Raw genomic sequence first — 144,179 nt, forward strand, 5'->3', positions numbered from 1 at the left:
GCTGCCATATGTTGGTCTTTTGGCCATCTGGGCCATCTGCTGCTCCTTGTAATCATTAGCTTAGATGCAATGGCTACTAGGCTTCTTTCCTTCCAGGAAGTGCTAAAGAATTTTTTATTCTAGATAATGTAAGGCCACAACAGCAGCACCCATCAGGCAACCAGTAAAATATTTTAAAGGCTGTCATGTGGAAGAAGGATTATATTACTTCTATGTGACTCTGGAGGGAGAACTAGATTCATTGGTTAGAAGGTATAGAAAGTCCATATATGCCTATTTTTATCTCTTTGAAAATGGTCTTTGAACTTATCAAGGGCATCCTTAATAAAAATAAAAAAAAGAAGAGATTAGAGATTTTGACAAGTGATTTTCCAAAAGATCACACATTCACACAACGGGCTTAGTGGTATATGGAATATAACATACAGTTGTATTTATTTTTTGTTGATTACAAAAAAGTATTTCCCTCAGTAGAATTAAATTTTACCTTACAAATTTTCCTTTTACAAAGTTTTTATTATTCCTATGTTAAAATAATACAAGTTTGTTAATTTATTAATAGATAAAACCCCAGAGATGACTTTGTTCAACAATAAAGCAAAGTTTAATGGAGAGAGACTTTACTCAATGTGGGTATTCATCAGGATTATGGGAAATGTCTTACCCAAGATCCAAATGGAAGGGGGATTTCCTATAGAGGATGAGGTTCTTCAGATGTGAATGGAGTTTGCAGATGTTTTTGTTTTGAATATATTTCTGACACATTGCAGGGTGTCCTCCTTGATATCTGTGGCCACTCAAAAGAGATTGTCCTAGATATTTGTACAAGGAGAAAATAGGTGGATAAAGAAAGCGTATTACCCAGACATATATTGAGATGGTTTAAACAATTCCAGACTTCTTTCTACCACGAGAGTCTCCCTTTTTAAATAGTAATATTCTTTTAACAGTGCCATGTGGTGGCAAACTTTAGAATACCATGACCTCAGAAGAATTATGGTTGCATTTACTCATAGGACAATGGAAAGATGGGCATCAGTAAGCTTCAGCATCACAAAAATCATAGATTTAGAAGTTAAAGGGACCTTGGAGGTCAAGTCCAAGTCCTTAATTTTTTTTTGAGGGGAGGAAGAGAAGGCAATCAGGGTTAAGTGACTCGCCCAAGGTCACACAGCTAGTTAAGTGTCAAATGTCTGAGGTCAGATTTGAACTCAGGTCCTCCTGACTCCAGGGCTGGTGCTCTCTTCACTGTGTCACCTCACTGCCCCCAAGTCTGTCATTTTACAGACAAGAAAAATAAAGTCAAGAGAGGTTAAATTGTTTGCCCCAGGATCACATGGCTAGTAAATGTCTGAGGCAGAATTTGAGTTCAGGTCTCCCTGACTCCAAATTCAGGGCTCTAGCCACTACACCATGCTACCCCCACACTAACTCATTCTCTGGCCCTGTTCCTAACTTTCTGGACTTCAGAAGCATACCTTTTCTATAGCTGGATCATTTTGGAATGTTCCTCAGTATCTGGACCTCCTTGTCCTGGAAAGGCCTGCTTCCCCTATAGTTCACTATTAAGAGTATTCCTCTGAAAAGCCTGGACCATTTTTCCCTTTCATGAGTTCCTCCAAGAACTTCTATTTTGTGGAAGGACTTGGGCCAGCCATACTTCATTTTCCTCCCTGTTCTGTTTCTGACTTTCTGGACATCCCCCATCCCCAGCTTCTCAAATCCTTTTTGTGTACAGTTATCCTTTCCACACTGTGGGGTTTAGGGGTGCTATGCCCCTGCAATCTGGAAAATCTGTATAAAAATTTTTGGTCCTCCCTTTGTACCAGAGAAGTCTGAATTTTTTTCTTTTATGTTTTTTTTTTTACAGTATATTATTGTAAAATTTGGATTAAGTATTTGGTCATAGGTTCTTGTCATCTGCTGGTCTTTGCAAGTTGTCTGCGGCTTTCACAAAACTCCCCTGAAATCCCTATTTAATTTCTGATGCCCACCCACAATATATTGAAACCACAATGGGAAAAGTCCCCATGTGGAAGGTTAACGGTCTTGTCTTCCTCTGCTAGAATGCAAGCTCCTTGAGGGCAGGGACTATCTTTCTTTGTGCTTGGATTTATATGCTCAGCATTTAGAGTGCTTCATAAAGTATAAAATAGAATGAGTGCTTGTTAAATGCTTAGCATGGAGGCAGGAGTTCTAGAAATCAGTTTCCTATCCCAGGGACCTCATGTAGTTTTGTTTTTTAACATTTAGTGCTGGCTCTGAGTCACATATTCATATTCCTTTATAAGAAAGGCTGGACTTGAATTTCCAGTTTCCCTGAAATGAAAAGAAGCAGCTGAGTCTCCCAGATGAGTCAAACCAGTATCTGGGAGGTGGCTATCATTGCCCCAAAACAACTCATGAGGAAACTTATATTAAAGGCTTTTGTAGGACATTGAACTCCAGGACTGGAAAGAACTTTAGAGGTCCTTATGTCTAGTCCTGTAGCCCCACCAACCCCAACATGTTTTCCTATTTGCTTTGAAGAGGTTTGGCTAAGTCAGCAGCTAAAGAAGAGGCTGCTCAGACTGTGGATTTGCTTAAATGTGCCCTGGAACTTGAGATAGGGCTCCTTCTGCTGTTTGCATAGATCATGCCTAACTTCTGTATTGGCATGGAAATTTAAAGACTCAAATGATTTAAAAAAACATTTTGTCCAGTTCTTGACTTTTCAACCCTTTTAACCTGGCATCCTTACTATGCATTAAAAATGTCAGAAAGTTAAATACAGTGTGTTGCATAGGTAGCCACCATTGCTGTTCATATAGATTAAAAAATAACCCTCATGGAGTTGCAAAATTTTATTTTTAGCCAGTGTATAAATGTCTGATCATTTATAAAAGATTTCATTGCAAATATGCAAAACATTAAATGTTTTGCAAATCTTAAAGTGCTACATAATAATAATAAAATGCTCTAAAATAATAAAAGAACAACAATAACAAATGTCATCCATAAAATGACCAATTTTCAAGTAATTCTAACTTTCCACATAAATATGTGGATAAGCAAAAATCTGTTGTTCATGTTGGTGTGAACTTGTGATTTCATTTTTCATTTGTACTATCAACAAACATTTTCTCTGTCATTTCTTTAAGTTTAGACAATAAAGAAATAAAATATGCCAATACCTGACTTCTAGGATTCAATTTCCAAGGTGTAAACTTAGCAATAGTTCTTCCAAGTCAACTTCAGAATACTAACAAAATGAAATCACAAATTCAGACCAACAAATTTTGAAAATTGGTCATGATGACACAAAAGTTGTGAACCTGAGTAATAACATAAATGATGGTGTCTTTGACAAATAGGAATTTTCCTATTGAGGAAAAAAGAATGAATTCTGTTTTACACATGTTAAGTTTGTCATTGTTGTGGAATATCCATTTGGAAATGTTCAATAGACAGTTGGTGATGCAAAACTGGAGCCCAAGAGAGAGACTAGAACTATATATAGTTTTGGCATTAATCTGTATGGAGTTGATAATTAGTTATTTTTCCCCTGCTCAATAATACTTTACTATATTCACATACCACAGAGGTGTTTTTTTTTTCAGAGCTGATATGTACCTGCTTTATTTCTAGGTCTTTGAAACTATGAAAGATGTTTCTACGAATATTCTGCCACACTTTGACCCTTTGATTGTCCTTGACTTCCTTGGAATATATATACATACCTACTCAGGATTGCTGGATCAAAGAGACACAGTAGCTATTTTTCATAATTCTGAATTGAACCCATTTCATTGCTTCACCAGTGGTTTTCCATTGGTTTCCTCATAATCAACACTGATTTCATTTTTGGTCTTTTTTTTTTTTTGCCAATTTGCCTAATGTGGGTAAAATCTTAGACTTGTTTTAATTTGCATTTTCTAAATATTAGTGATATTTTCCTGGGATCATTTAGTTTTTAATTCTTTTTTTTTTTTACTTCATATCATTTGGCCATATCTGTATTAGGAAACGGCTCCTGTGTTGTTTAATTTTCTTACATATTTTGGATATAAAACTTTTATTAATGATATTTGCCACAGATTTTAAGCTTCTATTTATTTGTTATTTATTATTATTAATTTTTCAGTCATAGTTATTTGGAAAGAGAGAAAAACATTAGAAGGGAGACAACAGTTGAATCAAGGTAAGACAGGACTAAGTGAAAAGAAACAGAAATAGGATGAATATTTAGAGGAAGGAAGCCGCTATATGTATATGCTCTCAGTTGATGTCAGGCATGGTTGTGGTTAGAATGGGGCAGCATATGACTTCTAAAGAGGAAATTCTGCTCTTGCTAATTTTGGAGTATCTCTCCAATACAGCTTTTGGCATATGATGACTGTAAAGGCCTATAAGCCTGATGGACTATTTAATATTAAAAGGAAAAATATCTTTTCCAGAAAACTTTGGGAATGTCCCAATATGCATACCATTTGTCTATCCTACACTCAAACATGAATTAAACAGGGAGATAAATTAGTCTAGTAACTACAATTGTATTCAGAGCATAACACTATTCAGAACAAAGCATGCAGGTGGGCTCTCGTTATTATTAGAATAGGAAGAGATATGCAAAGATTGAGGTTCAAATAGGAAGGCATTTCTCTTCTCCTCCCCTTGTCAGCTCCCCTGCTAATTTTCTTGCTCAAATCCTCTCCTATGTACACACCCTTTTAGTGACAGATTACCTCATATCCATATCTACTCAGCAATTTATACATTTTAATGTCATTAGTCTCTTACCAGAATCTGTCTACTAAAGTTTTCCTCTGATGCTACATCAGGGTGTGATGTTGATCTTGGATTCTCAAAGGCTCTTGACGTTAAAAAAAAAAAAAAGTACAAGCTTAAGCAAGCTATTCAAGGTGAAAGGACTTTGAATTCAGATCTGGCAATGGAAAATGTACCTGACCTCCAAAGGTCAACCTTTCTAAGTAAGGATGTGCTCATCACCAGAAGATTGGCCAATTGGTGTGAATTTTTTTTTCTCTCTTATGGTAAGTAATGAAGATCATCAAATAAGTCAAAGAGAACCAAATCAATGAAATCATGGGTCTGGCTAACTGTAGACAACCTCCCCTTGGCCTGATAACCTCAAGATACCACTGGCTCTGCTTTGCTCAGATTAGCGTTATAGAATCCTTTTGGATCAGGAGTTCTTTACCTAGATTTCAGGGGGGCCCATGAACTTGGATGAGAAAATAAATAAATATAACTAGAAGCTTTTTTAAAGAAAAAAATTAAAATAGTAATAACAGATAAGGGGCAACTAGGTGTACAGTGGATAGAGTGTTGGGACTGGAGTCAGGAAGACTCATCTTCCCAAATTCAAATCTGACTTCAGACACTTACTAGCTGTCTGACCCTGGGAAAGTCACTTAACCTTGTTTGCCTTAGTTTTCTCATCTGAAAATGAGCTGGAGAAGGAAATGGCAAATCACTCTAGTTATATTTATTTATTTTCTCATCCAAGTTCATGGGCCCAGACACTCAGCACCACACCCAGAAACAACAACTGGCCATGCAACCCTGAGCAAGTCACCCAACCCTGAGTGCTTAAAAAAAAAAAGTTCAACTTTGATAGGTTCCTTATGATTTCTTTTCCCTGTTTACCTTCTCATGCTTCTCTTGCTTCTTGTATCTAAATGTCAAATTTTCTATTCAACTCTGGTTTTTTCAGCAAGAATGCTTGAAAGTCCTCTATTCCACTGAATGACCATATTTTCCCCTGAAACATGATACTCAGTTTGGCTGGGTAGGTGACTCTTGGTTTTAATCCCAGCTCCTGTGCCCTCCGGAATATCACATTCCAGGCCCTTCGATCCCTCAGTGTAGAAGCTGCCAGATCCTGGGTTATCCTGATTGTGTTTCCACAATATTCAAATTGTTTCTTCCTGGCTGCTTGTAATATTCTCTCCTTAATCTGGGAATTCTGGAACCTGACTATAATATTCCTAGGAGTTTTGTTTTTGTGATCTTTTTCAGGAGGTGATCGGTGGATTCTTTCAACCTCCATTTTGCCCTCTTGTTCTAAAACATCAGGGCAGTTTTCTTTGAGAACTTCCTGGAGGATGCTTTCTAGGTTCTTACTTTGGTCATGGCTTTCAGGTAGTCCAATAATTTTTAAATTATCTCTCCTGGATCTATTTTCCAGGTCAGTGGTTTTTCCCATGAGATATTTCACATTGCCTTCTATTCTTTCATTTGTTTGGATCTGCTTAACAGCATCTCGATTTCTCATAGAGTCATTAGCTTCCATTTGCTCCAATCTAATTCTGAAGCAGTGATTGTCCTCAGTGAGCTTTTGAGATTCTTTTTCCATCTGGCAAATTCAACTTTTTAAGGCATTCTTCTCCTCATTGCCTTTTTGAGCCTCCTTTGCCATTTGAGTCAGTCTGTTTTTTAAGGTATTATTTTCTTCAGTCAGGCTGTTGACTCTCATTTCATAATTTTCTTGCATTGTTCTCATTTCTCTTCCCAATTTTTCCTCCACTTCTCTTATCTGCTTCTTAAGGTCCTCTATGGCCTGCAACCAGCTTGTATTTTCCTTTGAAGCTTTTGGTGCAGGAGTACTGACTTCACTGTTTTCCTCCTGTTCCATGCTTTGCTCCTTCTTATCCCCAAAATAGGAGTGTAATGTTGGAATCTTCTGTCTGCTTTGTTTCCTCTGCCTGCTCATTTTGCCACTCAATTATTTGACTTTTGGGCTTTTTGCCACAGTAGGACTCTGCCACCAGACAGGAGAGTTTTCGTCCCAAACACTGGGGTTTTCTCAGCTGCCGGAGGTATTAGATGGGTGCCCTCTCTGAGGTCTCCACACGCTCTGGCAAGCTGGACACACACCTCAGGACCTCCACCCTAGACTGCAATCCATATCCAAGCAGGTTAAAGCAAGAGCGATTACCCCTCAGACTGGTGCTTGGTCCCCCTACACTCTGCAGGCCAGGAGTTGAAGCCTCCACGTGGCGCTGGCAGGCTGTGCTGGTGTCTCAGTGGTTTCTTGCCCCGGGGGGTAAAAGCCACGCACTCCCACTTACTGGTCCCAAAGTCCAGACTGCACTGGCCTCTCACCTTGTCCTTCGCATCTATGTATTGATAAATCTGGAAACGGCCACAGCTGCTGCTGATCTGGAGTTCCTCTGGCAGGCGGCTGGTCAGGCCCACCCTGGGGCTAAAGCCTCGGTGTGGTGCTGGGCTCGGCTCCCAGAGTGCTGCGCTGGCCGGTTCCTGCTGGCCTGCCAGGCTGTCCTCAGCAGGAGGTTAGCTTCTCTGTGTCATTATATGGGTTCTGCAGCTCCAAAGTTTGCTTAGAGTCCCCTTTTTACATGGATTTGGGAGGGTGGAAGCCGGAGTCGCGGGAAGGTCTTGCTTCTACTCCGCCATCTTGGCTCCACCCCCGATACTATGATTAATAAATGAATTCCATAAACAAGACAAAGAACAATTAACTCTAATATAAGCTGTTAATAAAAAGTATAAAAGAGAGGATATTATCAAATTACTCCTATGATACATATATAGTATTGACACCTAAACCAGAAAGAGATAAAATAGAGAAAATCACACAAAAATGTTACTAATGACACAAAAATATTAAACATTAGCAAAGAGGCTTTAGGCAACTAGATGTCACAATGGATAGAGTGCTGGGGCTGGAGTCAGGAAGATTCCTCTTCCTGACTTCAAATCTGGCCTCAGATACTTGGTAGCTGTGTGACCCTGGGCAAGTCATTTAACTGTTTGCCTAAATTTCCTCATCTGTAAAATTAGCTGGAGAGGGAAATGGCAAACCACTTAAGTATCTTTGCCAAGAAAACCCCCAATGGGGCCATGAAGAGTCAGAACTGAAAACAACTGAACAAAAATAAAGAACAACAAAGAGACTTTAGCAACATCTTAAAAAGATGATGTTCTTTGGCCAGGTTGAATTTTTTTTTCAAATGCTTTATTAACTTCTAGTTTACATCGTTCATTTCCACAAGATTTTGAGTTACAAATTTTCTCCCCGTTTTTCCCCTGCCCAACACCCCAAAATAGCGATCCCACTGCATATCGCCTCCTCCAATCTGCTCTCTCCCATATCTTCTCCCATACCCCCTCCAACTTTCCAGTAGGGCAAAGTGGATCTCTATGCCCCAGTGCCTGTATATCTTATTTCCCATTTACATGTAAAATAATATTGATAATAGTATATATTTTAAACATTTGATTTTAAAACTTTGAATTGAAGATTCATTCCCTTCCTCCCTTGTCACCCACCCTTACTGGGAAGATAAGCAATTCAATATAGGTTGCACATGTGTAACTGTGCAAAACATTTCCATAGTAGATATATTGTAAAAGACTGACTATATTTCCCTCCTTCCTTTCCCACCTCCCAACTTGTTCTATTCTCTACTTTGATCCTGTCCCTTTTCAAAAGTGGGTGCTTCCAACTTCCCTCTCCCCTAGTCTGCCCTCCCTTCCATCATCCCCGCTATTATCCCCTTCCCCCCTACTCTCTTGTAGGGTGAGATACTGTATTTACTGTGTATGTCATTCCCTCCCTAAGCCAAATTCAATGAGAATAAGGTTGACCCATTCCCTTTTGACTTCCTGTTCTTCCCTTGCCTCTTCTATATGAGATAATTTACCCCAATCTGTCTCTCCCCATCTCCTCTCATTATATTCCTCTCTCACCTCTTAATTTCACCTTTTAAGTATCATCCCTTCCCATTAAACTGGTCCTGTGCCCTCTATGTATACCTGTACACATATATACACACATTCACATATGTATCCGTATACCCATATGCCCTCCTATATAGACGTATATATGTATGTGTGTGTGTGTATTTATACACACACACACACACATTTCTATTCCCTTCAATTATTCTCATACTGAGAAAAGTTTCATAAGTTACAATGATCATTTTTCCAGGTAGGAATGTAAATAGTTCAACTTTGATAAGTTCCTTATGATTTCTTTTCCCTGTTTACCTTTTCATGCTTCTCTTGCTTCCTGTATCTGAATGTCAAATTTTCTATTCAATTCTGTTTTTTTCATCAAGAATGCTTTTTTCTCCTGAAACATGATACTCAGTTTTGCTGGGTAGGTGATTCTTGGTTTTAATCCCAGCTCCTTTGACCTCTGGAAAGCGAATTCCAAGTACTTTGATCCCTCAATGTAGAAGCTGCCAGATCCTGTGTTACCTGATTGTGTTTCCACAATATTCAAATTGTTTCTTCCTGGCTGCTTGTAATATTTTCTCCGTGAAGGGGTGGCTAGGTGGTGCAGTGAGTAAAGCACTGGCCCTAGAGTCAGGAGGACCCGAGTTCAGTTCTGGCCTCAGACACTTAACACCCACACACACACAAAAACACTAGCCGTGTAACCTTGGGCAAGTTACTTAACCCCAATTGCCCTCCAAAAGGCACAAAAAATATTTTCTCCTTGATCTTGGAATTCTGGAACCTGGCTATAATATTCCTAGGAGTTTTCTTTTTGGGATCTTTTTCAGGAGGTGATCAGTGGATTCTTTCAATTTCTATTTTTCCATCTGATTCTAAAATATGAGGGAAGTTTTCCTTGAGAATTTCTTGAAGGATGATTTCTTTTCTTTTTTTCATCATGGCTTTCAGGTCATCCAATAATTTTTAAATTATCTCTCCTGGATCTATTTTCCAGGTCAGTGGTTTTTCCCATGAGATATTTCACAATGCCTTCTATTTTTTCATTTGTTTGGATCTGTTTAATAGTATCTTGATTTCTCATATAGTCACTAGCTTCCATTTGCTCCAATCTAATTCTGAAGGAATGATTCTATTCAGTGAGCTTTTGAGATTCTTTTTTTCCATCTGGCAAATTCGACTTTTTAAGGCATTCTTCTCCTCATTGGCTTTTTGAGCCTCTTTTGCCATTTGAGTTAGTCTATTTTTTAAGGTGTTATTTTCTTCAGTCAGGCTGTTGACTCTCATTTCATAATTTTCTTGCATTGTTCTCATTTCTCTTCCAAATTTTTCCTCTACTTCTCTTATTTGGTTTTCAAAATCCTTTTCAAGCTCCTCTAAGGCCTGTAACCAGCTTGTATTTTTCTTGGAAGCTTTTGGTGCAGCAGTTCTGACTTCACTGTCTTCCTTTTGTTCCATGCTTTGATCCTTTTTGTCCCCAAAATAGGAGTGTAATATTGGGTTCCTCTGTTTGCTTTGCTTCCCTCGTTTACTCATGTTGCCACTCAATTACTTGATTTTTGGGATTTGTGCCATAGTAGGACTCTTCTACCAGACAGGGGAACTTTGTACCAAATGCTGGGGCTTTCTTAGCTGCTGAAGGTATTAGTTGGGTGCCCTCTCTGAAGCCTCCACACACTCTGCCAAGCTGGTCACATACCCCAGGATCTCCACCCTAGACTGCAATCCATCTCCAAGCAGGTTAAAGCAAGAGTGGTTACCTCTCAGACTGGTCCCTTGATCCCCCTACAGTCTGCAGCCCAGGAGCTGAAGTTGCCATGTGGTGGTGGCTGCCAAGGTGCCTCAGCGGCTTCCCCCTCTAGGGGATAAAGGCCCACCGTACTCCCAACTACTGGATCCCAAAATCCATACTGCACTGATCTCTCACTTTGTCCTTGGCATCTATGGATTGATAATTCTCAAAACTGCCACAGCTGCTGGTGATCTGAAGCCCCTCCAGCCAGTGGCTTATCATGCCCTCCCTGGGACTAAAAACTGTGGCTCATGTGGGCCTGGGGTCGGCTCGCAGAGCCTTCCGCTGGCTGCTCCCTGCTGGCCTGCTGGGCTGTTCTCAGTGGGAGGTGTAATGGGAATGCAAATTTGGAAGATCTTCCCTGCCCCTAGGCTAAAGTGCACCAGAAGCCTGGGGAGGGAGGCTTGTTTTTCAGTAGATACTTTTTGATTGGCCAGTGGGTCAATAAGGTTGTTACATTCTCTGAGCCAGGAGAAGGCTATATAAGCCCTGATGTGTAGCTTTGTTTTGGGACTCACTTTGAGAAGTGTTCTGTGATTTGATCTGAATTCTGGGAAGCCGTTGTTGAGAGTCCCCCGGCTTTGAAAAACCCAGATGTGGAAACCCAGATGTTGACTGGGTATGGATGTAATGGTTGGACAGTTTGGGAATCTGTCTACTTGATCTGTTTCTGTCTTGATAATTCTGCCTTTATGCTTTGAAGTTCGGGGTGCTGACCTTTTTCCCCTGAACAAGGTAAATGATATATGTCTGACTGATTAAAGTAAGCTTGTTAACCCATTTTGAGTTGCTTTCCTTTAACAAAGCAGATCCAAGAACCTGTGGTATCTGCAAACCCTGAGGACCCTTGGGGTGCTTGCTGCTACAGGAGGTTAGCTTCTCTGTGTCATTATGTGCATTCTGTAGTGCCAAAGTTTATTCAGAGTCACCTTTTACATGAATTGGCGGTGGTGGGAGCCAGAGCCCAGTGGAAGTCCTGTTTCTACTCCGCCTTCTTGACTCTGCCCCCAACCAGGTTGAATTTATACCAAGGATTCATTCAGGGTTGGTTCAACATTAGGAAATGTACAAATATAACAAGAACAATGAAAATCAAATTATTATATTAATGGACATAGAAAACACTTTTGACAAAACACAATACCCACTTCTGTTAAAAAATTAAACACATAGGAATACAAGAACCTTTTCCTAATATTGTAAATAATATAATAGCTAGCATTTACATGATGCTTTAAGGTTTGCAAAGAATTTTAAATATTTACTTATTACATACATTTTATATGCATTACCCTTTTCCTTTTACCTTGGATAACTTGCCAGTGTTTATACCCTCCTGACACCAAGAAACTTTGAGAAGTCAGTATCAACTCCACATTATGATAAAGCATCAGAGGAAGACTTTAGTAGACAGATTTTGGTATTGGGCTAATTACATTAAAATGTATAATTTTCATTTTAATTATACTTGATTCTCGCAAGAAACCTGGCATGTATAGGTGCTGTTATTTTATATTTCTGCATTTTACTGATGAAAAAACTGGGGTTGAGTAATTTGTATAGCAAAAAAGTATCTGAGCTCAGATTTTAATGTGTTGGGGAATCTGGGACCTTGAGGTCACTGTGGCTTTCTAGATCCTTTGGTGCAGTCTTTTGACGGAGCCCAAGTTTTATAGAAGAAATCCTTTTATTAAGGGGATTTGTTCTGGGAGGTCTGGATTCAGTCAAATGGCCACACTCGAGGAACTATAGGGCCACATGTGACTGTGAGGCCACCAGTTTCCCACCCCTGAGGACTAATACTCTATCCAAGAGTCAGCATTATATGTAAAGGAGAAATGCTAGCAGTCTTTCTAAAAAGATCAAGAATGAAGCCAGGATGTCCATTATCACCACTTTTCTGTGATATAGTTCTAGCCCTTTGTGCCTCTGATATATAGCTATGATTCTGAAGTAAAGAAGTGGGTTAAAAGGCAATAGTTTTTCAGTTAAAATCTTAATTCTCACTTGACTTTGAAGATTTTTTCTTCCTTTTTTCTTTCTTTTTCTTCTCCCATTTCCTCTTTTTATGTTTGTGTTTTTTTTCCTTATGGTTCTCCCTTACGTTCAGACCTTCTGGAATTGCTTCCATCTTCTTTTGAGGCAGAGTCCTCTAGTAGTTTCCTTAACTGGCATATTCTCACATCTTTTCTATTCTCCTTATTCTTCTTTGTAATGTTATCCATGATCCTCTGAACTATATTAATTTCTAATTGACTTTGATCAAAAGTGGACACTTTTTGTCACCTGTTCTGTGTCAGTGTTACAGGGCCAATATTAAATAACATTTACTCCTTTCCTCAGGGGCACTCAGAGTCCTTAGTTGGAACATAAATCAGAAATTTTCTGGTGAATCATTGACTAGTTCCTTTGATACAGATTTCTGACTCAGTCTCATCTTCCTTGTTAGACTCAACCAAAAGTTTTCATAAAAGGCCTCCAGGTACTTGAGCTACATATTCTAACGTCATATCTCTCTTTCTATATTTCTAGAGATGACATAACTAGGTGATGCAGTAGATGAAGTGATGGGCTTAGAGTCAGGAAGACCTGAGTTCAAATGCAGCCTCAAACATTTATTAGCTGTTTGTGCTTGGGCAAGTCACTTAACCTCTTCCTGCCTCAGTTTCCTCAACTGTAAAATGGGGTAACAATAGCACCTACTTCATAGGTGAGTTACAAGGATCAAATGAGATGATATTTGTAAAGCACCTAGCATAGTATATGACACATAGTAGGTACTTAATAAATGCTCCTGTTGACATTGGTGCTGGAGCTTTGCTGGCCCCAGTCATTGTGTGCAGCCTTTTCCCTCACTGACAACTTTGCAGGACCCCCCTCCCCCCCACACTAGTTATCATAGACTGTGGCCCAAAACTTGAGCATGTATGGCTAGAGTTAGCAGCAGCCATATGATAATTTTTTTTTTTTTGCCTTTTGGAGGGCAATTGGGATTAAGTAACTTGCCCAAGGTTATATGGCTAGTGTTTTTGTGTGTGTGTGTGTGCTAAGTGTCTGAGGCCAGAACCCAACTTGGGTCCTCCTGACTCCAGGGCTGGCGCTTTACTCACTGCGTCACCTAGCCACCCCAAAAGTTTGACTTTTTTTTTTCATATGATAGATTCTTAATAAATGCTTGTTGATTGATTGATTGGTTGATAATCAGTGGCAGAGTTAGGATTTGGACCTTGCTCTTCTCATACCAGATTCGTGATCCTTTACATGACTTCTTGCTATTGTCTAGAATGAGAATGATGATAGTACCACTTTAATCTATCCTGAATAGACCCCATATGTACTGTATTCAATTTTGAGCATCAATTTTTGAAAAAAACAAACTTTGAAAAATTAGTGTACCCAGAAGTGGGTGACTATGATGTTGAGGAGACTTAAAATCATATAATTATGAAGAGCTGGAGAAGGAACTGAAGATGTTTAATCTTGAGAAGAACAGACAAGAAGACTTGAAGGGATGTGATAACGGTCTACTAAGATTTCATAGAGGCAGCTAGGTGGCACGTTGGACAGAGCACTAGGTTAGGAGTCAGGAAGACCTGAATTCAAGTTTTATCTCAGACAATTACAAGTTGTGTAACCCTGGCCAAGTCAACCTCTGTCTGCTTTAGTTTCTTCATCCGTAAAATTAGAATAACAAAACACCTACCTCCCAGGGTTAGTTTGAGGATAAAATGAGGACAAAATATTTGTGAAGCTCTTTGCAAATCTTGAAGTGCTATAGAAATGCTAACAATTATTCTATGTGGGCTCAGTCATACATTCAATTAGTGAAAGATGTACTAAATCAATTATTAAGCTATATCTACTTTCTTATCTCTGTGAGAATGGATTCTTAAACTTTTGGAGGGTGTCCTTAATAAAGATAAAGAAAGGAAGAGGCACACTTTGACAAGAGATTTTTCACAGAAAATCACATCTTTGCATTCACATAATTGACTTAGTAATGGGACAGAATATAATTATGTTTATGTTTTGTTGATCACAAAAAAGTTTTTGCAGATGTTATTGTTTGGAATGTATCCCTGGAACACTACATGGTGTCCTGCTTGAGATCTGTGGCTTCTCAAAAGTGACTGACCTAGCAGTCTTCACAAGGAGAAAACAAGTGGATAAAGAAAGTATATTATCCACATTTTGACATGTATTGGGATGCTTAAAAAAAAATCCCAGGCTTTTCTCTGTCACAAGAGACTGTGTTTTTTTTTTTTTTTTTTTTTAATTAAAAAGCTTTATTATAAGTTTCAAATTCTCTCCCTCCCTTCACCCCCTCCCACTCATTCAGAACTTAAGAAATATGATACTAAATTTGCATTCAAAGTCATGCAAAACATATTTTCATGTTAGCCATGCTTTTAAAAAAGCAAGAAAGTAAAAAATATGCTCAGAGTACATAATTTCTCTATCTGGAGGTGGAGAGCATTTTTTATTATATATCTTTTGGAATTGTCATGGATCATTATATTGATAAGAATTACTAAGTCTTTCACAGTTGATTGTTTTTCTCATATTGCTCTTACTGTGTACATAGTTCTTTTAATCCTGCTCACTTCACTTTACATCCATTCATATGTCTTCCCAGGGTTTCCTGAAACTATCCCCTTCATAATTTTTTTATAGCACAATAATATTCCATCGCAATCATATACCACAACTTGTTCAGTCATTCCCCAATTGATGGATGCCCTTTCAGTTTCCAATTCTTTGTTGTCACAAAAAGAGCTGCTACAAATATTTTTGTACACATGGGTCATTTTCATTTTTCTTTCATGTTCTTGGGGTATAGCCCTGGCAGTAGCAAAACTGGGTCATACTTTACAATTTTATAGCCCTTTGGACACAGTTCAAATTTGTCCTCCAGAATGCTTGGAGTTCCACCAACAATGCATTAGAGTACCTATTTTCCCACATCCTTTCTAGCATTTGTCATTTTCCTTTTCTGTCATCTTAGTAAATCTGATTGGTGCAAGTTGGTACCTCAGAGTTTTAAATTTGCATTTCTCTAATTATTAGTGATTTAGAGTACTTTTTCATATGACTATTGATAGCTTTGGTTTTTTTTTCTTCTGAAAACTGCCTGTTCATATTCTTTGATTGCTTATCAGTTGGGAAATGAAGAGCTCATCTTTTTAAATAGCAATATTCTTTGGAAAATGCCACATGGCAGCAAACGTTAGAACATTATGGTCTCAGAAGAATTAAGGCTATGAGTTACACAAAGGGCAATGGAAAGATAGGCAAAAGTAAGCTTCAGCATCATAAGATCATAGATTTAGGGCTTAAAAGTCAAGTCTAAGCCCTTTATTTTACAGATGAGGAAACTGAGATCTAGAGAGGTTAAGCAATTTGCTGGAAACCACACAGCTAATACACATTTATGAGGCAGATTTTAAACCCAAATCTTCCTTCTCACTAGCTCATTTTCCTCCTGGTCCTGTTCATGAATTTTTGGACTTCAAAACGATGCCTCCTTTACTGCTGGCTCATCCTGGAACTTCCCCTACTACCTGGGCTTCCTCACCTTAAAATGACCTTTCATTCCTACTTAATATTGAATATTTCTGCACAAGATCTTCCCCCCTTCATGAGTTCCTCCTAAAACTTCCATTTTGTGGAAAGATCTAGGGCTGTTCATTCTTCAGTTTTATTCTAATCCTGTTTTTGGATTCTTCCCTCCCTCTCCACATACTCCCCAGTTTTTCTGCTCCCGTTTGTGTGTTGTCTTCTCCTGTTAAAATGTAAGCTCCTTGAGGGCAGGGACTATCTTTTTGCTTATATTTAAATCCCCAGCACTTAGCAAAGTACCTGGCACGTAGTAGGTGTTTAATGAATGCTGTTTCTTTCCTTCCTGAAAATATTCTTCAAGCAATGCAATATAGCAGTAAATCATGAAACACCATGACTTAGGAAGACTCAAAATAATGGCTTACCCAAAGGGTTACATTTTCTTTAAGATAAAGATAACAATAGCATCTACCTTCCAGGGTTATTAAACAAGATAATATTTGTAATGTGCTTGACAAATATTAAAATATTATATATTTTATATAGGTGGCTCAGTGAATAGAGAACAGGCCCTGGAGTCAGGAGGACCTGAATTCAAATTCAGCCTCAGACACTTGACACACTTACTAGCCATGTGACCTTGGGCAAGTCACTTAACCCCAATTGCCCTCCAAAAAAGGCAAAAAAAAAACCCCACTATATAAATATTAGCTATGATGATGATGATGGTAGTGGTCGAAAGATGCAAAATGGCCTGCTGTATGTTTCCAACAATAACTCCATTGTAAAAAGTGGTGCAAAATATATCACTGAGACATAAATGCCTGGACAAGAGATGGGCTGCTCTTATAGATGGGGGGACAATATACAAATATACTGATTATTGCATGCAAAATATTAAAAAACTCAAAGGAGATCTGGTAGTACATCAGGTTCATGCTCTAATGGACCCAATGTGAAAGAACATGAACAAGAATTGCACAGAATGAAAGAAAAAAAGGAATTGCACAGAATGAGACTATACAGAGCATTTTTCAGGTAGAGAACTGGACTGGATGACTCCCGACTTCCCTTCTATGATTGTGTGATTTTAAGTAAAAGAGTTGTTGATTTATGGTGAGGGAGTACTGATTTGGAAATGGTGTGGAGGAACAGTGAGAAAGTCAGCTTCTAGTCCCTTGGCTAAGCATTGCTAGGTTGGCTGAGGCCAGCCTTTTCATTCTCATTCTGTTGTCAGAATCTTTCAATTTGTAATATTTTTCTAAGGGATAGAGAGAATATAAAATTTTATAAAGGTGATACAAAGGACATATATAGCTAGAATAAGGAGAGAAGCTGTCAACAAAGGAGGGAAATATTCAAATTCAATGGCTCTAATAAAACTCTTCTTTCCAAGATATGTCAAGACATAAAATAAATAAATAAAAATATATAAGAAAAAGAGCCATTACCAAATATACAATAAGTGGTTGAAAATATGAACCAGAAGGTTTTTTGAAAAAAAATTAAAACTATCAACAAGTATATAAAAGACTGTTCCAAATCACTAATAATAAGAGAAAAGTAAAATAAAACAATTCTTATCACTTCAGTTTTAACCCAATAGATTACCAAAGATTACAAAAGTTACATTTGGTAAATACTAGAGAGTCTATAGGAAGATAGGCACACTAAAGTGTTGTGGTTGTGATGAGGGATAGCTCCCTCCAGATTCAGCAGGAACTCCGATCTTATCTAAGACCAGAAAGCCTACAATAGCATCTGGAAAGAATTCAAGGTCCCAGGCTTAATTGGAGTGAGAGCTGTAGAAGTTTATTGTTACGCTTCTATAAGAAGCGGGCAAGAGTCCTTTAGGGGACCTGCAAGTAAGAGGGGTACAGGCTTTTAATTTTAAAGGGTAGGGCTGCCATTGTCAGGGCTGACCCGGATGGAGGGAAGGGACCTCAGTGCATAGATAAAGGTTAGAGCTGACTGAGAGGAACTTGTGACTTCAGTGCATAGACAGTTTAGATGAGATTTGGGCCAGACCAGAGGAGACCTGAGGCAAGAACAAAGGAGTAGATTTGGGCCCGACCAGAGGAGACATGAAGAGATTAAATAAGAACAAAGGAGTCACAAGTTGTTGCCTAGGCAGAGTGCAGAGTAGGGGGAAGGGGCAGAGTTTGAGGCTGGGAAAGGGATTTTACAGATTACAATTTTACAATACAAATCGCAGTTACAATTGTACAAAATGGTTTTAAAAATTGGTTATACAAATTGATTTAGACCCCAGGTACCCCATCAGTTGGAGCTGCAATTGTTCTGACTATTCTGGAAAACAATTTGGAGTTGTACTAGAAAAGTCACTAAAACTATACACACTCTTTGACCCTGAAATACCTACCATAGGGAAGCCGAAGTTATTACATAAAAATATTTATAATGGTACTTTTCATAGTAGCATCCCTATGGGCATAAAATGGGTACCCACAAATTAAATTGAGGTATATGAAAGTAATGGAATGTTATTGTAAGAAATGATGAATATAGGGGCGGCCAGGTAGCACAGCGAGTAAGAGCACCGGCTCCAGTGTCAGGACGACCTGGAGATGGAATCCTGGGCTCAGACACTTAGCACCCACCCAGAAACACCTGGCCGTGTAACCTTGAGCAAGTTACTTAACCCCAATTGCTTAGGGGCGGCCAGGTGGCTCAGTGAGTTAGAGCACTGGCTCCAGTGTTGGGATGACCTGGAGATCAAATCCCGTGCTCAGACACTCAGCACCACACCCAGAAATAACTGGCCGTGTAACCTTGAGCAAGTTACTTAACCCTGACTGCTTAAAGAAAAAAAAAAAGAAATGATGAATATAAAGAATTCAGAGAACTTTGGAAGGACATAAATTAATTAAAATTAAAGCAAAGCAAAACTAATTTGCATAATCATCACAATAATGTAAAAGAAAGTATCACTGAAAGACATCAGAACTCTGATAAATTCTGTGACCAGTCAACTATGCATGAAACATATCTCCTTCCTTTCACCAGAAAGGCAATGGACTTGTTTTGATTTTGTTTTTTTGTAATTTATCAATCACGTCCAACTCTTCATGACCCCTGTTGGGGTTTTCTTACCAAAGATACTGGAGTAGTTTGCCATTTCCTTCTCCAGTTCATTTTATAGAGGAGAAAACTGAAGTAGTGTCTTGCCCACAACTAGTAAGTGTCTTTGACCAGATTTGAACACAGGCAAGGAGTCTTTCTGACTCCTGGCTCCTCACTTAACCACTGCACCACCTAATCACCACCAGACAGGGGAGCCAATGTGTTGTTTTGCTAGGTTACAAAAGAATGTAGCTACCTCAAGGATATATAGACTGTTTTGTATCTATCTTTGCATGCATAGCACCTGGCCCAGTGACTGGTATATTGTAGGTGCTTACTTGAATAGTATTAGTTGTTATAAAGGAAGGTTCTATGGGAGTGGTGTAATTGGAAAGTGAGGGTATTTTTCAAAAGAATCCCTAAAACTTAAAAAAAAGAGAGAAAGAGATGCTATTGAAGATGTGGCTTTCTCTGATCTTGTGACACAGATTTCAACCCTGGCCAAATCTCTTGGTATCTTGGTTCCTAAGATGTCAAGTAGCTTGGAAACATGATTTTAACACATAAGACAGGGAATAGACCTGCAACACAAGTTATTTTAATTTCCTGGGACTTTTGTTTCATCATTTGTAAAATAAAGAGTTTTGACTAAATGATCTCTAAGATCCTTTCCAACTTTCAGGTTTAGCATTTCTATGTTATTCTCAGAGTCTTTTATTTGAGATTTTTAAAAAAAATTCTTGGAATAGAATTATAAATTGCTGTATTTAAGGAACAGAAACAATGATTTTCATCCCTAAACAACTTTTAAAAAATTTTTCTTCCGTCCATTGCTGTCACATTTCAGTTAGACTTTGATCATGTGATGAAGCCTTGTTCTGTAGAAAGCTCTGTAGGATGACAAGTTGGATGACTGCTATAGTTTATTTACAATATTCTGTTATTAATTTATTTCCCTTCAGGAGAGTTTCACAGAAATATGTTTGTATGGTCCTAAAATTCATCTTTTGGTGGCTTTCTCTGAATTTGTCCACATGCATGTATTTTCCTCCCCTCTCTTTATGCACACAAACAGGATGTTGAGCAATTTCTGAGAAATCTGGAAGTCACCTGCTCCAGCTAATGCGTCACCGAAATGGGAAATTCTTTTTCTCCTCTTTGTGCCAATGTGTAATGGACAAAAACCAGTGATTCTGGATTTGCTGAATCCCTTAGGACAATAAATACTCCTTAGTGCTATTGTAAATTGTGATGATATTCCTTGATATCGGTTTTTCCACGGTGAATTCCTAATAGTAATTATTCATTAGCTATAGTTAATTTTCCTTCAAATCTCAAACTATACTCAGTAAAGACATCTCAACATACCAATATTGAGGTTTGAAATATTTTAATGATATAAACATTAAAAACTCAGAGGCATAGGTAACTGATACAAGCAGGGAAAGGGTTAATATTAAATAAAATACAAAAAAGAAATAGATACAAAGAATCAAGGCTGTAGCTTAATCTTATACCATCAAAATGTTATAGACTGGTAAACCTTCAGCAGATTCTATTTGTTTTTTTCATCTGTTTTCTCCTGTTTGACATCCAGGTCTGACAGACAACAGTGGCACAAAATCTGAACATATTTTGTGGTTGAAACTGCAACATACATGGACAAAAGTGATAAGTCACATTGGTAAGATTAAACCTTGTAAAATATTGCCCACATGAATTATGAAACTAGACTGAATATTTTACCCAGTCATATGTCTAGAAATGTATAAGGTTTTTGAATTGACCCCTTTGCCTTTAAGCAAGCTTGTATCTCAATCATTCCATCATGACATAAGAATATATCTCATTTTTAAGAAATATTGGAAAGGCAATTCTGTTAGTATCATCACTGTTATTAGCTCATGAATTCATCTTCTATATACCTACCAAAGTTGTTTTCCTAAAGCATAGATCTAAAAATATGACTTCCCTACTCAATACATTCTAGTGATTTCCTATTGCCTCTGGGATCAGATATAAAATTTAGCCTTCATAATCTGACCCCATCCTACTTTCCAACCTTGCTATATATTATGACCCTTCCAGTCATACTGGCCTTGTGTGTTCCTCATACATGATATTTATTGACCTGTCTCTTTGTTTTTGTACTAGTTGTCTCACATTCCTGCAATACAATTCCTCCCACTCTTCCATCTTTTGAAAGCATGTTTTCTTAAAGACTCAGCAATGTCTTTGCTATGTATTAATTGTGTCTTCTGATTGACTTTTGTGTTTGTCCTTTGTTTTCCAAGAGGACTATGGCATCAGGGAAATGATGACATGACTTGCAGTTGACTTTGATTTGAGGGAGGGAGGGCTGTGCAAGGTCATCAGCTTCACTTTCTCCTCCAGAGACATCTGGATCCAGTGACCAGATATTCCTCAGTATGACTGGAGATGACCCAGGATGCAATGGGAGATCCTGGCCCTTTTAGGCTAAAGCCTTTTCATGTCCTCACTTAGAGTGAAGTAACTTCCATTCAGTGAATAGCTCTCTTAAAGGAGTGAAGGGGTGGTCCCTTAAAATGACTATTAAAAAAGGAAATGCATTGGGAGAGATTTGTGAGCCACGGTTTTAGGAGGTATTTGTGGTTCCTCATTAGTTGTGGAAGAGGATCAATGGTATCAACAGGGTGATGTCTTGACTTGCAAGTGAATTGGATTTAAGAGAGGCAGAGCTGTGCAGAGCCATCAGCCTCACTCTCTGCTCCAGAGTCATCAAAGTCCAGTGGTAAGACATAGGTGAGGATGACTGGTGGCTCCAGGTGAAGTGGAAGACCTTGGTCTATTTAAGCTTGTCTTTCCCAGGTTTCAGTTTGTCTGAGGCAACAGCCATTCAATAGCTAAAGGCTAGTTAAGAATTGAGGCAAAAGATGATCTCGTTTACCTTCACAAAAGAATCAGTCTGGGAAGGGAAGATGCTCAGAGTTTCTGAATAGAAAAAAACTGCTATTTACACTCACTCTGAGACATCAAAAACCCAAACAGGAGCAAGTGAGGTTTGGGCTGGGACCTATTATTGGCCAATTAGTGAAAGCCAGAGTGATTGGTGCTTAAAGGCATAGTCAAGGAGCTCCATTTGAATCATAATCAGGAGTATGGATGCTCTGAGTACCCTAAATTGGGGAGGGGGCATAATTGCCCTCTTAGGCACCCAACCTGCAAGTATTAGCTGGGAGATAGCCTCAGAAGAGGTGCTACATCTCTTTATTCTCATTTAGGTGTATATTGGCCACAATAGAATGTAAGGTCTTTGTGTGAAGGTGCTGTTTGCTTTATTTATTCATTCACTTAATCATTCATTCATTTGTTTATTTATTAGCCCCAGTGCCTAGTAGAGTGCCTGGTCTATAGTAGTCACTCACTTAACAACAGGCTTATCGATTGATTTTCCTTAGCATCTAAGGCATTGGACAATAATAATAACATTTGTGAAATGTTTACTTTGTGTAAAGCCCCATGCTAGATTTTGGAAGTGACTCAAAGATAAATAATAAAAGAATAAAAGTCTCTGACTTCAAGGAGTTAAAAACCTAGAACAAGATATATACAAATAGACACAACACACATTAGAATATAAGAACATAAGAGAAATAAAGTATTCTTAAGTTCAAAGGGTTTTGAGTGGTATGATAAAGCCCAAGTATTGAGCAGATTGTTCTAACAGCAATGTGTAGGATAGATTGGAGGGGAAGGAGAATAAACGTAGGGTATTGCAGTAATCTAGGCAAAAGGTAACAAGGACCTGAATTATTGAAGCGGTAGTGGGAATGGAAAGAAAGGGATTGATCTAAAATACTGCAGGGATACAACTGGAAAAACTCAAAGACTGATTGATGTGTGGAACAGAGAACAAAAAGTTTATGTGACTGGATGACTGGGAGAATCAGCATGTCAGAAGAGCAATGGGGTTTTAGAGAAAAGAAGAGTTATTTTTTTAAAAGATATTTTGTGTTTTGAGTTTAGGATGCTAATGGGAAATCCAGATGAAGATGTCTGATAAACAATTGGAAATGGGAATCTGAAGCTTTGGAGGGAGGTCAGTGATAAAAATATAAATTTGAGCCATGTGCAAAAGTATTTCATTTTCAGCTGCTACCATAGTAGTAGATAAAATTATCAAAGGAAAGTATATGGATTGAGAAGAGGGTTGAAGCTAAAGCCTTGCTGAATGTCCAGATTTAGAGGACAGGAGGAGCAGCCAATGAAGGAATCAGAAAAGTGATTAGAAAGTAAGTAAAGAATCAGGAGCATATAGTAAGTTAGACACTAAAGGATTTGACAATATTAAAGCACTGTTGGTTAAAGATATCATTGTAGCATTGTAGGGTCAATGAGGACAAGGCTTGAGAAACAGCCACTAGATTTGGCAATTAGGAGGTCATTGTTGACCTTCCAAAGAAGGACTTTAATAGAGTTTCATGAAAAGAAATTTAAAGAGATTAGGAAAATTAGTGACTAAATTCATTCCTTCCTGCTTCTCATTCGTCCTGCCCTTTCATTGGTTCTGTTTTGCTCTGCTGTTTCTATGGAACTAACTGCCTTCATAACATTTTTTAAAAAATACGTACTAATATGAATTTCTGGAACCAATTAGATGTAATACACTGGGTATGCCTGTATACAAATGGACAGTTTTTAAGGAAAATAGTAGAATACACTTAACATTAAAGCTATATGGAACATAACATAATCTGCCTTTGATAATGAAGACTTAGTTACTAATTTCCTATTTCCCAATAGAGAAACTAGTGACTAAACTGAATGTGTAATTTAAGCATTTTATGTCAGAGGAGCAACGAGGTCACTTAACCCCAATTGCTCTCCGAAAAAAAAAAAAGAGCAAAGGAGTTTTAGAGAAAAGATGAGTTCTTTTTTAAAAAATATTTTGTGTTTTGAGTTTAGGGTGCTAATGGAAAATCCAGACGATTGCACTGTTCATGGATATTTACAAAGTTAAAATGGGTTATTACCCCCTTAAAGCTTAGGAGAGAGTTAGTTCTGCTCTCTCTTAGGAGTGTTTGGACCTATTTTTAATTAATCCCTGAATCCCTTCCATATTCTTCCTTACTATCTGTATTTCACATTCTAAGGTAATGGTAATAGTCAAGGTAATGGGCCCAGTCAAATACCATTTAAGTGAAAATAGCTACTCTTCTATAATCTCTTACTCCCTAAACTGACTTCCCCCTTTCTCTACAATGATATAAGAAGACAAATGATTGGCCATCCATTCTCCTCTCTCTTATGTATATATGTATATATGTGTATATACACACACAGATGTATATTGTTAAATCCCTTTTTCTGTCTTGTCAGGGTAACTTCCAGGACTCTGTTTTGGGTTAACACACAGACTTAGAAACCATACACAAGGACCCAGCAAAGGTAATTATGAGAGTGAGCGGTGAGCAGTCAGTCTGTAAACAAATTCTTATTGAGTGCCAGGTACTATGCTAAGCTATGCTGATACAAAGAAAGACAAAAAAAAAAAATTCCCCAGGGAGCTAACATTCTAATAGGGGAGAAAACATGCAGACAACCATTTACAAAGAAGATATATACAGGACAAATAGTAGCCAACAAAGAGAAGGCACTAGTATTAAGGAGGATGGGAAAGACTTCTTACAGAAGATGAGACTTTAGATGGGACCAGAAGAAAGCCAGGGAGGCCAAGAAACAGAGATGAGGAAACAAAGCATTTTATGTATGGGGGACAAGAAGTAAAAATTCCCAGAGTCAGAAGATGGCATGTCTTGTGCCAGAGACTGTAAGAAAGTCAGTGTCAGTGGATTACAGAGTGTGTGGGAAGGGAGATTGGTAATGTATAACAGGACTGGAAATGTAGGAGAGGGCCAAGTTATGGATGGCTTTGAATTAAAAAAAGATTTGATATTTTATCTAGTTGAGCCACTGGAGTTTATCGAATAGGGGCAGGAATGTGACAGTCTTGAAGTTTGGGAAGATCAATTTGACAGATGAGTAGAGGTTGTACTCAAGTGGGAAGACAGCTGAGGCCAACAGACCAAATAGAAAGTTATTGCAATAATCCAGGCATGAGTTTTCCATTTACCAACAGCTATTTCAGAATGTAATTTTAAAAACCAAATCACAGGATCTCATGGGAATTTGAGCTCATGTTTCTTACCGTAGAACCTTTGGAGATATGGAGGTCGCTTTTCAACTGATAAATATACTCCCAAGAAATATGCAGGAATTCCAGACAAACTGATTCCAATTCCAATGAAAGAATTAACAGTGTCACTGTAGAGAGGTATAATCACCAGGAAGAGAGTACAGAGGCAATAAACCACTGGAAAGAAAAGGCTGAGCTGGTATTAAAAGGAAACAAAAAACAGAACAAACTAAGTGTGGAGGGGAAGGGAAGGACCTTAAATTGCTATTTTTCTCACTAGGGCTTATAGACTTAGGGAGATTTCCAACTGCCCCCCCCCCCCAATGGATACTATGTAGGTTATAACATTCTATAAATAAGGGAAAACCTCAATGGATCCATAAATGTTATGACCTAAAACTGGGGCATCTCTCATGTCCAATTTAGATTATTAGTGTTAAATTAATCAATGGTGCTGCAGAAGGTAGACTAAAAAGAACTGACTGAAAGTGAATCAGTCAAAGGCCATGTAGAGATCTGAATTAGCCTTGTCAACACTGTCACATTTCTAACTTGATTTTTAATCTCCACTTAAATGCAGGGATAACTGGGTGATGAGAAAAATATGAATGAAAATATGTGCATTATAGTTAAGAAATATAAATAATTTGATTGTCTATATATTGCCACAATTATTATGTTCCCTCTGGCCCTGAAATATGAAAAAAAAATAGACTGGGATTGTCTAGTGTTATTGTTTAAACGATTAACAAAAGCTGGGTACAAATTTGCATAGCTGTTACTGACGGGGCTCAGTATACTTAAAGAAGCTTAGATTTAAAAATATATTTCTCCTGATAAACTTTGGAAATGACACTATAAAAATAACCATCTGAATTCCTATCTTACCACAAAAGCGATGTCATTAATGGGGAAACAAACGAAGTCTATTGCTCTAAATGAAGAAATAACTGAGATATGCTGTTGGAGGGGTACCTGAGGCAAGTGACTAGTATGTAGTCACATGGCTAGGTTTCCTCAGAGGCAGGATTCTTGACTCTAAATCCAGCACTGCTTCCCTTATGAAACACTGTCCATTTTTCAGTCTCATTACTGATGCATGTAAGCATTTGAATGAGCTAAAGATCTGAGCAAGAAACTAGCAAGCCAACCTATCTCAAAGGCAAAATCATTTTTCTTCTCCTAGAAATTTATTTTTATTTTGATGGTCCTTATTTAGAAGTGTTTAAGGAAATGTAGAAACTACAGTATGTATGGTGTATGGGGATTTGTGCCCATATTATCTGGTATTTAAGGCATCTTGAAGGAGATATAGGCTTCTTTTCTTCTTTGATTTCATGATCTTCTTCCTCTATTCTTCTTCTCATATTTTCCCTGCAATCCCCTTTAGTATTCTACCCTATTCCTTCATGTTCTTTTATTAATTCTTTCTTCCACACCCCTTATCTCTTATGTAGTCTCCCTTTACTGGTTCATCTCCCTTCAGAAAACTACTGGTACTTTATTTCCCCAAATCAATTATTATAAAATTGAGCTTTTTTTTTTTTTGGAGGGAACCACTATGGGAAACAAAGAATGAAATGCACTACAAGAAAATAAAATGAATGTCATGTGTTTGGTTAGAGCTAGGTAGCACACTGAATAGAGTGCTATACGTGAAGACAGGAAGACCAGAGTTAAAATCCTGCATCACCCAGTTAAGTAGCTGTATGACTCTGGGCAAGCCACTCTGTCTGCCTTACTTTCTTCAGCTGTGAAATGAAGATAAAAATAGTACCTACTTTATAGAAGGGTTGTGAGGATCAAATGGGATAGTACTTGTAAAGTCCTTACATAGTAGGCACTATATAAATGCTATTATTGTCATTGTTAATTTCTGATTGTAAAAGAAATGTCAGATTTGCCCACAAAATTTATTTCATTTTATTTTATTTTTTGAGACTGTATCTATCTCCTTATCTCGACCAGGCTGGAAGTTCAGGGGCTACTCTGATTGGTACAGAAACTTTGACCTGCTCCCCTCTGAGGGATGAACTTAGTGTAGACACCCTCTCATCATGGGTCACTATAGCTTGGAATTCCTAAGTTTGAAATCTACTAACCTGACTTCCCCCCACCCCCCTCCACCCAGTAGCTGGAATTATAGGTGAGAGCAATTTTCCCAAACTCACAGTTTTAAAAAGAGTAATTTGTGTACCAGACACCAGGTTCTAAAGAATTGTTTGATAAATTTTACTCACTTTGATTGGCCTTGGTCTGTTGGGCTCTAAATATCTCAAGTACATTAATCCTGCAATAGACAGACCAACAAAAAGCCAATAGCTGAATGAATAGTAGTTTATGAGCTGAAAGACATCTTCCACCAGGAGATAAAGCAACGTTGTCAATCCCTATAAAAGTTTAAAAAATCCATTAATAGGGTCAGGTTGAACATAAATACTTTAGCACAAATAATAATAACTGAAATGGATATAGAACTTTGAATACACTATATTACACTTGATTTTGACAAAAGCTCTGTGAAGTAGGTCCTATAGGAAGATTCCAACCTGCAATAGTTGGAATTCCTTGGTGTAGAAACTCTTCCCATTGATACAGAATAACAAGAAAGCCATGAAACATTTCAGTAAACTGCTTTCTCCATCAAGGATGTTGGAACAACCGCACATCTCAGTTGTGCCTACAGAGGGGATAGAAACAGCACTAAAGAAATAAAAGATGGGAAAAGCAGATTTGACTAAGTGAATGTAAAGGAAATTTGTGCTTAGGATGATACATCTATGAGAGAGTTGAGGACCTGATATACAAGATATCTGAAGGAGAAAAAGATGCCAAAGAAACATTAACAAATAATAACCAGACCTTCAATACTGAAAGAAAAGGTGACTAAGGCCATCAATAATTACTCATCTATCTGCCTCTTCTCCCATCTATACTAATTCTTTATGAGAATCATAAATGCACAAATCAAGTACATCCTTAATGAGGGTAACAATGAAGGAACTACAGGGTTTTCACAAGCAATGTTCAACAACAGACCACATCTTTCATTTCAGTTAACTGTAAGATGCAGAGAGGAGCAAATCTCATTGTGTTGATTGAGTGTTGTTTGTGAAAAAGCATTTGATCTGGTAGAACAAAATACTTCTTTATAAGCTCTTTTGCTATAAGATGTCAGGAGATGGAATGTCTTATGAGAGGCATAGCAAGAAGGCCCATGTCATTGAATTGCAAAGTACATGGGAGAAGTAAGGTGAAGAAAGACTAGAAAAGTAGGAAGGGAAGGGCTTTGAATGCCAAACAGGATTTTATTTCAATACTAGAGGTGATAAGGTGTTTCCGGAGTTTTTTGAATGGTGGGGGTATGGTCAAATCTGCACTTTAGGAAGATAATTTGACAGCTGAGTGAAGGATGGACTAGAGGAAGTAGAGATGTGAGGCAGGGAGACCAACCAGTAGGCTATTGGCAATATTCCAGGCTTAAGGTGATGAGGATCTGCACCAGGAATGGCAATGTCACCTATAAATTATATCCAAACATACATACATCTGACACAGACTGCATAAATGGACCATAAGCTGGAGCTCAAAACTGAATAGGAGGAGAGCAGACTGCATTGCTCTCAGGAAATTTCAAAGCTCTTTCACTGACCCCCATGAAAGTGAAAGCCAATCTTCTTAACGCTAACATATTCCAGTGCTGTCATGTGGCAGCAAGACAAGGAGCACTACTGTTTCCGAAGAACTGAAAATGAGTGTCATATAGAATGCAATAATGATGATGATGATAGCATTTACATAGAACTTAAAGGTTTGCAAAATGCTTTATAAATATTAACTTATTTGATTGGCACAAAAGCCCTGTGAAATAAATGCTATTATTATCTCCATTTTACAGATGAGGAAACTGAGGCAGGCAGAGGTTAAATGGCTTGCCCAGGGTCACATAGTTAGTAAGTATCTGGACTTGAACTCAGGTCTTCCTGATTCCAACTCCAGGGTTCTAGTCACTGCAATGGAGATGTGCATGATGGGAGTAAGCAGGTTGAGACATAACAAAGAAGGAATTCCAAACGACAGGAGTAAAGGACATCACCAAGGACTTGGATGTAGGAAGCAAAGCTGGGCTGTTCATGTGGCAAGACCTAAGGGTAACTGGTGGGCAGCCAGAGTCCTCCACTGACCCCTTTGAGATAATGGGAGAAAGAGCAAGACACCTCCAGCCCCAAGTGAACCCCTTTGGAACCAAACTTTTTGTGGATGTGGACAAGAGTTTCACAAGGACATACAGTCCTGGACAGTTTGTGATTTGTGTCTTTGAAGAGAACTTCTGAATTGATGAGATCATTGATCCATTTGGCTGTCACTTATCTGATTTCTAGTTCCTGCCTGGTCTCTTGGTAGAGAATGCCATGGAGATTCCTGCAACATGATCTGGGGGGACAAGGAACCGCACGTGACTAGTGCTACACAAGCCTATGCATGTATCTCTCCCTCCCATCTAAAATGCTCCTTTCCAACCTTCTTGCCAAATTATTGTCAATCGGACCAGAATCAGTCTCTAAACTGTGGGTGGCTGGAGCTGAACAGAGCAGGCTAGTGACAGAAGAGTCAGGAATCAAACAGAAGTTTAATTTCAAAGTGAGGAAAACAGCTTGTAAGCAAAGACACATGCGCCTGAGCCCTGGCCCTAGAGGGAGAGACCAGAAGCAGTAGGGGGAGATCTCAATACTTAAACCAATGGCCACACAGCGAGCTGACAATGAAGCAGAATGCGACAATGTGATAAATTTGATTCTTAGCAGGGCTTCATAACTGAAACACGAGCACTGCAGGTGCTTGTCCAAGCTGCTGGTATGAACCAATTCTGGGATTTTGCTGTGACTGAGATCATCCAGAGGGTGACCACAAAGAATTGTTATGCCAAGCTCAGTCACAACCTGCTTGCTGGGCCTTAGCTCTGCAAAATGTAATGTTTCCTAGTATCTCGACACTATCAACTCCTTTAATACCCAGATCAAAATCTACCTCTTAGAAACCATTCTGGATTACGTCAATCTTGCTCTGCCTTCCCTGTTGGGTTTATTATTTATTTTTCAGGAGCTGTCTTATTCAGCATTACGCCTAACTGTCATGTCGTGTAATGCACATATGTTTTGTCTTCCTGAACTAGATACTTCCCCCACCCCTTGATGGGGTGCTTGGGATCTGTCTGTAAAATCAATTTGTAAACTCAATTTGTAATATCAATTTGTAACATCAGTTTGTAAAACCAGTCTGTAAAATTACATTTCCTGGCCTGCCCGCCCCACCCCGCCCAGCCTCAGAGCATTAACTTTGCCCCTTCCCCCTGCCAGCACTATGCCCAGCAACAACTCATGAATTGTTTATCTCTGCTTGGAACAATAAGAAGCTACACCTATGAATCCTTCACTAAACCATCTATAAACATTTTGGCTTAGGCAAATGTTATCTCCCCTTAGTAAAGTGGGCAGCTGCACCCATGAATCCTTTAATGCCTTATCTATATGTTAACTCCTTAGACAATTATACACTTACTGAGTCTCCGTTAGCCTTGGTTCCCAACGTCCATCTTGTCAAACATGACACTGATGGGTGGCAGACTAGGCACTTCTCAGTCAGCCCTTGACTGCTAGCTGACTTAGTGACATTTCAGGCCTAAAGCCACACCTGCAGGTAGCTGGGGTACCCCGCCTTGGGCTATTTCCCAGTGAATTATGGGCAATATGCCTGTGCAGTTGACATTAAAAGTGCATGTTCCTTTAAGCACTGACCACTCCTTAACTCCTCCCTAATCCCACCCTTACTCACCTAGTTAGCATAATTGACATCTGATTTATTGCCTATGTCTTCTTTAAGTTTGCAGGTTCTCTAAGAACTTTCGCCCACTGTACAGTGTAACAATAAACTTGCAGGTCCCTTAAGGACCCTTGCCCATTGTAAAGTATAACGATAAACTTTTACAATCCTGACTTCAAGTCTGCTTGGGCCTACCGAATTCTTTCCAGACTGAATTGCAGGCATTGTGGTGGTTGATGAGGATCAGAGTTCCTGTATATCCTATTGCCATCCCCCCGACCCTGACCCACCTTCTAAAAAAGCAGCATGGTATAGTAGATAGAGAGCTGACTTCAACTTTAGGGAGTTTAGGTTTCAAGGTTTCAAGTCCTACTTCTGTCTATGTGACCCTGGGTAAATCAGTTAACCCATTAGATTATGAATTCTTTAGGTCAGGGACTGGCTTCTGACTTTCTTTGTATCCCCAGCATTCACCACAGCCTTAATAAATGCTTTTTGACTAAGTGATTAAATTAACCTACCTGTGACCCAGGCAATTCCCTAAGAACAGTTGTTGATTTGCATTGGTAGAGGAATTTTCCTTACTGGAAGGTTCCCCCCCCAATGTAAAAAGGGGTCTACCTAGAACTAGATTAATCTGTCAGGGCAGATCATGTTGTCCAATTCTTTTATCCGTCTTCTCTCAACACTGTAGCACTAGTACCATGCTCTGCACAGAGAGGAACTCAACAAACGTTAAGTAATTACTTCTATATTAATAGGAAATAATTTCACAGAAATGAAAAATTCCCCATCAGTAGTTTTAAGAGGGACACATAGTAGGGACTTTAACCTTTTCTAAAATAAATACTAGACTACTGAAAAATATAAATTACAGTTCTCTATTACGTAATACAGGGTAGAGGCAAACATTGAAATGTCAGATTGTATGTGGATGACATATGAGTCACAGACCTGAATTTCCTCATGTCAAAAGGGAATAGGAAAGGCAGCCATTTTGGCTTGGCAAACTCCACTTAATCAGAATAACTCATTTTAAACACTCCTGCTGAGAGGAATTCATTTATCTTTATCTATGTTAAAAATAATTGGGGTGGCTAGGTGGCACAGTGAATAGAGCACCAACCCTGGAGTCAGGAGAACCTGAGTTCAAATCCAGCCTCAGACACTTACTGCTTACTGTGCAACCTTGGGCAAGTCACTTAACCCCAATTGCCTTGCCTTCCCCCCTCTAAAAAAAAAGCAAAAAAATAAAAGAATTGTGATGTTCTTTAAAGGACATCAAAATTAATGTCACATACCAAGGACAGCTTGGGAGCTACCTTTTTTCCCCTTTTTGAGACAATTGAGGTTAAGTGACTTGCCCAGGGTCACACAACTAGCAAGTGTCTGAAGGAGAGCTACCTTTTCAAAATTAAAATACATGGTTTTTATTTCTTTTTTCAACTGGCAAATAAGGGAAGGGTATGGTTGCATATGCCAGTATTTACAACATCTTTTTATGCCATTTTGCTTAATTATGCATGAGACTGGGGTTTTATTGTTTGTTTACTCTAGGATTAGTTTGTTGGGAGAAATAATTAGATTTATTCCCTTAAAATGATATTCCATAATTTCACATCTAAGATATAGAAATAAGTTTTCCCAATTATGAAAGATGAGACAGTCCTTGGGCATGAGTCTCCAAACCTGGGGGAAATATGCTGGGTTGAAAATAAAATCACAAATGATAGAATCTTAGATTTGGAGAAGAATCTCAGAGATCATGTAGTTAAACCTATAACTGTAATTATGCAAAGATCTTCACTACAGTATCTCAAACATAGATATTTATCTAGGCAGCTAAAAATGGTGTTGTAGATGGAGCCCTGGGCCTGGGGTCAGGAAGACCTGACTTCACATCTGAACACAGACACCTATTAGCTGTGTGAGCCTGGGTAAGTCACTTAAACCTGTTTACCTCAGTTTCCTTATCTGGAAAAGGAGCTGGAGAAGGAACTGGAAAACTACTTCAGTATCTTTGCCAAGAAAATTGCAAATGGGGTCACAAATAGTCAGATATGACTGAAACAACTAAACAACATATGAAAAATTTCCCTAATCTATAGCCTATATCTGCCTCTCTGCATCATCCAACTATTACCCCTAATTTTGTCGTTTGGGGTCAAGCAGAGCAAGTCATATCTCTCTTCTATATGACATTCTTTCAAATGTTTGAAGACAGCTATTTTATTTTCTTAAGTCTTCTCTTGTCCAGACTAACCATTGCCTATTCTTTCCACTGATCTTTATCAGACATGGAATCCAGTCCTCACTCCATTTCATTACCCTCCACTCAACACAATGCCATTTTTAAGTATCCTTCCTAATGTGCCATATAAAACTGGATACCATGTCTCAGCTTTTGACAATGGTGCACTGTGTTTCTATTTGAAGTGGAATTTGCAAATAGTTGCATAGCTCAATAGTATTTTTAATTCCGTCTGCTTAACAGAAGAATAAGAAAATGTTGACAGAAGAAAACAGATTTTTTTTTTAATGAGGATTGGAAATCGCAATATTATCTTGTTTCTGCTAAAGATAACAAGCTAAAGATTGCTTTGTGATCCTGCAATATCAACGTTAAAGAATTCAATGCTCATCAGCATTATAACACTCATAAAGACCACAAATATTTTAAATTGGAAGGAGAGGTGCGAAAGGTTGTATTGCAGAAATTAAAAGATGAAAAGCAAAAGCAGTTTTTTCAAGCAGCAATAACATCTTGAAATAATGCCACTGAAGCAACTTATAATGTAGCTTGAATACTTGGGAAGAAAGAAAAGCCATCCAATGATGTAGAAATGGTGAAAGAATGCATTGTTGAATGCTTAGACCCCAATAACATTTCAAAGTACAAAAAATTGCTTCTTTCAAGGAGAACCTAACTGATTGGCAGCATGAATTAGCCTTTAACTTAATGGAAAAACTTCATGTAATACTTCAAAAGGAAAATATATATTTTTCAGTTGCTTTGGATGAATCAACTGAAACTACTGACTAGGCACAGGTTTTATACTTCAATGGTATAATAACAGAAGATTTTCTTTGCTACAAAGAATTACTCGCTTTGGGTACTCTTGAAAACAAAACATGAGGAATAGATATCTTCAACTACTTTCAAGATAAATATCCTGAAATTGGACTGAATTGGGCGAATTTAGTGAGTGTATGTACAGATGGGAATTTCTACAACAGGAAAACATTAATTTATTACACAGATAAAAAAAAGCATTAACAGATCCAGATGCTATTATTTCTTTTCATTTTATCTTGCATTAGCAAAATTTCTGTGCCAAAGCTACTATTTTAAGTGACACTTTGACAAGTTGTAAGTATTGTTATTCATGCAAATGCAACACAGAATCATTAGTTTTGTAACATGCTAAAGTTGAACAATGAGGCATTCAGTGTGGATTTGCTGTACCACTTTTAAGTGCATTTGCTATTGCAGAGACAGGTGTTGGCCAAAATTTTATCTCTGTGAGTATAGTTAAATTTTATGAAGAACAGAATGTGAATGCTGCATTTCTATGTGACATGTTAAATCAAAACAACTTGAATATTTCTTTATTTAAGGTAAAACTAAGTCTATATGCATGTGGCAAAAAAAAAAAATCCAAGCATTTCAAAAAAAGCTTTTATTTTTCAAACACATCTTCAAAAGGAAATTTCAGATGGATGTTTTCCCCAGTTAGCTAAGGTCATTGGTGATTAGGATGATATATGTGAATCATTTGAAAGATACGTAGCTGTTACAGACCTATTAATTGGAGAATACAATGAAAGGTTTTCTGACTTTGAGAATTGTGACATCACACTCAAATGAGCACTTCAGCCTCACCTACTAGATATAGCACTAAGGCACCTAAAGAAATACAGGTGGAAGTGATTGAGCTCTCAGTAGATGACATTTTTTTGGAGGGGAAAGGCAAGGAATTTGGGGTTAAGTGACTTGCCCGAGGTCACACAGCTAGTAAGTATCAAGTGTCAGAGATCACATTTGAACTCAGGTCCTCCTAACTCCAGGGCCAGTACTCTATTCACTGCCCGAGATGACATTTTAAAGTCATTGTTTAACGCTAAGAAAAATCCAGTTGAAATATGGAAAAAATGAAGTAGAATACCCATGCCTTTGGCAACATGTCCCAAAAATGCTTTCTTGCTTTTCAACCACTTATTGCTGTGAATCTACATTCTCCTACCTAACCCAAATCAAGATGCCCTTAAGGTCACAAATGACTGATACCCTCTGAGAGGATCAACTGAAACTGTGGACCTCCATGCTGCAACAAAACATTCAAATGCTTTCCAACAAAAAGCGGATACAACAAAGTCATTAAAAGGTTAGTTAACTTTATAATTAACAAATAGTTTTAATTTTTTTTAAATTATTAAGTGCACAGTAGTTAGATTTTTACAAAATAATGCACATTTTTAAGTATATCTAATTGAAGTGTCTTGAATTCGGCCTTATTTGATTCCAGCTAAATATTAATGCAGCCTTCCAACATGAAAAAGTTTCTCACCCCTGTTCTGGACTCTGTGCTTCTATTAATTAAAGCCAACAATCACATTAGCTTTCAATTGCTGCCACATCTCACTGTTGACTCATGCATAAAGGAAGCTTGTTTCCTGAGCAGGAAGATCCATTGCAGTGGAGATAAGGCCTATAAAAAGGCCTTGTGTTTGTTATATGTCTTCTTGGATCCAGAATATTAAAAAAAAAAATCAGATGTTAATAGCATCATTAAAAAGTGTCTAAAGTTACAGAGAAAATTCTCCAGACAGCTTTCATCCAAGGCACTACTCTATGTGAGGTAGGAAAAAAGGTCATGGGATTTGGAGTCAGAATATGAGTTCAAATATCAGGCTACCATATGTAACTTTGGTAAGTCAGCCTCACTGAATTTTAGTTTCCTCATCAATAAAACAAAAGAAAATTGATTCAATGATTTCTAAAGTCCCTTCCAGCTCTATGGTATTATGATCCTATAAATGACAGGAAGATGTTCAAGTCAAGGGCCATATGTCAACATGACCATTGCCTTCTACATCTGTTTTATACAGACTGAATTATGAATTCTGACTTTTCCCTGGTTCCATTTCAGGAAAGGATGGCCCAAGGTGACTTAGGACATACACCTTCTGGGAATGGTATGCAGAGAAGTTACACAAGGAGGAATATGTGCTCCACTGCAGGATGTTCACTCATTTCAGTCATATATGATTCTTTGTGACCCCATTTGGTGTTTTCTTAGCAAACATACTACAGTGGTTTGCCATTTCCTTCTCCAGCTCATTTTACAGATGAGGAAACTGAGGCAATCAGGGGTAAGTGACTTGCCCAGGGTCATAGGCAGTAAGTGTCTGAGGCTGGATTTGAACTCAGGTCATCCTGACTTCAGGTCTGGTTCCTTATCCACTGTGCCACCTGGTCCTCCACTGTAGGGCTAGAGTTTCCCATTCATACCTATCTATCACCCTAAGCACATTAAATAAATGAGTTCAACTGAAGGTCTTCCCTGGAAAGAAACTCAGGAGAACCAGACCCAAATGTGCCTCATACTTTCTTGAGAAATAAAATTTGTTTCTTAATTTGAGATTATTTCTCAATATATTTATAAGCTAAATGAAAGAAAATGGAGGGGATGAGAGTTTGTTAAAAATCTGTTTTATGTAATGTAAGAAGCATTCTTACTTACATTGAAGAGCAGAGCAGGAACTGGGGTGAAACAATTGATGTGTATCATACTTAAGCTGCAGGGGAGGTGCCCTTCTCTTGAACCAACATAAAACAGCCTGGAAAACAGGTGGGAGAATTGGAAGACTTGGATTGGCATTCACCAGATACTTTTTAAAAACTTTCTTTTTTATCTTGAGCTTAACAAACATCAACATTTCAACTCACAAAGGACAGAGGAAACCGATTGCAGATGAAACTGTGAACTATTATATGGAGTTTGTTTTTTTTAAGTGTAAGCAAATTTAAAATGTAAATTACATTTCTAGAGGTAGTGATGAGGGATGGCTCACAATAGGTTCAGCAGGAACTCTGAACTTATCTAAGACCAGAAAACCTGCGATTCAGTCTGGAAAGAATTCAGTAGGCCCAAGCAAACTTGGAGTCAGAGTTGTAAAAGTTTATTGTATGCTTTACAGCAGGGCAAGGTTCCTTAGGGGACCTGCAAATTTATTGTTAGGCTATACAGCAGGCAAGAGTCCTTTAGGGGGACCTGCAACCTTAAATGGGTAAAATTAAGGTTTTTTTATAGGGTAATCTATAGTAGAACCTGTGCCAATTATGCTAACTAGGTGATTAAGGGTGGGATTAGGGAGGAGTTAAGGTGGAGTCAGTGTTTAAAGGAACATGAATTTTTAATATAACTGCGCAGGCATATTGCCCATGATTCACTGGGAAAAAGCCCAAAGGGGGCTACCTGGAGGTGTGGTTTTAGGCTTGAAACATCATTAAGTAGGCTAGTGGTCAAGGGCTGACTGAGAAGTGCCTAGTCTGCCACCCATCAATTTCATGTTTGACAAGATTGATGTCTGGGAACCAAGGCTAACAGAGACTCAGTGGATAATAGGCTAAGGAGTTAACCCAGAGATAGGGTCCTGAAGGATTCATTGAGGCAGCCAAGGAGTCAACCTAGAGATAGGGTACAGAAGGATTCATAGGGGCAGCAGGACACTGTACAAGGGGGAGATAATAGTTGCCTAAGCTGGAATGTTCATAGATACTTTTGTGAAGGATTCATAGCTTGTTATTGTTCCAAGCTGAGATAAACAATTCATGAGTTGTTGCTGGGCAGAGTTAATGCTCTGAAGCTGGGGATGGGGGTGGGGGGGGGATGTGATTTTACAAACTGGTTTTACAGACTGATATTACAAATTGGTATCACAAATTGAGTTTACAAATTGATTTTATAAACATAGATCCCAAGCACCCCATCAGTAGTGTGTGGTAGTGGATAGAAAGGTGGACCAGAAGACCAGATAGACTTGGGTTCAAGACTTCCTAATATCCCCATTGTATGGCCCTGGGTCATACTTAAAATCTCAGCTACAGAGAAGGTACCAACATGCATTGATAGTCTTTTCTCACTCTGTAGTTTCCCCCTGCCATTCCCTGTCCCTATATTAAATATAACATGATAGTAATAAAATTGCTTGTCTTTGTCCACTTCTGAACTATCTTTTGTGTATTCTAAAAATTGTTTCCTTGACTCTCTTTACTTTCTCCTTCCCCCTTTTTTGCATCACTACCTCTGCTCATGAGCTCTCTCCCCCCAAAAATATTTTTGTATTATTAACATTTTCTCCATAACTTCCTTAAGTCTAGACAATCAACAAGAGAAAATAAGAGGGGAAGAGAGGGAAAAGAGAAATGGAGAGATATAGGGGAGGGGGAGAGGAGAGGGAGAGATAAAGAGGAGGGAAGAGGTGGAGGAAAAAAGGGAAAGAGGGAAAGGGAGGGGGCGAGGTTAGGAAGGAGGAAGGAGAGAGAGATAGAGACAGAGAGACAGAGAGAGAGAGTTAGTTTCATTTCGTTACTGGAAATATTATGTCATCAAACTGCGGGGCTCCCCCAGGAACTAATTCCCTTCCCCAATGCAGATCAGCATCCAGAGCACTGAGAGGTGACCCTAGGATCACAGGGCCAGTGAATGACAGAGGCGGGATCTTGCCTCTGAGGTTAACTCAATTCATCATGCCACCCTGCTTCTGCTTTTCCTCTGCTGCCTTTGTAATATTTATCAGTTAGATATTGTTCAGTTCATGCTAAATTCTCCCGATCAGCACTTTTGCTCGGCAGTGCCTTTTGGGGCGAGAGGCAATTTTCTTATCAGCAACAATCTATTTTGTGCAACACTTCCTTCTTTAGCTGCCCGAATACAAAGGATGCTTTCCTTCCAGTCCAATCTGAAAGGAAAATCAGATTTTAAATTCTGTTTTCACAAGGGCCACAGTCACATAGAACTAAAGAGGGGCATGAACACTTCCTGGCATTCTATCGATTGTGTTCTTCCTATTGAAATCCCCCCAAATAAATTAGCAACATAAAACATGACCAAACATTATTGTGCTTTGCCACTTTTTGTTCACTTAAAGTGAATTGTCGATTTCTGTTAGATTAGCTTTAAAAACAACACAAAAAACCTTGTTTTTGTTCAAGGTATGTTCAAGATACTGCTACCAGTTAGAGAAATAGAAAGATAAATAGGAAGTGATTTCTCTCCTAGTAGATTTGAAGTTTTAATGAGGTGGAGTCCCTATGTGCATGGGAACTCATAAACTACTGCAACAAATTAGAATAATGAAAATAAGTGTAAACAATGGGTTAAAGGCTCAGGTAAGGGCAAGATCCTTAAAGGCTAGGGGGAGGCAGGTAAGGGGGCCATTTTGTGGACACTTTGAGCTTTTCCTACCTGGAAGCTGCAATGATTGATGAATTCAATCCACTAAAACAAGACATAGCTACTGTGAGAGGAATTAGCCACTGAGCATAGTTGAAGACCTTGTTACCAAATGTCTGTTAAAAAATAACAAAGGAGAAAAACAGTATAACAATAAGAGGCAAATAAACATATTTCTTAAAAGTAAAACTCATTGAGAAATAATTTGTCAGAATAAATCCCATGATGAAGCTGTTTTAGAGTAGTCATGTTAGGACACTTTGAAACAAATGGAATGGTTTGAGGCAATTATGAAATCGCCAAATATGCCAAAAAATGTTTACCTACTATACCATATGTTAAAGTGAAGTCTACAAAGGCTGCTGTTTCCATTTTATTCTACATTAAGATCATAGATGGATATATAGAAGGGAACTTAGTGACCATCTAGTTCAACACTTTCATTTTATACTTGAGGAAATTAAGGCCCAGAGATGTTAAGTGACTTTTCCAAAGTCATACAGGTACCCCAAATCTTCTTCCTTTAAGGGTGTGTTGGAAAATATGGGGGGATGTACACACAATACACTTTAAAGTTTAATCTTTTATTAACATTTTCTCCATAATTTCTTTAAATCTAGACTGCAGGGATGAGGAACCTGTAGCCTTGAGGCCAAATGTGACCTTCTAGGTCCTTGTGATGGGGTTGGAGAGATAGAAGAACCCCAAAGACTAGAGTTCTGGGACAGGGTTGTCTGCAATGAATTCACAGACTCAAGCATTCTTTAAGTCAAGGTGGCAAAGATTTACTGTTATGCTTTCCAGTGGGCAAGAGTTCTTAGGGAACCTGTAACTTTAGAGAGGTAGAGTTAAAGTTTATATAGGATAAACTATAGTAAAACATGTGTCAAATATGCTAATTAGTCAATTCAGGGTGGGATTAGAGAGTGGTTAAGGAGTGGTCAGTTCTTAAAGGAACATGCATATTTAGTATCTACTGCACAGGTATTTTACCCAGAGTTCCCTGGGAAAATACCCAAGGTGGGGTGATATGTGGAGGTGTAGTTTTAGGCCTGCCACATCACTAAGTCCACTAATGGTCAGGGCTGACTGAGAAACACCCAGGATGCCCACCCATTGATGTCTTGTTTTGACAAGATAAACATAAAGAGTTTGCATATGTCTAAGTCTAAGATGCTCATAACAAGGAGTCCAGAATACATATGATAGTCCAGTGAATAGTAAATATCTTTTATGAGCCAGTACACAGCTGGTTCAAACTAATAAATTCTATAGGCGCAACTGGCTACTGTATCAGGAAGAGAGATAAATGTTTTGCTAGGGCATGCTGTCCTGTTTTACTAGGGCATACTGTCCTTGGGCTGGGGAGAAACTGCCAAGGACAGTGTTTTGAGGCTAGGGAAAAATGTGATTCCAGAATTGGGGTTCAAGCACAGGCACCCAATCACCCCATCACTTGGGTGCAGCCTTTTGACTGAATCCAAGTATTATAGCACAAATCCTTTTGTTAAGGAATTTGTTCTGTGAAGTTTGGATTCAAAGGGCCACACTTGAGGACCTAGAGGGTCATATGGGACCTTGAGATTGCAGGTTCCCCAACCTGGTTCTAGACAATCAACAAAAGAATAAATCAAGCCCTGATTGGTAGCGTTTGCTGATTCTGAGGTATAAATGCTCACAATGAAAAATTTAAATTAGCTCTCTTAAGCTGTATGAACTGGATACAGAAAACCCTTTTATGAAGAACAGCTAAGTAAAGATTAGAATTTGACTACCAATAGCCAACAAAAAGTCTTTGGTGTAAGAAAATGACTTGAGTGCCTGACTGATAATCAGCAAGAAGGCTTTTATTTATAAAACAAAAGTTCTGAATCAAGAGAAACCAATATCCCATAATAAGACACTATTGCCACAGTCATATGTACCACTTCTCTGCTAAGCTGTTTGTTCTTATATAAACATACTCTTAGTTACTTGGTCAACCAGTTGGACTCATAAGTAATGACATACATTTCTATAGCACTTAATAACTTACAAAGCACTCTGGCTAATAGAGGACCACTGAGACCAAGAATATATCATCACAGTACGATTAGGCATTATTGAAAGATCAGTATGGCCCATGGTGGCCCATTTTCTTTGGTCTGTGAATCAGAGAACCATATACTTAGGGTCAGAAGTGACTTCAGAGGACATGTAAACTGACTTCTACCTACATCATGAATCCAGTCATTAATGGTTGTAACACAGTCATCCAACTTCTGCTGTAAGACTTGTAAGATAGGAAACTAATTAATTCATGAGACAGCCCATGTCACAGGAGCACCTCGGGCCTGGGAATGCCAGTCATGCCACTTGTAGGACTATCTTAATGAGACACAGAAATAGTGACCTGATTTATCATTTCTGATTCTATCCTGTTTGTGTTACCATGACATTAATGGAAAAAAATTGCAACATGGGATCATAGGATTGAGAGTTGGAAGAGACCTTAGAGATCCCCTGGTCTCATTTTATAGTTGAGGAAACTGAGGTCCAAAGAGAGTAGGTGGTTTTCAAAAGGTCATACAGGCATCACGTAGTAATCAGCAGGTGTGGAATTTGAACCTAGGTTTTCTGACTCAAGAAAGAGTTTGCCACACTACCCTGAAATCACACAGCCTTCTGCTGACCCAAAATCATGACAAAAACAAGTCTGGGAAGTTGGTGCCTGCAATTTAACTCAACAAACACTGATTAAGCATTTATTATGTGGGTACTTTGAAGGAAGGGATTGTTTCGTTTGTGATTTTTATGGCATGTAGAACAGAGCTTTATGCAAATAGGCTCTGAGTCAATGTTTATTGAACAAATTTATTCGTTTCAAGTGGGTGGGTGGGAAGAAGAAATCACCCGCTTCTTTAAGGAGATTATATTCCCCTTCGGAGAAGGATGGGGGGTTGAAGGGGAGAATATAACACATACACAGATAAGGAAATATAAAATAATCTTAGGAGTATGCATTAAAAACTAGGGTCACTAAGTGGACAGGGAGAGGATCAGGAAAGGCTGATGATAAGAAGCAGTTGGCACTTAAGCTGAGACCTGAGAGATTTGAGGAATACTAAGGGTGGAGGGAAGAAATAATACATTTTAGGCATGAAACTTGGATATGGGAGATCAAAGGTCAAATTCATAAAATAGCTATTCTAGGAGTTCTTCACTTTTTTTTTTTGTTCTTGACTCCTTAGGCAGTCTGGTTAAACCTTCTAAGAATAGTATTTTTTAAGTACATAAAATAAAATACATAGGAGTACAAAAGAAATCAAGTATATCAGAATATAGTTATCAGAATATTGAAAAAATAAAAAATTCATCCCCTCCTTCCCATTGCCCCCACACTCTATATTAAGATCTGAAACAAAGAGTGTGTGAAGGACAGTAGTATGAAAAAAGCCTGGAAAGGTAGGTTAGAGTCAGATTGGTTGAGTCTTAAAACCTGCGATAAGGAATTTGTATTTTGTCCTCTAAGCAATAAGGAGCCTTGGACAGCTAGGTGGTGCAGTAGATAGAAGGCAGGGCCTGGAGTCGAGTAGACTCCTCTTCTTAAGTTCAAGTCTGACCTCAGACACTTACTAGCTGTGTGACCCTAGGCAAGTCACTTATCCCTGCTTGCCTCAGTTTCCTCATCTGTAAAATGAATTAGAGAAGGAAATGGCAAACTACTCCAGTATCTTTTCCAAGAAAACCCCCAAATGGGGTCACACAGAATTGGGCATGAATGAAACAACTGAACAACAAATATGGAATCACTGAAGATTTTTAACATGATTTTAACTTGGTCCTGCCTGTGATTTAAGGATTTTATTTGGCAGTTGTGTTTTGTGAGATATTAGAAGCAGAAAAATAAATAAGGAGACTCTTTCATCATGAAAGATAATAAGGTGGTGAGGACCTCAACTAGGGTAATGACTGGGTCAGTGGAGAGAAGGGGACAGATGTGAGAGATGCTGAAGAGAGAGTCGACATGACTTGGTGACTGATTGACAGTAGGGGCTAACAATGGAGAGGAAAGGGCCAAGAATGATTCTAAGGTTGCAAACCCAGGTGATTGGAAGAAGGGGGCTACCCTCAACAAAAATACGAAAGCTTGGAGGATTGATATCTTTAGGAGGAAAACAATGAATTCCATGATGGTAATTCTCATCTGAAGACTCACCACTGCTACAGCATCACTTCCCAGAACTGCTGGCATATTAAGGACAACATAATAAGCCACATTAGTCAGCAAATAAATGATGGTGACAATGGGCATGGATACTGCAATTGCCAATGGTAGGTTCCTAAGAAGAAGAATATAAAGAACACAGTAGTTGTAATTATTTTTAACTAGTAAAGAATGTTTGATCAGTACTTAAGTGTCTACTATATTTAAGATTCTGTGGGTGATATGGAGATAAGAATATAAAGAGCTCTCAATCAAAGAGAGAATAGGACATAAACACAAATAACTACAATGAAAATTGGAAAGTAACAAGTCAAAAAGAAATGTAAAAATAAAGTGCTATGTGTTTAGAGAAGAGAGAGAACACTACCTCCTGGGCAGCTCAAGGAAGTCATCATGAAGAAAAAACATTTTAAGTGAGCCTTGAAGGATGGGTAGGATTTCAGGAGGCAGCCATGAAAATGAGGGACATGTTTGATTGATAAATCAGTTTAATTGTAGCAGAGGGCATAAGGGGGTAGGGTGAGCTAATACTTAGGTTAAAACCATATTATTGAAGTCCAGGAGTTCTGGACTAAGGAGTTTGGATTCTATCCAGTAGATAACAGGAATATATTCAAGGTTCATCAAAAGTAGTATGACAAGATCAAGCCTGTGAATCAGAAAGATTAGTGTGGTCTATAGTATGGATGAGAGAGGGGTGGTGAGATTGGAGATAAAGAAATCAGTTTCTTCATCTGTAAAGTGGGGATATTAATACTTGTACTTCCCATCTCACAGGGTGATTGTGCAAAAAATGTTGTGTAAACTGTAGAGCATTATCGAAATGAAAGAATTTTTTGTTATCATATTCATTCAGTTAGAAAAGTATTACAATATGTCAGCTAAAATAATGAGAGGTAGTGAGAGCCTGAATTAGGTTGGGGGCAGATTTGAGAGATATTGAGGAGATACAATCAATAGGACTTGGTACCTGATTAGATATCAAGGGTTAGAAAAAAGGGACAGACAAAGGCAACTTACAGGTTATGACTTATGAGTGACTTGAAAAATGGGGAAGGCATATAAACAGACATATTATGGAAGGGCATGACTTTTTCTTTCAACCTTAAAGTAGTAGTCTATTCAAAAATACTCAAGTTTTCCTTATAATCCAATATAGAAGCAGCATGAAGTAGTATACTTTATCCCTTGGACTGCTCTGGGTTCTATTGGGCAAGCTTTTGCTTTATTTTGCCCTCCACCTCATTTCTTGGCCATCTCTATACCAGAATTCTCCAGATAAATAATTTTTCCCCTTTTTATGACATCTTTAAGATGAATATTGGGTTATGATCAATACTGTGATTCTTGTTGTATACTGCCACATTTCTCTCTAAAAAGTTTGTTCTGAGGCAGCTAGGTGGTGCAGTGAATAGAGCACCAGCCCTGTAGTCAGGAGGAGTTTTGTTCTTACTGCTCTCACAATACAGGTTATGTGACCCTGAGCAAGTCACTTATCTTTTTGTTACTCTAGGCAATTTGCTAAGAACTTAAGTTGCACAAAAGGTGCCAATCTGCCTTGGTAGAGTTTCCTCTCCTGGCAGTTCCCTATACCAAAGAAATCACAGGTATAGTCCCCATTCCCTGTTTGAAAAGTTTATCCCTAGTAAGCACTTATTAAATGTTTTCCCATCCTATTCTACCTATTATGTACTAGGCACTGGGTATACGAAAGTAGAAATGAAACACTCCCTCCCCTCAATATATAACATTCTAATAGAATATAATTTCTAGTACTAAATGTTCTATTTCTATACTAATTTCAGGTATTAAATGTTCAATGGGCTACTTGTATCCAACTTGTGGTAGAGTATTACAGGTTCATATTGATCTGATCAACCCCAGTTGGACACATTTGAGCTTGACTCTAGCGTATTGATGTCATTTTGGTCCTCTTCAAGAATGAAGGACAACAACTAACCAACCAACCAACCAACCAACCAACCAATTTCTAGCACTGGCAGCATTTTCTTCCTTTCATATCCTTTGTTCAGTTCTCCATTACATGGTGTATTATACACTCTTATAGATGTGTTCTTTCTTTACAAAAACTAGGTGTTAGATCTTCATCTTATATATTTACTATATTATTTTTCACAATAAATTTTCTTTTAATTTTAGATATTTTTCCTCCAATAATATTCTTTTATCTTTATGTCATGGAGCCTATCAACTGAAACAAATATACCATTCCTTTTTCTTTGAGGTTCTGGGTTATTTTTTAACATTCAGATTCTGGATCCAATTAGAATTTATTATTTAGAAGGAGTGGCATAGATTCAAACTTTTTTTTGTGCCATGCCCCTAGTCAATGTAGCCAATAATTTTTACTGAATTGATCCCATTCCTTGGTATTTTTAGATGGAAGTTTGTTGATTCAAATGTGCCAAATTCTAGCTCTGAGTTTTGTATTCCATTCCACTGAGCTATCTTTCTAGAACTAGGCAGGTTTTATAAAAGTAACTACTGATTTATAGAATAACTTTTTTCAATTTTTTCTTAATATTTTGCCCAATTTGGTTAGTATTATTGATATTTTTACTATATTTCTTTGATCCAACCACAGAACCATAACTAGGAATTCTAACAAGGATCTGTACTGACTGAGTCAGCTTTAAAGGAGGAGAGGGGCTGCTGAGTGATGGTGATAGAGGAAGGAAGAGTACAACAAATCTTCCTGTTGTGAGCTAGGGTATGTTTGGAAAAGAAAAGCCAGCTTTAGAGAAGGTTCCAAGAGATGTGGTGTCTAACAGAAAAGGTTAGGTTTCAGTGATGCATAAGAAGATGGAAAAAATATGAGAGGAAAGTGTATAAGTTGAAGAACTTGGTAATAAGTCATAGGTCAGAGTAGAAAGGGAGAACAGAGGATTATAGAGCCTGGGAGAGTTAGATGGGAGCAGGATGACAGTGGAAAGATTCTCCCTGACATACTTATTCTGCACTAATTCTGCATATCCTATGTGGTATGAGTCCTCAGGTCATGTATCCTATCAGGAATGATCCATGCAGGTGAGAAGGTGGGCCCCAAGAGAGAGGCATCATGGGTAAATGATGCTAGGGAATAGCAGCCAGGTGGTCAAGGATGGAAAGAACCAGTTAGGTGACTGGTGTTCTTGGGAAGGAGAGGAGTTTGGAAGGATGAAAAGGAGACATGTAACCTCCTAGGACAAGAAGATGCCAATGTGGACATTTGAGGCAAATCCCTGGCCACCCTGTGATATTTCTGACTCTGCCTACCTGTGATTGCAGGATACCTCTCTACTTATTTAGATGTTTATTTCTGTTAAAAACCACTTTAAAGTAATCTTTATCATATATTTCTTATACTGGATATAGTTCATATTTTTTATAAACATGATCTAGCAATTAATTCATTAATAAAAATTTATGACAACCAAACAATTGGGAGTTTCCTTTAATTTTGTGATGATATTATTCTCATAGTGGCTATTATTCAGGGAATTATACATATCAGATTTTTATATAATTATGGGTACAGTACCTTTCAGGATTCTTCATTTCCTCAGTGACAAAATTCAGTGTATCCCATCCGGAGTAGGAAAAAAGAGCTGAGTACAAGGCTTGGGCCATAAGTCCTGGGTCACTGGTGGAACCTTCAAAAGGATCCTTAAAATTGTTTGTTTCTCCTACAATAATTTAAGAAGTCAGGATTTTTGTATAAGAAAATACATTTCCAGCTGATACCTGTGTGAAGTGAAGGAATAAGTAAAGAAAGGAAGGAAATAAGTGTTTATCAAGCATCTGGTATGTGCCAGGCATTGTACTAAGCACTTTACAAATATCATCTCATTTCGTCCTCACAAAAACCTTATGAAATGGGTGATATATTATAATTCCCATTTTATAGATGAGAAAACTGAGGCAGATAGCAGTCATGTGACTTAGGGTCATACGGCCTAGTGCTAGGACCCAGTTAGCTTGGGTTCCGTGTTAGGACAAAATGAGGCACCCACAACTTATTGAAGAGGGGTAAAGTAAAAAGTAAAGTGGTTTTCTTTACTGTTATAGAGTAAGGTGTTACAAGGTATGATGGTCTTCAGATATCATAGAGTAAGAGGGGCATCAAATCCATGTGAATGGGAATTTTTATCAAGGAAGGCTGGGGTTAGTTAAGTCCCAAGGAAAACTTGGTTGCCTTTAGGGAAAATTAATCCTTAGGATTTAAAAGAGCCCTGGTCCTGTCATAGGGGTACATTAACTATTTCTTGTCATTATACTCATGGCCCTATGAAAAGGCAATGAGAGAAGTGAACATCTTTGTCTTAATGAATATCTTTAGGTCAATGACGGTTTTATGTACAAAAAAAATACTACATATATGATTTATATCGTATATAATATGTGTGTCAAATATATATTTGATTTTTATAGGGGGTTCAGGAGAGTCAATCAAAGAGGTAAGAAAGAGTTTGTAAGAATACAGGCAAATCATATGTTTTATCACCTTACTGCAAAGGTTAGGCCAATTCCCCATAGCTCATAGTAACAATCCTAACAGTAGAATTAGAGTTATATTATAATAAGATTTAAAGTTGGAAGGGAAATTGGGAGTCATCTGTCTAATCCCCTCATTTTCCAGGTAGATGTCATTTGAAAGAGGTAGGAGACTAAGGATACATAATTTTGTGCTAACTATGACAACATGGAATATTTGGAAAGGTGCTTTTGAATTGTGATGCTAGAGAAAACTTTTGAGTGTCCCTTGGTTAACAAAGAGATCAAATCAGGTCATACTTAAAGAAATTACCTCAGGCTATTCCCAGGAAGGTCAAATAGTGAAGCTGAAGAGTAAATACTTTAATCATATAATGAGAGATAGAACTCATTGGAAAAGACCTTGAGGTTGGGAAAGATTGAAGGCAAAAGGAAAAGGGGATGGCAGAGGATGAGATGGAAAGTGTTACAGAAGAACATGAGCTTGAACAAACTTTGAGAGATAGTGGAGGATAGAAGGGCCTTTCCTGCCATGGTCCATGAAGTCACAAAGAGTCAGACATGACTGAACAACTCAACAACAACAAATAAAATAAGAATGTGACCCTTCTCCTTCCAGTTCCTTCCTTCTTCCTCAGACCCAGCCAGAATAATAACTGTGTCTGTCAGTTCTTTTAGTACTCTGGAATGTAGTTCATCTGGAGCATTTGATGACTAGAATTCTTCAGTGGTAGTTAGGTCCTCTCTACTATTTTCCTGCTTGGGTTTCAACTTTGCATTTGTTCCTTTAGTCCTACTTTAGTTTAAACTCATTCTCCTCCGTAAAAGACAATATTGTCAGTTACCATTGTCCCATTTACTCAGAGAAATATCCCAAGCATTTTAAAAATCTTTTTTTATCCAATATAGCTCAAAAATATGGTAATTTTGTCTATATCATTCTTTTTCAGCCTTAACTCATGACACAATTCTATTAGGATCATGCTGTGCTTTCATATTTTTCTTCCATATTTGTCTCTTGGAAGCAGGCAACTACAGTTTTCCATTTGACCCTAAATCGTAGGCTATATCTCAAATAATCACCAATATAGAATGAAACATCAGAGACTGAGTGTTTGAAGTCACCTTAAAGACCATTAAATCCAAGCTTTCATTTTACAGGTGGAGGAAACTGAGGCCCAGAGAAGTCAACTGACTTGCCTAGTGCCACACAGCTAGTAAGTATGTGAGGTGGAACAGACATTTGACTCCAATCTGGGCTTTGCTGACTCCAAATCTAGTATTCTCTCCAGCGCAACTTGCAGACAGGCTCCTTAAACCCACAATGTTCTTTTCACTAGCCTTTTCTAAACTTATTTTTTGTTTAAAGATCTTTCATCTAGAGGTATATGGGTCATGAGGTGGGTAGAGAGGCAGACCTGAAATCAGGAAGACTTGAGTTCAAATCCAGCCTCCAATATTTGCCAGCTATGTGACTCTGAACAAGTCACCTCTGCTTCAGTTTCCCTAATTGTAAAACAGGGATAACAATGGCACCTACCTCATAGGCTGTTGTGGGAATCAAATGAATTAATATTGTAAAGCACTTACCACAATTCCTCACACATCATTAAGAGCTTAATAAATACTTGGTCCCTTTCCCCATCTAAAAGAAATGAACATCATTTTAAATGATTCAATGGATATTATGTGATCTTCTGGGAAATCTTTACATTGTGATCATAAAACAATAAGGAATTATAGATATAACAGGTAGAATAAATCATTACCTCTGATGTAATTATGAAGATTACAGAATGTCCAAGGCAAGATACTTTAGAAAGTTGCATAATTTTAGGACTGGAAAATAGCTTAAAAATTATCTACTTCACACCCTTCATTTAACAAAGAAGAAACCTACAGTCCAAATTCTGGAAGTAACTGGCCTCAGGACATACACATATAATGAGAGAATCGGTCCTAGAACCCAACTGTCTTGATGCTAGGTTCAATGATCTTTCCACAACAACTATCTTTATTTCAATGTGTCTTTTACAGGTTTTATTAACAGTCAGAGCCATAACTAGTTATTTCATCTCCTGTGGCAAGAAGAGTGAACTGGGGCAAGTCGTATACTAATTAACTTTGTGATTCATGATGTGAAAATAATGTAAGGAACAATTAAGACAAATTTGGTTGGGTGGGAGAGAAAATTAATGATCAAAGTGACTTAGAGAGTTGAATCTCAGAACAGGAAGGAGCTCCGGAGGTCATCTTGTTTAGTCTACGTGATTTGGATGCTATTTTTACTCCACGGGAGAGGCTTCCCCAAATGTCCATTAGCTTTGAAATGACCAAACAAATTGTGGTATATGATTGTGACAGAACACTATTGTGCTCTAAGAAATGACAGGGGGAATGGGATCTGAAAACACTGGGAAGACTTTTGTGAACTGATGCCAGGTAAAGTAAGCAGAACCAAAGCATTGTTTACAATACCAATAATATGGTTAATGATGATTAATTGTAAAAGACCTAGCTAACAATGATTCATGATGAAAAATGCTATCTACCTTCAGAGGTATTAGAAATAACCAAGAATTTTACCTGGCCATGAGTGTAATTAGAAAAAAAAAGATTTTTATTTCACATCCATTTCAGATGGGTAACTTGGCCTTTTACAAAGCCCTGTGAAAGGCACAAGTACAATGTTAAGCTAATTACGCAGTCCTTTATAATTCATCCAGATTTGAATTTCACACCTTGAATTCTATTGGTTAGCATTTAAGGGTTCACTAAATCCCAACCCTTGATTACATCTTCTCATACTCATATACTTTATTCTTTATAAAAGGAAATGCCAAGCCAGAATATTTTTAGCCCCCTCCCCATTTGTCTGCATCAGATAGCATGAGAAAGGTTTCTCCCCAGTTGCTAATAGATTTGACAAATGTTGGATTTGAAAATTCTAGCCCAGGATGTCAATAATAAAAGTCCCATTATCTGAGGCTGGGTCTGGGTTTATGGTCCTTATCCCCATCCTTTGTCAATTGTTAACCTGGCCTGACAGTTCCTTTTGATATACAGGAAGAGGCCTTGTGAGAACAAAGAAAAGTAGTAGATATGTTGATGTTCAGGGGCCAGCCTCCCGCACTGTCCTCTATAAGCAGTTCTTGTTTCTGACATTAGCCATCAGTATGGCTTCAAATCAAGTTTCATATAATTTCTGTGGAAACAAAATTCAATCATATCTTACAGAGGGGGAACTGATGAACTCTAAGTGTAGACTGAAGCCTATTGCCCTTCCCCCAACTTTCTTTATTTTTCTTTTCTTTTTCAATATGGCTGATATGGAATTATATTTTGTATGACTTCACATGTATAACAGGTATTATGTTGCTTGCCTTCTCAATGAGAAGGGGAAGGGCCAAAGGGAGGGAGAGAATTTGGAACTCAAAATTAAAAAAAAAGAAAATAGAAAAAAAGGAGAGGTTTTCCAAAGAAGCTCCCTTCCTCAATGCCTGGGGGAAAGAAGTTGGCTTTGGTATTAATATTCACCCTTTTTGAGGCAAAATATAGATATTAATGGAGGCAGGGCAGAAGAGAGGGAAAAGGAAGCCCTGAGGAGGGGAATGGGCAGGAATGGGCTAGTTGGTGATTTTGTTATGGGATGAGCAAAGAGAGGGAGTGAACAAACTTCAGTCCAGGATTCCACAGCAAACTAGAAATGAAACAAATTTTTTTTTTTTTGCCTCACTCCCTTCTCTTAGGCCAGTCGGAGTTCTACTCCCCTTACCTCTAAATCTGTCAAAGGAGTACTAGTATTACATTTTTGTGCCATCTACATTTTCTACCCTAAGGCAAAGTCCTGGTAGCCTTGCCTAATTTGGGCTCTGTTCATCTTTACAAATGGATCTTAGCATGACTCAAGTTATATAGAGTTTTTGTGCTTCAAAAGGGAGGGGTAATATGTATATATATAATATTATATGTGCATATAATATTATAATATATATATATAATATATAATATAAGAGGTGATATTATGATATCTTGTTTTGCTCCCACAAAAGTTATTGGAAGATAATTAACAGCTATGGGGAAGCTTGCTTATCTTACTAAGACTGTGGCCTTCTGGGAACTATGACAATGGCTAGAGGGAGCTAGAAAGGTGGGGGTGTGGCAAATAGCTTGGATCCTAGTATCCTCGATACCATGCCTATAATCTACATATATAGAGGGAATGTAGGGAAATAAAGTGAGGAATTTGAGGAATTTGACTAACCCCAAGTCTACCAGGCAGGAAGGACAGAACAGTAGAACCTCACTCTTGCTTCTGCATCATTGTGGGTGTTTCCTTGGCTTCCTTGCTGGAAACATTTTAAAACACCTTCCTCTGCACACTCTGTTTCTGAGTTCTTTAAGTGACAAGGGGTTTACCTTTTTAAGGGGTACATAATATGGACCTTCCTAGGGACCCCAGCAGGGAAGCTCATCTGGGCTAACTCTCTGACATTACCTGACAAGTCCTGAGATCCTCACAGCAGTCTTTCTCATAGAATCAATGCTGTAATTTTAGTTTATTAAATTTGTAGGCTAATAAAGTATTCCTAGTAACTTGCATACAGTAGGTAGATTTTTATTTTTTAATCTAGATTTCCGAGTTAATTAATCTAGGGAATTCCCAGCAAGGAATCTCCCTCAAGAATGAATGAACTGGGGTCCTGAATATCTTCAAGAATAACACACATATTATAAGGGATGATTGAATTTTGTTGCCATGGAAATCATACAAACATAATTTGTGAAACCTAAGGAGTCATACTTGTTAATGTAAGAGATAAAGTGATTGCAGAAGAAAGGAGTGGGGAATGTTAGCTGCCTATTAATCAGCATACCTAAAGAGCAGACTCTCCTTCTTTTTCCTGTGTATCCAAAAAACTGCCAGACCAAGTGTAACCCAGGATAGAGCTATAAACCTAGACAAGGTCTTAGATACTAGGACTTTTCTAATGGATATCCTGGGTTGAATCTTCAATTCACACTTTTGTCAACTCTGAACAATTGAGAAAATTCCTTTCTCGTGCTATGGAGTTAATAGAATCTGAGGGATGCATACATCCAGGGATAAGATTAAAGATAAGGATGGCTTGGCATTTCTTTACTAAATAAAGTATTAGGACAAAAGGGGGGAGGGAATTGAAATGGGAAATGTACAAAAGGGCGTTGACTTACGTGGAAGTGGAGTTTAGGGGTTTTAGGTCAGTGGGATACAAGGGGAAATGCTTTTCAGTATAGAAATAATAAAAGAGCTTTGTAATTTTCTTGAAGTGTGCCTGGGCCTGCTAAATTACCCTTTTTCACAAGGGGGTGAAGACCAGGTCACTCATCCTAAATGACATGAAATAAAAAAATGTTTTTTCTTGATTTTACTAATAGTTATGTGGAATTCTTAAGATGATTATTTTTCTCACAACATATCATAACTGGAGTAACTTTGACTTTTCTATTATTCTTTTAATTATTCTGCTTACATATTTGATTTTTGTTTACTAACATCTTCAGATTCAATCCTTCTTTCCTTACCTTCACAAATTTTATATATACCCACAGATATAATCAGGATTAGGGTCAAGATCTTGGCATATGTGAAAATATCCTGTACTCTGGTCCCCCACTTCACACTGATGCAGTTAATGAATGTTAAGAAGCCTGTGGAAGAAATAAAAAAAGTCTTTAGCAATCTGTGGAGAAAATGTAAATATAATTGACATAGCTGTAGCATTGTAAATTTTGTAAGGAAGAATGAACTGATTATCTCAGAAAAGTCTCCCAACAACTCTGTGATGTAATGAGGTTCAGAGACAGTAAATTGCCCAAGGTCACACTGCTTCTAGGTGCTAGAAGAAGGATTTGAACCAGGAGTGTGCTGGTAAATGTTTAACAACTGGCTCTGGGGGTGGGGAGGGGAATATATATGCATAGCATATTTTTAAGTTTAATCTGCATTATTGAAATTTTCTCTGCACTTTTGTAAGTCTAGATTGTCAATGAAACAATAAATCAAGCCCTTATTTGTAACATTTGCCAAAATTCCAAGGTATAAATGCTCACACTGAAAATTGAATAACGAACTTCTAGGAACTGGTTCAAGCTGGTTCCATCACACTCCTGATTTAAGCGCAGGTGTTTCAGACTCCAAACCCAGAACCCTAACTACTACTACAAGGCTCTCTCTCTCTTTATGGAATAGAAAATTATGCTAATCAGCCATATTTCAGTGAAAACTCTTAAAATGACAAATGTATAATCGTCAGCTTTTTAAAAGGCAACACGTCAAAAGAAAACAGGATAATAATGACAGGAGCTGCTAACATTTAATTAAAAACTTTTTTTTTCTTTTTGGAGGGGGGAAGTTAGGGCAATTGGGATTGTGACTTGCCTAAGGTCACACAGCTAGTTTTTTGTGATAAGTGTCTGAGGCTGGATTTGAACTCAGGCCCTCTATTCACTGCACCACCTAGCTGCCCTCCTAATATTTATATACCATTTTAAAGTTAGTGAAGTGCTCTGCATATATTATATCCCTTGATCTTCATAACAACCCTGTGTAGGAGGTGTTTTTATTCTCATCATTTTATAGGTGAGGAAACTGAGGCTAAGACAAGTTAAGCAACTTATCCAGGATCATACAGCTAGTAAGGGTCTGGGGCATGTCTATCAAAATAATTATTCTCTCTCTAGGGCTTTTTTGTCTCCTTGCTTTTCTCCCCTGCTCACCTCCCCCCAGAAGCTGGAGCAGCGCCACATGCCCCTAAATGTAATACTCTTAAGGTTATGAATAGAGCCATAGTACCATAAGATTTCACAGCTAGAGGGGATCTTAGAGATCATCTCATCAATGTGAGTGTCATAGATTTTTAAAAAGAGAGATATGTAAGAAACCCATTACTACACTTATTCTAGGATTCAAGCTCATCAATCTTATAGGTCAATCATTCAGTGGTTTTTCAGTCACATTTGACTTTTCATGACTACATTTGAGACTTTGTTGGCAAAGATACTGGAGTGGTTTGCCATTTCCTTTTCTAGCTTATTTTACAGATGAGAAAGCTGAGGCAAACAGGGTTAAGTGACTTACCCAAGGTCATACAACCAGTAAGTGTCTGAGGCTGAATTTGGGCTCAGGTCTTCCTGACTCCAGGCCCAGTAATCTATCTGCTGCACCACCTAGCTGCCCAGAGGCTAATTAGGTACACCTGAAGGTCTTTGTAGACTGTACAGTAGCTCTCACAGTTCAATCCCTTTATTTTTACAGATGAGACAACTGAGGCCCAGAGAGTTTAAATGGCTTGCCCAAGCTATTCAGTAGCATTTGTGGGATTTGAACCCAAGTCATTGAGTCCAAATTCAGTGCTGTCTTCCCTACAACAAACTGCTGGAAACTTCATGGTGGCACTCCTTTACAACATTCTCAGTGCCTCATAGTATATCTTGGCTACACCTTTTGAAAATCCCTCTATCTTAAAATCCCCAAACTAGCAATTTTACACAAATAATTTTGGGGGCTTGTTTGGTCCAGAACTATGATCTATATAAAGCTAATCTTCAAATAATTAGGACCAAATTGGGCAGAATTCATCTTATGACACATGGATAAAAACTGTATGATACCATGATTTGATGAGACCAAGTCTAAGCCTCACAGGAGGAAAGGAATTTAAATGCATTAGTACAGTATATCTATAGGGGGCACTTGGGATATGAGGAGAATTTCTCCATAGCAGCTCCATGGTGCTACAGGTCACAATACCCATGCAAAGCCTCTCCTCATTACTTTGCATTTTGGGGGCAACCCTAGTCATGGGCCAAATATAAACTTCCTGCACCAGACCCCTCACTTTAGGGACTAGAAACCCCTGAACCCAATCTAGTCCTTGAATGTGGGTCCAGATGCAGCCACTGCTGTGTGTGTTGTTTACATAAATCTTAAAAAGATTTTTTTTTTGTATTGTTATAGTTAATCATGTGGGGAAATCAAGGAGAAAGAAATTGAAATTCTATTTGATGATAGATCTTAAAGTAGAAGCTAAAATACTTTCCCAAGACTTGTTGCTAAGTCAAAACAAGAGCCAACATCAGAAGCTGCCTCTTCTAAATAATAGATATTCTCAGATGTCAGAGTGAAGCAAATTCACAGTACACATGAATACAATCTAGGAGAAAGCTGGGTGTCAGGAGACCTAGATTCTTGTCCCAGTTTCGTTACCTACTAACCCAGGAACCTGTCAACTGGAAGATGTGGCTTAGATCAGAGCTACTATGTTCTATTTCATTATATTTCTTTTAAAATGTTTCCTTTTTTTTTTTTTTTTACTATGAATTTAACAAACATGAACAATTCAAGATAAAAAGAATAGGAAAGAGGATTGATTATTAAACTGTGAACTTCTACTACAAATATTTTTTTAAGTAAATATGCCAAACAAGGGGCGGCCAGGTATCACAGGGAGTAAGAGCACCGGCTCCAGCGTTGGGATGACCTGGGATCGAATCCGGGCTCAGATACTTAGCACCACACCCAGAAATAACTGGCCGTGTAAGTAACCTTGAGCAAGTTACTTAACCCCGATTGCTGTAAAAAACGAATATGCCAAACATGGTAATAACAAAACTGCCCTGCTTTTCTATGTTCTCTTTTGAACTTCCTTCTGCTCTCTTCTGTGTATTTTAAAATGTTTCATACGTACTCTTTCCTCTTCCTCGTCTTTCTCCTCCTCCTCCTCCTCACTATCACCATCCAACTAGTCCTCTGCAATCAGGGATATACTAGTAAATGTTTAACAACCTGTTCTCAGGGAAAAAAGTAACATGACACATTTTTGCATCACACCTTTATTATTAACATTTTGGAGGGGGGAAGGCAGGGCAATTGGGGTTAAGTGACTTGCCCAAGGTCACTCAGCTAGTAAGTGGTCGGATTTGAACTCAGGTCTTCCTGACTCCAGTGCAGGTGCTCTATTCACTGCACCACTTGGCTGACCCTGTTATTAAGATTTTCTCCATCACTTTCTTAAGTCTAGACATTCAACAGAACAACCCAGATTTGTAGTGCTTGCTAATTTCAGAGCTGGGAATGCTCAAACTGAATATTTAACAATCAGCTCAGGAACTGGTTCAAGTTGGTTCCAGCACATCCCTCCAAGTGCCTCTCATACAAGGAGAAGCCCTTCTTTGTAACAAAAACAAACCTACCCTATATTTGAACATTTAAGTTTCATTATGTACTGCCAGGCCATTGATTCTCTGTCAAGAGGTGGAACTCAGTCTAGGTATTTTCAACTATCTTTTTTTTTGTGGGGGGGGAGTGAACAAGCTTACTTTAATCAGTCAAATATGTATCATTTACCTAGTTCAGGGGAAAAATGTCAGCACCCCGAACTTCAAAGTATACAGACAGAATTATCAAGACAAAAACAGATCAAGTAGACAGGTTTCCAAACTGTCCAGCCATTACATCCATACCAAACAACATCTGGGTTTCAAAGCTGGGGGGCTCTGGACAACGGCTTTCCAGAGTTTCATCTGATCAAATCACAGAACATTTCTCAAAGTGAGCCCCCTATTTTCAACTATCTTTAGTGGGTACATCTAAAATAAATAAATGTAGCTTTTCAGAGGAACAAATAGATTTTGTCTACAAGTTACTTTGTGTGGAAATTTATATTTTGAGATGCGAATTGGCCCAATGTAAGTGAGAAGCAAAATGGAAAGGATAGTGGGTTTGGAGCTCATATCTGAACTCTGACACCTTCTATGTAATCATGGGCAAAATAAATTCCCACATCTGAACTTCAGTTTTCCAGTCTGTAAAACAGGAATTATTTGTGCTAAATATTTCGGAAGAGCGTTGTGAAGAAAGTGCCTTTTAAACTTTGTAATTCTATATAAATGTGAGATTTGTTTTTTTGACTGGACTTGTATTTTCATCAGGATAGGAAGTTCCTATAAGCCCTTCTATTGACACTGAAGATGGGCATCTGCTGGACTTGCCCAGGGTACCAAGAGAGTAAGTTATTCTCTTATTCACTGTGCTCTGCTGCTTCCTGTGAGTTTATCTTAATAATCAGAAATCTCTGACTAAGGAAGTTTCAAAGATGGTCCATGAAATCACCTTAGATAAAGCAAGATGTAGAACAGGGGCAGCTAGGTGAATAGAGCACCAGCTCTGGAGACAAGAGGACCTGAGTTCAAATGTGGCCTCAGACCTTAATAATTACTAGCCGTGTGACCTTGGGCAAGTCACTTAACCCCAATTGCCTTGTCTTCTCCTCTCCAAAAAAAAAAAAGAAGTAGCAAAGATGGCATCATATGGTACTCACATACACAGGCAGCTGCGATCCATCTGACAGCTGCATATGGGGGCTCACAATGTGGAAAAAGGGGCTGAACAATATAATTAGCAAATGTAATGACTATGACAGCCTGTTTCGTTGGCTCAATGATGAGTAAAGATGACCATAGTCTAATAAAGGCTACAAAACCGCCAAAGGTCTCCAAGATATAGGCATAGCTTGCTCCAGACTTAATGATGGTGGTCCCCAGCTCTGCGTAACACAAAGCTCCAAATAATGAAAAAATTCCTCCAAGAAGCCAAATAATCAGGGAAAGTCCATAAGAGGCACTCTGCTTCAGAACTCCTTTGGGAGACACGAATATCCCAGAACCTATCATGTTTCCCACTATTAAAGAGATGCCATTCAACAAGGTGATACTTTGTTTCATCTGTACCTTCACCCCCTGCGCATCATCTGTTTTTCCTTTTTCCAATTCTCCATTATTACATGGGGGATGTTTTCTGCAGCATAGAGTATAAGGATTTGTCATCTTTTTTATTTTCCGATCTGTGGAGGAGGAAAGAGAATCCTCATTAATAACATTAGCTCATCATTAGGGATGAATTGAGTGCCTAGAACAGTCAAAAAGCAAAATGAAAAAAATTAACTCCTGACCACATCGGTAAGAAGTCTCTGACTCGGCAGAAGCCTGGTACAGCAGAGAGGGCACCAGGATGAGAGTCAGAGAACTTGGTTTCAAACCCTGCTTCTGGTACATACTAATTGTGTGACCTTGGACAAATCACCTAACTTTTCTGGACTTCAGTTTCTTCTTCCAACATGGGAGAGGTATGGACTACATATCCTTTGAGATTCTTTTTAGACTTATAATTCTGTGATAAGACAACCATGAAACTGGTTAAATGCCCTCTTACTGGCAACCCTACAGCTGTCCCACAATCTATATTTTGTGATGGAGAAAATAAAATAAATTTTGACACCGACTGCACCAGCTGTATGTCTTGAGCTGTTGGTAAAAATCTAATTGAACACATATTTATTAAATACCTACTAGATGCTAGACACTGTACTAGATTGAGGAAAAAGGAAACAAAACCATCCTTGCTTTCAAGAAACTTACAGTACATGGAAAGGTGGCATAAAAACATTAAACTTGTTGATTTTGAAAAATGAAAAAAGAAGAACATTAAGAAGAGATTACCTGCATCTCAGGAAAGTCAGATTACACAGTGATTTGGGTCTTTATCACCCTGGAAAACTATCAAAGGTTAGATTTGAACCTAAATTTTTCCAACTTCAAGCCTAGCTCTTGGTAATCATTAAATATCATTTTTTAGACCTCAATAAGAGCCAAAGCCTGTACTAATCAACCCTACTGTTTTGCTTTGCTTTAAAAATGTTCTTTCCTGGGGTGGCTAGGTAGTACAGTGAATAGAGCACCAGCCCTAGAGTCTGGAGGACCTGAGGTCAAATATGGCCTCAGACACTTAACACTAGCCATATGACCTTGGGCAAATCACTTAACCCCAATTGCCCTACCTTCTCCCCTTCAAAAAGAAAAGCAAAAAATAAAACAAACAAAACACAAAAATGTCCTTTCCTATATCTGTAACTTGAAAGACCTGATAAGGTCGACAATGGGTATTTCTTCCTGTTCATGACACAAAATTGGGATTTCTCTTATCTTGGGGGCATGCTCCATACAGGGGGAAAACACAGACATCCTGAGATACTAAATTCCAACTGACCCTACTTTGTCAATTGTCTTGCCAATCTGTACTTACAACTAAGAAACTTCCTTTCCCATGGTATGGATAGAAAACATATGGAGACCATAAATCTGAGGGATACAGATATCTTGGCATTGTCCTGAAACATAAAAACTTTGTCACTCTTGTATTGCAGTCACACCTTAGGTTCTGGCTCCAAGCAGTACATATCTGCTAGCTTTAAGAGAATAAATGATATAAATGTATATTACCTAGCCTCTTTGTCTCCTTTAACCAAACTTTCAGGTTGACACTCTATCCATTTTGCTAGGATGCTTGTTTAAGCTATTATTTATTATTATTATTATTTATTACTGGCAATTAGAGAATAGTCTTAAGGAGAAAATCAGCTCAAGGTTTTGGAAAACAATGTCACAGTCATCATCTTAAGTGGCAGGATATACATTAGAATGAAATCAATGTGATTTTATTAGCTAAAGTCTTAAAAAACATTTCATTTAAAGTTAGAGCAAAAGCAAGTTAGCTCTCCTCTCTGGACAGTGAGCAAACTGCAAGTTGATCAGTAAACAAAAGGGTACAAGGGGTGTTCTGTCTCCTTGAAAATGTGCTTTAAAAATCAGACTTCCAAACACTTCTAACTGAGCACGAGCTTCTGCTATGGAATAAATGGAGCCTTTGTGATGAGTACTCTGAGGAACTGAGGCCAACTTTACAATCGTTCAGACAAGCCAAAGCCTATTAATTGCTGGGGGAGAATCCTGAAGCAAGTTGTGAAGTTAACCGCTGAAGAAGGATAGGAGCACAGAAAACCTGAAAAGACTGAAGACTGAAGGATATGAAAAATCTCAGCCCTATAAAATAAAGCTCAGCTTCTGGTCTAGTCAATATTACAAAATAAGCCTGAACTACTGGGTTTTTGGTTGGTTTGTCCCCACTCCAAGCAATGACAGCAGTTCTGTAGCCAGGAAAGTCCACTGGTGGCCCTCATTCTCTTACAAAGTAATCACCTGAAGAAATAGGGATACTTTAAAGAGAAAGCAAAGGCTTACCAGGATACGTTGGCTAAGGCGTGACCTTGTTTTGGACAAAGGCTGTTGGAACTCCTGGAAGGAAAGATTATGACCCTGTGTACTTTCCCTGTACAAGGGAATGAACAGCTGCCTTTATGTGCCTGGGAACTGATATAAACAAATAGAGCCATCCCCCCAACGAATATACAGGCCTGCCTCTTTTTGCTGCTTCTATTTTTTGGGAATGTCAGCCCCTAGAGTCAAATGATACTGGTTTGGGATGCTGGTCGGGGGTAAACTGGAGGAAGCTTCAACTTGCTTGAGCTGAACTGTGTTATCCCACAAATGATGATGATGATAACTTTTATGCGCCACTTGCTATGTGCCGGGCACTGTGCTAAGTACTTTACAGTTTTTATCTCATTTGGCCCTCATAATAAACCTGGGAGTTGGATACTATTATTAGTACCATTTTACAGATGAGAAAACTTAGGCAACCGTCAGTTAAGTGACCAAGGTCACACAGCTATTATGTATCTGAGACTAGATTTGAACTTAAGTCTTCCTGACTCCAGGTTTAGGGTGCTATCCACTGTACTACCTAATGGCCTGAAGAATTGCAAATTTTTGGAGTTTCCTCTTAATTGTTCTTAAAAACGAGTTACTTAACTGTTCCCCAAAGCAAAATAGACTCTTCGTATTCAGTCATCTCATCCAGAGTTAATAATAAGCTGTTTTATCCTTACTGTTGTCAAACTATTCATTGGGAGTTCTATTGTCTTGTCTAATACCTTATGTAGAATGATTAAATTAATTTTTTTTAAGTATTAAGAAACCTATTTATCCAAGTTGGTAACAAAACAGAAATCAGAGAAAGTATAGATAGGAAAATATATATCAGGGAATAGAGTGAACAAACTCTGTCATTGGGAGTGTTATATCTCAGCTCAACCAAGAGAGTCTCAGATTTCACCCAAGAGGAAATTGTCCAAAGGCTCTAGTACAGCAAGCTGGGGATGATGGAGATGACTAGCTCATCTCATACAGGCTTCTTCCCAGTCTTATTCTCCTTTCATCTATCTGAAGGGGGATTGGCACCATCCATCTTCTCTCTCAAAACTGGAAGTCCAAAGAAGAAGCCACAGAAACTGAAGCCTGCAATTGTACTTAAAATAATAATAGCTAGCACTTGTGTAGCCCTTTAATGTTTGCAAAACACATTACTTCTATTACCTCCTTTGATCCTCATATCAATCCTGTGAGGTAGGTGCTATTATTAGTTCCATTTTAACAGATGAGGAAACTGAGACTGAGAAGTTAAGTGATTTTCCCAGGATCACACAGTTAGTTAAGTGGTATCTGATCTCAGGTCTTCCTACTAGACTCTTAGTCTAGTACCCTATTCATTATACCACTTACTTACATTGGGGGTAGGGAGAGTAGGAAGGGAAAGAGTTAGGATGAGGCAACACAAAAGAACAACTTACATGATTTAACCTTTACCTAAGGAAAACTTCAACAATGAGTATAGGTTCTTTTATCTAGATTTTATTTTATCTTATTTTAAATTTATGGAATAAAACAAGCATTTTCATAACAGCATAATAAAACTGCAAACCTATTATGTACAACTTGCTATGCCTTTTAAATGTATAATAAAGTTATAAAAATTTCTTTTTTCTTTCCTTTATCCACCCCACCCTAGAGATGGCTACCATTAGACATAAGTTGGTGTGTGTGAATTAATTCTATACATACTTCTATTTTCAGTTCTTTGGATGCAGATAGGGTCTTCCTTCACATATCCTTTTTAGTTAATTTGGGTATTTATAATAGTCAAAATAACTTATTTGCTCAAAGTTGTTCTTAAAACAATATTGCTGTATACAATATTCTCCTGGTTCTCATTTTTCTCTTCATTATTTCGTGCAAATCTATCCATGATTTTCTAACATCATTTCCTATAGCACAGTAATATTCCATCACTACAACTTGTTCAGCTATTCACCAATTATATATAGTATAGTTCTTACCAGGCAGTGGGAGAAAAACTAGAGGAAATCGTCCTGTTCTCTATCTAGGGAGCCAGCTTCTGGTCTTCTCTTCTGTGTCTTCTTGTCATGTACTTGTCTCCTTATATTCTCTCTCCATCTGTAAATCTCTTTCTCTGTCCCATTGCCAGGGCTGCTAATGTTAGAGTGGATAGTGTCCGTGTTTCCATTGGAACAACATTATTTCACACCTCAGGGAGTTTTGTCCTGGCCTGAACCACTTAGATTTCCTTGTTTAGGAGGCAGAGAGGCTATTGAACCAACTACCATTGAGAGGATTTGCTAGTTCATACAGAGATTATTCAGAGTTTCAGGATATTCTGAATAACTTCTATATTAATTGGAAAATCCTTTCAACTCCAGTTTTGAAAAAGCACTATTGAGGGGCGGCCAGGTCGCTCAGTAAGAGCACCGGCCCCAGTGTTGGGATGACCTGGGGATCAAATCCAGGTGCAAACACTTAGCACCCACCCAGAAATAACTGGCCGTGTAACCTTGAGCAAGTTACTTAACCCCGATTGCTTTAAAAAAAAAAAAAGCCCTATTGAAGTATAAAGATTATTCAGTGTTTCAGTGTGGTATTCTCCAGTTCTTTAAAACAAGAGTGAGGAGAAGATCTAAGACCTTTAGAAATAAGGAAATGAGGCAAGAGTTACAGGTATCTTAGGCTTTATTTACCTTATTACTACCAAGAAGCTAGGTGGTGAAGTGGTTGGAGGACTGGACCTGGAGTTAGGAAGACCTGAATTTGAATCAAGCCCCAATATTTACTAGCTACAAGACCCTTGGCAAGTCATTTAACCTCTAGCTGCCTCAGTTTCCTCAGCTGTGAAGTGGAGATAATAGCATTTACTTACCCATGTCCACACAGCCTATAAGAGTCAAAGACATTTTGTGAAAGCATAGTGAAAAAGTGAAAGATATTCACCATGTGAATACAGATATTCTGGACTCTTCAGTCTAGAACTTGATCCACACTATACCATACTTCACCTCAGCATTTGGATCTCTTGAATCAAGCTTCTTTTATGCTCCTAGTTAGTTTTTTTTTTTTATCACAACAGAAGCATTCAGCCCAAGTCCTTGAAAAAGTCACCCTCTCTTGGTGAGCTTCGACTTCCTTTCTTCTTTCTCTTCTTTGTTGCTATTGTTTATTTGTTTTGAATTGTGAACTACTCTTTGTGATTCCATTTGGGGTTTGTGTGGCAGAGGTACTGGAGTGTTTTGCCATTTCCTTCTCCAGCTCATTTTACAGATGAGGAAACTGAGGCAAACAGGGTTATGTGACTTGTCCAGGGTCACACAGCTAGTGAATGTCTGAGGCCAAATTTGAATCCACATTGTCTTGACTACAGAATGGGTACTCAATCCACTGTGCCACTGGCCTTTGACCTCATAGCTCAACTGAAACTGCCCTCTCCAAAGTTTCAAACAGTCTCCTAATTGCCAAGTCTAGTAACTTCTCCAAAATCCTCCTCTTCCTTGACCTCTTTGCTGCATTTGATATTGCTGACAATCCTGTTCTCCTGGATGTTCTTTCCTCTCTGGGTTTTCAAGACACTACCTCCAATTGGTCCAATTACTTCCTCTCCATCTCTACCTGATTCTATAGACTCTAACTGTGGCCTGGACCTTCTTCTCTTTTCTTTTTATGTTCTTTCTCACCAGCTCCCATGAGTTCAATCATCCTCTCAGTGCAGGTGAATCCCAGATCTATATAAACACTCCCAGTCTCTCTCCTGCCTTACCAATCACCTATTACACATTTTAAAGTGGATGACCCAAAGTCACCTTTAACTTAATGTGTTTAAAATAGAGCTCATTATTTTCTCTCTCCCTCCACCTCAAACTTTCTCCTTTTCCAAAGGCACCATTATCCTTCCACTCATGCTCATTCCTAACCTAAATGTCATCCTTAATTCCTCATTCTTATTTACCCCATATATTCGATCAACTGACAAATCTTGTGCTTTTATATCCACAATATCTCTCATATTCATTTCCTTCTCTGAACTCCTGCAGCCAACACTCTACTCATTACCTCTTTCCCAGACTATTACAATAGTCTCCAATTGTTTTCTCTGCATCAATCCTCTCCCTGTCTGTAATCCATCCTTCCTTCAATGATTGCCAAAGTGACTTTCTTGCAGCACAGGTCTGATCGTGTCATGACTCCTACTCAATAAACTCCAGAGGCTTTCCTATTGCCTCTAGGATCAAATATGAACTCTGTCTGACATTAAAATCTCTTTACAAACTGGTCTCTTCCTAGATTTTTAGTCTTCTTATAGTTTACTCCCATCATTGCATTCTGCAATCCAATCACACCATTCTAGTCACTGTTCCACACGCACATACACACACACACGAATTTTCCATCTCTGCTCTCTTTGCCTTTGTACTCTGTGTCCCCTATGCCTGGAATTCACTCCTCCTTCACCTCTACCTCTTGGAATTACTGGTTTCCCTCAAGGCTCAGCTCAGGTTCCACCTTCACATGAAACATTTCTTGATCCCTCAGGTGATTTCCCAGGGGTGAGGAACTTGCTTCGAGACCATGTGTGGCCCTCCAGGTTTTCATGTTCAGCCCTTTGATCAATTAGGACCACATGTGAGGAACTAGAGAGCCACATGTGACCTCAAGACCACAGGTTCCCCATCCGGGCTCCATACCCTCTATTAGTTTCATTTATATTCTACGTAGAAATTTATGTTGTTTCCCTTATTATTCAATAATAATTCAATACAAGGTAGGTTCCTTGTGGGAAGGGACCATTTTACTAACGTCTTTCTAGGTGCCAGCACTTAATAAACACTTGTTGAGTGATTGATAAATAATTTTTAATCCTGAAAGGATCATTATGATTACTGGTTTTTATTTTTAAGCATTGTTTCCAAGGCTCCTGATAAATCCCACCATGATGCCTCATCATGGCATAGAAGTGACTCTGGTTTCTTCAAGCTGTCTATCACAGTGCAAGCTCTGGCAAATTCTTCCACATTGGAAAGATTTCAAATCTTGTCCCCAAGACAAACTGTGTCTGCAATCCAAGAATCAACCTTCCTAAGTACTGAGAAGATCATAACCAGTAGACTTGTCATTAGATAAAGAATTCTCTGACTATGGAAACACATGAAACAAAGAAAAATGTCTAATGTCCCTCTGTCTTATTTTACACTTCTTATGGTGACAGAGAGTTTAAAAAGGCAATAGAGGGGGACAAGTATTACAATTTTTAGCTATCTTTAGATATTAATTCAACTGTTGGTAGTTTTTTTTTTCAAATTCTTTATTAACTTCTGATTTACATCATTCATTTCCTCCAGATTTTGAGTTACAAATTTTCTCCCCATTTTTCCCTTACCCACAGCCCCAAAATAGCAGTCCCACAGGATATCCCCTTCTCCAATCTGATCTCTCCCATATCTTCTCCCATACCCCCTTCGAATTTTCCAGTAGGGCATGGTGGATCTCTATGCCCCAGTGCCTGTATATCTTATTTCCCAATTACATGTAAAATAGTATTAATAATAGTATGTATATATATATTAAAACATTTGATTTTAAAATTTTGTATTATAGATTCATTCCCTTCTTCCCTTGTCACCCACCCTTACTGGGAAGATAAGCAATTCGGTATATTGTACATGTGTAGCAAATACTAAACATTACCATAGTAGTTATATTGTAAAAGGTTGACTATATTCCCCTCCCGCCTATCCCACTTCCCACTTGTTCTGTTCTCTGCTTTGATCCTGTCCCTTTTCAAAAGTGGGTGTTTCCAACTTCCCTCCCCCCCCCCGCCTGCCTGCCCTCCCTTCCATCATCCCCCTCTCATCCCCTTCCCCCCCTACTCTCCTGTAGGGTGAGATACCCTATTTAGTGTGTATTTCATTCCCTCCCCAAGCCAAATTCAATGAGAATAAGGTTGACTCATTCCCTTTTGCCTTCCTGTTCTTCTCCTCCATTGTAAACATTTTCTTTTGCCTCTTCTATATGAGATAGTTTACCCCATTCTATCTCTCCCCATCTCCTCTCATTATATTCCTCTCTCACCTTTTAATTTCAACTTTTAAGTATCATCCCTTCCTATTCTATTGGTCCTATGCCCTCTATCTATGTATATCTGTAAATATATATATATATATACACATATTCACATATGTATTCATATGCCTGTATACCCTCCAATACAGACATATATATATTTCTATTCCCTTCAATTATTTTTATACTGATAAACATTTCATCAATTACAATTATCGTTTTTCCATTTAGTAACGTTAATAGTTCAACTTTGATAAGTTTCCTATGATTTCTTTTTCCTGTATACCTTCTCATGCTTCTCTTGCTTCTTGTATCTGAATGTCAAATTTTCTATTCAATTCTGATATTTTAATCAATAATGCTTTAAAGTTCCTCTATTCTACTGAATGACCATATTTTCCCCTGAAACATGATATTCAGTTTTGATGGGTAGGTGATTCTTGGTTTTAATCCCAGATCCTTTGACCTCCAGAATATCATATTCCAAGCCCATCAATCCCTCAGAAGCTACCAGATCCTGAGTTATCCTGATTGTGTTTCTACAATATTCAAATTGTTTCTTCCTGGCTGCTTGTAATATTCTCTCCTTGATCTGGGAATTTCAGAACCTGGCTATAATATTCCTAGGAGTTTTCTTTATGGGATCTTTTTCAGGAAGTAATCAGTGGATTCTTTCAACCTCTATTTTTCCCTCTGGTTCTAAAACATCAGGGCAGTTTTCCTTGAGAATTTCTTGGAGGATGATTTCTAGGTTCTTTCTTTGATCATGGCTTTCAGGTAGACCAATAATTTTAAAATTATCTCTCCTGGATCTATTTTCCAGGTCAGTGGTTTTTCCAATGAGATATTTTACATTGCCTTATATTTTTTCATTTGTTAGGATCTGTTTAACAGCATCTTGATTTCTCATAAAGTCACTAGCTTCCATTTGCTCCAATCTAATTCTGAAGGATTGATTCTTCTCAGTGAGCTTTTGAGATTCTTTTTCCATCTGGCAAATTCAACTTTTTAAGGCATTCTTCTCCTCATCGCCTTTTGGAGCCTCTTTTGGCATCAATTAGTCTATTTTTTAAGGTATTTATTTTCCTCAGTCAGGCTATTGACTCTCATTTCATAATTTTCTTGCATTGTTCTCATTTCTCTTCCCAATTTTTCCTCCACTTCTCTTATCTGCTTCTTAAGGTCCTCTATGGCCTGTAACCAGCTCGTATTTTTCTTGGAAGCTTTTGGTGTAGGAGTTCTGACTTCACTGTGTTCCTCCTGTTCCATGCTTTGCTCCTTTTTGTCCCCAAAATAGGAGTCTAATGTTGGATTCTTCTGTTTGCTTTGCTTACTTTGCCTGGCCATGTCACCACTCAGTCACTTGACCATTGGGCTTTTTGCCACAGTAGGACTCTGCCACCAGACAGGGGAGCTTCGTTCCAAATGCTGGGGTTTTCTCAACTGCCAGAGGTATTAGTTGGGTGCCCTCTCTGAAGCCTCCACATGTTCTGGCCAGCTAGTCACACACCCCAGGACCTTAACCCTACTGCAATCCAGATCCAAGCAGGTTAAAGCAAGAGCAATTACCCCTCAGACTGGTTGCTTGGTCCCCCTACAGTCTGCAGGCCAGGAGCTGAAGCTACCAAGTGGTGGGGGCTGTGGCACAGACCTCAGTGGCTCCTTGCCCCAGGGTCAAAAGCCAATGCACTGCCAACTACTGGGTCCCAAAGTCCCTGCACTGACCTCTCCCTTTGTCCTTAGCATCTATGTGTTGATAATTCTGTACTGCCACAGCTGCTGGTGATCTGGAGTCCCTCCAGTTGGTGGTTGGTTAGGCCCCGCCTTGGGGTTAAAACCTCTGGCTCTAGGGGTCAGGGTCAGCTCCCAGAGTGCTGTGCTGGCTGCTTGCTGCCTCTGAGGCTGTCCTCTGTGGGAGATTAGATTCTCTGTGTCATTTTATGGGTTCTGTAGCTCCAAAGTTTGTTCAGAGTCCCCTTTCACATGAATTGGAGGTGGTGGGAGCCGGAGCCACCCAGAGGTCCTGTTTCTACTCTGCCATCTTGACTCCCAATGTTGGTAGTTTAACAGTGAGATCTTTTTCCAGTGCCCAATGAATCCATATAAAATACTAAAGGCAGCTAGGTGGTGTAGGGGACATAACACTGTACCTGGAATAAGGAAAGACCTGAATTCAGATCTGGCCTCAGACATCTTTTCTAGCTGTGTGACTTTGGGTAAATCACTTAATCTCTGTCTGCCTCAGTTTTCTCAACTGTAAAATGGGACACATAATAATATCTAGCTTCCAAGGTTCTTGTGAAGATCAAAAGAGATAATATTTGTAAAGCACTTAGCACAGTGCCCAGCACAGAGTACGTGCTATATAAATGCTAGCTATTATCATTACTGAAGGAATTAAGCCTTATTAAAATATATATTCTTGCTATAAATCATGCCAGAATATATAAGGAAGTTGCAGTTAAGTAGAAGGATGACTTATAGGTCCTTTTTGAAGAGACAGTTTGTACCAATATCTATTATAGAGGATGAAGAAAGTGGGAAAGACTTTTACAAACAAAATAAACATATATAATGATACTGTCAATAGAAAGGTAGAGACAGGGAGGCAGGCAAAAGATATGTTGGAAAGAATGGTTCAGGATTAAGAAATGAGGCAGGACAAAAGTTTATTGACTATTCAAAATGCCTCATGGTACCTATATAGCATGCATATATAGCAAGAGGTTCCAACATAAGGCTGTGTACTGAAAAGGAGCCACTGGGCACTCTGGGCTCTGTACTTTCCTGATTCCTTTTGGAGATCTTCAAGAGCCAGCTTGGAGTAATTTGTATAACCAAGCCTAGTGACCAGGGAGTAAGACAAAAAGACTAAAAGGATACTGAGAGTTCCTCTCTAAATCCTTAGAGAGGGTTCTGATGCCAGGTTCTGATTCTTTTTTGAGGGGCTAGATCAGGGACTGGGTAATCAATTGATCAATAAATCAACAATTTATTTTTGTGGCAACCACACTGACATACCCAGGATGGCTGCTAGTACAGATTCTTAGATCTGCTTTACTAGGAAAGATAATTGTTCAAGGGTTCAGCAATCTGTTTAAAATTATATTTGTTAGTTCAGTGGAAAAATCAGCACCCTGAACTTTAGAGAAAATCCAAACAAAGAAAATACAGAGAAAATGCAAGCTGAGAAATAAAGACCAACAGACAGGGCTTCTAATTGTCTGAGAAATTAGCATAGATCAACAGAGAGATCCAACTGTCTGACCAAGGCAATACATACATAGTTACCAGAGGGAGAAGCATCAACATCTGGGTTTTTCAAAGCAAAGAGGCTCCTTAACAGCTACCCAGAGTCTCATCTGGTCAAATCACACAAACACTCTTCCAATGAGTGAACCCCAAAGCAAAATGCTAACCTCAGAGTATTTATACCCTTTTTTTTTAATCAGAGGGCATCACAACCCTCATGACTCAGTGCCTAATTAGAAATTAATAAAAGGTGTGAAAGCCTTCCTACAAGGAAACCTTCCCTAAGCAAGCTTCCCTTAATGAGCCCTACCTGAACTCTATTAATGGGTGTGGAAGATCTTATATCCCATTAACATTACAGCCTGGTGACCAGGGAGTAAGACAAAAACACTGAAAAAAGACATGTTGAATACTGAGAATTCCTCTCTGAACCCTCAAAGACTCAGTGCCAGGTTCTGATTCTGTTTGGAGGTGCTACATCAGGGATTGGGTAATCAATTGATCAATAAATCAACAAGCATTCTTTTTTTCCATAATAGTATTTTATTTTTTACTAATTACATGTAAAGATAATTTTCAATATTCATTTTTGTAAAATTTTGAGTTCCAAATGTTTCTCCTTTCCTTTCTCCCCTCCCCATCCCAAGACAGCAAGAAATTTGATATAGGTTATACATGTACAATTATGTTAAACATATTTCCACATTAGTCATGTTGTGAAAGAAGAATCAGAACAAAAGGGGAAAACCATAAGAAAGAAAAACAACAAACAAACAAACAAAACAGGTGAAAACAGTCTGCTGCGATCTGCATTCAGACTCCATAGTTCTTTCTCTGGATGTGGTTACCATTTTCCATGATGAGTCTTTTGGAATTGTCTTGGATCATCACATTGCTGAGAAAAGCTGTCTATCATAGTTAATCATTGTACAATGTTGCTTCAACAAGCATTCCTAAGCACCTTCTATGTGCCAGAAGCATACTGAATGGCACTTGGGTGAAGATCAATAAGAAGCAGAAAAAGAAGCAATATTGCCATCAGGAGCACTTGAAAAAAATGAAGAAATAAATTAGAAATGGAGTAAACATCACAAGCTTGGCATGGAGGCCTGCTATAATAGTGACAAGGGACTTGTAATATTGGGGACATCTGCTAGAGCTCTCTCTGTCAGTACTGATGTACCTAATAATTTCCTGACCTGTCATAACAACTTCATCCTTCAGAGAGTGGAGACTCCTCCCCTCCCCTCCCCTCCTCTGCCTTCCCCTCTGCTCCCCTACCTTCCCGTACCTTCCCCTTCCCTCCCCTCTCCTCTCCTCTCATCAAATTATTGCTGAATGAATGAATGAATCTTGATGTAGCTTTCTTTTTTAACTGTTGAAGAACTTTCAGGCAAAGATCAATAGGGGTGGAAAGAGAAGTTCCATGCCATCACAATATTTTCCAGACTATCTATAACAACAACTGTGTTGCTAACTCTTAGGATTTTGGAATTGGCAGGGAATTCTCTTGACCAATTTTCTCCTCAAGGTGGGAATCTCTTCTGTGCGTAGCTTCTGCTGAAGCAGCTCCAGTGATAAACAACTTATTGCCCCCTCCAGACAGCTTCTTCCACTTTTTCAAAAGAACATTTAGCAAAAGAGTGGCTAGAAAGTCCTTAACCAAGTAACGCTTTTATCTACAGCCCCAACGGCCCCAGTTTACTTTCTAGGGGTATTTTATTGGTCCTACTTAGAAACTTGGGCTATATACTCTCTTAGATATCCTTACAGTCTGTATTTAAAAGCACACGTAGATCAAGTGACCTTTCTTGCCACAGTTCCATTTCTCTCACCCTTCCCCTGCCTGCACTAAGGCCATTTGAGCCTACTTCCCCAAAAGAGCTCCTCTTTTGGGAGCAGTTCTGCTCTTCCTACCTCTGAAGCTCTCTGCTGTGGGGAGGGGGGAGGAGAGTTACAGATGTCCTGGACCAAGGTTCATTGTCTGCACCTCCCAGGGATCTGCAGCTCTCCAGCTACCTGCATGCTATAAGAAGGGAGCCTCAAGGTTCTCTCAATCTGAAGGCAAACTCTCCCAAACCAAAGTTTCTGACTAATGTTCAACTTGTGTCTTCTATGAGTGTACATGTTTGTATTCTCCCAAAATTCCAACAGTCACTGTTGATGCTGCAGTACTTACACACCACCTTGTAGTGTATTTGTGTCTTGCTTCATAGCTAGAGTAAGAGTAACCTCTGTCTTATAAGTTTTTATATTCCCCAACAGTGCCTATTATATGGTAAGCCCTTAATAGATGACAGCATCAAAGAATATTAAGAGTGGGAAGGTATGTCAGAGGCCTCCTCATTTATTACATGTCTGACTAATAATCACTGCTGTATCATATTGGTTAATTGATTCTAATGTGATCCTTGTTTGATTTGTCTGTTGTACTTGCTCATAGCCAGGTAACATTACCCAGCAAGGATTTGTATAGTCAGTTCCGAAAATACAATCCTGTGTGATGCCTGGAATCCACTCTCCCTGCTCCCCATTATTGTCTGTTGAAAGTCACAATTCAACTGACACCCTCTCCATAAAGTATTTCAGATCCCTTTAGCTCCCTGGGATCTCACCCTTGACTCTTACTTTGCATTTGATTTGAGCATTTCTACAGTCTATTTTGGATTAAAGCTAGCTGATCATTCTTATGTCCTATAGTAAATGCTGAGCTAGGAAGGGGACTATGTCTCGTTCTCCCAGAGTTATTGTGAGACTGAAATAAGATAATATATGTGAGTACTACATATGAGAAAATATTGTATATATAGCGGTTAAAAACTGTCTGTGGGGCTAGGAAGACCTGGTTTGAGTCCTGCTTCTGATACATACTGAATGCATGACCCTGGGTGAATAACTTAACATGTCAGTGCCCCAGGTTACTGTTTAAGAATATTGATCGAAGAGAAAATTTAGACCAAGTGCCCATGAAATCAAAGGTTTGGTTAAAAACAACTTTAAAGTGTCTTTTAATTGTTAGTTTGATGAATATATCATTAATAATATTTGCCTTTTCTGAGCAGAAAGCCCAGTGCCTTACCCATAATAGATGCTCAATCAATGCCTGTTGAACTTAGTTCAGTTGGAGATAATAAATTGTTTTTTTTTTAATCATAATGCTGAGGACATGCCATACTGGAAGTCCTGTAGAGGAAGAATATTTTTAGAAGTCAAAGTGGGCCAAATGAGAGTTGGTTTAGCAGGCCAGGGGTAATTTTTTTTTTTTGCTTTTTTGGAGGGGAGAATGCAGGGCAATTGGGATTAAATTACTTGCCCAAGGTCACATAGCTAGTAAGAGTTAAGTGTCTGAGTCTAGATTTGAACTCAGGTCCTCCTAACTCCAGGGCTGGTGCTCTATTCACTGTGCTGCCCCCAGAGTAATTGTTTTAACAGCCACTTTTATTTATATTAATTCTTCTTTTTGAGGAATTGATAGGTCTGAGTGAACATTGTTATTTTAATCTGGACAGCATAAGTGAAGTGTCATTCATTATCTACCTTCTCAAGGGAAAAAACATGTTAAACACCCACTATGTACCAGTATTTTTCCAGATATTGAGACAACAATGAAACAGACCCTTTCCCTTAATAAGCTTACATTTTAATAAAATGAATATAGCCTAGATTAGAAGGAAAGCAGAAAATTGGGAAAATATTTTATAGACAATTTCTCAGATAAAGGTCTTATGTTTTAAATATATAGAGAATGTTATCAAATTTATAAAAATATGAGTCATTTTCCCAATTGATAAAATGGTCAAAGAATATGAACAGGCAATTTTTGGATGACGAAATCAAAGCTATATATAGTTGTATGAAAAAATGCTATAAATCACTATTGATTAGAAAAATGCAAATTAAAACACTTTGAGATATCATCTTACAAATTTGCTAAATGATAGAAGGGGAAAATGACAAATGTTGGAAGGGATATGGAAAAATTGGGACACTGATCCACTGTTAGTGGAACTGTGATGCAACCATTTTGAAGAACAATCTGGAATTATGCCCAAGGATAAAACTGTGCATATCTTCACTCAGCAATACCACTATTAGTTCTGTTTCCAAAGATTATCAGGGAAAAAGGAAAAGAACTTATGTGTTCTAAAGTCTCTTTGTGGTGGCAAAGAACTAGAAATTAAGAGGATGCCCATCAATTGGGAAATGGCTGAACAACTTGTGGCTTGTGATTGTGATGAAATACTACTGTGCCACAAGAAATGATGACCTGGATGATTTTAGGAAAACATGGAAAGACTTGCATGAAATAACAAAGAATGAAATGAGCAGAACCAAGAGAACATTGTATACAGTAAACAGCAACAATTGTGAACAACTAAGTTATTCTGAGGATTATAAATACTCAGATCAACTACAAAGGACCTATGAAGGAAGATATATCCACTTCCAGAGCAAGAACTGATAAACAGAAGTATGTATAATATGGTTTTATATATATAGATATATATATACATGCACATGTATATGTACAGAGATATAAACACATACATACATACAAACACATCCAAAAGTGTTTCTCACATGTGGCCCTCTAATGCCTAATTTCTATACTGAAGTTACTTTCCTCATTGGTTGAGGAAAATAAGGCATTGCGTGTTTATGTGAGTAAACCCCAAGTTTATTGGGGGTGTGGCAATTTTATGGCAGAGTTCCAATGTAAATATTACCACACTTTTCCAGTAAATGCCTTTGCTTTGACCTAATTATATCCTTTGACAAGGTAAACAAATGCTTCAGTGATGACTGCTAACCTATAGTTTTGGGAGTGCAGTTCACGATGAGCTTTGTATCTCTGGTCAAGTTGTCCTCTGAGGAGCCTCTTAAGTTGAGGAGATAAAAAAGGGATTCTACATAAATTTAATACAAGCAGCAGCTAAGTGACTCAGCAGATAGAGTGCTGGACCTGGAAAACCTGAGTTCAATTCTGGCCACAGATTCTTAACTAGCTATGTTACCCTGGGCAAGACACAATATCTGTCTGCCTCAGTTTCCTTCTCTATAAAATGAAGATAATAATAGCATCTATGTCTTAAGGTGTCCTAAGGAAAAATGAGACAATATTTACAAAATGCTTTGAAAACCTTAAAGTGCTACATAAATACTAGTTATTCTCCTCCTCCTCCTCCTCCTCCTCACCAATGGTGAAGGAATGGATTAGCAGCTGGGAAGATGAAGAAAGGCTTTATGTAGGAAATGCCAATAAAGCTTTACCCTGTAAGGCTCTAGTAGCTCTAACTATCAGAGGGGAGGAGACGATTCATTTCAAGCTCTGAGGACAGTCTGTGCAAAACCCAGGGACAGTCCAGAGAGAATATTGTGTTTGGGAAAGTATGAAGGCCAGTGTGGCTGGATCAGAGAGTGAGTAAAGAAGAACAATGTATAAACAATAAGTCTGGAAAGATTAGTAGGAGTCAGATGATGAAGAACAATAGATGTCAAACAGAGTTTGTTTCTGATCTAAGAGAAAAGTATATGTTTACATTGCTTTATCAGGAGCAGTCTATTTTCCTGATTCTATTGGGAACCATTTGTGCTACTTTATTGTAATCAATAGTTAATATGTCTCTTATACTTCAAGGGTCTGTGGAATAATGGACAATAAGCATTTATTAAGTGCCTACTATATGCTAGACACTATTCTAAGCACTTTACAAATATATCATTTGATGCTCACAACAATCTTTCCATTCTTTTAAAGAGATCATCCCAATGTAATTGACTTAGACCTGTGCCCTCTATCTATGAAGACTCCTATCTATCCTAAAAATGATCAAGTTCTTAGGAGTTACATGTATCATCTTCCTATACGGGAAAGTAAATAGTTTAACCATATTAATTCCCATATGATTTCTCTTTCATGTTTACTTTTTTTTGTGCTTCTCTTGATTCTTGTCTTTGAATGTCCAATTTTCTATTCAGCTCTGGTCTTTTCATCAAGAATGCTTGAAAGTCCTCGACTTCATTAAATATTTATTTTTCCCCCTGAAGAATTATACTCAGTTTTTTTTTTTTTTTGCTTTTTGGAGGGCAATTGGGGTTAAGTGACTTGCCCAGGGTCACAGGGTAGTTTTTGTGTTAAGTGTCTGAGGCCGGATTTGAACTCAGGTCCTCCTGACTCCAGGGCCTGTACTCTACTCACTGCGCCTATACTCAGTTTTTCTGGGGAGGTTATTGTAAATTGTAATCCTAGTTCATTTGCGTTCTGGAATACCATATTCCAAGCCCTCTGCATTGTTAACTTAGAAGCTACTAAATCTTTTGTGATCCTTTCTGTGGTTCCATGATTTTTTAATTGTTCCTTTCTAGATGCTTACAATATTTTCTCCTTGACCTGAGAACTCTGGGTTTTGGCTCTGATATTCATGGGAGTTTTCAAATTGGGATTTCTTTCAGGAGGTGTTTCTATTATTTCACATTCTATTTTACCCTCTGGATTTAAAATATCAAGCTAGTTTTCCTTTATAATTTCTTGAAATATGATGTCTAGGCTCTTTTTTTGATCATGGCTTTCAGGTAGTCCAAAGATTCTTAAGTTATCTCTCTTCAATCTATTTTCCAGGTCAGCTGTTTTTTTCTGATGAGATAGTTTACATTTTCTTCTATTTTTCATTATTTTGACTTTCTTTTATTGTTTCTTGATGTCTCATGAAGTCTTTGCATTCTGTTTGTCCAATTCTAATTTTTAAGTATTGGTTTTCTTCAGTGAATTTTTATATCTTTTTCCATTTGACTAAATTTGCTTTTTTTTTTTTTTTTGCTTTTTGGAGGGCAACTGGGGTTAAGTGACTTGCCCATGGTCACATGGCTAGTTTTTGTATTAAGTATCTGAGGCCGGATTTGAACTCAGGTCCTCCTGACTCCAGGGCCGGTGCTGCCCCACACAGCGCCACCTAGCTGCCCCACTAAATTTGCTTTTTAAGGAGTTATTTTGTTCAGTGAACTCTCAAGACTGCTGCTGCTTCTACTGCTGCTTTTGCTGCTGTAGTTTCCAAGGTTCACAGTTGGTATTACCATTTATGCTCTGGGCCAGCTACCACAGTGTCATACACCTCTCCTTCTGACTGTCTAAGTTGTCTTGGATGGGAAAAATGTCTCACTGACCTTTTATTGGCTAAGCTGCTCTAGAATTAGATTTAACACATTATTTTAACATTTTTTGGGAAGGGGAATATTGAAAGAGTTTGCCTAGAATGCTCCCTCAACTCCACTGTCTTGGCTCCATCTCTCCAAATTTGCTGTTCTTAAGGAAATGTGTCTGGGGCTTGAATTTCCTCATTTTAGTTGAGGGCAGGCTTTAGTTGTGCAACACTATAGCCAAACACATTACAGTCTATCTATAGAAGGGAAGGAACCCTGGGTTTCAGACTATTTTCTTTGTCAGAGCCCACTGAAAGATTGTGTTACAGATGTGTTCTATTTTAATGGAAGGAATGGACCAACTAGGTAACTAAGAATTTTGAGGTAAGTGCATCAGGAACCCTCTGACAGTTTTGTTTCTTGTGAATTTAGGTAAGTACAAACAGCATTATGAAACTACCATTCTCTTAGGAGAGTTTACAACAGTATAACATTACCCTGGAGGAAAACAATTCCCGGGACTGTGGTTTTTATCACTGCTAGAGGCTAAGAATAGTCTGTGAGATTTATGATTTTTTCCTAGTGGGAATAGTTTTCTTTTTATTAATTCCAAAAATTGTTCCCTACCAACAGAAAATCACATGTATGTTTATTTTAGGAAATTTGAAAAGTCTCTCCCCATTCCCCTCTATCTTTTTAAAATCAGTATGATTTTACAAAAATATACATTCAGGCAATGGGACATAGGTACATAATATTCAAGAATTAGAAAACACCTCAGAAATCAGATAGTCCAGTGGCCCTTACTTTGAGACATGAATCCATTCAGCAACATTGTAAACAGTTATCTGATCTTTTACTGCAAAAGGGAACTAACTCACCACTTTATGAGGCAGCTCATTACAGTTATATATTTTGCTAGATCTATCCATTTGTACTTATGTGTAACACACATTTATGTAGCATCTAGTATGTTCCAGGCACTGTGCTAATGTTCCTAGGTGGTTATAGATTATAAATGTCTATGTGTCTCTAAATTAGAATGTGTGGAATCACTCATTCCATTTTAGATTAGCTAAATGATTTGATCCTCATTATTGCTGAATTATCCAATAATTAAGTATTATGCCAAAAAGAATATAAATATGAATTTTTTTGTTTGTTTTTGGGAGGGCAATTGGGGTTAAGTGACTTGCCCACGGTCACATGGCTAGTTTTTGTGTGAAGTGTCTGAGGCCAGTTTTGAACTCAGGTCCTCCTGACTATAGGGCTGGTGCTCTATTCACTGCACCACCTAGCTACCCCTAGGAATATAAATATGATTGCTGAAACCTTGAAAGATATCTTGGGATTTACTGGATAGATTCGTTTCTTAAGAACCATACCATAAACCCAGTTCACTCAGACTATCACTCTGGCCAACAATAGGTCCCAACCTAAGTCCCATTTTAGGGGTCATTGTTTGGACCCATATGGCTCAAAGTGAATGTAAATAGTAGCAATTGTTTCTGTTTTGGCCAGAAACCCTGAAAGTCTTTCTTACAGATTTATTTTTTTTTAACTAGGTAAAAGAGGCCATTCTTTGTCTCATTTCTTACCTAGCCTTCAAACTGAGACCTGTGACCTTTTTAAAAGTTTAAAAAGGTCAAGATCTCCCACTGCATCCAGGGTCATTTTCAGTCATCCTAATTTATATCTTGCTACTGCATACAGATGGCCCCAGAGGAGAAAGTGAGGCTGCTGATTTTGCACAGCCCTCCCTTACTTAAATCCAATTCACTTGCAAGTCATAACATCACCTTCCTGATGCCACAGTCTTCTTTGAGAACAAAAGACACATAACAACAATCATCAGCTCCCGTGTACCATCTTTATGCTGTTGTGGTTCAGTCACTTTTGGTCATGTCTAACTAAAGATACTGGAGTGGTTTGCCATTTCCTTCTCCAAATCTTTTTACAGATGAGGAACTAAGGCAAATAAGGTTAAGTTAAGCCCAGGGTCACACAGCTACTGTGTTCCCCTGATAATAAGACACTGTCTTATTATTTTTTTTGGACAGAAAAACACCAGAGGGCTTATTTTAATGAACATTGACAGCAATTTTAATAAACAGGTAAATGTGAACAAAAAAATGTACCTTTATTCAATAAGCAAATCACTGGGGAAGAACAGGATGACGCGCTCACTGCTGCAGCTCTGATTGGATGCAGCTCGGAGCGTGGCATGTGTTTCACGGGGGGGGGGGACGGTGCATACAGAGGGTACCATAATGTAGCGTGTAGCGCAGGGGATCACCTTCACTACAGTAGCAATCTAAATAGGGCTTATTTTCGGGGGAAGGCTTATTTTAGAGGAATCTTACACAGTAAGGGGAGGGCTTATTTTCGGGATAGGTCTTATTATTGGGGAAACACGGTAATAAGTGTCTGAGGCTTGATTTAAACTTACGAAGATTAATTTTATTGATTCTAAACTGTGTTCTATCATTGTACCACCTAGTTGCCCCTGTTCCATTTCTGTGCTCATTCTCAGATCTACATTTTCTGCCCTGATTACTGTTAACCTCCAATTTCACATCTCCAGCTGCTTTTCAGACATCTCCAATTGGAGATAGTGCCTATGTGCACAAAAACACTATCTCCAATTACACATCCAGTAGCCATCTTTAACTTAATATATCTGAAACAGAACTCACTATCTTTTCCCCTAAACCCTCCCTTCTGGCTTGCCTTTCCTATTACTGTAGAGGGCAACACCATCCTCCCAGTCCCACAGACTCAAAACCTAAGAGTCATCCTGGATTCCTCACTATCTCTCATCCCCAATATCCAAATTGTTGTTAGGGCTTGTTGATTTCCTTTTTGCAACATATCTTAAATACACCCCCTTCTCTCCTCTGACACTTTGACCACTCTAATGCAGGTCCTCATCAATTCATACCTAGATTACTGCTACAGCTGGCTGGTGAGTCTGTCTGCCTCAAATTTCTCCCCCACTCCAATCTGTCTTCTTTTCAGCTTCCAAAATGATTTCCCTAAAATGCAGGTCAGATCATGTCACCCCCAATACTGCTACTCAATAAACCCCAGGGACTTCTTATTGCCTCCATAAGCAAATACAAAATGTTATGTTCGGCGTTCAAAGCCCTTCATAACCTATCCCTCTCCTACCTTGCCAGCCTTCTTATACTTTAATCCCTGGCATTTACTTTTCAATCTAGTGACACTGGTCTCCTGGATGTTTGTCAATCTTACTCCATCTCTTGGCTCTGGGCATTTTCTCTGGCTATCCCCCATGCCTGAAGTGCTTTCCCTCCTCCACTCCACAGACAGACTGACTTCTCTGGCTTCCTTTAAGTCCCAAATAAAATCTCACCTTCTACACTGTCTTTCCCAAGCCCTCTTAATTTCAGTGTCTTCCCTCTGTATCTTGCTTTACATGTATTTGTTGGCATGTTGTCTCTTCCATTAGACTGCATGTTGTTTCCTCCATTAGATTGCTCTCCTTGGGGGCAAGGACTATCTTTTGCCTTTCTGTGTATTCCTGGTTTAGCAGAGTTCCTGGCACATAGGCACTGAAAAATGTTTTTTTTTTTTATTGATTGGTAGCATGTAAACTTCATTTGACACATGTACTTATTCAATAGTTGTCTGGATGTCTTGTATTTGGCTACTCAAATGATGTTTCTATCTTTAGTTGTTAGTTCCTAGAGATTAGATGGCAAGTTATTAAATTCACTTAGTACGGAAGCATTTAACCTGGCATGCACAGACTTTTCAGTTTTAAAGATCTGTGATTTTGTACAGGTGCACGTCTCCACCAATGACCATTACAACCCTTCTTTGAAGCAGTAGCTTTCTAGCTTTGCTATGATATTGTGCTCTTTGCTTTTTAACATCTGAAACAACCATTTTATTATCATCATGATCTTTAAATTCCTTTTCAGTCTTATCTTGCTATTCTATGATCCAAAGGCTTTGATCATAGTTTGCTTTTCAAATTCTTCTACATTTAGTAATCTCAGCGCAACCAGATGTTGAAATTTGACCCAGCCAAGAGAAAGTGATTATATCATCTGAAGCCCCAAAGATTGAAGAGCTGTTTTCTGGAAGAAGGTTTGGCAACATTTCTTTTGTAACATTTCATATTCTAAACAACTCAATTAGGTCAGATCAGAATGATTGCGAATACATTTGCGAATCTGCAAATTGAAAATCTGACTTCCTAACAAGTCTTTAAGTTGTCATCTTCTTAAAGGTTTTTCTCTGAGAAGCACAGTATGGTACAATGATATGGCATTTTTGTTTGTGGTAAAACATCTTAAGAAGTTTCTGCTTAAAGTATTCTCAAAGAAAGCATGGCTAATGCTAAAAGAACTGAGGTCTCAGACAATTAACAAGAAAGGATTGGTATCTCAAATATCAGTTTGGATTCAGAGCATAATTTACAGAGGAATTTTTTTTTGGCCTATGCCTTATTACCTAAAATATTGAGATGAAGCTATAGTGAGGTTTATACTTCCATCTGGCCCCTGGCATCCTATGTCCAGGTATTTACCGATGTGACACAGTACAAGTATGTGTGGCTCAAATGCTGCCTACATTAAGCTTGCAGGATGACGGTGTGTCATTGTAATAATTATACAGCAAGGGCTGGAATGTCTTAAATGTCTTAGTTGTGTACCAAAGAAGAACTTTCCTTGAGCCACCTAGCCCTAGTGTTTTCATCAGTTTATCTCTGAGGAATGTACAGGAGAAACTTCCTAAAAGCCTGTATACTAGAAGGAACTCAGCTGTAAATGCCCAGCCTATCCCCGTCACTACCAAGCCCATGGTTTCATAGAATACTAAATTTAGAGCTAGGAGGGACATCAGAGTCCATGGAGACCAAGCTCTTCATTTTAGAGATACGGAAGTTGAGACACAGAGACATCAAGTGACTTGCCTAGGGTCACATAGTTCATTAAGTATCTGAGGTAGGATTTTAGCCCAGGCCTTCCAGAAGCTCAGTATCTTACCTATTGCAGTCTACTGTTTTAACAGAACCAATCACTTTGCCTTAACCCCAGCTGGCCATGTCTAGAATTCATCTGAGGGATGAAATTGAATTTAACTGAAATATTAAATTACAACACTTTTGACCTGTACAATAACTCATAAGGTCCCACCCTGGCTGGGCTCCCTTTAGAGCCCACTATAGTCACATCACCTGTATACTTGTCATGTCATATAGTAAACAGCATTAAGTGAAAGGAAGTGGATCAAACACTCCCTAATCACTGCTTCAAACTTTTTCCCTTTTGCCCTCTTTAGTTTTTGGAGAGAGATCAGTGGGAATTTTAGAGAGGGAGCAGAGGGAACCACTTCCATCTGTGCCACCTTCAGGAGGGGGATAAGGGATAAGTGACAGGAGGGTGTTCATCCCTTCCTCAGGATCACAGACTAGAAACAAGGGAAAGTAGGAAAAGTAGCCAAATGGGATTTACAACAGCTGGCTGTCCCGGCAACTTCCAATCTTTCTCCTTATGGCTCCCATCCCATCTCTCTGCTCCAGGACAGGAACCTCTCCCACATTTCTGATTTCCAGTCTTTCACTCACACAACAGTAACATCTCTTGCTGTAACAGTGACAGAAGTCGCTGCCACCATAGCCACAGACCCAGCTCCTTCCTTTTTACCAAGCAGAAGCCCAGCAGTCTATAAACAAGACCATCAGTCATTTCCCCTAATTACGATCATGGCAGCCAAAAAGTCTGATGTTCAGAATCAATAAAAGGAAAAGAGGAAGTCAACCCTGGATGTTGAAGAGTACAGATTGTGTCCTTCTCCTTCCTATCTTAAGGCTTCTGATCTATTGGAATCACATGCTCCTTGAGACCCCAGGTGAAGATGGAGGGGCATTCACCCTCTCATGTGTCAGGATCATCAAGAAATGCTCTGTCAGTCTCTTCCTCATGGTCACTGTGGACTCAGGGATAAATGATAATTCAAAGAGATAGAGAAAGGTCCAGGACACATAAATTAAACTAACCCAGATTAGTTAAGATTGTCCACAATCACCCTTGTTCAGCTCTTCTGGAATCTGGAGAGTGAATACTTGCTCCAAGGCCACTCTGCCATCTATAAATCCTCACACGCAAACTTTGAGAAATAATTGTCTACACTTGTTGCCTTCGCATTTTAAATTCTCATTCATTTCTCAACACCTTGAAAATACTGACCTCATCCCATTATCGAAAGTGTTCTCTCAGAGAATACTAATGATAGCTTTACTTGCGAAGTCTGATGGTCTTTTTTCCATCCTCATCCTCTTGGACTTCTCTATAGGTTTTGACAGCTGACCACCAATAGCTTCAGGATATTCTCTTTCCTTGGCTTTTCAGATATTGCTTTCTCCTTTCTGTCTGCACGCTCCTCTTCCTCCTCCTCTAGATCCTGTTCCCTTTAGTGTGGGTTTCTCCCAGGTTTCTGTCTTGAGGACTTCTCTCTCTAAGTGGATCTTCTCTCTTGTGGATCTCATTAGCTCCCAAGGGTTTGCTCAATTACAGCTGGGTCTTGATATGTACAAAAAATGAATCCTCTGAAGTGATCACATCTTCAAATTTGCACCATACAAAGTTATAATAATATAGCAATTGGTTCCAGTGCAATTGAAATATGTCGTGCTAATCCAAATAGAACTAAATTTTGATACTAACATATAATGAGAATAAAATGCCAACTGGCTGCAACTATTTTAAAGATGAAACCATAGTTTACAGGCATCAGTATCATCACTGTTCTAATGGAAAGCACTACATTTTGAGACCTGGCTTCAAATCCCATCTCTGCCACATGGGCAAGTCATTTAACTTCTGAGGATTTTTCTTTCCCCACCTGTAAACTAAGGAGGTTGGGCCAGGTGATCTCTGAAGTCTCAGATTAGGAAATCAATGATATTTGTGGATCGGAAAGGCATTTCCAAGTTCTCCCAACCAATCTTGCTTAATGCACAAACATTTATTAAGTGCCTACTATGTGTCAGCCACTATTCTAAGGGCTGGGGATACAAAAAGAGGCAAAAGATAACCCCTGCCCTCAAGTGTCTCACAATCTAATGGGGAAGTGGCAACAAGCAAATGAATATATACAAACCTGCCATATTCAGGCTAAATAGGAAATAATTAACAGAGGGAAGAACTAAGAGAGGTTGCCATATTGCTTCCAGTAGAAGGAACAAGGTTAGTAGGGATTTGAAGGAAGTCAGGGAGGCTAGAAGGGAAATTACTCCGGGCATGGGGGACAGAGAAGTACCCAGAGTAGAGACATGGAGTGTCTTGTTCATGGAGCAGCAAGAGACCATGGTCACTGGGCCAAAGAATTCATTTTGGGGAGTAAGGTTTAAGAAGAAAAGTGAGGGGAGGAGTCACTATGAAGAACTTTGAATGCCTGAAAGACAATTTTATATTTGATCCTAGAGGTAACAGGAAATCACTGGAGTTTATCAAATAGGGGATGGCTCAGAGGGTGCCCCTGGATTCGGGAGGCTATGCCAGGGAAACACAAACTTCAAAAGTTCTTACTAAGATGGAAAAGCTTTGACTATCAGCCTAGGGATGGACAGTCTGGAGGATGACATATCTAGTGCTAAAAAGCATTTTAGAGGTCATCTAGCCATTTTGAAGATAAAGAAATTAAGGCCCATGGAAGATAATTGACTTATCCAAGGTTACACAAGTATTAAGAGTCTGAATCCCAGATCCCCTGACTTGAGAGCTAGGTTGCCTTTTCACTGTGCCACACTATGGTCTAAGGAGCAGGCTAGTCTAGTTCAAAGAAGATACACGGTGATGAGTTTTCTAGCCATAACAATAAGTGAAAACTTATCTAAGAGAGGTAGTGTGTAGTAGTGATAATACTAATTATACCAGCTAATATTTATATAACATTTTAAGGTTTGAAAAAAGCTTTTAATCATGTTAATCAACGAACCTGATTCTCAAAACTATTGAGATTCTCAAAACTCTTGCCCCAGAGTCACACAGCAGATAAGTGTCCAAGGTAGGATTCCGATTCAGGTCTTTCTGACTCTAAGGCCCACATTTTATTCATTGTGCCATCTTGCTTTATTTTAAATAGACTGTCTCCATTTAAGGAAGGTCTGAGTTCAAGTCCAGGTTCTGATACATATTTGCACTGTGATTCTGGGCAAATCATTTAAACTCTCAGTTTTTCAAGTAACATCACCCAACTGTAAAATGCAGAAGAGGTATAAAATTTGCATTGGTACAGGGAGTTTCCTCACCCAGGGGTTCCATAAATCAAAGAAATTAATCACAGATTTGATTTAAAAAAACTACCTCCCCCCCAAACTCCTCAATTATAAAGGAACTTCCATCTTGCATTCATGGTGGAAGTGGTCACATTTCCAAAAGAAAGATAGATCCCCAAAATACTTAAATATTTTTGTACTATTGCTCAGTCTGGAGTCAGGAAACACTGAGTTCAAATCTAGCCTCAGATACTTGGTTCTAGGCAAGACACTTATCCTCTGTGTGCCTCTGTTTTCTCATCTTTAAAATGGGGATTAATAACAGCCCCTGGGGCAGCTAGGTGGCCCAGTGAATAGAGCACTGGCCCTGGAGCCAGGAGGACCTGAGTTCAAATCTAGCCTCAGACACTTGACACTTACCATCTGTGTGACCTTGGGCAAATCACTTAACCCCAATTTCCTTGTCTTCCCTCCTCCAAAACCAAAAAAAACAAAAATAGCATCTACCTCCCAGGGTCATTGTGCGGATCAAATTAGATGATAATTACAGCACTTGGCCCAGTGCCTGGCATATGGCAAATGCTATATAAATGTCAATTATTACTGTTGTTGTAGCTGCTACTGCTGCTTTTGTTATTCGATGAACAAAGACGTGCTTTTTGAAACCTTAATGTATTTTAGGCAAGTAATAAATACTTCACAAAGCTAACAATTGTAGAAATGGCTTGCATCAGAAAAATACAATATCATACAATAGTTTTTATGAACAAGTATAATTATTTTAGCCATAGAACAACATCAATTTACAAAACACAATATTGTAAGCTACCTACTACAGTGAAAGTTCTCCACTTATATTCATAAAAAAATACTTTGACGTCCCATAGGGTTGAATCCAGAAATAATTATATTAACTTTAAAAGACATCCCAGTGGTATACCTAATTCTCAAAATATTGTTTGTAATTAAAATTGTAGCTGAAGCATGAGAGAGAAGAAAAGTCCTTTCTTAAATTGACCTTCCCTCCTGTTAAGCAAACACTTAAAAGCTTTTGTTTTGGAATAAATTTAAAGATGTTCCCCTAGAAACCATAGATATTTCTGGGTAAGGCTGAAGACCCAACTGTCTGTTATCTTTCAACTTCTGTACTATAATTTTGGCAAACTCTTCTCCTTGAATGTCGGAGGTATCCAGCATTTGCCTGACTTTTGATGTCCTTGTAGGTTTGGTGCTAATAAGTTCATAGTCTTCCTTCATAAGCAAATCCTTAGACAGGAGGGCATCCAGGCACTGGTTGAGGCAAGCTTCAGTCATCTGGTTCACAATGTCTTCCCTTTTGCTTTGGATCCACGGTTGGGCAACATCATTTCCCTGACTCTCTGGCAGGGGGCCTAATGGGGAAAAAATACAAAAGACAGATGTGAACTTGCAGTAAAGTATTTTTTTACTTTTTTGGAGGGCAGAAATTCTATCAGTCTTCTGTTTAAAAAATCCTCTAATGGTTCACTAGCACCTGCTAAGTAAAGATTATATTCATTAGGCATGGATCCTCTAGATGGATAAGAGAAGTGAAAGTTACAGTGAGAGCAATGCTGAAAGTTGGGCTATTCCTTTCACATCTGGAACATCTTTCCCACTTGCTCTAAATCCATCAATATTTAAAGAAAGATGTGTATATATATTATTTTTTAGTTTAAGAAAATAGTCCAGGTTAAATTGGTTCTCTTTTCTAGGTGAAAATGTGATTTTATTCTTATCTTGCTAGACTGCTTTTGTTCTTTTATTTCCTTCATTTTAACCATGTCTGGTGGGTACTACTGACCAACTCCATTGAAATATTACCCATCAAAGCCTACCTCAAATGCCACCTTCTCATGCAGCTTTCTCTGATCTCATTTTACCTCAGTTGAAAATGATATCTCTTGCACTTAGAGTCTAATGTGTATTGTAACTTTTTTGAGCACATATGTTACCTCTCCTGTTAGACTGAAAGCTTCTTGGGGACAACGATCAAGCCCTTATTCATTTCTATATCACCCAATGTGACTAGCATTAAAATTCCTTTTCTCTAAAGAAAATATGATTTGAATGTTCTGAAGCTTGAATACTCCACAGTTTTAAGAATTAAGTCATAGGAAATTCTTTTTTTTTTTTTTAAAGCAATTGGGGTTAAGTAACTTGCTCAAGGTTACATGGCCAGGTGTTTCTGGGTGGGTGCTAAGTGTCTGAGCCTGGATTCGATCCACAAGTCATCCCAACAGTGGAGCCGGTACTCTTACTTGCTGTGCTACCTGGCCGCCCCTAGGAAATTCTTAAGATATTGTTTTTTATCCTTCTCCACAGTTAGATATTCGTGCAACAACATCTTGAGTAATGTATACAGTATGTCAATGAATATAGGCAGCAGCTAGTACAGGATACAGAGCTCTGGACTGAGAGTCAAGAAGACATGAGTAAAAATTTGGTCTCAGGAACTTCCCAGCAGTGTGACCCTGGGTAAGTCACTTAACCTTTGTCTGCCTCAGTTTCCTCATCTGTAAAATGGGGATAATAATAATAATAATACCTACTTCCCAGGGTTGTTGAGGGGTTCAAATGAGGTAGTATTTGTAAAGCACTTTGAAAATATTAAAGAGCTATATAAATGTTAATTATAATAATTATTATTTTGTTATTGTTGTCATCATTATCATCATCATCATGGAATTAAGGACAAGATAATCAGGCTTACTATGAGACACACTTATTGATCATTCATATAGCCAACAATGCCATTTAAAAATATCAAGTAACAACTGTTTTACCTGAATTTCCTTCAGCTGTGAGTGTCTGTATTACTGCTGAAGAATAAGATTTAGCTCTTTGGATTGAAGAAATATTGTCATCCCAGTGATTTGCTGTAGAATGAGGCAGTGTTGAATACTCCTGATTTTGTACTGTAAAACACAAAGTTTTTATTAGGTTGTCTTATTGCAAAATGTCCCTTACATCACTCTGGAAGTCCCAGTCCATTAAGTTCATGTCTACATGCATTTACTATATAAGAGGCACCCAGCTCAGGGTTGGGAATACCAAGTCAAGAGGAAAACCAGTCCTTGCGCTCAGATAGCTTAACTTTTACCAGGGAATACAACACTGCTCACAAGAGGGCAGTTAATATGTCGTCAGGAGAAGGAGAACACTAACAATAAGTAGACTGGAAAGTCTTCCTGGAGCAGGTAGAGGCTCACTGTGTGTCTAACTGAATTAGGTAGGAAGCAGTCTCTTGTGAAATGAACATGAGTATCTACCTGTGCTGCCAAGAAAGAAGGCATCCAGTACTGGCGATAAAGAAAGGAATGTGTTAGTTGGCAGCTTCCTGCTGACATAGTCATATGGTACTTAGCATGAAAAAAGAGAAGGTATGCGATCGTCTCCAGATGGGCCAAGGACATCATGGAAAGTTTCCCAATCCTTGCCAAACTTGATAAATGACAGGAATTTCTGGTGATTCACATGAAGACATAATAACCAAAGCATCCCGAGAGATTATGAAGGCCTAGGAAAGAAACTGAAGAACAGGTGGTATTTTTGTCACAGTTGCCAGATTAAGGGATGGGCTTCATTTGCAAAATGGGGTTAATAAGAGCATCTGTCTCATAGAATGGTAAGGATCAAATGAGATTACATGTGTATGTATGTAGTAGTGATGGTGATAGTGGTAGTAGTAATAATAGTGGTGTTAGTAGTAATAGTGGTAATAGTGTATGGTAATGTGGTAATAGTAGTATGTAGAAAAGAAAAAAGACAGATATGAGAAGAGAATAGTTGCTATGTTGGTGTTTCAGAATGAGGTCCAGATAGGTGAAGAGTGGACTCCTAGGTCAACCGGAATTTAGTCTAATCTAATTAGCACTGGTCAGATATGGAATACTTTTAACATGAAGAATATATTTGCCTAGTGACTTTCAGATATGACAAAAAGAATTTTAACCTGAAAAATCAAAAAGAAGGAAGACCTGGTAGAAGAGTAACAAGTCCTATTTTGTTTTTATTTTTTCTTCCAAATAGAATATTTGGATTGGCAATGACAGAATAAAAATGGGGGATGGAATGGGGAACTGAAAAGTGGGGAGATGGAGATAGAGAGAATAGATTGTTAAAATGACTGCAAATCACCGTGCCCCTGGAAGATACTTCCCCAATGAGTGAAACAATTTGAGAATGTGATAATAATAGTAATAATAACAGTTGGCATTTATATGGAGTTATAATGTTTTCAAAGCACTTTACATATTTGCTTGTGATTTTAAAAATATTGTAGTTCATGGGAAAGACATTACAGGACTAGAAATGGGGCGACACCTTCCTGATTTTCAGCAAGTAGAAGGTGCACTATTTAAACTATTGGTGTATGGTCTTGACTTCTATTTTTGACACAACTGAAGAACACATGATTAAAGGGAAAGTTTATGAGTCCTTAGGGAAGTGGTCACTAATCTGAGTCAGTCTGCGTTGTCAGATTAACCTAATTTCTTTTTTTGACAGGGTCATTAGATTGGTGCCTCAAAGGAATTTTGTAGCTGTAGTATCCCTGAGTTTTTGTAGAATATCTGAGAAAGTATCTCATGATAATCATTGCATACAAAATAGAGAAAAGTGGGCTCTATGATAGGATAGTTAAATGCATTTGAAACTGGTTGAACTGTCAGCCCCAAAGAATAGTCATCAGTGGATTGATGTCAACCTGGATGGAGGTCTTCAGTGGAGTTCTTGAGATGGGAAGTTTATCAACTTTGTAAAAATTTATACAAAGCTGGGTTAGGAGTTAGCTAACACACTGAATAAGAGGTAAGATCTCCAAAGGTCTCAACAGATTAGAGCAGGGATTCTTAAGCTGGGGTCTGTGAACTTTCAAACATTTTTTGATAGTATTTTGGTATAACTGGTTTCCTTTGTAATTTTATGTATTTAAAAACACAGTTCTGAGGTCTATAGGTTTTACCAGACTGCCAAAGGGGTCCAGGAATCAAAAAAGTTTAAGACCCTTTGGGCTAGAATGATGGACTGAATTTAATAAAATGAACTATAATAGGAATAAATGTAAAGTCCTACCCTTGGGTTGAAAGATATAGCACAGCATAGGATAAATGTAGCAAGACAACCATTTATGTGAAAGAAAACCTGGGTCTTTCACGTTCTATATGAGCCAACTATGTGATATGGCAAAAATAGAATTTCATTCCTGGTCTCATTATTAGAAGTATATTGTTTGGTTGTTTCAGTTGTGTCTGATTCTTCATGACCTCATTTTGTGTTTTATTGACAAAGGTACTGGAGGGGTTTGCCATTTTCTTCTACAGCTCATTTTACAGATGAGGAAACCAAGGCAAACAGGTTTAAGTGACTTGCCCAGGGTCATAGCTAGTAAGTGTCTGAGGCCAGATTTGAACTCAGGAAGAAGAGTCTTCTTGATTCTGGGCCCAGCCATTCTATCCACTATGCCACCTAGCTACCCATTAGAAGTACAGTGTCCATAAAAAATGAAAACCATAGTTCAGCTGTTCATATTACGTCTAGAAAGTTTTGATCAATTCTGGGTGCCAGAATTTAGGGAGGTGATTTACATGCTAGAGCAGTGGTGTCAAACTCAGATAGAAACAGAGGCCACTGAACTGTACATTAGGATCCCTGCAGGTTGTACAGCGACTCAGAAAACCACATATTAACATTATCTATGTTATACTTATATTTTTATCTATTCTGTTGAATATTTTTCAATTATATTTTAATCTGGTCCTGGCCACATGGGAGTGTTGTTGGAGCACAGCACCATATTTGGCACTGTGCTAGAGTACATCGAGGTAACCACAACAAAGAAAATGATCATGCCATACAAGGATTACTAGAGAAGCATCTGAAGAACCTTACAAAGAAGAGGGATGAGACTTATTTTAATTGAGCCCAGAAGAGGAATTAGCAGAGGGGAAGAGAGGTTAATAGAAGGAAAAGGTTCCTAACCATTAGAGCTTGCCAAAAGTATAATGGAATGCCTTAGGATATGGTGAGTTTCCCATCTGGAAATCTTTAGAAGGGGGTGGGATGGATGCTACGGAAGTGGGCTCTTCATTTATTCATTGGATCGGATCACTTCTTAGGTCCCTTTCAGTTTTATCCTATGGTCTGTTTCATCTGCTCTCCACAGATGCTGACTCTCACTGACACTCTCTCCCTCTCCCTTCTTTCTCATCTCTCTCTCCTCTCTTTCCTTCTCTCTCTCTCAACCCCCCCCCACACATACACACTCACCCCCCCACACCCTTTACCAGTCCCAATTTGTGATAGTTTAAAAAAAGTGCTAGATTTGGCATCAGAAGACTTGGCATTGGCATTTACTGGATCAGAAACCACAGGCTTGTTACCTAACCTCTCTCAGCCTTGTCTAGCTCATTTATAAAAGAGTAATTATTTTACTTGTACTGCCTACATCACAGTATTCCTGTTAAGATTAAATAAGATAGGGGCAACTAGGTGGCGCAGTGAATAGAGCATTGGCCCTGGAGTCAGGAGGACCTGAGTTCAAAATCTGGCCTCAGACACTTGACACACTAGCCATGTGACCTTGGGCAAGTCACTTAAACCCAATTGCCCTCCAAAAAAAAAGCAAGATTTAATAAGATAATATAAATCAAGGTGATTTATTTCATTGAACATGAAATTATTCTCTATACTGGTACAGACTGCACCCCATCCATACTTCCTTGTCCTGTGCAATTCTTATTCCTGTCCTCCTAAATCTTCCAACACACTGAAGACCTCTCCCTAAGGTCTTTCTTTACAGTAAACTGTGATTGTCATTACTGTCCCAATTCTGTTACTTCATTTGTATAGGAACTTCTGGTGAGGAAATTTCTTTTACCAATTGTATCTGGGGAACCAGTCTACAACTTATTATCTTAGGGAGTTTCCTTGGGGCACTAAGATGCCAAGTGACTTGCCCAGGGTGAAAAAGTCTACATATATCAGAGGTAAAATGAACCATGGTCCTCCTGACTTGGAGGGTAGCTCTCTATCCACCCCTCCATGTTGTAGCTCACCATCTTCATTGTTATTAACATTAATATTGCAATGGATTTTGAATATACATAGGAATTATGTACTATATGAATAATAGATGCTTTCCAAGAATGTTGAATTTTAAGAGAAAAAAGGAAAACTTTCAAATTAATACTGAGTGACAAGCTTACACACCAGGAGAAAAGAGGTTGTCTTGAGTGGTCGATACGGACCTTGCTATTTCAGGAACATTTCTTATAGTAAACTGTGCTCCACATGATTCCTAAAATGAGAAAGAAGTAAATCAAATAGTATTTTTTTTTCAAAGAAATTTAATAGTGTAGCTCCTAAAGTACCTGAAGCCTTAAGTTTGCTTTTCAAATGAAATTTAATTAAAGCACTATTATTTATCTATTTTTTGTTCTGGACCTAGGGTTTTGACTATATGTGGAACTTATACTATAATCTTAGATGGACAGTGTTGCATAGTGGATAGGACACTGCCCTTGGAGTTAGGAACACCTAAGCTCAATTGAGTCCTGCCTCTGACTTTTACCAGCTGTATGGGAGCAAGATCTTTAACCTATCTTTACTCCAGACAATTCTCCGTTACCATAAATTTGCACAATTAAAAAAAATGAACAGAAAAGCAAGTAAAGATATGAAATACTTAACGTAAGTTAAATACTTAGTTCTATTATCCATAAGATCTAGGCTGTGATGGCAATGAGAATATCTCATAAGGGATTCTGCCTCTTCCCCCATCATTCCTTATGAATGTTGAAGAGCTTTTTAAAATTGGATAGAACATTGGATAAGATGTCTGAAAGTGGTGATCCTGGGTATTGGTTTACAGAGAGTAACTTAATCTGTTCACACTGAAGTTTTACCATCCAAAAGGAAATACAGTTTCATGAAATGTGCACTTGGAATGAATCAGTTATTCATATCTTATACTCTTACACAGAAACTATAAGGCATTGATATTTAATTAAATTCAACAGAAACCATTTAAATGCTTAACTTACTATGTGCAAAGTACTGTGGTGGGCACTAGAGATAAAAAGATGAGTGATGGCAGTCTTGGCCCTCAAAGGAACTATATTTTTCACTTGGAGGTTATGGAACGTTCATAAGTAAGTACACATAATATGGAATGTTATATGTGGGTGAGCACTCATATACATACAAGTGAGAATGATTCAGACAAAGAAATCTTTTCTAAAGCACCAGGAAAATTTAAAGATGGAAAGAGTAATTTCTTCTGAGAGGTCTAAAGAAGGCTTTTTATTGGAAGATCTGGAATCCAAGTTAAATCATCAAGAAAAGAGGATTTTAGTAAGTAAAAATGAGCAGAGAAACATATTCCATGCATGAAGGACAGTCTGGGCAAAGGTGGAAAATAGAAGACAACAAGACAAGAATGGAGAGTAGTCCAAGTTGACTGGATTACAGAAGGGTAAGGTAGGTTAGGGTTAAATGTGCAGAGTCTTAAATGCCAAAGCAAGGAGTTTATGTTTTATCTGATAGGCTATAAGTAGCCACTGGAGGTTGTTGTTGTGGTTTTTAATTAAATTCATGATCAGACCTGTGCACTGGGAAGGTTGGCTTGACAGTTGTGTGAAGAATGGACTGGAACACAGAAATTAAGAAGAGGAAGGCTGCTATTACAATAGTCCAAGGGGAAGTGATTAGGGTACAAAAAAGACGACAGATATGAGAAATAGTGTATAAGTAGGATCTACAGGGTTTTGTAATTAATTGGCTGTGGGTCATTAGGGAAAATATCTGATGTGACTCCAAAGCTTTAAGACTGAGTCACTAGGAGGATAGCAATGCTGTAAGTAGAAATGCAAAGTTGAGAGTGGAGGGATATTTAAAGAAGATGAGTTCATTCTGGCACATGTCAAATTTAAGGTGTTGGCAGGTAGAGCTGACTGGGAGGCAATTAGAGAGATGGGACTGAGGAGGAAAGATATGCAGATTTGGAAGCCATTAGCACAAATGTGAGATCACCTAGGGATAGAATATCGAAAGGCAAGAAAATAAAGCTCAGGACTAAGCTTGAAGAGAGGAGTAGGAGGAACCAGAAAAGGAGATGAAGGAGTGAAGAGATAGGGAGGAGAAACAGGGAAAAACAATGTTATGGAAGCCAAGAAAAAAAGAGAATATATTATCCAGAAAGAGATAGGGGTCAGTAGTAATTCTCATGCCACAGAAAGGCCACGGAGGATGAAGCCTGAGGAATAAAAGTGTTTGGACTTAGCAGCTGAAGGTCATTGAGGATGCTATAAAGAGCTGTTTCAGTAGTGATGGGACAGGAATACAAATTATAAGGAGCTGAAGAATGGATGGATAGATAGGTGGTGAAGAAGTAGAGGAAGTGATTGTATATTGCTTTTTATTTTAGACACTTGGCACTCAAAGGGAGATCATGATATCTTAATGTAATGTCAAGGTCAAGGGAAAATGTTTGTTTTTCTGGAGAGTAGAGACCTGAGAACTTTGTAGACTGAAAATGTAAGAAGGGGACAATGAACAGGACAAATTTCTGAAGAGGACAAGAAAGGTTAGGATAAAGCTCCTACAGATGGAGCCTGCCCTTTACAAGGAGGAGAGCTACCTCATTCTCAGACTGAAGCAAAGGCTGCGTGAAAATACAGAGGACAGGACACAAAGGAGCTTATGCTTGATGATCCATGGAAAAAAATTCAGAACAGGGGTGATACACTGGGATAACAGTTAAGTTTTTAATGACAAGAGGTTCATGGTAAGAATGAACAGCAGGTTCAGGAGGAGTAGGGGAGTGGGAGGGAGAGGAGGAAAAACAGAATATTGTTATAAGACGGGCGGGGAAGCGTTGCCTCGAAGTCATGCCACATGTGACCTTCTAGGTCCTCAGGTGTGGCCTTTTGACTGAGTCCAAGTTTTATAAAATAAATCCTCTTATTAAGGGGATTTGTTCTGTAAAGTTTGGATTCAGTCAAGGGGCTACACTTGAGGACCTAGAAGGCCACAGGTTCCCCAACCCTGTTATAAGAGAAGGGGACTTGAGAGTTCATGATCTTGGAAGCTGTACAGTTTTGAGTAATGGTGAAGCATAAGCTGTTATGATCCTTTTTAGTAGCTGACAGAGGCCAACTCTGGAAAACATTTCGATCTATGGCCCCAGCATCACTAAACTGTGCAGTTCCTTTGATTCAATGATACCACTAGGCCTATACCCTAAAGAGTTTTAAAAAAAGAGGAAATGGACCCATTTGTATAAACATTTTTTATTGCAGTTCTTTCTGTGGTGGTAAAAAAAACACCTGGAAATTAAGGGCATACCTACCACTGGGGAAGTGCCTGAGAAAATTACTGCATATGAATGAAATGAAATATTATTGTGCCCTAAAAAATGATGAAGAGGATGATTTCTGAGAAACCTTGGAAAACTTGTATGAATCAATGCATGAGCAAAGCCAGACCAATTTATACTACATTTATAACACTGTAGGACAAACTTTGTAAGTCTTGAGAACTCTGATCAACCATGATTCTAGAGGACGAATGATGAAGCATGCATCCTACCTCTTAATAGAGAGGAGGTGATGAATTCAGGGGCACAATGAGACATACCATTTATACAGGATCAATATGGGAATTTGTTCTGCTTGACTATGTACATTTGTTAAAAGGGTTTTTCTCTCTTTTCTATTTGGTGGAAGGGGTGTTAGGTGGGAGACAAAATGAATACTTGTTAATAAAGACAATTTAAAGAAGAAATTTAAAAAGAATTTATAGAAAGGTAATCAATAAAATGTCTTCCTTAAGATTAAAATAATAAAACTAAAATTAGTGATGAATTCACTGACTGTCCCAAGGATAACTTGATTACTTTGATGGATTTGTGATCTCATGAATGTAAGCAATCTCCAACAGTGTAAAACTGTAATGGTAATGTAAATGGAAGATCTTTCCCATCCTTTAATAGGCCCATGTGACCTGCTTAAGTCACATGGAAGCCTAAGATATGTGAGTTTGAGTCACATGAAGCCTGTGGTGGGAGGAGCAGGAAGGGTGGAGGAGAGCTGAGAGGAAGTTGGTCAGAGCAGTTAGAGATGAGGGAGAGAGAGAGAGACAGAGAGAAATCAGGCAGTGAGCTGTGTTTGTGGGAAGGCCCTAGCAGGGGGAAGGCTTGGGGATTGTATTGCCCCCTGCATTGTTATTGTGTACAGATTTCTTTGTTGCTATAATGGATTTGGCTTTCTGGTGTTGGGATTCGGCTTTCTGGTGTCTGAATAAATGTTTTGTTCTATCTTCCATGTGGAGAATCTGTTATATTTTGTGATTGAGAATTACATTGGCATATTTGTAACTGCTGTAGGCACTGTGAATATCATGGTGACGCTACAAAAACATATTACCTTCTCACCCTATGTGACTATACAATACATAGGTCTTCCATAAGTTATTCATGGAGGATCACCCGATGTTCTGGGAAATCTTCCTCTACATCTCTTGACATTTTGTGGATACCACTAGAGTGTGCAGGCTGTTGATCAGTTATCACTATCTGTTGCTATATGACTTGCTCATTTCCCTTTCTGGTTTATATCACTTGGATGACAACTTTAAGTAATTTTTGTGTGAAATTCTTCACTGATACAATGCTGCAGCCTACTGATGTCTTCCAATGTACCTGCTCATTGCCCTTTGGGTGACCTACAACTTTAATTCTTTGTAGAGTGTGGTATTCAGTAATTTGAAGTGATAATCACTGGAAGAAAACTGATGATTAAAAACTGGGCTTTTATTTTGGAGGGGGGAAGGCAAGGCAATTGGGGTTAAGTGACTTGCCCAAGGTCACAGCTAGTAAGTGTGTCAAGTATCTAAGGCCAAATTTGAACTCAGGTCCTCCTGACTCCAGGGCCATTGCTCTATTCACTGTAACACCTATCTCTTCCAGTTGGGCTTTTATTGAAGGAGAAATAATTTACTGAGAAAACTGAGGCCATTCATTATGAACTCCTCCTTTTCCTTTTATCTTTTTTTTTGCTTTTTGGCGGGCAGTTGGGGTTAAGTGACTTGCCCAAGGTCACAGGGCTAGCAAGTGTTAAGTGTCTGAGGTCAGATTTGAACTCAGGTCCTCCTGACTACAGGGCTGGTGCTCTATTCACTGCACCAGCCACCCCTCCTTTTATTTTTTTAATCCCCAAACTAACCCATCTCCAGCCTTTCTTCCTTTGCCTCAATCTAGGATGAAGAGATGGCCATATTCCTTGCTAAAACAGATTTCTCTATCTATAATCCTTAATCTCAGCCTCTCCCCTCTCCTGCAATAGCCTGTTCCCCAAATCATTCCCCCTGGCCCCTCAACTTTGGTATCTATCTACTGGCAGCTTCCCTGTTGCCTACAAATACACTCAGGTCTACCTATCCTTAAAAAAATCTACTCACTTGACCCCAACCAAATTATTGTATCTCTCCTTAGCTGTCTACCTTCATTACCTCCCTTTCTTCTCCTGTCAATCATGTTTTAATCCCTGAGCCTCTTGCCCACTTTTATTTCTCTGGAAAAAGAAAGAAAAGAAATACAATTGCATGTTAAGTTTTATCCCTAGAGCTAACTATCTGTGGATCTGGCTCATGAGAAGTTAAAATTAGAGACAGATGGAACAATCAACTGAGACAGATGTGTGAGCAGGAGCTGCTGCTTATGTTTGTTTATATGTGTGTGTGTGTGTGTGTAGTTTATGTATGTGTGAATATATACATATATACACACATATAGTATATGTGTATGTGTGCACACACATATTCTATGCCATATACAAACATATATTGTTCTATCTCTAACTTCTCATGAACCAAATATATATATAGATATATATATATATTCACACAGAAATATACATTCACATGTATATGTATACACACACACCTCTAAACCCCATGTCTGTACATAGTTATTTTCATGTTAACTCCCCCATTAGACTGTGAGCTCCTTGAGAACAGGGACTGTTTTTTTTGTTTTTGTTTTTGCTGTTCTTTGTATCCCCAGAGATTAGCACAGTGGCACTTACTTAACAAATGACACACCTATACCTATATTTATATCTATGTGTGTGTGTACGCATGTATTTCTCTAGCTCTAGGTCTCTCTCCTATATTCTACTTCCATAGCACCAAAAGTGTCTCTGCCATTCTGAACTGGATGCCTTGGAGAAATCTCAAAATTCAAATGGAATTAATTATCTTTACCTTTAAATCCATTTCTTAACTTCCCCCATTTCTCTCAAGGGTACTACTGTCCTAGTCATGTAGGCTTGTAACCTTAGGGGTTATTCTCACCTCTTCACTCTCCCTCACCCCACATGTTCAATCTGCCTCCATAGCTCTTGTATCTTCCCCCTTCTCTCCCCTTTCATAGTTACTACCCTCATTCAGGTCCTCATCATGTCTCATCTGGACTATTACCATAGCCTCCTAGTTGGTTTCTCTGCCGCACCTTTCCCTTCTTAAATCCTGTCAGTGATTTTCTTAAAGCACAGTGGCTAATAAGTGGCATTTTATATAAAGATTTAAGGTTTGTAAAGTACTTTAAAAATATGATCTCATTTGATTCTCCTAACAACTCTGCAAGGTAGGTGCTGTTATTATCCCCATTTTATAGATGAGGAAACTGAGGCGGACAGAGGTTAAGTGATGTGCCCAGGGTCACACAGCTACTAAATGTCTCAGGCCAAATTTGAACTCAGGTCTTTCTGACTTCAGGTCTAGCACTCTACTGTACCATGTCATTTCCCTGCTCAGTACACTCCAGACCCTTCCCATTACCTCTTGGATAAAATACACACTTCTATGTTTGACATTTAAAGCCCTAAAGAACCTGGCTCCAGTCTATCTTTCCAGGCTTATTATCTATTATTATGCTTTATGCACTCTATAGTCTAGTCACAATGTCCTTCTTAGTCTTTCTCACATGTGATATGCCATCTCCCATTTCTCTACTTTCACAATGACTGTCACCTATGCCTGAAATGTACTTCCTTCCTCATCCCCCATGCCTTAAGATGACTAGTTTCCTTCAAAACTCAGTTTAAATATCACAAGATCTGTCCTCAATGACTTCTTTTCAAAAAAACCTTCTTTGCTGTCTTCTTTTATAAATGTGTGTGTTTGTGTGTATGTGTGTGTATACACACTCACACTTAGGATCATGGATCTATAGTAGGAAGGTGCCTCAAAGGCCATGGTTCTCTCTCTTAAGAACAGATTATAAGCTTTTTAAGGGCAAAGACTTGTATTTTTGTCCCAGTGTTTATTAGGCCAATGCCTGATCTAGTAAGAGCTTAAGGAATGCTTATTGATTGACTGAAGGAGAAGCTTAGGGTTCTTAAAAGACCTGTACAATTTTCTAAATGCAAACCAAACAGTCATTCAGTAAGTATTATTAAATACCTTAAATACCTACTGTATTCCGGACACCGTGCTAATCATTGCACATACAAAGAAAAGCAAAAAAACAGTCTGTGCTCTCAAGGAGTTCGGAGTATGATAGAGAAGACAAGAGGCAAACAACTACAAGAAAGCTTTATGTAAGTATGTGACAAATTGGGCATAATCAACAGAATGAAGGCACTAAGATTAAGGAGGGCTGAGAGGCTTCTTGTAGGAGGCAGGCATTTAGCTTTGACTTGAAGAAAGCTAGGGAATCCAGGAAGCAGAGATAAGGAGGAATTTTCAGGCGTGGGGGAGATGTCCAGAATTGATAGATGGAATATCTTATGTGAGAAATAGAAAGCACACCAGTGTTACTGGATGTTAGAGTACATTGTGGAGGAATATGGTGTAACAAGACTGGAAAAACTATTCTCTACCACCCGTTCATTTGTGGTCCCAAGTCACTACTCATCTGCAGTGCCTGTCCAAGATATATGTACTGATAGATCTATGGGCCGTTCATCAAGTGCCATATTGTAGTCTACACCACCAGTGGTATCAAACTCAAACAGGAATGAGATATGACAAAATTATACATAAGGATTCCTGTGGATTGAATATTGACTTAGATGACCACATATTAACTTTATCTACATTCTATCATATTTTTACTTATTTTGTTAAAGAATTCCTGGCTATATTTTTTCCCTGTTATATTTTAATGAGGCCCCAGCCCTGGGCCATACCATGTGTTCGACATTTTTGGTCTAGACAACAGGCATTCTTTAACCAATGTTTTTTTTTTCTATGTGGACAATCAAGTCAAACTCTTCTGAGTGATTATGGTTCTCATTTTCTCTGCAATATTTTAGAACTTGATGCAATCACCACAACATTCCCTACAAACTGAAACCTCTGGAGGACCTTAAGAGTTGGAGGGAATCCCTCTTCCCTTTAGAACCTCTACTGAATATCCTAGAGCCACAGTGGATAGAGTATTGACTCTGGAGTTAGAAGGACCTGAGTTCAAATCTCACCTAATACATTTACTAGCTACATGACCCTGGGCAAATCACGTAATCTTGTTTGACTCAGTTTCCTCATCTGTAAAATGAGCTGGAGAAGGAAATGACAAACCACCTCAGTATCTTTGCCAAGAAGTCCCCAAACTGGATCATAAAGAGTTGGACATGATTGAAAAAAGACTAAACAAAAAACTGAACATCTTCCATGTCAATGTACACTTTTGGCAAGACCACATGTTCTTGTTTTATGTTTTGCTTCATGTTAATAATCAGAGGGGTTTGAAATAGCTCTCTGTGGTTACATCTTTCAAAGAGTCTTTTATGATTTTAAAGTATGCAAAGGAGACAACTTCTTGGAGAAGAGTGTTTTTGTTTTATCAAATTAATATTTTTTTACAGGCAGCAAATAATTATCATAGTTGGATCTTGTATTCTTGGCACCATTAAGTCAATTTCTTGTAATGAAAATTCTCCTTGGCATCTAACAGAAAGATATTTATATTCTTCTAGATAATGCAGCAAAATAAGGTGATAATCATAAGTGCTCACTTTCTGAATCACCATAGTCATTCTCATCTGCATCCTGGCTAACAATGGGTATCAGAACTAAAACAACAGAAGGAAATTGGTGTTACAGAAGCATCACTAGTTTTGTAGTCTGAAGACCCCAGTTGTAATCCAAACTCTGCCAATGGCTAGCTCTATGAACTCGGACAATTCAAGTCACCCCTTCCTGTCTTAGTTCCTTAACCTGTAAAATCACAGAGAAAGACTATGTCTTTTTTGGTGCCTTTCAGACCTGAGAATATAGAAAGGAATATTTTACCTCCTGTGGACCATGATTTACAAGTGTGTCGAGAGGACATTCCATTGTCTTCTTAGAACATAAGGGAATGATACTCGAATTATTCTGTAACAGAAGAAAACAGATTTGTACTTTTAGTTAGAGATGACTATGAAATTATAGAAAGGTAAAAAGGTCTATTTAAAACGTAAATGTGGTAAAGGGTGGTATAGTGACTGGAGCACCAGCCCTGGAATCAGGAGGACCTGAGTTCAAATTTGGCCTCAGACACTCAACACTTACTAGCTGTCTGACCATGGGCAAGTCACTTAACCCCAACTGCCCTGCCTTCCCTCCTCCAAAAAGAAAAAAAAAAAAGCAAAAAAAACCCCCACCTAAATTAAATTCATTTTAACTTTTTGCTTTGATCATTTTGAATGACAATGAAGAGAAAATTCAAGATACTTTTTGGGTAAACTTTATGTAAAATACTGTACACTTTTGGGTTAAAAAAAATCAGTGAATTTTCCTTTAACCAATTAGTTTATTAAACTTTCAGACCTATCTCTGTCATTGTTATTCTGGTGCTTATAAAATTCAGCTAAATAATTCTGATGCCAAAAAAGTTTTTTTAAATTAACATATCAATTTAATATACACATAATATTCCTAGTCAACTGTGGCAAATTCAAACAGAATCATGAATTACCTAATTAACGAGAGAAAATACAGTGAATTACCAAGGGATATATTTTTGGGAGGAGTGAAGAATCTCAATTTTTGCCATTAAAGAAACAGGAAAAATTAGCTTTAGAAAGTACATAGTGCTTAAAGTTAGAAGAGATTTAAAAGAACTTAAAATTTGCAAGCAGAACAAGTCAGCAAGAATGATTTTTTCCCCAAAAAATTCTGTAGGAGACAAAAATGTCAACTAGTCAAGAAACCTGAGTTTTATTTCTGGCTTTCTTATTAACTAGATCTCTTCTTGGCTCTGTGCTTCATTTTCACTTAAGTGGTTCTGTGGATAGAGTGCTGGGCCAGAAATCAGGAAGACTTGAGTTCAAATCAGCTCAGATACCAACCAGCTGTGTGACCTTGGGCAAGTCACTTAGCCTGTTTGCCTTAATCAACTTGAAAAGGAAATGGCAAACCATTCCACTATCTTTGCCAAGAAAACCACATGGATAGTATTGGCATGCTTTGGTCCATGTGATCATTAAGAGGTGGACATGACTGAATGACTGAACAATAGCAACATATGCCCTATTCTGTTCTACAGGGTAATTATGAGGATAAAATAAAATAACTGATATTGTAACACTTAGAAAAAGTTAAAAGCACTATGTAAATATAAAATATTATTAAAATGGTAAACATATCAAAATACTCCCAAAGCATTAGGGAGTCCTAAGTATACAATCTATTTTGAAAAAATCCCCAGTAGTGGGGATTATGAGCCATGCCTGTCAAAGTATTATATTCTATACTTTTTTTTTTTGCAGGGGGGAAGGCAGGGCAATTGGAGTCAAGTGACTTGCCCAAGGTCACACGGCTAGTGTTAAGTGTCTGAGGATGAATTTGAACTCAGGTCCTCCTGACTCCAGGGCCCATGCTCTATTCACTGCACCACCTAGCCACCCCTGACTTGCTTTGCTTTAATAAAAGACCTGTGGGGAAAAGTGGTCAGAGTCTCCAGAATTTGGTAGAGCAGAAAGGTAGACTTAAGGGAGGGGAAAACAAACTTATTTAATATCTATTTAGTTGTAAAGTGAGAAAGGTATGATGATATACTCTGGGAGCTGCTGTCTCCTCTGCTCAGGTCTGGCTTTATACATATAGAAACTCCCCATCCTCATAAACAAATGTACAAAACAAAACAAATAGATTTAGACTTAAAAAGGGCAGAATCTAACCCTTTCACTTTACAGCTGAAGAAAACAAGGCACAGTGAAGTTGCCCAGGTTATAAAGTAGTAAATGTCGGAGCCAGGATTTGAATGCAAGTCTTCTGGTCCCAAATCTACCCCTCTTTCCGCTGCTAAAATATTTTCCTCCTGAGTTAGCAGAAAGGACCAAGGTAGGAAGAGCTGAAAGATCTTTTGGAGAAGCTGAACTCCTTAATCTAAGGTTTGAAGCACAGTGATTAACAGCTAATTTTTTTTGGAGGGGAAGGCAAGGCAATTGGGGTTAAGTGACTTACCCAAGGTCACAAAGCTAGTAATTGTGTCAAGTGTTTGAGGCCACATTTGAACTCTGGGTCTCCTGACTCCAGGGCTGGTGCTGCACCACCTAGCTGCCCCTAATAGCTAATATTTAACGCAGATCCTACTTACCTTATTTTTCTTTAGCTGAAGGACAGCTTCAAGAATGCTAATGTCTTCAAAGGTTCTCATAACTGGTTCAAGTTCTATTAAACATTCTAAATAAAAAAAGAAATTCACATGTTCAGCTGTTAGTTCATAAAAGCTAACATAAACACAAAATAGTAAATTCAATACAGATTACAATTAAATTCTATTTTTAACTTAAATGATCTGAACTCTCTTATCTACTTTTTTTCTTTTAAGCAATTGGGGTTAAGTAACTTGCTCAAGGTTACATGGCCAGTTATTTTTGTGTAGGTGCCGAGTATCTGAGGCTGGAACCAATCCCAGGTCTCCCAACGATGGGGCCGGCACTCTTACTCACTGAGTTACCTGACTGCCCCTAAGCAATTGGGGTTAAGTAACTTGCTCAAGGTTACATGGCCAATTATTTTGTGTGGGTGTTAAGTTTCTGAGGCCGGAACCAATCCCAGGTCTCCTGCTACCTGGCTGCCCCCCTCTTATCTACTTTTAAGAAATTTTTTTTATCAAGTCACAGAATTGGGAAAGAACTTAAACAGTCTTCCCCGAATAAATAATTGTTTTTGGATGTTACTGGAATGACTCTTCTTGGAATAACTCCAAAGATCAGAACCCAGTATCTTATGAGAGAATTTGAGGGAACTAATAGGAATTTCTTTCTCATATTAATTCAGAATCTGTCTCCCTTTTATTTCCATTCACAGTTTCAAAAGGTAGAGATTTTATAGTGCTCTTTTGTAAATGGATCAAATTATAGTTACTGTACACTAAGAATGAAGAGTTGTCTCCTTAGAAGAGATAACCATAAACTTCAAGTTCAAGCTTCTCTATTTTTTGTTTAAAATAAAATTCCATAACAAAGGTTAGTGATAAAAACTTGTAAGGTTCCAATAAAATTAAGTTACTCAGAAAAAGATGCTCAGGAGCACACATATATAGTCTTTGCTGCACATATACATGCCCTTTAAATCATATTAGAGGTTCTTATCCTGTGTGTGTGTATGTGTGTGTGAGCGCGGGTGTGTTTGTCCCCTTTGGTAAGCCTATGGAGCCTGTTTCAAAATAATGCTTTTAAATGCATAAAATAAAATACATAGGATGACAAAAGAAACCAAAAGTAATGGAAATAAAGAGGTAATTTTTTCTCTACATCCAAGTTCAAAGACCACCTGAAAGCTTTCCATGGAGGTTAAGAATTTTTGCCCTAAATTATAGTAATTAGGGAAAGTGCAATTTGATTTATGGAATATTTGAGGAAATTCAATTTTATTACTTTTAAGTACACAAAGTATTGTCTAACTTTATTCTTAGACTTGCTTTAGTGAAACCATGTGAATGATATTTAACTAGCACAGCAATAATAAATGGAATAATCAGAGTTCCTGAAGGTATTTGGAAAGTCTGCCTTTTCTCTTAGACATTTTAAACACCCTCCAGAAATTTAAACATAGCCATGTTTACAGTTTCAATATGTACTGCTTGTGAATAAGAGATCTGTCAAAAAAGGGAAATTTTAGCCCAGCCTATGTCCAATGAAAGTAAATTCTAAATGAATGGAGTTTAAATATATGACAAAATTCAAAGAAAATTAAATGTTTCTCACTATAGTTTGATGATGGTGCTCCTTGAAGAACATGCAATGATATAAAACAAATGCATTACTATCTGATGTACCTTGCTATTTTCATAGCCAACTCTAGTTACAGAATCAGTATGATCTTTTATAATGGGGTTTTCATTTGTTTAAAAAGTTTTAAAGCAGTTATGTCCAGATTAAAATATATCCAAAATTAAGAAACTATGCTTGAACTTTCTCTTCAACAAAAACCTCCAATACGTTTACTTTTTCATTCAATTCACCTGCAATTCTCATAAAAAATAATTAAAACTCCTTTAAGATGACTGGCTGCTTATTTGGGATGTTTCTATATTTCTATTTTCCCTTGAGATAGTTATTCAGCTCTCTCTGGAATGCTAACTTTTGCACATGGAACATCTGTTCCTTGTTGTATATTTCCATCTAAATTTTAAGTTCAATCCAATATATGTATCTTTTAAAATTTAGACAAAAGCTTCAAAACAGGTTATAATTTGAGATAACAAAAAAAGAGTTAAGAAAATTTGGTGCTAATCATTCTCACTTTCATGACTTTACCAGAGTAAGAGACTTCTTGGAATATCACAATTACAGTATTTTGGTGATTTCGGAGAATCTAAGTGACTCAAGATTAAATGAATAAACTCACTTAAAAAAGATGGTCTTTCATCTGGATTTTGTGCCCATCCACTTTCAATTAAGGAAATCATCTGAGCTCGATGTGGTATGTCAAGTGGCAAACTTTCTCTCTCAGTGTCAGGTCGATTTCCCTTTGATACGCTATACATTATTTGCAAGGGGTTCATAAATTCTGTCAAAACAGACATCACACATTTGTTAGACATTAATTACGACCTGATGCAATCAATGTGATCAAAACTAACCAAATTAAAATGAACAAGCCTTAAAATTTCATAAATGGTTATCAAAAATCTCAAATGCTAAGTGGAAAAAATACCCCTCCCAAAACAACCATCTGGAAAAATCTTTTCTTTTCTTTTCAAATGGACTTTTCTAGGTTCCCACAGTTCCCTAGGCACAAAACTGGTAGTCTAAACAGGTGTGTGCTCAAGTCACCTTGTACTGGCTCTCAGGAGCCAACTGTTATACTGCATTACAAATCAGTGCTTGAGTTTTTTCTTGATTGTCTAGACTTAAGAAAGTGATGGAGAAAATGTTAATAATGTATAATGTTTGTACATTTTCAGTGATCCATCTGTTAAACATTTACCAGCACTCTCCTGCCCAATTTCCTGATTCCTGATCCAGTGTATTATTTCTACTCCACTATAAATGGAACCTCAATTAGTATACTTTATTAAATATTAGGTACATTCAGATTAAGATTATTTTTAGTTGGTGGTACATATGACCATTCAACAGGTCTTTAAGTAGAGTAAGATGGGAAAACTGACCAAGCTTACTTACCTTCAAATGGCTGTTTTCTGGACAACACCTCCCACATAATAATAGCAAAGCTGTTTAAGGGAGAAACATATTGGAACATTTTATAAACTCAATTTACATACCAGAAGTAACAGACTTTAGATGCTGACCATATTGCTGTTGATAGAATTCTATATTCAATATTCTAACTTCATTATAGGTCCCACTGAACACCAGGCCCCCCCCCAAAAAAAAAAACAAAACCAAACTGACCTCTACATATATGCCTCGCTGCTTACTGGAACAACAGGTGTATGCATGAACTCATATTTTTCCCAGAACAGCAGGCATGTCCATGTGACAGGATCCCAGCCACTGCCTCTAGCTAGCTACTGCCCCCAGACCCATTCCTCATATTTCTAACAGAAACAGCAGGTGGGTCCATGTACTCAACCACAACCATATCCATCTAGTCCCAGACAGGACCACAATAGCCAGCCAATCAGAAAGCAGCATCACCAGGATGCCCAAGCAGGATGTGGACCCTAAAACAATAAAAGGGACTTTCCCTAAGTAGGCACCTGCCCAGTAATAGTAAAGAACCGACCTAGAGAGAACTTATGACATAGAGAGGCTTATTATAATTATTCTTATCATACATATATACCCCCCCAAATGGGTTTTTCTACATCACTGTGGCTGGGACCCCTCTTCCATTACCTAATCCCTTAACAAACCCCTCCTGCCTTTTTTAAGGTTCATAATTTCTGTTATGTAATTGCATCTTTACCCTATAAAAATCTATCTTGCTTTCTCTGAAGTTGCTGGTTCCTCTTGGAACTTAGCCCACTCCATGACAGGCATCAATTTCAATAAATGCCTATACTTGTATTAGAGGTGGTCCAACTATGAATTCTTTGAGATGGTTCCACCACAACACATCATAAAACCCCAACAGCTTTTGTGTGGGCAGTTTAAACTGCAACACTGTCTTTTATTAAAAGAGGTACAATGGTGAAAAGTCCAAAGAGGCCAAGGTGGCTAATGTTTGATTTTTTTTTTTGTTAAGGGAGGAAAATTTGCTTTGCTTTTGCTAAGTTGAATTAGTTGAATTAGGTATGTTGTAAATCTTTATTGTTAGGAGATCTTTAAAGATTGGGCAGATATTAATCATTCTAGATTAGTCTGAGTAGTCATATTTCAAGAACTAGAAAATCTGACCAGGTACCTTCAAATATGAAGATTTCATTATTTAGGCAAAACTAAAACAGTTTTACAGTCTGACACCTTGATCTTTTTTTTTTTAATATTGAACAAGATGCTTTTCATTCTCAGAATCAGAGAAAATTAGGGAATCCAAATACTACCTAACACCTCTTTTTGGTGTTTCCTCAAGGGATTTTTTTATAAAGCTGGCTAAGTCTTGGTAGATTTCAGCTATGTGAGTATGGTTCACTTTTGAAATTACACCTTCATCATTTACAAATTCCTAATTAACTGTGAATCCATAGTGGGGACTGTGGAAGAATAGCCCACCACTTACTTTTGGTGGAAATTGTCTTTTATAGACATTCTCTATATAAAGTATTTTTCCTATTGCAAACCTTAAAGCATTCTGGAAGTATCACTCACCTGGATTAGGAAATATTGATTAGGTATGGTATATGAATAAGGAACCAGAAAGAATCTAGCTGGTAACTCGGGAATTAAAGGACCTATTACAATTGGCATATCAGTAATTTCCACCCTGCAAATGATTCCAAAAGTAGTAGTATCCCTCAGACTAGAAACATCTGGATAATAATAATAGTAATGTTAATAATAATGTTGATAATGATAGCTAGCACTCATATAGTGCTTTAAGTTTTGTGAAATGTGTTACATTTGATAGGATGAAGTGGAAGGTCTTATGGGGTGCAGGCTTTGACACAGAAGCAAGTTTTAGAAGAAATTAAGAAACCTACCAAACAGGGCAGCAATGTCAACCTGGATTGAAACTAAGAGCCTTGATAATCCAACCCAGAGTTGAGGCAAAGAATAGGAATGAGGCCTGGGTATCCTGTAAATTGTGCCAGAGAGGCCAGCACACGGCTAGACTTTAGTTATGTCAGAATAAGGATTGAGTTCTGTAAATGAGGATATTTCTAAGCTTTTGTAATTTGCTTTGCTTTCCACTCCCTTCACTTCGCTTAGTCTGATATTCTGCTGTGGCATGAATGCGATTCTGGGTTCTCAAAGGCTGTGTTACTGGATTGTAGGTGTTCCACCAAATGCTATATCAAGAAAAGCTTCAAATGTGGGCCTAGAGATGGTATGAACGGCAGTTATCTGAGCACACACTTCATTAAGTTGGGCAAGGTTCATCATCCTCGTTTCGACTGAACTAAGGGATCTTTCCAAGCTTAGGCCAAGATAAACTAGGGAGGTATGCATATCTAAGGAGGTCAGGTATGATGTTCACATCTGTTGTCATGGTTCTGACAACAACGAAGGTGGAAATGGCTATGAATACCCAAGATAAGAGGTTGTTATAGGACAGCTGAGATTACATATCCTGGGGTTTTCCCTCATGGAGCCTGGGGTTTTCCCCTTATTGAGCCCTAGATACATATGGAGTTTATTGTCTTGGGAAAATATTAAATACTGCACTTTCTTGGAGTATTTATATGCATATGTGTTTGTTGGGGGGGGTGTACTATAGGAATTTACAGGGAAAATCCCTACTGACATCACCAGAGCACTGGTAATTCCCTCTAAATCTCCTCGACTAATTTAGGGAGCATGACAGACCAAAATCTTGTGATGTCTAACCTAGCTCACAACTCTAGAGGATGGTCAGTTTTGTATCAGTCCTGAGGTTATCAATTCACACTAGATCAAAGTTATTCAATGTTAATTTCAAATTCACCCCAGACTCAACTCATAGTTTCAGGGGTATGAAGAACCAATCAGTTCCCAGTAAGTATTGGTTGAAAAAGGGTCAGTTAAGTCAGTTAGTCAACAGGCATTTTTAAAGAGCTTACTATATGCTAGGCACAATACTAAATTCTGGGGGTTAAAAGAAAGGTAAAAGTCCTTGCCCTCAAGAAATTCACATTCTAATGGAAGAATCATTGTTCAAACAACTAAGATATACACAGAGTAAATGGGAGGCTGTTCATGAACAAAATGCTCCATCTCTTGGCTTTGGGCATTTTCTCTGACTGATTCCTTTGCCTGTAATGCTCTTTCTCCTTCAGTCCAACTACTGACCTCCCTGGCTTCCTTTCTTGTTTTTGTCCATTTTTAAAGAGTACCAATGACATTAGGAAAGTGATGTCTTGACTTGCAAGTGAATTGGATTTAAGTGAGGCAGGGCTGTGCAAAGTCACTAGCCTCACTCTCTCCTCCACAGCAATCTGGGTCCAATGGCAAGACATATAGCAGGACAACTTCAGATGGCCCTGGATGCAATGGGAGGCCTTGGCCTTTTTAAGCTTAAGTCTTTCCCAGGTCTACACCCATTCAGTGATTAAGGATAAGTAAGAGAAATGAGGCAAAACAACAACAATAACAAACAAAACCCCCCCTCTTTTACCTACCCCCCCCAAAAAAAAATCAATCTGGAAGGGGAAGAACATCAGAGTTTCTGCCCAGAACAGAAACAATTGCAATTTACACTCACTATGAGCCAACAAAACCCAAACAATGACCAACTGAGGCTTGGGTTGGACCTATTATTGGCCAATCAGGGAGAGCCAGAGTGCTTTCAGTTTAAGAAATATTCAATTAGCTCCATTTGAATTTCTAACTTCCTATAAGTCTCAACTAAAATCCCATCTTCCACAGCAAGCTGATCCTTCTTAATTCTAGTGCCTTTCCTGTTATTTCTTATTTATCCTGTATGTATTTGTTTGCATGCTATCCCCCCATTAGGTTGCAAGCACCTTGTGGGCAGGGATTTTGTTTTTCCTCGTTTTGTATTTCCCGAACTTAGCACAATGCCTGGAACCTGTTTGTTGATTGACTGAGGCAGTCTCAGAGGAAAGGCACTAATAGTTGAGAAGGACTGGGAAAGGTCTCTTGAAGAGAGTCATATTTGAGCTGAATCTTGAAGAAAGTCAGAGAAACAAGGAAGCAAAAGTGAGGAGGGAGAACATTGTAGGTATGGAGGGCAGCCAATGAAAAATTACAGAGTTGCGAAATGGAGTATGTTCGGAACTGCATGAAGGCCAGTGCAGCTGTAGCCAGAGCACAGAGGAGTAAAGGGAAAGATTGAAAGATAGGGAGGGAGGTGCTTGTGAAGGGTATTAAAAGCTAAACAGATGATTTCATATTTTATCCTCTGAGCAACTGGGAGACACTGGGGGGAGTCAGAAGACTGAATGGGGGAGGTGATTTGGTCAGAACTGCACTTTTTTTTTTCAGTCTGTTGGACTCTTCCTGATCTCATTTGGGGTTTTCTTGGACAAAGATGCTGGAGCAGTTTGCCATTCCTTCTCCTTCTCATTTTTATAGATTGAGGAACTGAGGCAAACAAGGTTAAGTGACTTGTCCTGGGCCACACAGCTAGTGTCTGAGGCAGAATGTGAACTTGGGAAGATGGGTCTTCCTGACTCTGGGTCCAGTACTCTGGACACTGCACCACCTATCTGTCCCTTGCAGGTTAGGAAGCAATGAAATGCCCTAAAGGCAGAATATAAGGTGATGCCCTGAAGATAAATAACATGTTGAAAGAGACATTAAAGAAAGAGTACCAGATTGGGCATCAGAAGGTTTGCTGCTTAGTCCCAACTGGGCTATGACTTTTTAGGTAAGCCATTCTACTCCCCTGGGGTTGTTTCCTCTTCTATAAAATAAAGGAATTGGATTAGATGACATCTAAAGTCTCTTTCAGCTCTAAAACTATGAAATGTATTAGACATTAGATGGAAAAACTTCTCGAATCCTGTGTTTTCCATATTCTTCTTTTCTTGTCAAATGGACCTATTTCTTTGGAGCGTCATAGGGTAATATGTATTGTTCTCTATTGTTTTAACAACACAGGTGTAGCCTGGCATCTATCTACACAAAAATCCCAAATTATGCATCACGAGATTTCTACATACACAAAAACATTCTACACCAGAATGCTTTAAATAACCTTTCCCCTATTCCACTTAAGAATGCATTAGGCTTGTCTAAAATTAATTGTTAGTGCTATTCCTTCCTAGCTGCCTTGTATTTGTTTTTATTAATTCTTTTTATTTTTATTCTGAATCTGTTTAGAGATGTATTTTTCCCTCTCTTCCATTAGAATGCAAACTCCTAGCCAATAGGGATTATTTCATTTTGTGATTTTGAATCTCCAGCACCCAGCACAGAAGCTGGTACATAACAAGCACCTAATGTTTGTTGATTGATTTTTTTAAAAAACAACTCTAATATTATAGTGTAAGGCAGCAGGAAAACAGATTGTGATTATTAACACAAACTTTCAGGAATTTGTGTTGCATTAAAAGTGAGATATAGCTGCAGTTAAAAAATAACTTGTCCAGTGAGTCCCAATAAATTTTTTTTACCTTATCTTGCAATAGGGGAATAACCTTCTAAAGAGTTTAACTATATGCCAAAGTAACGTACTGTACCTGTATATATCATGTTTGATGCTGGCTCGAGACTTCTGGCTGAGGTCATAGTTTTCAGGTGGCATATAGATGATGGTCCCACCCTCGGGGCTAGATCCATTACTCCTTGACTGAGATAAAGACATCTGCCGCCATTTTGATAAACCAAAATCTGCAATCTGTAAATAACCATTAATAACCATATAATAACTATTTTCCCTTGGATTCCTATGCTACTTCACTCTGCTGAATCTCTATTTCACTTATCATTTAATGTCATGTTTTATAGTTATTTGTATTTTTATCTCATTCCTCTAGTAGAGAGGAAGTTCCAGGAGGGCAAGGATCATGTCTTGTCCAAACTTTATATTTTCCACAGTGCTTAGCACAGTACTCTATATAATAAGAACTTCAATAGAAACTTTTTGAATGAACTATGTTTTTAAAATAATGACTTTATATATTTTTTGCTATTAATTCATAGAAATGACATACTGTCAATATACAGAAAATCTCTCAATACCACATTTTTCCAACATCTTGCTAACTGAGACATCATCATAAATGATGATAAATTCAAATCCCTTTCATGAACCCAAGTTACATTTTCATAGCAAACTGGTGGCATTGGAAGGTCAACTAATTTTACAAGACAGTAACCCATATGGTAACCCATATGGATCCCATTATTAAGGGGACATCTGAATACTTCACATTTTGTTAATTTCATTGGTGTAGACACTTTCAATCAGGCATTGCATCCTTTCTGCCTTTTGGAGACTATTTTCATAAGTTGCAGGTAAAGTTGGAGGCCAACTTCTGGTGATGAGCCCCTTCAAACTTAGCAAGGCTTATTATCTCTCTTATTTTTTTTTTTTAAAGCAATTGGGGTTAAGTAACTTGCTCAAGGTTACACGGCCAGTTATTTCTGGGTGTGGTGCTAAGTATCTGAGCCCGGATTCGATCCCCAGGTCATCCCGACACTGGAGCTGGTGCTCTTAGTCACTGAGCCACCTGGCCGTCCCTATGGCTTATTATCTCTTGATGAATCTTCATACAAATTATATGAATGAAAAATCTTGCTTTAAAAACTGATTTTTTAAAATAACTATAGAGAAAACTATAATTCTATTGCATATAACTCCAGAATCCCTCTATCTACTTATATCTCACAGACCTGGACCTATATTTTATGGAACTGATATCATGCATTAAAGTTACTTGCTCTTACTGTAATCAGTAACTATCCCTAAAATTTAAAATACAAGAAACTACTACTACAATGTTGCTGTCAGTTATTGTTGTTCATCCTTCATTTTCAAAGAGAACCAATGACATCATGAGGTGATGTCCTGACTTGTGCAAGAATTGGATTTAAGTGAGGTAGAATTGCACAAAGTTGTTAGACTTACTCTCTCTTCCACCAAAGTGCAATGGCAAGACAAAAGTTAAGACTATTGGCCTTGGGATACACTGGATGACCGTGGTGTCTTCCATGTCTGACTAAGCTCTAAGCACCCCACAGTGCCTGCTTTAGCCACCTTCATGGAGCTGCCAGTAATATGATTTTAATAGGCCACTGGTAAAATAACACATCCAAAAATTTAACATGTGTATTAAGGAAAAGGCTGAAACCACCACAGTAAGTCAACGAGGAGAATAATTACAAGCTCTTTTTCCAGGGTCAGGATTATAAAGAGACCCTATCATTAACCCTTCTGTCCATGAAGTTTCTATAGCAAAATGAAAATGAAGACTGAAAACCCAAGTCTGCACCCATATTCAACAGAGCAACATTCTTTTAAAGTTTGTACTGGGGGATGAATAATAAACACTTTACCTACCAAAGATATAATAAATATTTATTTAAAGTCAACCTTAACCAAGGGGAAAGTTAGGTGTGTGAACCATTTGCACGTATTTCAGACTTGGTTGATTAATTTTATTGAACTTAAATTTTTTTTATACTTTATTACAAGAGATGGATTGCTGAGTGGGGGGGGGAGATAAGAGGGAAATAAAAGTGATGGAAAATCAAAATATATGAATGAGATTCTTTTCAAAAGAAAAATTATTTGTCAACCATAAGAAATAAACATCTATTCAATTCTGAATAGATACAGTATTTGTTATTTGCCCCAGAAAAAGCACTTGCTCTGAAGGCAGGGGCCCTTCCAAACCCTGCCTCTTTCTTGGTTTGTTCTTTTGTGACCTTGAATATGTCACTTAACTTCCCATGGCCTCACTTTCCTTATTTGTAAAATGAGGGGATGGACCAGATAGTTTCTGAAGTCCCTTCTACCTTTGGGCCTATGATCTTAAATTTGTCAGAAAACATGGAGTTTGCATTACCAAGTGAGAACATATAAGCAAGATTGCCCTTAGGATTTCTTGCCTGAAAAGTGATCCTAAAATTTTTTTGAGAAATACTATTTTATGTTAATAGCAACAGCCTTTAGAAGCATTTCAAATCCCTACTCTTCTTAGGTTAAAAATTAAGGTCGGAGTAATAGAATATTTCTGTGGGAGACACCATGCATACTAGGAAATGGAAATACAGAAACAAAAAAACAGTCCCTGATCTCAAGGAGCTTACACTCTAATTGGTAGGGGAGGAAGACATGAATTAAAATTGTTTAATGCCCTGACAATTTTGTTAACAACTCAAATGTAACTAAATATTAAAAGGCATGTTCTTCCATGTTAAAGTGTTCACTCATTCATTCAGTGAACATTTATTAAGGATTTACTCTATGCAAAGTACTATGTTAGGGACTGGGGAAGATGTAAAATTTGAATGAGACGTGGTCTATCATTGTTATGGGGAGTCTGTTTGAGAGGGTTGTATCACACACACAGACAATTAACACATCATTATATGATACTTTCAGGTAGGACTGTATACAGTATTTATTAATTTGACTAAATATTGCTACTGTTTCTATGATGTTCTTTTGAAAATGTTTTACTTTACAAGTGTTTGTATATACTACCTCAGGAGGTGTTGAATGTGACCCTGCTGGGCTGGCCTGGCCTGGGTATGTTAGAAATCTTCAAGCAGAGACTGGATGTCACTTGCTAGATAGAGGCACTGCAGAAATGATCCCTGTTTAGGTACTGGCTGGACTCACCCTCTGGGATTTCTGGGTGCCAGTCAGGGTCAGGGGGAGGAGAAGATACCACTAAAGTAATTAGGGCGGCTTTTCCAGGGCTCCGGGGCTCTGCCCTCAGGTAGTAAGCGACATTATCCTCACAGTTTGTGAAACTGAAGCTGGGAGCTTGCTTCCCTTTTACTGCTCCCTACCTGAGAACTTTGTGTATTCCAGAACTGGTTTCCTGTCGGCTACCTGTGCCTCACCCAAGACTCCTGACCTCTGTGCTTACCCCTGAAGACGAGTAATCTGACCTGAATTCTGACTGCTCTTTTTGTTAGAGGGTTTGTTTTTGGTTCTGACCTTGGACTGTGTGCTAGGACGGTAATTAACACAGCTACAATCCTGGGTGGGAAGGGCCAGAAACAAAGTTGGCTCATACCAGAAAATGTGACTCAATGAGCCTGATTCTTCATCAGTGCTGGCGGGGAAGGTAGGAAGAATGATGGTGAAGTCTATTACCCAGACATAATAGTAGGTGGTAGTTGGAAATTTTCAATCATCTACTCAGCTCATTCTAAGGAATGGGAACAAAGTCTTCATTAATGGAGGAAATAACAACCACTGCCATGCTGCTTCACTGTCAATCAGTATGTCCCTAAGAGTTGATGCTTTTCCTAGGTTTAGCAGTTATTTGAAGGCAGATAGTAAGATAGTGCTGGGCCTAAAGTCAGGAAAACTCACTTTCCTAAGTTAAAATCTGGCCCTAGACACTTACTAGCTGTGTGACTCTGGGCAAGTCACTTAACTCAGTTTCCTCATCTGTAAAATGAGCTGGAGAAGGAGATGTCCAACCACTCCAGTATCTTAGCCAAGAAAACCCCAAATAGGGTCATGTAAGGTCAGACATGACTGAAGGAACTCAACAAGTGGTTAGGATGTTTTCCCTTAGATCAAGTCTAAATTTATCTTTTTGTACCATCTACTCACTTCTTGAATCCTGTCTAAGACATTTCTTACTAGCTACATAACTCTGGGAAAGTAGCTTAACCTATTTCCTAATCTGCAAAATGGGGATCACAAGGTGTTGTGTGGCTCATCTGAGAAACCATACACAAACCACTGTGTAAACCTTAAAGCAACATAGAAATGTTAGATGGTATTATTTTATTATTGCCATTATTTTAGCATCATTGCTGTGGTCACTTGTTATAGTTGTATGCTACACTTTGTGACCCTATTTGGGGTTTTCATGGCAAAGATACTGGAATGGTTTGCCATTTCCTTCTCCAGAGCATTTTATAGGGGTTAAGTGACTTAACCAAGGTCATACAGCTAGGTGTGAGGTAGGATTTCAATTCTGGTCTTCCTGACTCCAGACTGGCATTCTCTTCACTGTGTCACCTAGCTGACCGTCTAGTATTATTACTATAATATTACTAATACTACATGATAGGTATTCTACTATTATTATTCCCACTACTCTTAGAAACTTCTTGTAGAGGTTACAAAACATACTTGGCTTACCACCCCTTTTTTCAAAAAAGAAATTACACAGCACCCCTACCCCTGGAAACCTATTTTTAAAAAAACTCTTCAAGTTTTTTTTAAATTTGTGTCACCTGAGGCTACTACCATCCCCCGCCCCCAATGATTCCAGTACCCCACCTGCTTTGAGAACCTGTGCTTCTACTGTCAAAACTGAAAAGCTTATTCCTTTTTTTTTTTGCCTTTTTTGAAAGGCATTTAGGGTTATGTAACTTGCCCAAGGTTACACGGCTAATTTTTTTGCGTGGGTGTTAAGTGTCTCAGGCCAGAATCAAACTCGGGTCCTCCTGACTCCAGGGCTGGTGCTTTACTCACTGCGCCACCTAGCCGCCCCAAGCTTATTCCTTTTTACACTTTTCCCTGGTTTCTTTTTCCTTTTATTCCCTTTAAACTATTTAAGGACAGTTATTTTCCTCCCTAAGTCTTCTCTTCTCTGGGCTGAGCAGCCTTAATTCCTTCAACTGACCCTCATATGGCATGATCTTAACACCATTTACCATTCTAGTAGCTTTCTTTTGGCCTCTCTCCAGTTTGTTGATGACCTTCCTAAAACATGGTATCCAGACTGAACACAAAACTAACCAGGGAACTGGACAGTACAAATATAATGCATATTGATTGCATCAACTTTCCTGGCTATCATAACCCACCGATGACTCATACAGAGCATTTTAAAAATTATTACTGTTTAGTCATGTCAGTCATATCCAACTGTGACCGCATTTGGGGTTTTCTTAGCAAATATACTAGAGTGGTTTGCCATTTCCTTCTTTAGTTCATTTTATAGATGAGAAAACAGAGGCAAACAGGGTTAAATAACTTGCCTAGGGTCACAGTAAGTGTCTGAGGCCACATTTGGACTCAGGAAGCTGAGTCTTCCTGACTCCAGGCCCAGCATTCTATCCACTGTGCCATCTAGCTGCCCCATCCCCCCTGGTCTTTTGCAGTCCAGTCAATAAGTTTGAAGTTAATTCTTTCAACCCAAATTCACTTTAGCTAAACTTAATCTTATTTATTTTGTTTTAACATTTTAGATTGTGAAGAAAGAACTCTGAAAGTCCTGAGACTCTCTTACTTCTGTGTCATTTGACAATCTGATAAGCATATCATTTATATATCTTTATCCAAGTCACTGACAAAAATGTTAACCAAATCAAAAACAAACTCCTGAGGCCCTCTACTGAAGATTCCCTTCTGAGATAGCCCTGAACTATTAATGATTGCTCTTTGGATTTGTCCATTCAACCAGTTCTAGATCCATTTAGATATTTAGCTATGCTATCATCTACCCCTAATTTTCTGTCTCTGTATCCTTCTATAATCCACAAGAAAGCACAACAGATGGGGTGGCTAGGTGGCGCAGTGAACAGAGCACTGCCCCTGGAGTCAGGAGGACCTGAGTTCAAATTTGACCTCAGACACTTAACACTTACTAGCTGTTTGACCTTGGGTAAGTCACTTAACCCCAACTGCCTTCCCAAAAGCAAAAAAAAAAGCAAAAAAGCACAACAGATTTGGTCAACTGTTTTGTCAAAATCTAAGTAAACTAAATCAACACCATTTCTTTGCTCCAGCCTGTTAACTATTTTTTTTTTTTAAAGCAATCAGGGTTAAGTAACTTGCTCAAGGTTACATGGCCAGGTGTTTCTGGGTGGGTGCTAAGTGTCTGATTTGATCCCCAGGTCATCCCGACACTGAAGCCGGTGCTCTTACTATTTTTAAAAGAAGAGTTTAGTTTGCCATGACCTTAATGAAACCATGCTGACTCTTCAGGATCAACATTCCCCTTAATAGGTGTTCTAAACATCCCTTCAATATTATTTTCTAAAACCTTACTGGGAATTAAAGCCTGGCTAAGACTCTGTCCTCTTTTCTCCCTCTCTTTTTTAATAAATTATTTGCCCTTTTTAAGTTCTAAAGAGCCTCTCCCATTACACATGGTCTTCCAAAGATTAGCAATCACATATTCCAGTTCTCAAGAATATAGTTCATTTAGGCCAGGTAACTTGTAACTTAAATTCATCAATAAGCTCTTTTAATATCTCCTTGCTTATACTGGATATCAAATCCCTATTAGCTATTTTTTTTGTTCTATATTCTTTCCAGTCCAAAGATCGGTCTCTGTGGAAAACAAAAGCTATGCCTTCCCTTTGGTGTCAAATATCATTCTACCTATCTCAAGCAAAAGTACTAACCCTTCTTCAATCCTTCTCTCCAACAAAGATATGCCCCCTGCTATCTTTGGTGTCTTTGTTCATTTGCTTAGTCATGGCCAACTCTTCATGACCCCATTTGGGGTTTTCTTGGCAAAGATACCAGAGTGGTTTGCCATTTCTTTTTCCAGATCATTTTGCAGATGAGGAAACTGAGGCAGAAAGGATCAAGTGACATAGCTAGTAAGAGTCTGAGGTCAGACTTGAACTCAGAAATATGAGTCTTCCTAACTCCAGGTTTGACACTCTCTCAACTGTGCTCCCTAGTTGTCCTTTGGTTTTCCAAAAAAGTCCCAGTGCATTCTGAGCTTTTAGCACTCCCAAAATTATTCTTCCCAGACTATGCTGTTTTTGACCTTCCAAATTTTCATGTGGCTCATCTATTCTAGCTCTATTTGCTGATCTCACTCCATCCTTTCCTACTCACTCCAGTATATTATGGTATTCTCCCTTTGAAATCTTTTTTTTAGTTGACCATTGTGACATTTTTATTGACAAAAATAATCCAGCAAACGATATTCACAGACGGCGACCACCCTTTCTGTGAGTACTGTCAGTGGGGATTGGAGTGACATCCTCAATCTGCCCAATCTTCATTCGAGAATGTGACAGAGCTCTCAGGGATGACTGTGCACCAGAGCCAGGGGTCTTAGTCCTATTTCCCCCTGTGGCCCAAAGTTTGATGTTAAGGGCAGTGATAGTTAGTTCTTTACGTCTCTGGGCAACATCCTGAGCGGCCAACATAGAAGCATAGGGAGAAAATTTGTCTCTGTCAGCCTTGACCTTCATCCCACCAGTCATTCGGCACAGGGTTTCTTTGTCTGAGAGATCAGTCACATGGACAAAGGTATCGTTGAAGGAAGAAAGATATGCCAGACACCAAACACATTCTCTCCTTCTGCAACTTGAGGTCCAAGGATGATGATCTGCTCTTCCTTCTTTTCCTTCCCCTTTTGAGGTGCCATTTTTGCTCCTCTGCTTGGGCCACCAATACCGGACTCCCTTTGAAATCTTGACATCAATTTGCCAGTTTAACTTTACTTCGATCATTACTCTCAAATCCCTTGTCCTCTTGTCCTATCTTGTCCCATCAGTTTCCAAACCTCAGTCCTATATTACTCCCACAATTCACTAGTCCTATTCAAGAACTGCTGAAGATCACTTTAATGATCATATTACTATACTAACTGCAGAGTACACTAAAAATTTTATTAAATCTCAACTGGGCCCTCACTTCTGCATGGTGATCCTTTTATTATTATTCTGTTCTTAACGGTATCTATTCGAAACCTTCTCTTCTCAAGTCACCTACACAAATCTTCTTCCCTACTATCCTAGCAGAGGACTTCGTCTCATTTAGGCTGTCAGAAATTCTTTCTCTCCATTTCTACAACTCAAACTCCCACAGCATCATTCCCTACTGTTTTTTTGGTATCCAATATCAGAGAAGGATATGGTCCCTTTCCTAGCCAAGGTCAAATTCTTTCTATTTGTGCCTTTGATATCATTCCCTTTATTTTTTTATTTTTTAAGCAATTGGGGTTAAGTAACTTGCTCAAGGTTACACGGCCAGGTGTTTCTGGGTGGGTGCTAAGTGTCTGAGCCCAGATTTGATCCCCAGGTCATCCTGACACTGGGGCTGGTGCTCTTACTCGCTGTGCTACCTGGCCGCCCCTATCATTCCATTTTTATCATTCAGGAACTTCCTCCTTCAATCATCCTCTTTTTATAATTTTCAATCATTCTTTATCTACTGGCTGCTATCCTACTGTCTATAAATATGTCCAGATCACCCCAACCCTTAAAAATGGGAGCTTTTGGGGTAGCTAGGTGGCACAGTGAATAGAACACAGGCCCTGGCATTAGGACGACCTGAGTTCAAATCCAGCTTCAGACACTTAACATTTACTAGCTGTGTGACCTTGGGCAAGTCACTTAATGCCCTGCCCTCCCCCTCCAAAAAAAATTATAGTTTTAGGGGTGGCCAGGTGTCTCAGCAAGTAAGAGCACTGGCTACAGTGTCAGGGTGACCTGGGGATCAAATCCGGGCTCAGATACTTAGCACCACACCCAGAAACACCTGGCCGTGTAACCTTGAGCAAGTTACTTAACCCTGATTGCTTTAAAAAAAAAAAAAGGAAGCTTTTTCTTTGACCCTTCCCTCCTTTAAACCATCATCCTATATCTCTTCCCCTTTCTACCACCAACTTCCTAGAAAAAAAGCTGGCAATACTCATTACTTTCACTTTCTCATTACCTACTCACTTTTTGACCCACTGCATTCTAACTTCTGACCCAATTTTTTCAACTAAAACCTCCTGCCAAGATCACCAGTGATCTCTTACTAAATCCAATGATCTCTTCTCAGTCATTCTTCTTCTTGACCTCTCTGCAGCTTTTGGCAATAGCTAACTTTACTCCTAGGTACGATCTCTTTTTGGTTTTTCATAAAACTTCTCTGATTTTCATTCTCTTTGTTCATTCTCAGTTTCCTTTGCTGGATCATGATCTGTGTCCCACCTCCTCTGCCTGAGTGTACCCCAGATCTCTGTCCTGGGTCCTCTTCTATTCTCTGTCTATAGTCATTTTGGTGATCTTGTAAGTTTCCATGGGTTTGACTATCATTACTGTGCAGATGACTCTCAAATATACAGATCCTCATCTCTCTCGTGTTCCAATTCTGATTCACTAATTGCCTCCTATAATTTTAACTGGATGTCCTTAAAGCACTTCAAAATCAAATATACCCATTGCCTCCCAACTTTTCCCCATCTCCCAGCAAAAAACTAGTTCCTTTTCTCAAGGAGTATGAATTCTAATGGGGAATATAACACACAGGGAAGGTTTCAGCTGAAAGCAGATAGAAAGTTCCCATTGGGGTGGCTAGGTGGCACAGTGAATAGAGCACCAACCTGGAGTCTGGAGGACCTGAGTTTAAATCTGGCCTCAGACACTTAACACTTAATAGCCATGTGACCTTGGGCAAGTCACTTCACCCCAACTGCCCTGCCTCCCCCCTCCAAAAACAAAGCAAAAGAGAGTTCCCATAGTCCTTAGGGTGTAGCAGTAAATCAGATGGTAATATTTCTCCTTTAACCATTTCAATTTTAATTTAATTTGATAATATCTCTCCTTTAACCTTTAATCTCTCCATTTCCACTGATAAAATCATATGAGTTTCTTGTTTTAAATCACCTGAAAGTTCCAAGGGCCCTGGGGACAAGAATATTCTTTTCTTGGTCTTCAATATTTAAACAACATTCTTAAAGTGCAGGTCTGACCATATCACACTTCCCTTCCCTTCCCTCCAATTCCTTCCTACTTGAGGCGATTCATTTTATCCCTACTGTCACCAAAATAAAATATAAACTCTGGTACGTTAAAATATTTCACAATCTGGTTCTGACTCTGCTTAACAGACTGACTACTCACTACCTCCTACATACACTCTACGTTCCAGTCAAACCAGCCTCCTTGTTGCTCCCTGTACATGGCACTGTATCTTTTGTATTCTGGACTCTGCCCAAGCTGTCTTTCAGTCCTGAAAGGCTCTCTTCTCATATCTGCCTCACAGAATAGCTTCCTTCAAGTTAGGCTCAGGTGTTAACCTCCTCCTACAGGAGACCTTTCCTGTTAGTACTTCCCCTACCCAAAATTATTTTTACCTATTCTATATATTTTGAAAATATTTATCTGTATATATGCTATTTTTCTCCAGTAGAATGGAGATTCCTTATAGAATGGAAGCTCCTTTTAGGCAGACTCTCTTTCATTTTGGTATATAAGTATTGCCCTTGTTTCCATTTTCAGTGTATCTTTTAAAAACCCAAGTTGGTTTCCTGTGTTTTTTATTTTTCTCTTTAAACAACGTTTCTTCTTCCCCATTGGAATTGTTTCTCTTGGATCTTCAGAATCCCGTTTAAAAAAATTTTTATTTTTAATTTATGGACTAAAACAAGAATTTCCATAACATAATAAAAAAAGATGATTGCACATGAAACTGCAAATCTAGTATGTGCAATTTGCTATTCCTTTTAAATATATGATAAAATCAAATAAATATATAATTATATATAATAATATATTATACATAATATATAAATATAATAAATATATAATAAAATTATCATGTAAGTTTTTTCTTTTCTTCTCCCCACCCCCGAATATACATGTATGCATATAGATGTAAAATAATTCTATACATACTTCTATTTATCAGTTCTTTCTCTGGCTACAGATAGCATTTTCCTTCATAAGTCCTTTTTAGTTGATTTGGTATTTATGGTAGTCAAAATGCCTTATTTGCTCAAAGTCATTCTTAAAATAATATTTCTCTCACTGTATACAACATTCTCTTGGTTCTTCTCACTTTGCTCTTCATTATTTCATACAAGTCTTATCCATGTTTTCCCAAGATCACTGAGTTCATCTTTTAAAATAGCACAGTAATATTCAATGACAATCATACCACACCTTGTTCAGTCATTCCCCAGTTGATGAGCATCCCTTCAAATTCCAGTTCTCTGCCACCACATAGAGAACTACTATAAATATTTTAAAATATATAGGTTCTTTTCCCTTTCCCCTAACTATCTTTGGAAACAGGCCTAGTACTGGTATTGCTGGGTCAAAGGGTATAGGCAGTTTAATAACTCTTTGGGCATAATTTTAGATTACTCTCCAAAATGGTTGGATCACAGTTCTGCCAATAATTAATTAGTGTCCCAATTTTTCCATACCCCCTCCCACATTTGTCACTTTCCCCTTCAATCATTTTAGCCAATGTAACAGGTGAAAAATGATATCTCAGGCCTTTTTAAATTTGTATTTCTCTAATCAATAATGATTTAAAGCATTTTTTCATATGACTAGAAATTATTTTCTTTATCTAAAAGCTGCCTGTTCATATCCTTTGGTCATTTATTAATTGGAGAATAACTCATATTCTTAAAGATTTTACAATTTTTTTTTTGGAGAGGGGAAGGCAGGGCAGTTGGGGTGAAGTGACTTGCCCAAGGTCACACGGCTAGTAAGTGTTAAGTGTCTGAAGCTGGATTTGAACTTAGGTCCTCCTGACTCCAAGACCGGTGCTCTATTCACTGTGCCACCTAGCCGCCCTTTACAAAATTCTTTATAGAGATATGAAACCTTTATCAGAGAAACTATCTATAAACCGCTCCCCCCAATTTTTTACTTTCCTTCTTGATCTTGGTATATTGTTTTGTATAAAAACTTAATTTAGGGTTGGCTAGGTGGTGCAGTGAATAGAGAGCACTGGCCCTAGAGTCAGGAGGACCAGAGTTCAAATCTTACCTTAGACACAACACAAAACTAGCCATGGGACCTTGGGCAAGTCGCTTAACCCCAATTGCCCTACCTTCTACCCTCCAAAAAAAAAAACCAAAAAACAACCCACAAACAATTTAATATAATCAAAATTATCCATTTTATACCTATGTTCTCTATCTCTTGTTTATTCATAAATTATTTGCCTATCCATAAGTCTCATAAGTAATATATTCTGTGTTCTTCAGATTTTCTTGTAATCTCTCTTTTTATCTAGGTCATGTATACATTTTGACCATATCGTGGTAAATGGTGTAAGACATAATATCCCATTCTTAAGAATTCTCCATCCTCCTGAGATGACCTCTTCTATAGTATTTTATCTACTGGCACTACATCTTTTTCTCCTGAACCATTGAAATCTGTTTTCTCAAAATCTGAGGTATATTTCAGACTTTTACCTGCTTTACTTCTCTGCCACAAGTGCTAAGCTGGGGCCTGAACATTCTATATGCAAGTTCATGATAGGTGCACAGATATAAAATATAATATAAAATATAGATTTCAGGGAGGTGGGGACAGCTCAGCTGAGCCTTGAAGAAGAAAAGGATTTAGATTGGGCAGGTAAGAGTGTATTCCAGAAATAAGGGGGGAAGGGATGAAATGTTTGAATGAGCTGAGATAGAAGAAGCAACATCAGGCAACTTCTAGACAAAGGGGAATAATGGAAATAAAGCCCATAAAGGCAGGCTGTAGCTAGATTGCAGAGAGCCTTAGGCACCTGGCTAAAAATTTTATAATTTATAATCTACTGAAGACCTTTGAGCAGGGAAAGGACATGTGCATTAGGAAGATGATTTTGTAAGTTGTATGTATGAAGGATGGATTGGAGAGAGAAAGAGGATGTAGAGAGGAAGACCAGCTAGAAAACTTATAATAGTCCAGTTTATAAGTTATGATGGCACAATGGGAGAAATCAGGTTGAATTTGCTATCTTTAGGATAGAAAAAAAGGACTGAGTATAGTTAGTAGAGTCCCTCTGTTTTGGGGTTGTACTTCTACTAAAGAAACTTAAAACTTATATTTTATAACGAGATAAAACTTAATTATCAATTTTCTTTATTGATCTGGTCAGAATTCTTCTTTTTCTTTATGATCTTGCTTCTCCTATTTAAGGCCCTTATTAGAAAGGCCCTGATCAATTCAATTTTCATCCCTCCAGGTCTATTACTTTTAGGGTATACTTATACAATCTAGAGTTGGAAGGGTCTTCTGAAATTATCTACTGAGAGCCTGGGCTTGAAGCATTTGACCCCTCTACAACATCCCAAATAAGTGGTCAGTGAATAGTGGGTACTTTAATAACCTAGATGGATCTTTGGTCTCATTAGGCTGGAGAAGGGCATGCTCTCCAACATAATAAATTGCAAATTATCTATACCACTCTTGTCCATATCCTTCTGTAAATTCTCTCTAAGGAGTCTACTGAATATAATTTCCTCTTTATAAAGCAGGGGTTTACAACCTTTTTTTGTGTCATAGACTCCTGTGACATTCTGGTGAAGTTTCTGGACACTTTCTCAGAATAATATTTCTAAATGCATAAAATAAAACGCATAGGATTACAAAGGAAACCACAGGTTAGCGAAAATAAAGATGAGATATTTCCCCTCCCACCCAAGTTCACCAGCTGCCTGAAATTTCTCCAGACTCCTTTAATGACCCTTTCTCTGTGGGCAGATTTCAGAAAAACCTGTCAAGACTTATATGCACTGATGAAATGAGCAAAACCAGGAGAATATTGTACACAGTAACAGTAACATTGTATGATGATCAACTATGAATGACTTAATTATTCTCAGCAATACAATGATCCAAGACAATTACAAAAGAATCATGATGGTTCTAGTTATGCTTATTATCTGAATACCAGCCTAAGTTTGGAGAGTTTCATCACCATGTTGACTCTAGACTGAGGAATTTTCTGACCACAGCACCTCTTAAAAACCATCTGCTAACTTATGTTGCTTTTGTGATCTGTGTTAGCAAAGAGAGTACCCACAGGAACAAAATCACAGAATTTTTAAGTATCTATGACACTGATAACAGCTTTGCTAATAGTCATATTAGAGTGCAAGCTCATGCTAAGCTTGTCATTAACTAAAATAATGAAGTCTCTTTCACATAAACTTCTGTTTATTGTGGCTTCCCCTTCATGTACTAAGTTTAAAAAATTCAAAACAGGCTTTTACATTTATCTCTATTAATTCTCCATGTGTTAGTTTTAGGCCACTGTTCTATCCTGTAGAAAGCTATCTTTTTAGAATCTTAATTCTGTCATCTAGTGGGCTAATTCTCCCTTTAACCTTTATCTCATCTATAAATTAAATTATCTCATCTATAAATTTATAAATATCAAGCATGCTATCGTGCCTTCTACAATTCTATGTATATAAATGTTGAACAGAAGAGGACCAAGGGCAGAGAGAGAGAGAGGCACAGGGAGACAGAGACAGAGAACTTTCTTTTTGCATTCATTTGTTCAGTAACAGTTCACATTTATTTAATATTTTAAATCTTATAAAGTTTTTTCCTATAAGAAAAACCCTATAAAGAATGTAAAGTGGTATATTTGTGGACTCTACATTCTTACAATGCCTTGGTCTAAGAGGAAGCCTCATTAATTGCAGAGAAATTCTTTGAAGAATACCCCCTAGAAGGCTATGCATGAATTCCACAGTGTGGCAATATGACTCAGTATGCACTCTGACTGGGTAATCTTGTTTCTAGCATCTTCAATTTTAAAAGGGACTTGTTTTCTTGAAGACAGGAGTGAAATGTGGAATTCTGATTGCTGAGGAGGGGATGCAAGGCTTCCTGGGAGATTCAGTTCAAAGAATTTCCACCGGTAAGTGAATCTCTCTTTCGGCCCTAACCATTGTAAAAACCAGAGTCCTTAAACAACTCTTTATAGTGACAGATATTATCACCCCTTTTGTACAGATGAGGATAATGAGGCTCAGAGAGGTTTAAGAATATGCCTATGCTAATAATCTGAGCTAAGATATACTACAGGCTTCTGCTGATTCTAAGTTCAATTCTCTTTTGCCCATAACATACTGTCTCTAATCACTCTGAATTGTTTCAATTATCTAGCACCCATCTTTCCATACATCCCAAAAGGATATCACGAACTTCGTCAAATGCTTTGATGAAATCAAGATATTCTATACAAACTTTTAGAAAACCAACTATTCAGCAACTGATTTTCCCCTGGTTTAAACTAGTAACTAGCAAAAGTTTCAGTCAAGGCTCACAGATTGAGAGCTAGAATGGATCTGAGGAATCATTTCACCTAACTCCTTTTCCTTTGTAAGTGGGGAAAGAGGTACTGAGAAGTTACATTAATTGCCCAAGGTCAGCTGAGAGGTAGAATTAAATTCGAAAACCATGATTCATGGCCAAACAACTTTCCACTGAGTCACGCTGCCTCTATGGAATTTTTATGAATGTGTTTAATACTGAAACTTTTACCTTCAAATTACATTTTACTATCAAATAATTACTTTTGAAAATATTAAGTGCCACAAGTATTTGGCACCTAGATTTGTTGAGCCTGCCATCATGAAGAATAATAGGCTTTAGGAACCTAGTTCTTCATTAAAGTTTTTAAAAAGCCATTTTTTCTTTATTTCTCTTTATATTATTGAATTTATTTTTGTCATTTCTATTTTTATATCATTGCTTAGCTGATATTTATAATTATAAGATGACTATAGAAAACGGAGTGAAACAATGTGTAGAAGGAAGGCATTTCTTCTAATACCATATTCTCATATGTATTGTTATCTTCTAGTACCGTATTCTCAATGATTATCAGAGGTTCTTAATCATTTTGTGTCATGGACCCCCTTTCACTGTCTGATGAAGCAAATGGATTATTTCTCAGAATAATACTTTAATGAATAAAATAAATTAGGATTACAAAATAAATGAGCTTTATTGTAATGGAGTTAACAAAATATTTTTTTTAAAGGAAGTTTATCTACCCCCTGGAATTTATCCATCTATCTCCAAGGACCACTTAGGGGTCTGCAGAACCCAAGGTAAAAACTTCTGGTTTGGATGAATTATAATTACTGAGTTTCCATGGCACCTATTTGTCTATCTCTGATTCTCTCCCTTTCTTTCCTTCCTCAGTACTCCTCACTCCCCATTGTAAGTCTGATCATGAGGAAGTTAATTAAAACTCAATGTAATATTTTTAAAAACTCTGGGTGACTATTTACAGACATAGGTAAAAAGTTATTTTATATCTCTGTGACAAGTAAAATTTTTTTCATTTCTGTGTTAACTGTGATTTCTATAAAGCTTCAACAAAATAAAAAAAGAGGGGATCCAAGTATAAAGGATAAGAATGAAATGGAATATGGTGCTCTGTGAAAAACATGCATATGTATATGTACACATATATACATACAGATGTGTGAATATATGTATATCTATGTATACTTACATATATATTTGACTGTCTTTACAAACTAGAAAACACACTGTGTACTCATACTATAAACAAGGCTAAGGCAGTTTTTAAAAAGTGTATTTTGAATGCATATTGTATAACTTTTATAGGTTATACTACTATTTCAGTAGCTACCAAATTATTTAAAATTGTGACTTGTAATCAAGTTTAATTTGTAAGGTATCTTAATTATATCTAAGATATTGCTATAATTATCCAATAGAATAATTGCTAACTGAAAATCACTAACAGAGAAATCAAAATGAAAATCATGGTACCTAATAAGGTTTATTAACTTTACAAGCTTTGGAATCTATATTTTAATAGCCCTTTTGATGCTGACTAATGTATACTTCCTCATCTGAATGCTCACAGGGCTAATCTAAGAGGCCTCCATTAAAGCCCTACTCAGATATCTCATCACGGCAAAGAAGTGACCTTGGGTTCTTAGTGGAGAGCAAGCTTTAGCAGGTCCCTGGCAAGCTGTAAAGGCTCTGAGTATGACCCGGTGATGAGCTGTGTCTGTCGTCTAACAGCTGAGCTGAGCTGAACCGCCAAGGGCCAAGAAGGCTGGCCACCTGATGATTTACATTTCTGGCCACAGAAGCTAATTAAGTACACCTCCCAAGGCAAAGGGGTAGTTAATGGGAGGTCTATAAATGTGTTTATAAAATGTTTTAATAATTGTATTTCAGTACAATTTGTTTCCTTTATGTGTTTTAGTTTAAGCACTTAAAATCATCATTCTGACCAGGACACAAAAAAACAGTTAAGAACCCCTGATCTAAGGTGTGGGAAGGATTTTTTTACTATGGAGAATACACCCACACTAGTGAAACCACAAACAGACCTTTCTATGTATGGGAGAATTATAACATAATTCTTTTATCTACAGTGCTAAGCAGACAGAAGATGTTGAACGTGTTTTTAGAATCAGAATGTTAGGGTTTGGTAGGATTGTACAAACTTAGCCTAAGCCAGGCAGGATGGTGGATAGAATACCAGGCCTGGAGTCAAGAAGACCTGAATTCAAAATCCTATCTCAGACACTGAAGAGTTTTGTGTGACCTTGGGCAAGTCACTTAACCTCAATTTCCTCAACTGTGAAATGGGGGTAATAATAGAACTTATATCCCAGAATTGTTGTGAAAAACAAACAAAATAATGCTTGAAAAGTGCTTAAAATAATGCCTGGCATAGGCTAGGTGCTTAATAAATGCTTGTTCCTTCCTCTCACACAGACATTAAAGTGACACACATACCTAAGTTAGTGGCAAATCAGGTTCTGAGACTTCTGCTGTTGGTTCTTTAATTCCCTGCATTTAAGTATTTTTCATTTTCTATTTTTCATTAAAAATGAACCTTAACAGGGTTTGTTAGAAAATATAACACCACCTCACATTACTGTTAGCACATTAAGGTTTACAAAATATTTCTTCAAAACAACAATCATGGAATTTAGAATTGGAAGGATTCTTAGAGATCATCTACTCCCACTTCTGCATTTTTTACAGGTTAAAAAAACCAAACCATACCAAACTGAGGCTCCGAGTGGTTAAGTGACCTGCCCAAGGTCACACACAGCACCTAAGTGACCAAACTCGGATTCAAACTCAGGTGTGTGGACTTCAGGTCCAGTATAGCTATCATCACAACACTCCTCATAGGCAAGGTGGTGATGTACTGCCTAGCATGTTGGGCCTAGATAAGGAAGATCTGAGTTCAAGTGTAGCTTCACATACTCACCAGCTGTGTGACTAAATGATGGACCTTTGTGCCAAGGAGAAGGTTGGAATCATTAAAAGTTTTGCCTTGTTTCCCAAAGATAAACCACCACACCACTGTCTTCCTTCTACTAATTTGAGACCAAATTCACTATCCACCTGCACGGTTAGGTGGATCAAATACATTTCCATCTAATTGCATTTTATAGCTTAGACAACAGGTAAGTCTCTTAGCCTCTTTTCCTCCCAGTTCCCCCTACCTATGAAAAAAATTTTTTTAAAGCAATCGGGGTTAAATAACTTGCTCAAGGTTACACGGCCAGTTATTTCTGGGTATGGTGCTAAGTATATGAGCCCAGATTTGATCCCCAGGTCATCCCGACACTGGAGCTGGTGCTCTTACTTGCTGAGCCACCTGGCCGCCCCTCCCCTATGTATAATGGGCATGATAACAGCACCTTCCTCTCAGGGTTGTTGTGGGGACCAAATAAGATAGTATTTGTAAACTGCTTAGCACAAGGCATGGTAACATAGGTGCCTAATAAATACTTGTTTCCTTCCTTCATAGTTTGTCACTGGAAATATATTGCAGCTCAATTATGCCTAGCATGGCCCTTTTGTGATTTTCAATTTCCATTCATCAGAAATTATTGTATTAATTATTAATATCTAAAATTAATAATTGGGCAGCTAGGTGGCATAGAGAGCCAGGACTGGAGTCAGGAGGACCTAGGTTCAAATCCAGTCTCAGGCACTTACTGGCCGTGTAAGCCTGTGCAAGCCACTTAACCCTGTTTGCCTCAATTTCCTCTTCTGTAAAATGAGCTGGAGAAGGAAATGGCAAATCACTCCAATATCTTTGCCAGGAAAACCCCAAATGCAATGACAAATAGTCAGACACAATTGAAATGACTCAACAGCAGTAACAAAAATTAAAGCTCTCCTACTTTCATTTATTCTTAATCTGGCATCATCTTTTTTTCCATAGCAGCCTTTTCTAAGACTACTTCCTCTTATCCACTCCACACTCTAACTGAATTGTACTATTGTGTCTCATTACCATCGGGCTTTTCTACCTGCATGCCTCTGTTCACAATTTCCCCTACGTTTGTTATGTTCTCTAACCTTTTTGCCTAATTGAAACCCTGCTTATCCTGTAAGGTCCAATTAAATACCATCTCCTCCTTGAAGCCTTCTTTGAGTCAGTAGCAAAATTTTCTCTCATACACCTTATTGCTAGAGGTAGCTGTGATATAATAACATGGGTGTGGCATTAGAAAACCTTCATTAGAATTCCAGCTCTGCCATTTATGAGCTTTTTCTTCTCCGCTAAGTTACTTGACCTCACTGTGCCTCATATTCCTCATCTGTAAAATGGGGGTAATACTGCTTGTACAGAGGTGAAGTGCTTTGTTAATTGCAAAACGCTCTGTATTGGCTATCTTTGTAGAACCTGGCACCTTCTCAGGGTGCTACTTTGTGTCAGAGTTATTTGTGTATTCAGTGATGTGCATTTGTACCATCCTTGAATATTGTCCAGGATCCTAAGTTAGAGCCTTAATCACTCAAGAGTTCAGTGTCATTATCCACCCAGGAAAAACTAAGTGGATGAAGACTACCTATTGTCTAAGCTATAAAATGCAATTAGATGGAAATGTATTTGGTCCTCTTAATCCTGCAGGCAGATAGTGAATTTGGTCTCAAATTAGTAGTAGGAAGAGAGTGGTGTGGTGGTTTATATTTAGGAAACTAGACAAAACTTTTCATGATTCCAACCTTCTCCTTAACACAAAGGTTCATAAGTTAGCACCAATATTCTTCTGGTACTGCTATATAAGAGCAAAACACAGAATACTAAAATTTCTGAAGAAGTTAAGTTTAAGATCACCCAAAGGGTCATGGAGAGGTCCAGGGTAGGCACAAGTGACCTTCAATACATTACCAATGACAAACTGTGAGAGGCAGTGGGAGAACATATAGATGTATGACCAGAAAAGAAGGCAGGCTGGTGGTGTATATTCATGCACAGCATATATATAATCCATTAGTATGCAATGTCAAGACAATTAGAGAAAGACCTCAGGCATGATGGGCAGATCTCCTGTGGGGGATTTATGGGAGGACATAGACAATAGTAGTATAAAATTATAGATAATACTACTATAAAATTAAAGGGTGTGGATGGCTATAATCTGCATCTGCTGGAAGGAGTACACAGAGATCACTGATTCAATGAAGTAATAATATTCTCCTACTACACTGTAAGCTCCATGAGGGCAGAGACCTCCTCTTATGAAAACGATGTATTTTTATCAGTACACAGCATAACACTCTGCGCCCTAGAAGTACTTGCTACATAGTTGTTAAATTTATTGGTTTTGAATCTGTTCAAATTACAGGGATTTCAGCTAACATAAAAAACAAAAAAAAACCTGACGGTCAAGGCCGTCCAAAATTAGAATGAGCTGATTTAAGGAGGGGAGGGAAGGAGACTAATGTTCCTATTCACTGGAAGTTCCAACACAGATGTCAGATGATTACTTGACAGAGCAGACAGAATGCAAGTTTGGGTTAGCCTGGGGTGGGGATCCTGTGGCCTAAAGGCTACATGTGGCCCTCTAGGTCCTCAGGTGCAACCATTTGACTGAATTCAAATTTCATAGAACAAATCCTCTTAATAAAAGGATTTATTCTGTAAAATTTGGATTCAGTCAAAAGGACACATGCAAGGAACTAGAAGGCCACAGGTGGCCTCAAAGACACAGGTTCCTTACCTGTGGGTTAGACCAGCTGACCTGTGGGTCCCCTCTCAAGCTTCAAGTATGGCAAAAAAAAAAATCTCAAATGTTAAATGTACACTCAATGCTATCCATTAATAATTTTCCAAAATAGAACTTAGGAGTACTTATGTTTTCTATGAGATCAGGAAATATATTGCATTATATCAAAGTTACTAGTGTAATTATAAACTAAAGAACACTTAGTATAGGCTCTAGAATGGAGACAGAAGTAAAAAAAAAATTCTCTATTTACCTTAACATGAAATTCATTATCCAATAAGATGTTTTGAGTCTTCAAGTCATGATGCAGCAGTGGTGGGTTCATGTTATGAAGATAATTTACTCCCAGTGCAATTTCATGCAAAATTCGAAATCTCAGTGCCCATGCAATGTCAGGATAGTCATTTTTCTTTATTAAAACAACAAAAAAAACCATATAGTGAACAAACAGCATAATATTTTATGGTTGAAACATTTAAAATATTGGGTAAGAAGACTCAATTCTGAGGTACTGAGTTCATATTAAAAAACTGACAATTTCTGTGGTTCAGTCATTTAGTTTCTTAGTACTTTAGCTCCTGCACCTTTCGGAGAAAAATGGTCTAAGCGTGGGAGGGTGCTGGAGCTGAATCCTACCGAGGCACTAAAGCTAACTATTAAATATTCAGCATGAGCATTTATATCTTAGAAATCAGCAAGGGTTACAAATCAGGGCTTTATTTATGGTTTTGTTGATTGTCTAGATTTAAGAACATGATGGAGAAAATGTTAATAATGTACATTTATATTTTATCTTAGAGCAGAGATTCTGAACCTTTTTGATATTGTGAAGTCCTCAAATTGTTTTTGAATGCATAAAATAAAACACATATAATTGCAAATGAAACCAATATTGAAATATAGCTATCAGACTATTGAAACAAACACAAATTCGAGGACTACAGCTAAGAACCCCTGTCTTTAGTAAAAACATAAAAGCCAGTAAAAGGGTAAATTTTAAAAAATATTCTAAATATAATGAAAAGGCAATATCCTTTCAACTTATCTCACATACATTCACTAAATTGGTTTAGTCAGAGCTACAGGAATAGGTGTCACCATACTTTTAATCCTAATTTCTCTTATAATAAAATCAGTTTTGGCAATGAGGAGTGAGCTGCAAAGCTTGTGGATAAAAGCTATTAGCAGCAGGGTGCTAATAAATGATTAACAACTACTCTCCCAAACTGCATGAAATACTTTTACATTTAATACTTTTTATTATTTTATATTTAAATCTATTAACATAAAGTAGTATAATGAATATATCTTAATATATTACATTATGTTATATATTTTAAAGTATTTTATATCTTAATATATTTATATATCAATATACAGTAATACATAATTAATATGTGGTTAAAATATTATAATTATATATTTTAATACTTTTAGGTTTTTTTGTTTAATTTGTATATTAACACTTTCTTTTTTTTTTTTTTTTTTTGGAGAGGGGGAAAGCAGGGTATTTGGGGTTAAGTGACTTGCCCAAGGTCACACAGCTAGTTAGGTATCAAGTGTCTGAGGTCAGATTTGAACTCAGGTCCTCCTGACTCCAGGACCAGTGTGCTCTATTCACTGCACCACCTAGCTGCCCCCTTTATCACTTTCTTAAGTTTGGACAACCAAGAAGACAATAAGTTAAGACCAACTGGTAGCATTTGCTGATTTTTGAGGTTTGAATATTCACAATCAAAATGTAATGGTTTTCTCAGGAATCCTATGATAAACCCCACTTCTCCTTATTTCTGCGACCTCCTTATCAGAACTCAGCAAGAGTGAATACAAGTGAATATGAGGGGCAAGGTAAAACACTAGGGAAAGCCTTCCTAAAAGAAATATTTTGGTCCCTCTCTCACCTAATGCACAGATGGCCTCAACAGTATTTTCACTTATGTGAACAGCAACATCAATGGAATATATACTAGCAATAATGAAAGCTTTACCACTGAGGGCTTTGATTACTCTTGTTTTCATTCAGCAGAGGTTTTCCTTCCCCAACTAAGCTGAACAAACTTGATTCCCTCTAAGTACTACATCACCTTTGCGCAAAACAAAGAAAAAACAATGACTGCAGAAAATCTGCTGTCCTTACCTTGTGCAGGAGCTCATTGAGTGATCCATTGTTCATGTATTCAGTGACTATTCCCAAGAACTCAGGTTCATAGCAAATTCCCAAAATTGGAAGGATATAACTAAATCTTGCTTTGTGCAAAATCTTGGCTTCTTTTAAGATATCGCTTATTTCACTAGAAGAAGAAAATGCATAATTTATTGTAACTAATGAAAAACAAATACTTATGGCAATTCCATTAGCTATCCCTGAATTCATCACTAATTAGCTGTGTTACCTTTGGCACCTTGCTTAAATGCTCTATGTTTTAATTTCCTCATCTTGAATGTAGGGCAACAGCTCTCCTACCCATTGCAAAGGATTGTCATGGGAATAAAATAAAATCAGGGAAAGCATCTGAATGGTAAAAAGTGCTAGACCAATGCATGTGACTATTATGAATATTAAGCTTTTGTTAGCGCAACAGAAAAGATATGTTTGGAAAACACCTAAATAAAAATTGGTTTAGTGAGTGAAGTATAAGTAGAAATCACTGTAAATTGAATAAATGACTGAAGAAACAGCATTTGTCTGTAATATGAAGACAGCAGGTTGAAGAAGAGAGCTGGCCTTAAAGCCAGGAAGACCTGACTTCCAGTCCTATCTGACAGCAACTTGAATGTCTGACCCTGAGCAAGTCACCATCAAAAACTCTTAAGACAACAGATTTCAAAGAAGTTATCGACCTGCCTGCACTGGTAGAGGCAATTTCCTCATTCTAGAATTCCTTATATAACAAAAACATCCCAGGTCCAGTACCTTTGCTCTCTGTATATTAAACTCTCCCATAAAGCAAAATCCTCATTATCCTATTAGAATTTTTTGGATTTAGAAAATCTGAAAAGACTAGCTGTACAAGATTCAAAGGCCCCCAAACCACATTTTGTTAGGGACTTAGGAAAAGAACATCGACACTAGAAATCCACCCACATGGTTCCATACTTCAACTTCCCCTTTTGTTATGAACAAAATTTTCCCCTAAGAATTTATTGAATAGTTACTATATGCAAGGCACTATGCTGCATGTGATTTTTAAAAAAATGGTACAGTGTGCCATTAAGGAGTTAATAATCTAGTAAGGAGGAAAAAAGAAAAAAAATATATAGTACAAAGTAGAAAGTTCTATAGATTTGTAGATTATTAGGTCTAGAAGGGACCTTGGAGATGACATCAAGTCTAAATCCCTCATTTTACAAATAAGGAAACTGAGATCTGGAGACTGACATGCTTAAGGTCACACAGTGGTACACTGGAATTTGAACTCAAGTCTCCTGATTTCTAGTCCAAGAAGGGACCTTAGAGGCCATCAAATCCACCCATTTCATTTTATAGAGGATGGAACTGAGTCCCAGAGAGATCCAGTGATTTGTCCAAGGTCATATAAGAAGGAAGTGGCTCAGGTCCAATGACTTCAGGTTAGGGGTTCTTTGTATTCTAGAAAAGCTAGAAGGATATGGACAGGTAGAGATGGTGCTGGGAGAGGGCTAATGGAGAGAAAGATACACACAAAAGGTTAGTAGGGTCTAGACCTGTGAATTCACTGCCATATGGACCTCTTGAATAAGGAATCTCCCTTAAACATTTCAAGGTAGGCCTCTTCTTTTCTTTTCTGAGTGAAAGTTTTTTTTTCTTTTCTGTGTTGTGAAAGAGTTGCCTAGAAGATTGAGAATCTTAGCTTTGCTTAGGGTCAGACATTCAAGCAACTGTCTGAGGTAGGACTCAAACCTGGGTCTTCCTGATTCTTAGATCAGTATTCTAACTACTATATAATGCTTCTTCTTGATAAAATGAAAGAACAGTAAAAGGAAATTGTTGGGCTTTTTTTGACAAGTAGTCCTGTTGCGTATGTATCAAAGAAAAAATAGGAGATTCAGAGACAAAGGATAGCTGGGACATAACACTGAAGAGACTTGAATGTCAGGCTAAAGAATATTGACTTTAAGGGGCAGCTAGGTGGTACAGTGAATTGAGCACCTGCCCTGAAGTCAAGAGGACCTGAGTTCAAATTTCACCTAAGACACTTGATACACTTAGCTGTGTAACCTTGGGCAAGTCACTTAACCCCAATTGCCTTGTCTTGCCCCCTGGGCCCCCCCAAAAGAATATTGACTTTATTTGGTATAAAAAATGAGGAAATGACAAGGGTTTCTGAGGTGAATGACATAATTAGAGCCATGCTTTTGGAAAGGAGAGGATAGATTGAATTGACACTGAAGAATCACATAGGACAGGACAACTGACCAGAGATGGGGAACAGCAAGTGGTCAGGAGATGTCAGGGGACTCCCAGGTGACTAGGAGAATGGCACTGTCATTAACTGAAAAACAACAACAGGAAAGTCAGGAGGAGGAGCTGGTTTCAGGGTGAAGATGGGTTGACTCTCAAACCACTTCAACCCTTTGGCATTTCCTGGACTAAGGAGGATGAGAGATATTTCAGATCAGACACTCAGACTTGTCCTGAACTGTTTCAAGAAGCAGAGTCAGGCAAGGCAACATTCATGAGATAATTTCACTGTCCCAAAGCAGAAGAAGGTAGAACTGACTCCTGGACAAGGAGATATAATGTTAGATTGTGGTCCTGGGGCTAAAGTTTCCCTTCGGGTTCAAATAATACTTATCATGGTGATCAGCAAACAGGATCTCAACTAATGCTTACTGAACAGAATGGAAGCATCCCTCTTCTACCCTGAGCCTTTACTTTTACCAAAAGTGAGATAAGGATTTTTGCTTGGCAGATAAATGGGTGGGGGAATATAATGCTAGTAATGTTCTTTGTCAAATTTTAGGAAGAATAATAGAGTTAATTTTTGATGGCTTTAATATACTTCAGAGGTTCAGATTGGAGGAAATAAGCCCATCAGATTTTATCTATATACCATCAAAATATGCCCTTAGAAAATGAAAAATCAATTGTTCTGTCCATGGGCCACCAAACATCTAGTCTGACTTTCTGCCCTCTCCATTTTTCTTTTTCCTTTTGTCTTTCCTAGAGAAGGATGAGGATTTATCATTTCAACCACAATGCTAATTGGATAGAAGGTAGAAGTTGCACCTGTCTCTGAAATAAGAACATACCTTCCCACTTTACACCCCTCCCCATGATCACAAAAGACAAAATCGTAGCTGAGTTCTCATAGACACTCCCATAGTTCCTAGATCCCTCATCTTTCCAGAACTAGTACAAGGACTATCAAGAAATTAAAAGTGAGGTTTTGCAAAAGGATTTCAGTTCTGGAGGTGAAAGGGATCTCAGAGGCCATTTAGTTCAACTCCTTCACTTTACAGATGAGGCAACTGAGGCCCAGAGAAGCTAAGTGACTTTCTCAAAGTCATGCAGATCTTGGCTAAGGTGTGACTGAAGTCAGGTCCTCTGATTCCACAACCAATATTCTTTCTACTGAAAACGAATTCCTCTGTCAGACCATGTTTTCTTATTTTTGGTTCTGAAAAGTGGTCATTGGCCAAGAAGCAAGATTATTATTATCCTCACTTTATAGGTGAGGAAAGAAACTGTGAGTCAATGGCCTGCCCAGCCCTATTCTTAGCCTAAGTAAATGCTGCTTTCTTAAACACAAGAATGAAAACATTACAAAGTCAAAGACCTTGGTAACAAGTGGAAGGACAGGATGCACTGTGAAAAGATGCAGTGGGCTTGGGGGGAGTTTGATTCACTGCTGTTTAAAAATTCTTTCAGATGGTGAGGGGTGGTGAGTGTTGTTCAGGAGAAAGTACTAAGCTTAAAATTAATAAACTCCATCAGAGTACCCTGTGCCACCACATATCAGCAATATGATCTCGGCCAAATCGCTCAGAGACTCTATGAGACTCACTTAATTTACCACATAGGATAAAACTGCTTGCATACCCTATATCACAGGCTTGTCCTCTGAGCCACAATTCACACTTATGTAACATGCTAAGGTGTGCAAAACTCTCATTTTACAATTTAGTGAAGGGGTACAAATATTTCTACCTTACAGATGAGGAAATTAAGGCTCTGACTCCCTTTTGATCCCATAGGTAGGTCATATGTAAGGTAGAGTTCAAACCCTGGTCTTAATTTCACTTTATCCACTACCCCAAGAGCCCTCTGAAGTGATGAGTGTAAGTCACTTTAGCTATAAAGTGATATTCAAATTCCCACTACTCCTACTTGAATCAGATATCAAATATCTAATGAGCCCATCAATAATATTTACATATAGTATTTGCATAGGAAGGTCTAAAATGTATCTACCCTTATCAACAACTACTTGGAGTCAGCTATAGATAAAGTCCTAACTTCAGATCCTCCAAAACAATGGAGGCCAGACTGAACAAACATCAAATCCTACACGTCATCTGACTAGACTCTAGTGTACAAGTGAGAGGAAGCAAACTCCAGAGATGCCCAAGCATCTGATGCTGTAAGGTGCCTAGGGGCTACCCAAGCCTCAATTGCTGGCTACTTCCCATTTTTAGATGTTAATGGTTGAAGATGAGGTGGGAATGGGGGTTGGGGAGTTCTTCAAGAGGAAGGGATCCTAACAGTCCTGAGAGACAGGACCTGGCAGAGGCTGAGCAATATTTTAAAAGAGTATACACACACCTTGTCTTTCATTATGCTATAGTTTAATATTACTGTTCTACACACTTTTGTAGCAGAAAGGTCCCTTAGTCTAGAGGTTAAAACAAACAAAAAACCCTGAGTTTTTTTTTTTTTTTGCCACCGTTAGAACTTGGGAAAATCACTTAACTTCTCTAGGCCCCAGTTTTCACTCCTGTAAAATTAAGGGGTTGATTTGCTTGCATGCCCTCTCAAGTCCCTTTTAACTCTAAATTTCCGTGATTCTGTAGGAGGAGAAAACGCTTCGGTCATGAAAGTGAGACCACTACAAAATGACTGTAGGGTACAGTTAAATTACAAAGGAAAGAACAGTATACATACAGACTAGCATCTATGTCTATAGTTGGCACAAACTGAATTGAAGGACTGGGCTGCTAATAGTTCTGGAACTGAAATCGAAAGCAGAGTTTCCTCAAACTTTAGCCATTTCCCCTAAACCGAGCAGAGGCCATTAGAGGCAAGACTCCTACCAGTTACCACACACAATAAGAATGAGGGGCAGTTTCTCCTGCCTCCAGTGACCTCAATTCCAGAGTGGGAGGAATAATGCAAGTCTAATGTGCAATAGTATTTAAACTTTCTTGAAGACAATCGACATGAGGCACAACCACCAAAAAGAAAATCAAAACCCTCCTGAGCCTTTTTAAATGGCATATCCACAAAGGCCAAGAACAAAACCAAGGCAAAGGGAGGTGCATTTAGGCAAAAATCTGATTCTACCCTAGGCAAGGGGGCAAAAGACCTAGGGTTAAATTTTCCCCGCTCTCCTCTCCCACCTGCTTCTACCGTAAATCACAAGGTAGCCGGATTCAGGAGGAGGTGCCCAGGGGGAGGGGGTAGCAGGGAAGCGCTCACCTGACTAAGTGAGCATGTGCGGGCGCGCGTGTTGCCCGGCCACATACACGAGTCATTGGAGGGCGTAGGGAAGGCACGGAGTGGGGGTGTGTGTACCTTTTGGTGGCGGAGACGCGTGCACCTGTGGATACCGAGGGGAGGCCGAGATGGTGGGGGTCATTACCTTTCCTGCAGTGGGGTCTGGAAATGCAGGTGCTTCACTGCTACTTGGACCCGCCAGTCGGAGTGGCGTGCCGAGTACACTGTGCCTGATGCCCCCCGGCTCAGGAAGCGCAGGTCGGCGAGCTTGTAGTAAGGGATGGTGGGCAACGAGCTGGAGATCGCTAGGCTGTCCCCGTTCATCCTCTTAGCCGGACCGCTTCACTCACAGTCTCTGTGCTGGACGGGGAGGAGTCGGCCCCAAGTCTTCAAGCGAAAGGCCGGTGTTTCTGAACTGACGGTTCCGGGTTGGCAGCGGCTACTATGCTCCCACCTCCCGCTGCGAGAGCGCGGGCATTTGTGCTTCTACCCTTCCCCCCCAGGGGGGGCAGCGGTCAGACTGGCTCCTTCCCCTTTGGCACCCTGGCAAAGTTAAGTCCCCTCCTTCCCCGACTCCACTAACCTTCCCCGGCTGCAATCAAAACAGTCTTTGCAGTGCTTTGACCCGTCCGCAGCCCCGAAAGTGCTCCCCAGAAAGCGAGAGCAAACTCCCACCAAAGTCACTCGGGCTGGATGTATGCTTTTTCTCCCCACCCGAGACCTACCCTACCCCCAACCCCACCCTCACCCTCAAAGGAAACTGAAGAATTCTTCCCGAACACTGTCAGGGTCTGGGTCTGACTTGCGGCCGCTCCTCCCTTCCCAAACTTGCCAGGCTACGTCAGCAGCTTAAAAACCTCTCCAGTCCTGGATCCGCGCGTGAGAGAAGACGCGCCTGGCACTGGCCGCTCAGCGCAGCCTCCTCTTCCTTCCCCTCCCTGCTCCTCCCTCGAAGGGATCACCCGATTCAGTGCCTCACACCCTGTGGCTCAAGCGATCTCAGCCTCCCTGCCGGCGCTCGCAGGGATGGAAGCCAACCACCAGGTCTCCACCCTGGGAAGACACCTCCTTCTAAGAAGGGACTGTCTGGATGATGCGCACGTTGTATGGGCAGTGGAAAAAAAAAGAGTTTCGCTCTCCAGTCTTAAGACTTAAGGCGATCGATCGGGGGAACTCCTCTTGTTTTTGTCTCTTACTCTGCCTAGGCTTCAGGAAAAGCCACCCTTTCTTTCTGGGAAAGCCCCGAAGTGTGTCCGGCCGGTCATTTTCCGCTTGGTCAGCAGGATCTTCCGCTGGAGACAAGAGTCTTCTCATTCCAGTCTGCGCATACAACTTGGAAATTGCCAAACTGGAGAGCTAAGTCTGAGGTCCCATGAGGGGATTGCATGGGACGGGTAGGGGAGAAGGTGGCAGCTGAACTGGATGGAAGACCTTGGTGAGAAACACCGGAAAACGTTGTTTATGGAAATTTCTTTAATAATAAATTTTGCCCTTTTTGGAGTGGCACCACATATTGAAGAATAAAAAAAGTCTCAGTCCCAGGAGTCAGGTATTGCTTGTTCTAGACTGTCTTTCCGATTGCTCCATCGATATAGGAGCTTCAGGAAAAGAAACCTATGATAATATAATGAATTATAAAGACATTTTACCTTTTAATTCTTCCCCTCGAATCTTTTCTTCCTTTCCTTCATCTTTATTCCTCCATCAGCATATAAAATTAGGGCAAATGGAAAATATTTAGAAGGAGGACATTCCTCTGAATTTGCTCAGGGCTCCCGGATTTCTTAGATGTCTAGATTTAGAGTTGGAAAGGATCTCAGGCCATCTGGTACAAACCTCACCTAGAGGTGAGGTAACTGAGTCCCAGAGAATTAAGTCACTTAGCCAAGATCATGCAGTGTCAGATTAAGGATTTGAATTCTGGTCTTTTGCATTTGAAAAATTGGGTACCTGGACCATTACACTAGGCAATCTCCCTTTGGGGAAGCAATCTTACCACTTATTATTATTATTTTTTAAGCAATTGGGGTTAAGTAACTTGCTCAAGGTTACACGGCCAGGTGTTTCTGTGTGGAT

General features: G+C 38.5%; 2 protein-coding genes, 1 long non-coding RNA gene and 1 pseudogene across 7 annotated transcripts in view; 1 reads left to right on the forward strand and 3 right to left on the reverse strand.

Annotated features, from left to right (window-relative positions):
* Positions 1–20,591: 20,591 nt before the first annotated feature.
* On the reverse strand, positions 20,592–59,066 carry LOC138160061 (Y+L amino acid transporter 2-like). The gene is made up of 9 exons (XM_069086573.1): positions 58,664–59,066; positions 53,868–53,993; positions 47,350–47,494; positions 43,800–43,923; positions 39,614–39,717; positions 36,887–36,983; positions 27,563–27,712; positions 25,335–25,518; positions 20,592–20,791 (listed from the first exon to the last, which is right to left on the reverse strand). Exons 1-9 carry the CDS (start codon positions 59,064–59,066, stop codon positions 20,700–20,702), a joined length of 1,425 nt encoding a protein of 474 aa, XP_068942674.1. The 3' UTR covers positions 20,592–20,699.
* A 27,708-nt stretch (positions 59,067–86,774) lies between these two features.
* Positions 86,775–142,832, reverse strand: RIPK2 (receptor interacting serine/threonine kinase 2). 3 transcript variants are annotated; one of them, XM_069086687.1, is made up of 11 exons: positions 142,249–142,832; positions 136,605–136,758; positions 134,721–134,876; positions 113,324–113,481; positions 107,760–107,809; positions 106,981–107,142; positions 104,723–104,808; positions 102,433–102,516; positions 93,349–93,436; positions 88,923–89,054; positions 86,775–87,509 (listed from the first exon to the last, which is right to left on the reverse strand). In XM_069086687.1, the coding sequence occupies exons 1-11, from the start codon at positions 142,425–142,427 to the stop codon at positions 87,160–87,162; spliced, it is 1,599 nt and encodes a 532-aa protein (XP_068942788.1). In that variant the 5' UTR covers positions 142,428–142,832; the 3' UTR covers positions 86,775–87,159. The 3 variants fall into 3 exon arrangements, with proteins under 3 accessions (XP_068942788.1, XP_068942790.1, XP_068942789.1); XM_069086689.1 differs by having other exon boundaries at positions 142,182–142,297; XM_069086688.1 differs by lacking the exon at positions 142,249–142,832 and adding an exon at positions 142,086–142,195.
* LOC138160062 (small ribosomal subunit protein uS11-like) lies at positions 120,616–121,120 on the reverse strand (annotated as a pseudogene).
* Positions 142,833–143,131: 299 nt separating the features above from the next.
* The window catches only part of LOC138160143 (uncharacterized), a 361,415-nt gene continuing 360,367 nt past the window's right edge, over positions 143,132–144,179 (forward strand). For all 3 annotated transcript variants that reach the window (XR_011168086.1, XR_011168085.1, XR_011168084.1), the window contains exon 1: positions 143,132–143,652. This is a non-coding gene — a long non-coding RNA (uncharacterized lncRNA). The remainder of the gene's footprint in view (positions 143,653–144,179) is intronic.

The sequence above is a fragment of the Petaurus breviceps genome, unplaced genomic scaffold (assembly GCF_028583685.1).
Source record: "Petaurus breviceps papuanus isolate PSGF00001 unplaced genomic scaffold, PetGlider_PUasm1.0 179, whole genome shotgun sequence".
In the NCBI taxonomy this organism is placed as follows: Eukaryota; Metazoa; Chordata; class Mammalia; order Diprotodontia; family Petauridae; genus Petaurus; species Petaurus breviceps.

Coding starts and splice junctions, on each gene's coding strand:
- RIPK2 (XM_069086687.1), bottom strand. CDS start 142,427: ATGAACGGGGACAGCCTAGCGATCTCCAGCTCGTTGCCCACCATCCCT. Junction 107,810..113,323: donor ATCAAACATGATATATACAG/GTACAGTACGTT, acceptor TCCCTTAAACAG/CTTTGCTATTATTATGTGGG. Junction 102,517..104,722: donor TTCAGCTAAAGAAAAATAAG/GTAAGTAGGATC, acceptor CTTCTGTTACAG/AATAATTCGAGTATCATTCC.
- LOC138160061 (XM_069086573.1), bottom strand. CDS start 59,066: ATGAAACAAAGTATCACCTTGTTGAATGGCATCTCTTTAATAGTGGGA. Junction 36,984..39,613: donor TCAATCATTGCAGCTTCCAG/GTAGGAAAAGCT, acceptor CCTGTTTTCCAG/GCTGTTTTATGTTGGTTCAA. Junction 27,713..36,886: donor TTCCTGCTCTGCTCTTCAAT/GTAAGTAAGAAT, acceptor AAACTTTTATAG/GGATTGACAACGTTGCTTTA.